This window comes from Dreissena polymorpha, chromosome 1 (genome assembly GCF_020536995.1).
Source record: "Dreissena polymorpha isolate Duluth1 chromosome 1, UMN_Dpol_1.0, whole genome shotgun sequence".
NCBI lineage: Eukaryota > Metazoa > Mollusca > Bivalvia > Myida > Dreissenidae > Dreissena > Dreissena polymorpha.
The window spans coordinates 31,155,287-31,272,395 of record NC_068355.1 but is presented as its reverse complement, the minus strand read 5'-3'; the positions used below and the strand labels follow the sequence as shown (position 1 = coordinate 31,272,395).

Sequence of the window (117,109 nt, the reverse complement as noted above, 5' to 3'; positions counted from 1 at the left end):
CAGCGAAACCCATGTATCAGTTATTGAATGTATGTAATTAGAGCTCATTGTGTCATTGTCGACCTGAAAAGGCCCGCAAGTCAACCGGGGGTGACTAAAAGCCGATTCATGTCACCCTGCGGTGACTTCAAGCCGACGGTAGTCACCCTTTGTGACTACAATCGGCTTTATCAAGTTTATGTCACCCCAGGGTGACATGAATCGGATTCTAGTCATCCCCGGATGATAAGAATCGGCTTCTAGTCAACCGTGTATTTTTTATCAAACGGCACCGCATCCACAAATAATTTCCCCAATTAATTAATTAAGTTTTTTTTTAGACATTTAGCTCTTCTTTCGTTTTTGTAGTATTGTGCGTTCCGTGGTACTATAAATTCACAACGCAATTCCGATACAAAATGTTCAACGGGTTTATTCACAATAAACGGTTATAACTGAGTACTGATAAACAAAATGCATACTTCCGATACATTCAATAAAACTTAATATTCATCGGATTTAACAGTCTTGACAAAGTAGCGTAGTCAAATAATAGAAAACAATGGATGTCAAAAATTCAATGATGCTCCTCTAAACGTAATACGGTAGTTAAAGTTAGATTTAATAGTTCAATTACTCCATATTTAAAAGAACTTAGTATAAGCTATTACTTATGTCTCAAAATTCAATGGTTCAATACCAAAGTTACTATTGCTAATGTTAATCTTACTTTTTTAGACCAAAATTTGGTCACTTTATATAGCCGCGGCGTTCCACTTGTGACCAGAAATTGGTCACTGTGACCAAATATTGGAGAGAGTGCACAGAATGGGGCCTAAGCGTGAAGGTGAAAGTAGACCCAGGAGTATTGTGGCAAAGTTTACTCTGTTTAAGGAGAGAGAGCTTGTACGACACCAGGGGAGCGAGCTCAAGGGTACCCCGTTCTACGTGAACGAGCAGTTCCCAAAGGAAGTGTCCGACAAACGCAGAAAGTTGGTGCCACGAATGAAGGAAGCCCGCAGCCAAGTTAAAAAGGCATGGATTGCGTACGACACACTGTTTGTCGACGGGAAACCAGTTCGGGACTAGGAGTGCGTCGGGGATGAGCTGCGCGTACTATCATGGAACGTACATGGACTTACTGCTTTGAAACGAGACAGCGTTGATTTTATTAATATTGTTGCTAAACATGACATAATTTTTCTATACGAAACGTGGACTTCCGACTCAAGTGTCGTTGATATACCCGGCTATAAATCTTTTAATTTCTACAGAAAATTCTAGCATCGAAACGCGAAGCGCGCGAGTGGTGGAACTGTTATCTATATAAAAGATTCTATTTCTAATGGTGTTGAAATTATTCGTAACTATTTGGACACTGTTATATGGATTAAATTGGAAAAAAATGTTTTTCATATGGACAAAGATGCTTATGTTTGTGGTGTTTACGTATGGGGTGAAGATTCCCCAGCGTACAATATTTTTAATGTTGATATATTTGACGTTTTAGAATCAGATATTAATTTATACGACTCATTGTGATATGTTAATATAGTTGGAGATTTTAATAGTCGTGTAGGCTCTAAATGTGATTATATTATGCATGATAGAATGACTGATTGCATTGATGATTACGATTATATTCCAGATGAACCACTGTACCGGGGCTCACCCGATATAATATTGTAAACAGTCATGGTGTTAAACTTATTGATCTTTGTCAATTTACGCATTCTTAACGGTAGATTGCCCTACACTGACAAGTTTACATTTATAACGCAACAAGGCGCGTCGCTAATTGATTATCTGCTCACAAAAGAAAGCAATTTTTCACGAATCAATAGTTTTACGGTTGAAGATCTTAACGTTTATAGCGACCATACACCAATTAGTTTTTCGCTACATGCCAATTTTGATTATCCGGAAGGGATAAGTGAAAATTATGTGAAAATACAATGGGATGTATCTAAACGGGATAAATTCAGAAGTGCTATTATTAGTCGACTAACCGAACTTAATAACTTGACATGTAGTCATAGTAGTAATCTACAAATCAGGGAGTATATAAATACCCTGCATAACTCTTTTTTTTCAATAATTATACGTGAAGTAGCCAATCCGTTGTTTTTAAAAGTGTCGGCTAATCGGGAAGTGCCATTGTAATAGAGATGATCGGATAAGAAGTGTTCATGAAAATGTGGCATCCGACTCTGTAAAATTGGAAAATTCCTCAAATACGTCAGTATACTACAAATGTAAGATGCTGTGACATTAATAGACAAATTGATCTTGTAATCGAATAGTGAACACTTTCCTGTTTCATTTCTAAGTATTTTTATTAAGTTGAAATATGTACTTTTTTCCTTCTGCGCAATACGAAAAAGCCAAGCAATGTTCCGTGTCTGAAAACCCAATGAACAGAAAATAAATGCGAAAAAGCTGAAAAACTCACCTCTCGCGCGTGGCTTTTGTTGTTCTCTGTTATCGAAGTGCTATCCGTTATCAAAGTATCCGCATTACCGGTGTGACTGTTGTAAGAAATCAAATTTTTCGCAATGAACGTGCAGTTAACGTCGTTGCAATACGCACTATTCATTTTCATGAAAACCCAGTTGCGTATTTTAATTGGCTCGTTTATAAATGCATCTCAAAAACGAGGTGATGCCCTTGATTAAAGGGACCTTTTCACGTTTTGGTAATTGACAAAAAAATATATAAATGTTTCAGATTCGATAACTTTCGTTGTAATTATGATATTTATGAGGAAATTGTTATATACTGAACATTTACCATGCTCTAAAATATCCATTATATGCATCTTTTGACGATTTAACAACCTGAACCTTTATAAAGCGTTGCAATGCGAAACGATCGAATTATTTGGAGAGTTCTGTTGTTGTCGTTACATTGTTTGACACTACGAGGATTGCTTATATAAAGTATAAAATACATCATATTGTATGCGCATGGATAACCGAGTGGTCTAAGCGTTAGACTTTTACCCCAGGGTTCAGTGGTTCGAGCCCAATTGAGGGTTACTTTTTTCTTTCTTTCTTTTTTTACTGGAGCTTTTTACATCCAATGTTTACATTTATCAATATAAAGCATTTAATGACAAACTTCAATACATGCCAAAATCTGTAAAAATGTCCCTTTAATAGCCGTGTAAACCCAGTAGGCATCAAACGTTGTGCGAACGTTGCTGCAACGTAATATTTAGGTCACAACGTCGGCAACCATTACCGAACGTTTCCACAACGTTGCATACAAAACCTTACCCGGACGTCCGGGTAATGTTTTGTATGCAACGTTGTGGCAACGTAATATTTAGGTCGCAACGTCGGCAACCATTACCGAACGTTGCAACAACGTTGCATACAAAACATTACCCGGACGTTTCATCAAACGTTGCAGTTTGGTTGTCACAATGGTGTATATAAAAGTTTTCCGACGTTATTTTCCAACGTTGCTGCAACATTGTATTTAGGTTGCATTCAAACGTTGCAGTTTGGTTGTCACAATGGTGTATATGAAGGTTTTCCCGACGTTTTTTTCCAACGTTGCTACAACGTTGTATTTAGGTTGCATTCAAACGTTGAAGATTGGTTGTCACAATGGTGTATATACAAGTTTTCCCCACGTTTTTTCCAACGTTGCTGCAACGTTGTATTTAGGTTGCATTCAAACGTTGCACTTTGGTTGTCACAATGGTGTATATGAAAGTTTTCCCGACGTTTTTTTCCAACGTTGCTGCAACGTTGTATTGAGGTTGCATTCAAACGTTGCAGTTTGGTTGTCACAATGGTGTATATGAAAGTTTTCCCGACTTTTTTCTCCAAACGTTGCTGCAACGTTGTTTTTAGGTTGCATTCAAACGAAGTATTTTTTAATTCTTTTTTTAAATAATATACAAAAAATAAACAAACTATTAACTGCCAACCGCTCTTTCAAGTATTATCGGCAGATATGCACACTGTCGAGTCCGTTTCCTAGAAAGAACCAGTACTTGGTGTCTAAAGAGGAAATAATAAAACGCTCCCCGAGTAGGAATCGTACTTTATAATAATACAGTTCATGCATAGCATCAATGAAAATATTATTTCTTGTAAATTTTAGAAATTCATTTTTTTTTATTTTACAGATCAGTTGCTTAAACTTAAAGATGCTAAAGATCGACTTTAACTCAAAATCGCCGGATAAAATATTTTGTTTAAGTTCAGTTATGCATTAAAATGGTAGAATCTAGTTTCAAAGTTTCAACAAAAAATAGTCAACATTTTTGTCTGACAATATCAATTGTCGCCGTGGTGTAGTGGATAAGGTGTCCGTCTAGAGATCGGGAATTGGTGGGTTCGATTCCCACTCGGGGAGCGTTTCATGAACTCCTATAGACGTCAAATAATGGTTCTTTCTAAGAAACGAACTCGAAAATATCCATAACTGCCGATACGTATCGAAAGAGTGGTTGGCAGTAAAAAAATGATTTTATATTATTTAAAAAAATAGAATTCAAAAATACTGCTTTTGAATGCGACCTAAATACAACGTTGCAGCAACGTTGGGAAAAAACGTCGGGAAAAATTTCATATAGACCATTGGTACAACCAAACTGCAACGTTCGAATGCAACCTAAATACATTGACGATTTAAAAGCCTGAAAATTATAAAGCATAGCAACTATAAACGATTTCAATAATAATTTTGAGAGTTCTATTGTTGTCGCTTTATTTTGTGGCACTACGAGAATTGCTTAATGTGTAATACAACATTTTATGCGTTTTCATTGGCTTAGTTTTTGTTTATTGACCAATCGCATTTTGTTATTTTGCTGAAATGACGTTGCAACGTCAAATGACGTCACGAAATGTAAACAATATTCGGGATTTATCAATATGTTTGCGAGAATATTTATTTAATTTGCTCATTTAAAAGCATGTGATAACAAAGATCTGACACTCGTTGTCATATCATACCATATTTTATTAAACTCGTCCAGAAAATTCGTTAGTAAGCTCGCCAAAGGATCGCTTACTAACAAAATTCCTGAACTCGTTTAATAAAATATGGTAGATCTATGATATGACAACTCGTGCCAGATCCTATATGTATGACGGACGGCCGGTACAGGTCCAGCTAAAATGACCTCGTGAAGAGGCCTGGGAGATGTAAATAAACTCTGAACAACTGAACAGGTCTAAGCGTTAGACTTTTATTCCAGGGGTCAGTGGTTCGAGTCCTTTCGAGGGCTACTTTTTTCTTTTTTTCATTTTATTCTTGATTTTAATGGAGCCGATGTACATTTATCAATATAAAGCATTTAATGACAAACTAAAATACATGCCAAAATCTTTGAAAAGATCCCTTTAAGCTTTATTTATCAATATCCGTTGTAGACCTAATAATTAGAAATTAACCGATGAAGTGAACAAACACCTTTATGTTGACACACGAATCTAAATTGGGTAGCTTTAAGAATTTTTAAATAACTGAACACATTTTTTGGGCCATAGCACCCCATGGCCGATGTATGGATATTTTGCAGCATCGCATGAGTGTAATAAACATACATATGTTATATTTGAACTGATATTTAAAACAGGACAAAATAGTTAAAACCTGTATTTTTTGGCGCATTTCAGACGTTCACACTTGGCACTTTTCACATACATCAAACCTGTTTAATGTAGTATATCCTAGTGACGTTTCTTCTATTGGTTTTCTAGCGAATCGACCCGCCGTGGCTTTAACCGAGTGAAGAATGTAAAAGATATCCTTTAAACCACAGGCATTCGGCATTAGCTACTACCCCCCATGACAAAAAAAGTTCGTCAAATTTTTTTTTACTTATATAATTATATTACAAGGTATGTGACTTAGACACTTGAATTGCTGATTTCGGCATACCAGCAACAGCCAATTTCCGAAGCTCACTACTCCATAAATTTTCAACCGATTTGCACAATTTTGGAATAAAACAACGCAGAAGACTTCATACTAAATTAATAAATCGATGCATGTTCGCATTAGTCCACCGTAAAGCGGTCATCAAAAAAAAAAATTGCAACAACATATCCAAGAATCGATCTGATTACAACGAAAATACATTACATATGTACATAATTCGGTTGGACAGTCTTTCGCATTGTAACCTCACATCGCATACAGTCAAATACAATGAAAATAAAAACAAAATTAAAACGTACTAACGTATAAATCCATTTAACTCCAATCTGTTGCGAGAATCAGCTTTTCAACTATTCAACCAATGCCTTTCACAAATGCTACGCCAGTGTCGAGTTCAAAATAGTTTTCAACAAAGCTGTGCTTTCATTGGTCAATAACGGAGATGTGACTATTCTTGTGAAATAGCGTAGCGATAGTGAAAGGCATCGGTTGAATAGTTGGAAAGCTGATTTTCGCCACATATTGGATATAGAGAGATATATATGTTAGTAAGTAATACATTTGTTTAACTATGATTGTATTTGTTTGTTTGAAATGTATAAGTACAATGCGAATGACTGTTCAACCGAAGTGTGTACGTTTGAGTTTTTATAACGCTGTGTTCGTGAGAACGAGATCTTTAATATTACGTAATCGAGTGACTGCTGTACTGCACCATCTCCGGGACTTAGAGCAAAGTAGAATTCACGTTCAGATTAGCCTATCAATTGCCAGAATTTGCACCACGTGACTGAGTTTCACTTCAGAACTGTAACTTCATGACGTTCAATGAATAAATGTCAGCCGTAACCGATAAAATGGCCTATGTCCCGATAGAGAAGTTCAGCATTAACGATTAAAAAAATTACCAGAATGCTCTATCTCCATACATAAAATTGCAAATAACATTAACATATAATTTACTAAAGTTAATATTTAATGATATTCATATTCTCCGTTTGCTGATAAACACTCCGGTAGCTCTATAATTTTTGTCCACATACGTGCATAGATAAGTGAGAAAATAAAGGTTAAACCTTTACATGCGTTTTTCTCCAAAAAAATGAAAATGTTAGTTAGAGCACTATAGCAATAAAGCGACGATATATCTATGTATTTTAACATGTGCGAGCTGACCAAAAAACGTGCGAGGACTTAGATAGGCGTTGACCGGCACACAAAACACGTGCACACGAATGTAGATCCACAACGCGTCTGGATACGCGCCTGTTAATCTTTTAAACCAGCGGTTTCTAGTCAACTCGTACCTAAGTCAACACGTACCTTAGTCAACTCGTACCCGAATTGGTTAACTCGTACTTTAGTCATTTTCCGGTTGGTCAACTCGTACCTTTTTTAATTTGTGTTCTTTATGAACAAAATGTGCGATGGGTGTTTGCATACATTTGATGTTTTATGTTTGTTGCAGGTACAAGTTGACCAAAATAAAGTTATATTTTGGCATAGACTAACATAACAGGTTGTCTTAAGGATTAAGTAAGATAACATTCACTAAAATGGAAAAAAACGACAGAAACGATATGATTTTTTTTATGAAATTAAAGTAAAGCATAAACCACAACATACGTACAAAATATTAACAAATTTTGCATCGAATAATGATTCATCAGAAACTCGAGTAGTCAATGATTAAATCAATTAATCAACACCTAAAATACTTTTCAAACCTACGTAACACGGCTCGTTAATATCGTAATTTACCTAATCTGCACCTGTGTTAAATAATGAATAACACATTATTCGATACGGGTCGCTGAAATCTTAATTGATTTAATCTGCACCTTTGTACCTTTGCAAAAATAAAGAACGCATTTGAGTAAAAACAAACGGGTTTATCGTATATTTAGATGTTTTAATAAGATTTTATTGGACACATATATTATACATTTTTATATAATAATATAAATTTATTCACACAGTTCAACAAACAAATGGTTCCATTACTCGAGAATACTTAAGATTATTGAGTAAAAACAAACGGGTTTAATGAGTATTTAGATGTTTTAATAAGATTTTATTGGACACATATATTACAAATACACAAAACGACCCCACAATTATATACATATATAAAACTTAATTGTCATTAAGTGTAATTAGAAAACCGTTCATTATTTTACTATTTAACTTCAACGGGGATCATACCTTTAATTGGTTATGGCTTCATGCGGTGTTTTCAATCAAACATATCATCAAAGAAAATGCCGACAACTACCGCGCGTGTCATTTTAGATGCACGACAAACATTTTGTTTAACAAATCGCCGACGGTCCTGTTGTCATAAAGGTGTTATTAGTCAACATTTTATAAAACAAAACGCCGACAATAACATCAGGTATCAGTTGTAGGCAATACAAACACGTCGTTTATAACATACACGTGTGAAAAATAATGAACTTGTTTACTTTTGAAAAAAAATCAAGAACAAATTATAACCTATATTCATATCAAAACATATAAAAAAAACATATTTCAAGTCTTTGATATATATATATATATATATATATATATATATATATATATATATATATATATATATATATAAATAATTTTTAGGAGGGTACGTGTTGACCAAATCGGGTACGAGTTGACTAGTGGGGGTACGTGTTGACCAAAAATCGGGGACGAGTTAACAAAATCGGGTTCGAGTTGACCGAAGGTGTGTGTTGACTTAGGTACGAGTTGACTAGCTTCGAAAGCAGCCAGTTCATGTAACTCGTGAAATTAAACGGGATAATCATTTTTATTTTATCTAAGTCGTTCCTGGTTTCCTAAATGTTCTAATTTTAAGGACTGGCTCATTTCTTCACTTCAACGTTGATATCGATAAAGAACACGTAGTGATTGCGCGCGATGATCTGTCAACTTTCAGTTTGTATTGAGGTCATTTTCGTCACACTAAATGCAAGGGAAGTACTTACGCAATCAAAATAGTGCGCTGAATATTTCGCTAGAAATGCCAAGTTAGTGACAAAAGTAAAAAGATATTGACCTATGTTTAAAAATTAAATATAAATCATTAATTTTATTAGCCAATTAGGTATCGATTGCTGTATAATATTTGTCGACATTTAATATCACTACAACCTACATGCCATAATTGGTATGTTGTTCGGTTCTAGTGGTACACAAATAAATAAACAGGACTCAGCTGTCACTGATTATCCTAAGTAAAACGCAAATCGTTGGTTCTTCTTAACGTATCGATTAGCAGACTATGGCACAAAAACGACTCTCAAAGGTTAGTACATAATTGAATTTACCACACATCATTCAAACAAAGATTATAACTTGTTTTGTTGTTAGTGACTAACAATGTTCTCGAATATTTATCACAGAAATTGTTGAAGGCGATTTTTTAATAACAACCAACAGTAAACGTGACATCGATATATATCATATTATCCATTCTTCATGTGCACAATGTAATAAGTTTTCTGGGTTTTATTTTTATAGACCTTTCTCCAAGTTATAGTTATAAATAATAACCCTTTATCAGGCAGATTAAAAACGATAGTCCTGATATCCATTTAATAAATTAGTTTGTTTCAATTTTTGAAGATCAAACAGCATGCCTTTAAACGACACTTTAATTGAAAAATCCTGAGCTACAGCTGGAGTTTGAACCCATGACACTCTGACTCTCAAGAGATAGCCCAACAGCAAGGTTGGAAGTGACCTTATTTGACTACACTACTCCCCCGCTTAAAGGGATCTTTTCACGCTTTGGTAAATTGACAAAATTGAAAAAAGTTGTTTCAGATTCGTAAGTTTTTGTTTTAGTTATGATATTTGTGAGGAAACAGTAATACTGAACATTAACCATGCTCTAATATAGCCATTATATGCATCTTTTGACGATTTTAAAACCTAAAAATTATAAAGCGTTGCAACGCGAAACGATTGTATAATTTGGAGAGTTCTGTTTTTGTCGTTAAATTTTGTGAAACTACGAAGATTGCTTATATAACGTATAAAATACGTCAAGACTGTGTACTCGGCGGAATAGCTCAGTAGGCTAAAGCGTTTTTACTTCAGGACTCTGGCAGGACTCCAGGGGTGACTGGTTCGAAACCTGCTCCGGGCAATGTTCTTTTCCTTTTTTTAATTTTTTTCTTGGTTTTTTACTGACGCTTTTATGATCCAATGTTTACATTTATCAATATAAAGCATTTAATGAGTAAGTTAAAAAAAAAGCCAAAATCTGTGAAAAGGCCCCTTTAATGTTTGAAGGCCCCTGACACTTTGCTACACAAGCGTCGACCACTACACAAGCGGCTCCCTGAAATCATTACACAATCTCAGACCCATTTACTTGTCAAAGTTTGTGTTTGCCTCGTCACAACTATTGGGAAAATTCCTGAGCTACAGTGGGGGATTGAATCCACAACCTCGGATCCATAGTGTGAGTCAGATGCTCTAACTTCATCGTTAAAGAGCTAGCCCAACAGCAATATTGGTGGAAACGACCTTATTTCTTAACAACTTATGTGCTCATCTTAATTTTAATTGGATTAAGAAAGCTGACTGAAAAACTGGCTTTAAGTCAATAAATAATTGAACCCAGTTACTTGCATATAACTAGTGTTCAGTGATAGGGCAACACAAAACATCGAGCCACATAATAAAGATGCTTACAAGGAGTCATATTTGCTATTTGTCTGTGATTATTATTTTGCAGTTTATTGTTGTTGTTTTTTCAAAATATTTAAGACAAAACAAATGTAATTTTACAATGGTGTCATAACAAAACCATTATCATCCATTATAACTCTTTGTCTTGTAGTTCTTTTTTGAGGTTTGAGAATTGAACCCAGAAGGACTTGCCCTTTTTATTCCTAATTTCAATCAATACTTGTAGGGTATTCTGTTATCGAATGTTTTCTTGTACAGCCTCTCCATCTTTCTCTGACTCAAGCAGTATGAAACATTTAATTTTGCATGTCCACTAAATATGCTGATACATGTAAACTGCTTAGCTTAGTTCAGCTTGCCATGGGAACTTAAATAATAAAGAAACTTTAAACAAAAGTGAGAATTACAATTTTTATGTCCCCGCCACTATAGTAGGGGACATTTTGTTTTTGCCCTGTCTGTTAGTTTGTTTGTTGGTTTGTTTATTTGCCCCAACTTTAACATTTGCCATAACTTTTGCAATATTGAAGATAGCAACTTGATATTTGGCATGCATGTGTATCTCATGGAGCTGCACATTTAGCGGTGAAAGGTCAAGGTCATCCTTCAAGGTCAAAGGTCAAATATATGGGTCAAACTCGCTCATTTAATGTCACTTTTGCAATATTGAAGCGAGCAACTTGATATTTGACATGCATGTGAATCTCATGGAGCTGCACATTTTGAGTGGTGAAAGGTCAAGGTCATCCTTCAAGGTCAAATGTTATATATATGGGGACAAAGTGTTTTAAAAACACATCGCTTGTTTTAATGGAAAATAATAGTGTCGGTAATAAAAGGCAGGAGTGTCGCTGTAGGTCAACTGAAAGGTTAATGAAAAAGTGAAGTGTGTGCGAAAGAACCAGTCCCAGATTGCTTAGTTGGGAAATAACCTTTCTAGTGTTCCGGCACTTGTGGGCGAGAGCCCAGCACTGGGCACTCTAACAGGTTACTTTACACCTCTACTAATTTGTTAAGTACTTGAAAATGGCCATAAATGAGCTTGTCCAAGCAATAACTATGTCATTATTGTGAGATTTTAAAATCATTTTGCACATTTGTTCACCATCATTGGACGGAGTGTCGCGTGTAAGAATTACGTCAATATCTCCAAGGTCAAGGTCACACTGTGAGTTCAAAGGTCAAAAATGGCCGTAAATGATCTTGTCCGGGCCATTATTACTATGCCATTCATTGTGAGATTTTAAAATTATGTGGTACATTTGTTTACAATCATTGCACAATGTGTCATGTAGAAGAATTATGTCGATATCTTCAAGGTCAAGGTCACACCTGGAGTTCAAAAGAGAAAAATGACCATAAATGAGCTTGTCCGGGCCATAACTATGTCATTAATTGTGAGATTTTAAAATGACTGTACATTAATTTTGTTCAGAGTCATTGGGCGGCGTATCATGCGAAAGAATTCAAGATTTCAAAGGTCAAAATGGCCATAAATAATAATGGCATAATAATTCTTAAAAAACTCCATTAAGATTCTCTTGTTTTGTGAAGACAGCATGCAAAATGTTCTGTGTCAATGTGGCACGTGGGGGTATACGTCACGTCTGTGACAAAGCTCTAGTTGTATTTGGTTTATGTTTCAGGAGTTGAAAGACATTATCAATGATCCACCGCCAGGCTGTTCAGCTGGGCCAGAAAATGATGATTGTGAGTTGTCTTTTGGTATCGATTGAATAAATAATAGAGCTGCAACGATTCGATCCCATTCATCGAAAATCGATTTGAAATGCTTCGATTCGATTTCGATACCAAACCTACCAAATTCAATTCGATTCTTTAACATATATGCATATATATATATAGATACGTAAAGCACGCTGTATTTTGACTAATGATACGGGAAGGTGAAGGTTTTTCTTTACCTGTAATTACGACCCGCGCGATTAGTTGCTTATTTCTTTAGTCATCCAATCAATAAGCGCGTTACGGTCTACTTTCGGAAAAAGCGTCAAAATGGCTGAACAAGTTGTTGCCGACAAATTGAAATTATCAGATGCGCCTAAGATGCTAAAATCAAAAGTGTGGCAGTATTTTGGGTTTCGGGATGGTAGCCCTACCGATAAAGCAAAGTGTAAACTGTGCTTCACAGATGTGGCGTACGCAAAGTCCGGCTGAACCACTAATCTAATGCAACATGTCAAACGCAAACATTACGTTGATTTAGCAAGACTTATATGTCGCACAAGTGCAACTACTGAAGTCGCCAGCCAGAAAAGTAGTTCTATTTTTGTTGGAATTTTGTTAAGTTTATTAGAGAATGTGATTTGTCCTACAGGTAACAGCTGTTGCTGTCATGTCACAATGGTAGACATGCTTATAGCGGCAGGGCCCTCAGTCTATTAAATCTGCCGTCGAAATTCGGCGGCAGTCCCCCACCTGAAAAGTATACTTTTTTCCCCTTTTGGGGGGAAAAATTCCCCCTAAAAAAAAAATTTTTTTTTTTTTAATAGAAAGATGTGTCTCATGATTATTATATCTCAATTCTATTTCAATTTCATCTTTGCAAACATACTAAATTATGAAAAATGCAATGAATATAGTGCAAACATGTACAAATGTAATAATGAGAGAGTAAGTAAAAAAATCCCCCAAAAAGGGAAACGCCGCGAAAATTCCCCCTCCTAAGGGCTGCAGACCCCTTCCCCCAAAGTAGTGTGAGGGCGCTGAGCGGTTTTGGGTAAAAGTATAATATATAAAAGTGATAGTACTACCATTCAACTGATTCCAGATACGTTCTTATGATTATTTATTTATTTTTATCTTATTGTGTAATCAACACAATCTTCTAGTCAGAAGTTTTTATATTAAAATTCCTAATTTGCTTTTCTTTTTTATGTGTTTTATTGAAATCACATTTGAACAGAAATGTTAATTTTGAGGCATAAGAGTGAATATATAAGAAAACTAGGTTTGAAGATGAATCGAATCAAAAAAATCGGTATCTGAGTGTCTGAAATCAAAACCGAATCGAATCGAGCTGTCGGTGAATCGTTGCAGCTCTTATAAATAAGTGAAGGATATTTGAACCTCGCTAAGGGGGTTTAATGTAAGTGCCTAAAGTTTGGTACCTGAATTAAACTGTGCAGTCTGCACAGGCTAATCAGGGACGACACTTTCTGGTTAACATCAGTGCTCCAGCTAGGCCTAAATTGAAGGGCGCCCGCCCTGCCCTTCCGAACCTCCGCCCTACCCTTCCTAGGGCCCCCCCTGCCCTTTTTTTTACATATTTTTTTTAATGCTGATTAATAAATCTCTTATTACATTGTATGTAATTTATTCCTCATTGTAGACATAGTATTTGAATAATTTAATAATGGTTTAATAATAATGGAAATAATATATTCTAACAATTATTAATTACATATAAATTAACATGCAACAGGAAGCATTCCAGAAACGCCCGCGCGCTCCAAAGTGCCCTTTTGACAAAATACTGTGTGAAGAAAGTGCCATTTTGACAAAAAAGCCCCCCTGCCCTTTTCAAATCCAAGCTGGAGCACTGTACATGTATTTTTCCTTTGAAGGAAGACTGACGAAAATCCAGTTTAGGTGGAAAGTGTAGTCCGTAATTTGCCTATGCGCACATGCATTAAACCCCATTTTCTCTGATGGAGGCTCATTTGCATTAGAGAGTACATATTAACTTGTTGGCAATGATCACAGACTGATTTCTCTTGATGAGTGTATCAGTTGCTTGACATTCGTTTGTTGGTTGTTAGTGTTGGCTAAAATGTGTTGTTTCAACAAATGTAATACTATGTATTTGATGGATGCTTGTTAGTCTTGTTGTGACATATGTCACCATAGTGATGATCGTAGGTTAAAAATCTTTGTGGCAAGTGACAGTCAGTTTCATGCGACAAGTAGTTCAACTGAAACACAAGGTCATGTACAGTAGACAGCATTGTATTTAAGGATAAATGTTATTATTGAGGGTTAAAACAAAGTTGAAATGCCTGGTAATAAGATATCCTCGAGTGCCCAATTTCGACGCATACAAGCAATTTGTTGAAATTTTGTTGCTCAATATAGGGATTTATGTAATTAATTTTGTTATTTCATTACACATTTACCTTTTATTTACACATTTTAAATTCAATTGATTGTGTTATCAACAAAAATTCGTTGAAAAACGAAATGACCCAAGTGTATGTAATGGCAACCATATTTGTTGAGAGTGCCCTAAATCGACGCATCTGATTGGTTACCTGATTTCAATGTAAATATCAATCCTGTGGAGACTGAATGCATGAAATATTAACTCATGGTTGTTGTGCTTAAATTTGTATCACTATAAAAGCAATATGGAAATGAAATTAATTAAATCAATTCAGGTTTTTAATTTTGGGATGCCATACTTTCTGGCAGTGGTTTTAATAGGGGCCCCTGTCAGCAAGCCCTTGCCATAAGTTGTGTTTATGGAAGTAGGTGAATATAACCTGTACTTCTTATGTGGAACCTACAATTATAATAAAGTAAATAAAAATAAGTAATAAACATTATATGCAATTACCAACATAAACACTTGCTACATGTATGATGTAGTTAAAATTATATTTCAGCATAACCAAAAGCATATCCGGACTTCAAATCAAAGTAAACGCGTACGCCTTTTTCATAGTGAAAATTAATCTATTTATACGATGTTTTGTCAAATGGCAGTCACGTGACTTATGAATAAAATAGTGAACTTTTGCAGATGAAACTGATGCATTATCCCACGGTTTTATTTACAAAGACGATTGAGTGTAAAGTGTTCAAAAGTTTTTCATTAAGTAAAATATATAAAAATCCATCAATTGCAAACCAATCAACCATATCTTACCTTTTAACCCTGCTATTTTTCACATAACAAACAACAACTATAGTATATTGTGCGTAGCGTACCATGTGCTATTGTATGACGTCAACGATGTTGCTTATGTATCAAACAGAGGCAAAACAAAAATGGCGTCGAATTAGGGCAGCGTCGATTCGGGTCACTCAACGATAGTGGTATTGGGGTGGGGGTGGGGGGGTCTGTCGTCAAAAAGATGGTTTCTTGGTCAATAACTTTAGTTTTCATATACCAATTTTGATATAATGGTGGATATATCAAGCATACATGGAGGCCTAAATGGGAATGTATTTTGCAAATTGGGCCTGTCAGGTCAAGGTCACAGTAACTAAAAATACAAAATTGGCTTCCAGGGCTTTTTTTCCTTCTTTGGGACCCGCCGACAATCGGCCCTTTCCCCTCAGATTTTTTTCCCCTCAGCAGGTAAATTTTCCCCCAGACTTAATTTTTTTCCCATAAAAAAATAAAAAATAAAATTAAACTTTAAATACATAAGTTAACCTGATCCAGTGTAGAAAATATAACATATTGCATAATTAAATTATCTGTTGCCTTGATTTTGTTTTAAAAACAGCAAAATATGTTGAATTGATTATTTAAGACTTTCCTTATTTTCCCCAAAATCCAGCGTTTCGCGTGATTTTTTCCTCCAAAATCCGGCATTTTGCCCTTTCCCCAAAATCAGATAAAAAACCCTGGCTTCTGCTCAATTAACATCTGTTTGAATTGGAGGAATTGTGCTGAAATTTTGTGGATTGGTAGCTAACATGCAAACCTAGCTTGGGATTGCATTTTTGACTGTATTATCGATGTCAAGGTGGGACTGTATTATCAATGTCAAGATGGGACAGTATTATCAACGTCAAGGTGGGACAGTATTATCAATGTCAAGGTGAGACAGCATTATCATGGTCAAGGTGGGACAGTATTATCAATCTCTAGGTATGACAGTATTATCAATGTCAAGATGGGACAGTATTATCAATGTCAAGGTAGGACAGTATTGTCAATGTCAAGTTGGGACAGTATAATCAATGTCAAGGTATGACAGTATAATCAATGTCAATATGGGACAGTATTATCAATGTCAAGGTATGACAATATTATCAATGTCAAGATGGGACAGTATTATCAATGTCAAGCTATGACAGTATTATCAATGTCAAGGTGGTACAGTATTTTCAATGTCAAGGTATGACAGTATTATCAATGTCAAGATGGGACAGTATTATTAATGTCAAGGTGACTGCTACTTACAATAGAAAAGCTTCTTCCGCTTCTAATAACTTTAATTTTGATGGAGATATTGTTCATACATTTTGGGTGTAGGTAGGTGCAATAATAATCAGCATGGGATTACTCAATTACCGAAATTAAATTAATAGAAACAGGCTTCGTTTGAATCACCCACCTATTATAGTTCACTATTTTCATGAAAATGTTATAATTCCTTTTATATTGAATACGTGTATTTATAAACAATTGTTATTGTAGAATTTGTTACTTATTTACTGAAATAACTTGAATATGGGTTAGTATATAATGCTTTTGCGACAGCTTGATCTTATTTATTTTTATTTTTCAGTGTTTCATTGGTCAGCTTCACTCACTGGACCGGTATGTATGTGCTTTGTTGAAAAGAACAGTCTAGATTAAGAATGATCTAAACAATACCTGAATATCATTAGACTCCCCCCATGACTACAAGTCTACTGTCTTAAAAATAGTTTCAACTGTAGACATTGAACCAGAATGCCTGTTGATCTCCATTGGCTTAAGGTTTCATTTTTAGACTTTCATTGATCTTAACCATCTGTATAGTCATGGGAACAGACTCTTCATTACCTCTGTCTGAATGTAGTCATGGGAACAGACTCTTCATTGCCTCTGTCTGAATGCAAACATGAGACATGACTCTTCATTACCTCTGTCTGAATGTTGTCATGGGAACAGACTCTCCATTACCTCTGTCTGAATGTAGTCATGGGAACAGACTCTTCATTATCTCTGTCTGAATGTAGTCCTGGGAACAGACTCTTCATTACCTCTGTCTGAATGTAGTCATGGGAACAGACTCTCTATTTACCTCTGTCTGAATGTAGTCGTTGAAACAGTCTCTATATTACCTCTGTCTGAATGTAGTCATAGAAACAGACTCTTCACTACCTCTGTCTGAATGTAGTCATGGGAACAGACTCTTCATTATATCTGTCTGGATGTAGTCATGGGGACAGACTCTTCATAACCTCTGACTGAATGTAATCATGGGAACAGACTATTCATTATCTCTGCCTGAATGTAGTCATGGGAACAGACTCTTCATTACCTCTGTCTGAATGTAGTCATGGGAACAGACTCTTCACTACCTCTGTCTGAATGTAGTCATGGGAACAGACTCTTCATTGCCTCTGTCTGAATGTAGTCATGGGAACAGACTATTCATTATCTCTGTCTGAATGTAGTCATGGGAACAGACTATTCATTATCTCTGCCTGAATGTAGTCATGGGAACAGACTCTTCATTACCTCTGTCTGAATGTAGTCATGGGAACAGACTCTTCATTACCTCTGTCTGAATGTAGTCATGGGAACAGACTCTTCATTGCCTCTGTCTGAATGTAGTCATGGGAACAAACTCTCCATTACCTCTGTCTGAATGTAATCATGGGAACAGACTATTCATTATCTCTGCCTGAATGTAGTCATGGGAACAGACTCTTCATTACCTCTGTCTGAATGTTGTCATGGGAACAGACTCTTCATTACCTCTGTCTGAATGTAGTCATGGGAACAGACTCTCTATTTTCCTCTGTCTGAATGTTGTCTTTGAAACAGACTCTTCATTACCTCTGTCTGAATGTAGTCATGTGAACAGACTCTTCATTACATTTGTCTGAATGCTCATATAAATAAATGACATGTCATAACTATATCATAGTTCACTCAGTCAATCATCAAATTAGCCATAGGCTCAAAGTGAAATGCTTTGTTTCATTAAGATGATTCTGTTAATTTGTCTAAATACTTATTTTAGCCAAAGGGAAGGCATTTTTATGACAGCAGTCATTACTTGTATTGTAAGAGGTTTTTAATAGTGTATTATTTCTTGAATTGTATTTGCAGGATGGGAGCCCATATCAGGGAGGCGTTTTCTTTCTCAAGATGATTTTTCCTACAGACTATCCATTCAAACCTCCCAAGGTAAGTGTTGAATGCTCAGATCAATGGACTAATGTGTACGCAATGTCTAAATTTATAATTATGTACTTGAGACTTATTGGTTTGTGGTAACTAATTTATTACTGTTCTCAATCACCGCTTTTATATATGGAATCCAGAACCTTCGACAAAAACGATTGTTTGGCATATGGCTTTTTCAATAGTATATACCTTAATTACTCTATGTTTTCGGACACTCTAAGTTTTCGGACACCCCCTTTTTTGGCAAAAATAATTATTTTTCGTGACTCTTAATTTTCTGACACACGAGTTTCGTCCATAATTTATGTCTCTAAGTTTTCGGACTGTTTATTTTACAGCGCTATTTTACAAAATGTCGGTCCTGTTTTCGATATTTGACACTCCGATCATAGGGTTTTAGAACAAGTTTTACATCATAAAACATGGCAGGTGCATGCCTGAGGGCAACAGACCATTACAATTGCGTTATTAGGTAAATAACCTTGTAAACCGGTATTAAACAATGGTTTCACCTGAAAGCATAAGAATTATGACAATTATCAGGGGTAGTGCCAATTAACAGTTCAAATACATGTATCTACCGCAGCGGAACTACCCATTATCAATAAAATAACTGTGACAAATACTAAACGCTTCAAAGTGTGATGCACCCTATTGCAAGTTTTACGAACAATGGAAGGTGTTAAACAACAGCTATTGGAAATGAAATGATCAGGACATCAAATGCTCATCTTTGAACTCGTTGGTTAAAGTACAACCTTGTAGTAACTTTCTGTCAAATGAATTAAGCATTTAAAATTATTTAAAATAAGCGCGTGCTGTTACCGGTAGTTGTTGATACAATCGACGCTATTTTCGGACACTTCAATTTTCGACTCTAAGTTTTCGGACACCTGTATTTTGTGATTATTTTTCGTATCTAAGTTTTCGGACACAAACAAAAATAATTATTTTTAAGTGTCCGAAAACATAGAGCAATTACGGTACTAGAGTCTAGGTTACCAGTATTTCTTTAATACTACATGTAGTCCAAAATCATCTACCGAGTTGCATGGCTAGATGTTTTGTATGTTTGAAAATGAGAACTACTACATCCTTGAATAATGGATTACTGACATGTTAATATTATAACTGATAAACATGTGAAGTCTGAAAGTACCAGTAATTGAAAAGAACATTCAATTTGAATTATGAAAGTAACCATTGCCAATATTTCTGAATTACATTTAATTGTTTATTAACTGTTAATTTGATTTTCTAACATGGCAATTAGCAGAACTTTGCTTGTTGAACTACCAATAGTTAAATCAACAAGTAGTCATTCATCTGACTGGAGCAATTAACAGACTTTGCTTGTTGAAATACCAATAGTTTAATCAACAAGTAGTCATTCATCTGACTGGAGCATTATCAGAACTTTGCTTGTTGAACTACCAATAGTTAAATCAACAAGTAGTCATTCATCTGACTGGAGCATTAACAGAACTTTGCTTGTTGAACTACAAATAGTTAAATCAACAAGTAGTCATTCATCTGACTGGAGCATTATGAGAACTTTGCTTGTTGAACTACCAATAGTTAAATCAACAAGTAGTCATTCATCTGACTGGAGCATTATCAGAACTTTGCTTGTTGAACTACCAATTGTTAAATCAACAAGTAGTCATTCATCTGACTAGAGCATTATCAGAACTTTGCTTGTTGAACTACCAATAGTTAAATCAACAAGTAGTCATTCATCTGACTAGAGCATTATCAGAACTTTGCTTGTTGAACTACCAATAGTTAAATCAACAAGTAGTCATTCATCTGACTGGAGCATTAACAGAACTTTGCTTGTTGAACTACCAATAGTTAAATCAACAAGTAGTCATTCATCTGACTGGAGCATTATGATAACTTAGCTTGTTGAACTACCAATAGTTAAATCAACAAGTAGTCATTCATCTGACTGGAGCATTATCAGAACTTTGCTTGTTGAACTACCAATAGTTAAATCAACAAGTAGTCATTCATCTGACTAGAGCATTATCAGAACTTTGCTTGTTGAACTATCAATAGTTAAATCAACAAGTAGTCATTCATCTGACTAGAGCATTAACAGAACTTTGCTTGTTGAACTACCAATAGTTTAATCAACAAGTAGTCATTCATCTGACTGGAGCATTAACAGAACTTTGCTTGTTGAACTACCAATAGTTAAATTAATAAGTAGTCATTCATCTGACTGGAGCATTATCAGAACTTTGCTTGTTGAACTACCAATAGTTAAATCAACAAGTAGCCATTCATCTGACTGGAGCATTATCAGAACTTTGCTTGTTGAACTACCAATAGTTAAATCAACAAGTAGTCATTCATCTAACTGGAGCATTATCAGAACTTTGCTTGTTTAACTACCAATAGTTAAATCATCAAGTAGTCATTCATCTGACTGGAGCATTATCAGAACTTTGCTTGTTGAACTACCAATAGTTAAATCAACAAGTAGTCATTCATCTGACTGGAGCATTATCAGAACTTTGCTTGTTGAACTACCAATAGTTAAATCATCAAGTAGTCATTCATCTGACTGGAGCATTATCAGAACTTTGCTTGTTGAACTACCAATAGTTAAATCAACAAGTAGTCATTCATCTGACTGGAGCATTATACAAATGAGCCTCGCTCTGAAAAACATCATCATCATGGCATTATGCATTTGAGAACATGTGCACATGCATTATGCCCCATTTTCCCAGAGCAAAGCTCAAATATTTATCTGCTTATGATAAAGTCTACATTTGCATGATATTTATTTATATTCCTATAAAATTCTATTCGTTCTATATATTTCAGATAAATTGTGAATGATATCAAAAGTAACAAGAAGAACTGAGTATATAATTATTACATGGGAATTTGAATATGTACATGTTTTTCTATTGTTGTTCAGGTGATGTTTACAACTAAGATCTACCACCCAAACATCAACACTTCAGGCAGTATATGCTTGGATATTCTTAGATCTCAATGGTCTCCTGCCCTCACTGTTGGCAAAGGTAGCCTCATACCCATAAACAGTTCTAATTTTTTGTCATGTGAAATATCACTTATTTTTAGCTTGACTATTATATATGAAATATATATAGTGGAGCTATCCTACTCACCCCGGCGTTTCCTTTCCGTTAGCATAAGCGTGCAAATGTTAAAGTTTTCGTACTACCCCAATTATTTTCATTTTCCCTTTACATATTGCTTTCATATTTTGCATACTTGTTTACCAACATGACCCCAACCTTTAAACAAGAGCTGACAACTCTTATCAAGCATTGTGTCATAATTATGGCCCCTTTTCCACTTAGAATATGCAGCAAATGTTAAAGTTTTCGTACTACCCCATTTATTTTCATTGTCCCTTGACATATTGCTTTCATATTTTGCATACTTGTTTATCAACATCACCCCAACCTATAAACAAGAGCAGACAACTCTTTCAAGCATTTTGTCATAATTATTGCCCCTTTTATACTTAGAATATGCATATTATTGATAAATCTATGTTAAAGTTTGCGTACTACCCCAAATATTTCCTATATCCTTTGACATATTGCTTTTATATGTTGCATACTTGTTTACCAACATCACCCCAACCTATAAACAATAGCAGACCACTGTATCAAGCATTTTGACATAATTATGGCCATTTTTACACTTAGATAATTGAACATTTTACTTAAATTGCCATAACTTCTTTATTTATGATCACTTTTTATTATTACTTTGACAAAACAACACTTACCTGAATACCATAATGGATTCCACCCAAACAATACCCCACGCCCCTACCCAGAATCCCTCCCCCCCCCCCAATTTTTTTTTTCCTTTTTATTTTTGAAAGATCGTCTAATAAACGACCACACCCCACATTATACCCCCTCTCAACCCCCCCCCAATTTTTTTTATTTTTTTCCTTTTTCTATTTTTGAAAGATCGTCTAATAAATTATTGAATATGAACAATTTCCCCATAATGGCTTACGTTATACTGTCAAGCACTCGAATAGTCGAGTGCGCTGTCCTCTGACAGCTCTTGTTGTCGAACCTACTTGCAGTGGTTTGATATAGCTGTCCTAGCTTGTCCGGACTGTAACTTTATCTTTCATCTCACAATTTTTAACTTACCACACATTTTTACCAAGTGGAGACCATGTGATAGGCCATACCTGTGTCCCTAACTCAAAGGTCGCTTTTAAAGGCATATGCTCTTAATGATTGGCTCTACATGCTTCAAACAGGCATCTAATTGACAAGGCAGTTATGGCGATGGCAATTCTTAAACATGAGCATCACCATTATGGGTGGTTTTAAACAATTTTCAATAAAAAAGGTGTTTTGTTTTAATCTCACCTGAACAGAAAAGGTTTATATGTGGGGGCATGTTTTACACAGGTGTCATCTTTTTTTGTTACCGCTTTTGAGGCCTCAATTTTCATCCAGTCTTGATGAAACTTGGTCAGAATGTATATCTTGAAAATATCTCGGTCCAGTAAGAATCAGGGTTGTTGTGTCCACTAGGCCCAGTAAGAATCAGGGTCATTGTGTCCAAATAAAAGGTAACTAAGTTTAATCTTAGAAAAAACATGCTATCTCTCTAGGAGCCACATTTATGACTAAATCTCTAATAAACCTAGTCAGAATGTTTATCTTTGCAAGTCTGAAGTCTTGAATCTGGGTCATGTGCATCCATAGAGAATGTCACCGGGTCAAATCTTAGAAAACCCATATTACCAATCTAGAAGCCACATTTATGACTCAGTCTTCATGAAATATGGTCAGTCTTTATAAAATATGGTGATTATTTTTATTTTTACAAAATTGACACCATATTTAAATCTGGGTCATTGGAGTCAAAAACTATTTCACCAGGTTAAGTCTTCAGAATGTTTATACCAAGAAAGGGATTCACAGCCAGCATAGCTCTCTTATAATAATGAAGAGTCACATGAATAATGATATTTTTGTCGTCCTTAATTTAAGTATATTATCCTTTTAATAATTGTTTCTGCCAGTCAACTTATTCTAAATAGACTTTGATGTACGTGTAGTGTATGTGTTGCAATTACCTTTCTTTTGTTTATGTAATTTGTTAGGTAAAATCAAGTGATATTTCTGCTCTGTTAATTTCAGTCCTGTTGTCGATATTAGCTCTCATGTCAGAGCCCAATCCAGACGACCCATTGGTGCCTGACATAGCAAACTTGTTCAAGAAAGACAAGAAGAAGTACGAACACACTGCTCGGGAAATGACTAAAAAACATGCGACTTAAGAAACATTGTTGTAAATGTGATCATTTGAATAATGTCGTGCAAAAATGGGTCTTATGCCATATGCAACAAATGTAGTTTTAGGTTTTATGGTCTCATAAGAGAATTGGGTAGTTCCTGACCAGACTGCACAGAGCTACTCTGTCAGAAAACGGCAGAAGACCAATTTTTGCATGATTCAGATCATTTTTAAGTGTGAATCGAGTTAATTCGCACTGCATCATGTGTATGTGGACAAAGTCCAAACTGTTTATGAAAATTTCCTTTAAATGGAATAAGATATTATGATTTATATGTATTTGATTGAAACAGTGTATAGAAATGTTTCGAATCATTTATATATTTAAATTAAGAATTATAAATTTTTGTTGGATAAGTTCCATAAAATGTCATTATGAGCAAGCCTCAGTATTTCGTTATTTATTTTGTGGAACAGTCCTGCCTTAGTTTGAGATTGAACACAGAAGACTGGTAGTATTAGGACAAAATGTGGAAAATATTAAATCAACAATTGATAACTACCAGTGAACATGTACATAACGCTATTCAAACTGTCAGTGCTTATTGAATACAATAAACATTTTCATTTAACAATGTTTGTTTCATAATTTGTTGACATTTGATTTCATTGTTATTGATATTTTGATTCCTATTTCTTAGAAGGGTTGCTAGTACATGTAGATGCAGTAAAGCGTCATTAAGTCTGTCAAGCATGAGTTTTTCAATGATGCAATCTTATGTGTTTATTTTAAATTTCAAAATAATTTCTTTAACTTGTTGTCCTAATATTTTCTAAATGTTACAAAACAGTCTAACTGCAATGTATTAGTTTTGCACGAATCTTTAAGTAATTGAGCCTCGTTAAGGTAAAACTGGGCTTAATGCATGTGCACATCCTCCCTGAATAGTACACATGTGCACATCCTCCCTGAATAGTACAGGCTAATCTGTGACAATACTTTGAGTCGTGTTTGAGTCCTGTTCTGAAAAAAAACTGGGCATAATGCATGTGCGTAAAGTGTCGTCCCAGATTAGCCTGTGCAGTTCGCACAGGCTAATCTGGGACGACACTTTCCGCTTTTATGATATTTTTCGTTTAAATGAAGTCTCCTCTTTGCAAAAATCCAATTTAGGCGGAAAGTGTCGTCCCTGATTAACCTGGATGACACTTTACGCACATGCATTATGCCCAGTTTTCCAAGACCAGGGCTCAAATGATGTTCATTTGCCCGCCTTTGATTAAGTGATACACTCTACTTTTTCCACGTTTGTACCTGTGTATTTCACAACTTGCAGTGTAAATGATGTCCCTAAGTAAATTGCATGTAACAGAGAACAAGATAGAAGTAAGAACAATTGGAAAATATATATATACTTTAATACTGAAAACGGAAAGAAAACCTGCTTTAGTTTGTTGCCAAACTGTTATATACAACAATATCAATAAATATCACTGATTTGAAGACAGATTAAATTTTTTTTTACTGGCTTTTACATACATTTACTAACTGTTTTACTCAGTTTTTTTGTGATAGTTGTCCATTAAATGTATTTGAAATTTTGTTGTGCGATAGTTTTGTGTGGGTGCTAATTTGTTAAAATTTCAAGTTTTATTCCAATTATCTATATGACCATGCTGGTTTATGAATTGAGTGCTTTACAGGAACATTAAAAATGATTATACCTAGTTCTGAACATGGTGCAATATAGCTTTCCTTTATTAGCCCCTTACAGGTGTAACCAGTAGGTTTACCCTAGTTATTTGCAAAGTTATTTCCTAAAATGGAAATAAAAGAGGATGAATACTTTTTTTTCTTTTGGGAAAAACTATGTATTCTGTGTTCATCAATCAGCACTGTTTTGAAAGTGATTCAGGATTGGAATTGTGATGTATGAAGTCCCCAAACAATTTTATATGGGATGTTGTGTCAGTTTTAGTGGTTTTTATGCCCCCGAAGGAGGGCATATAGTGATCGGACCTGTGTCTGTCTTCCCGTCACACTTTCCATTTAGGTTTTGCATTTAGGTTTCGAAAAATGCTCATAACTTCTATGTCGCTACAGATAGCAACTTGATGTTCGGCATGCATGTGTATCGCATGGAGCTGCACATTTTGAGTGATGAAAGGTCAGGGTCATCCTTCAGGGTCAAAGGTCAAATATATGGCTTCAAAGCAGCGCAGAAGGGGGCATTGTGTTTCTGACAAACAAATTTCTTGTTAACCCTTATTATTGATGTTTTCATACCAGGCTTTAACGATGGAGGCATAAAGCAATTGCCCAATCAGTCAAGTTTCTGGACCTCGGTCTGAAAATTCTTGTCTCGGCCATAAGTTTGCCATATATTGATGGGTTATATAAAACAAGAGGGCCAAGATGGCCCTAGTTCGCTCACCTGAGAGGATTCAGTTCATTTAATCTTTACCTAATGTCAAACTTGACCTAGATATTGTCCAGACAAACATCCTGGTCAAGTTTCATCATTATTTCATCTGCGAGTCATGATCACTGTACCTATGAAGTTTCATGATCCTTGGTGTAAGCATTCTTGAGTTATCATCCGGAAACGATTTTTCTAAGTTGAGTCACCGTGACCTTGACAGCCATTGTGTGAATACGTTTTTTGGCACTGTGACCTTGACCTTTGACCTAGTGACCTGATAATCGATAGGGGTCATCTGCGAGTCATGATCAATATACCTATGAAGTTTCATGAACCTAGGCATAAGCGTTCTTGAGTTATCATCCAGAAACCATTTTACTATTTCAGGTGACCTTGACCTTTGACCTAGTGACCTGAAAATCAATAGGGGTCATCTGCGAGTCATGATCATTGTACCTATGAAGTTTCATGATCCTAGCTAGGCATAAGCGTTCTTGAGTCATCATCCAGAAACCATTTTACTATTTCAGGTGACCTTGACCTTTGACCTAGTGACCTGAAAATCAATGGGGGTCATCTTAGAGTCATGATAAATGTACCTATGAAGTTTCATGATCCTAGGCATAAGCGTTCTTGAGTTATCACCTGGAAACCATTTTACTATTTTGGGTCACTGTGACCTTGATCTAGTGAGATGACCATCAATAGGGGTCATCTGCGAGTCATGATCAATGTACCTATGAAGTTTCATGATCCTAGGCCTAAGCGTTCTTGAGTTATCATCCGGAAACCATTTTATCATTTCGGGTCATCGTGACCTTTGACCTAGTGACCTCAAAATCAATAGGGGTTATCTGCAAGCCATGATCAATGTATCTATGGACGGACGGACCGACATCAGCAAAACAATACACCCCCTCTTCTTCGAAATGAGAAAACTGCCCCCCTCCCAGCAGCCATGTTATTCAACTGACCGGAACCATTTTTGAACTCAATACTCGTATCAAGGAAACAAATGTTCTGAGCAAATTTCATGAAAATTGGGCCAAAAATGTGACTTCTACTGTGTTCACATGTTTTCACTATATACATATAGAGAAAAATGCCCCGCCCACTGGCGGCCATGTTTTTTCACCGATCCCGACCATTTTCAAATGTGTCCGAGATATCAATAAAACCAATGTTTTGACAAACTTTCATGATGATTGGGCAAAAATTGGGACTTCTAGAGTGTTAACAAGGTTTCTCTATAGCCAAATAAGGAAAACTGCCATTATATACATATAGAGAAAAATGCCCCGCCCACTGACGGCCATGTTTTTTCACCGATCTCTACCATTTTGGAACTCGTCCGAGACATCAATTGAACCAATGTTTTTACCAACTTTCATGATGATTGGGCAAAAATTGTGACTTCTAGAGTGTTTACAAGGTTTCTCTATAGCCAAATAAGGAAAACTGCCCCGCCCACTGGCGGCCATGTTTTTCAACGGATCGGAACCACTGTTGAACTCAACCAAGATATCATTAAGACAAACATTTTGACAAAGTTACATGATGGCATGAAATGTGACTTCTACAGTGTTTACAAGGTTTTTCTTTTTTTTTACCTCGTGAGTGGCCTAGTTTTTGACCTGGAACAACCCAGTTTCGAACTCGGCCGAGATTTCATTGGGACAAAGCTTCTGACCAAATTTCATGAAGATGGGACAAGAAATGTGGCCTATAGAGTGTTTACAAACAAATGTTAACGGACGGACAAAGACCGGTCACAAAAGCTCACCTAAAAAGTTAACCAGCATAAGACAACATGTAATACCTGTCTCCCTACCCTGTAGGTCAAGGTCACATTTAGAGGTAAAATAAAAGGGCCCTGAAATAAACTAAAAATTTCTGTCTCGGCCATATGTGAACATTAGGAACATGTGCTGTTACAAAACCAAATATAAATAAGCCGTGCTCTGGGAACACGGTGCTTAATGTATGTATGCTAAGTATCGTCCCAGATTTATAGCCTGTCAAGTCAGCACAGTAAGGGATGCCACTTTGAATTTTGTTGAGAAGAGACTTTCTATAAATGAAACAAGAGCTGTCTCCATCTGAAGACATATGCCTCCCTTAAATGCTTTTTCGAAACCTAAACGCAGATTTCGAAACCTAAATGCGGACCCTAAGTTCAAGGTAAAAGGGGTCAAAATTTGTATGCGTATGGAAAGGCCTTGCATACCAAATATGAAGGTTACATCTGAAGCGACATTTGAGTTATGAGCGTTTTTGGAAGCTAAATTCAAAAGTGTGTACAGAAAGACAGACGGACAGTGCAATCACTATATGCCCTCCTTTGGGGGCATAAAAATCCATACAATGAAAAGTGCAGACTGCACAGGCTAGTCTGGAACAGCACTATGCACATGCATTAAGCCCTGTTTTCCCAGAGGAAGACTCAAATATAAGAAAACTTATTAAACTCAAGATCGCTCTAAGATGACCAGGTACTTAGTTGAATGATACTTATACTTTGATAATTAAACAAGTAAATGTTCACAATACAACTGCTAATTTGTCATCATAATTCTTTGCTATGAAGTGTAAACCAATATTATTTAAGACAATGAATTAAACAAAATCTTGTAATTTATGTATCTGTCTGTCTGTCATAAACTTTAACCTTGGTTAACCTTTTGCAATATTTAAGATAGCAACTTGATATTTGGCATGCATGTGTATCTCATGGAGCTGCACATTTTGAGTTGTGAAAGGTCAAGTTCATCCTTCAAGGTCAAAGGTCAAAAAACAAAATCCAATTGAAGTAACAAGCTTTAAAGCGGGTATATACGATTTTGTCAAATATTTATGAATTTATATAAACTGTGTAAAAAAACTTATTATATATATATTTCAATATAAATTAAAATAAAAGTTAAGAAGAACATGTTTCGAAAAATGCGAAATAAGCCAGATATTTAATTCTGAAACTGAAAACGGCTGTACAGCCGAATTTGCCAGCATGTATACCATACATGTACGATGTGCATCTAAACTTAGTTTAACGGTTTATTTGAATTCCTGCAACGATATCTATTCATACGACACACGAACACTATCTCCGATCCTAATACAAAGACGAATGCTTCGGTTATTGTAGGAAAATATGTACGTCACTATCGGCTCGGGGCGCTAATTTGTCTTTGCTGCATTTTATGAAATTCGGCTTTAATGTATAATTTTTCTTGCCTATTTTGTGTTATTGTAACATATTTTATCAATATATTACAATTAAACACATATAAAAAATTGTATATACCCGCTTTAAAGGATGATAATTTCTATTTTATATCATTTGGCAGGTACAGATAATTTTCACAAGGTAATATTTTTTAAAGGGATATAAGCAAAAAAAAATTTTTAACTCAAAGCAGCACAGTAGGGGGCATTGTGTTTCTGACAAACACATCGCTTGTTCAATTTGACATTTGTTAGTTACAGAGATAGAATTTCAATATTGCATACAATTGGGACAAACATGTGTGCTAGTCATTTATCCTAGAGTTACAAGTGGCCCTTCCTTGGTAATGGACTATGATATAAGTTCAGGCTACCAAAGGTTTTTTTTTTTTTTGGGGGCATATTGTTTTTGGCATGTCTGTCTGTTATTCATTCATTCATTGTGTGTGTCCCAAAACTTTAAACTTGGTTAAAGTTTTGCTATAACTTTTGCTATAACTTTTGCATTATTGAAGATAGCAACTTGATATTTGGCATGCATGTGTATCTCATGGAGCCGCACATTTTGAGTGGTGAAAGGTCAAGGTCATCCTTCAAGGTCAAACATATGGCTTCAAAGCGGCGCAATAGGGGGCATTGTGTTTCTGACAAACACATCTCGTTTTAGTTAACAATAGTCGAGTAAAAGAAAAAGTCGTTGACTTTTCTATCTTTACATAAAAACCTGTTTTCTGATTTATTATAAAGCCACTGTTTTTCTTGCTATTTTAAGCTGTTATATTTTCTATTTACGTAAATCATTCTAACATAACAAAACAATGATCTATAAAAACTTCAAATTTAACACCAGCAAACACCAATAGCTGAATCTTGAATTGTGAATATTAATAATTCCACACTCAATTGTTGATATTTACAGAGATTTCTATACATATTACTCTAGGTGTTAATGTTATAATTGGTAAAATCGTGCATTGAATTTAGCGATAATTAAAGAGAATAAAGAACACAAACCTTCAATTCCAGCAGTCCTAGGCAGATGCTCTCCATAAGAAGAAAATTTGTTGACAGCTTTATTCAAATAATATTACAGGTAAATTGCATTCAGATTAATCAAATTAAATTACTGCAATTAAAATAAAAAACAAGACCTGGGGGGGACGGGGGTATAATGTGGGGTCATATATAAGACGATCTTTCAAAAATTAAAAAATATATCTTCTTTTTTTTTGGGGGGGGGGGGGGGGTGGGGGTATAATGTGGGGTGTGGTCATTTATTAGATGATCTTTGAAAAAAAAAAAAGGGAAAAAAATCATTTGGGGGGGGGGGCAGGAATTCTGGGTTTGGGCGTGGGGTATTGTTTGGGTGGAATCCATTGTGGTATTCAGGTAAGTGTTGTTTTGTCAAAGTATTAATAAAATCTGATCATAAATAAAGAAGTTATGGCAATGTAAGCAAAATGTTCAATTTACTAAGTACAAAAGGGGCAATAATTCTGTAAAAATGCTTGATACAGTTGTCTGCTCTTGTTTATAGGTTGGGGTCATGATGGTAAACAAGTATGCAAAATATGAAAGCAATATGTCAAGGGACACAGGAAATATTTGGGGTAGTACGCAAATTTTATCATAGATTTATCAATAATATGCATATTCTAAGTATAAAAGGGGCAATAATTCTGTCAAAATGCTTGATACAGTTGTCTGCTCTTGTTTATAGGTTGGGGTCATGATGGTAAACAAGTATGCAAAATATGAAAGCAACATGTCATGGGACACAGGAAATATTTGGGGTAGTATGCAAACTTTAACATAGATTTATCAATAATATGCATATTCTAAGTATAAAAGGGGCAATAATTCTGTCAAAATGCTTGATACAGTTGTCTGCTCTTGTTTATAGGTTGGGGTCATGATGGTAAGCAAGTATGCAAAATATGAAAGCAATACCGGTATGTCAAGGGACATTGAAAATATTTGGGGTAGTACGCAAAATTAAACATTTGCACGCAAACGGACACGGGAACGCCGATGCCGGGGTGAGTATGATAGCTCCACTATATATATTTCACATATAATAGTCGAGCTAAAAATCTTATTAAAACAACATATTATAAGTCGTAAGATTCTGATCGCTCTTTTATTTCAATACTTTATAGTATTTTAAAGGCCATCTTTAAATACCGGTAATCAATGTTTGTTTATACTGAAGCCGGATCAAATCCCTAAATAAAACTATTTGGCATGTGATTTAATTTAATTGATACATAACAATTGTGTGATAATACTGCATACATTATCATTTTAATAATACGTAATAGATTGTTTCGAATCACAAAAACTGGACCGCAAAAGCATGTTTTAGAAAGTGTTAACTGCTGTGGCAACCAACAAACAAATATCTCGCCAACACCACGCGACACGCGAGAGTTTGCCAATATTTCGCGAGCTGCCCATCTCTGTTATCTACGTCTCTGATATTTGCAAGCACACAACTGTCATACTCGGTATACAACTACATGGATCATACTTATTATCTAAATGTCATGACTATGATTTAAAGCCCAAAATACTTTGTCAACTATTTGACGCTTTTGTTGGTTCCATTTTAAACTATGCCTCAGAAGTTTGGGGCTATACTAAATCTAAGGAATTAAAGAATCCATTTGAAATTTATTATTAAAGGTTAAACTTTACACGTGTAATGCATGTGTTTATGGTGAGCTGGGTAGATACCCCATTTATATAAATAGATATGACGTGTCATTAAATATTGGTTTAATATACGTAGATCTAAAAATATCATCATTAAAACTGTATATAACTTGACCGTTTCAGATTACCACAAAGGCTGTCATAATTGGATATTTAATGTTAAAAAGATGCTTGATGACTATGGTTTCAGTTATGTATTTGATGATGTAACTAATATTAATATTGATACTAATACATTTGTAGAGGAACTTAAACGCAGAGTATATGATCACTTTACACAGGACTGGTATGGGACGTTAAACAACAGTTCAATGCTAGATGTTTATCGAAGTTTTAAAATCAACTTTGAATATGAGTCCTACCTAGACATTATCCCAAGAAGTTTGAGATACCTTTTTACTAGACTTAGATTGTCAGCCCACCCATTACATATTCAAACCGGTCGTTATGCGAGACAAATCATTTCTAGAAACCAACGATATTGCATTTGTTGCGATTCAACCGATATTGAAGATGAATTTCACTTTATTTGCATTTGCCCAACGTTTAGAAACATTAGAAAAAAATACATTAAAGCATGTTATTATATAAGACCATCTATGTATAAATATTTAAGTTTACTGCAAACGAATAATAAAACAGAACTAATTAATATATGCCTTTATGTAAAAGAATCACTTAAAGTACGAACATCTATTCTAAATGCAAGAATACTTTAATTGTTCATCCTCTTTTTTCATTTTTCTTTCTTTTCTGTTGTTGTTATATTTAATTTGTAATCACGCTACTGTATTTGCTTAGTAAATGATTTGTAAATTTGTATAAAACTTTGTTCCTATCACAATTGACAAACTGTACTGTTATCATTATGTGTTGTTGACGATGTACATTGTACAAGTCGAAATAAACTGTCTGTCTGTCTGTCTGTCTGTCTGTCTGTCTGTCTGTCTGTCTGTCTGTCTGTCTGATCATACTTGATGTTTTACTTTTGGTTCAGTAATGATATCAAATCAGTTTGATTGTTCATAAAGTAACAACCAAGCAACACATAAATTCAAAGTCTTTATTCTTATTTAGTAATGTTTCAAGACAAGATTTTTTATCAAAGATTTATCTCATATCGCACTGGTTATTTGAATGCCATGACCAAATGTGCATGCTTTCGGAACATTACCTTAAATTGCATAGCAATTAACCAAAAGCCGCCATGTTTTATAGTTTTGCGTAGTGTTTTGAACTATTTCATTATTTCATTTTAACTTATTTACATTCTCAGACATATCTAAAAGAAAAACAAAGCCTAGTTGACTTAATTTTAAGTCTACAATTTAGCAGTATGTCATCAAAGTAAACATTTAATTTTAAAAATACATAAATGCTCGTACCAGATTAAGTTTTTTTCACCATTTGATGAAGTAAATAACTTCTTATACATGTACTAGTAAAAAAAATCCCATGTATTTCTAATGGATTTCAGTTCGTTTCTTTACACGTGATCTTATAAAACTGACAGTTAATGCTTTCAGTAAATCTTAAAACATCTCATTAATTTTACATGTGATTTCACACAAAAATTCAATTGTAGAATTTTAAATATGTATAAATAAACTTCAAAAACAAAAATATGAACACTGACAATGACAACATAGGTCCCTCTAAAAGCTGACAACATTCATGGCATCTTAATTGTGTAAAATATAAAATGACAAAATTTAACATAACCTTTATGTGTATCCTGTTAATGCACATTTTCTCAGTAAACAGATCTTTCAAATTGTAGGCCTGTAACCATTTGTTAGTTGCAACCCACTGGTTCAGTACCGACCATGTCATTAGTTAAAAGGCATTAAGTATATCATTCCAATATTGACTCTTTGAGGCTAGAAGCTTGTGTATGAAATGAGCCCAGAAGCTTGTGTATGAAACAACTATAATATGAATCTGTATTGCCAGAACTGAACACATATCACCTGTAAACATTGTGGAGAATATGCTATTGCTTTTGTCATTAAAAGAGTGCTACCTCAAGAAAGGGTCTGTTGCAAACAAGGACATAAGGGCCATGATGCCCTTAAGGCTCACCTGATTTCAACGAAACAATATGTTGAAGACTTGACCAGGTGATCTAGTTTTGACTCAGATTCAAACATGTTTTTTATATTTCAGAGATAAACATTCTGAACAAGTTTCATCAAGACTGAAGCATAAAATGTAGCCCCCTGATAGGTCTGACCAGATGACATAGTTTTTTGAAGGTACATGACGCAAACTTATCCTATATATTGTCACAATAAACATTCTTATCAAGTTTCATCAAGCTTGAATAATCATTAAAGTTGATTCTAGACTGGTTGAATGTATTTTAATTTGACCAGGTGACCTAGTTTTTAAACCAAGATGACTCAGATTTGAACTTCCGTACATATTGTCAAGATAACATTCTGACTTCATCAACACTGAGTCATCAATGTGACCTCTAAAGTGATGAAAAGAATTTTTTAACATGTGACATGCTGACCTAGTTTTTTCGATGCTCATGACCAAGATAACAAACAAACAAATTAAGACGCACACCGAATGACCATGGATGCCGGACCTAGCGTGATCACAATAGCTCACCATGGAAACTTTGTGCTCAGGTGAGCTAAAAAATAATTGTATAATCATCATCATCTCATGAACAACATATCATAAACATCAACGATCATATATCAATTAACAGCATACACTGTATGCTTTTAAACATTATCACAATAAAAACAGGAAAAATGCAACAATAAACAATAGCATATTTTAAATTAAATCTTAATACACATTACTTATTGAATTAAAAAGTGTGTGTGCATGTCTTTACAAAGTAATTCAGAGTGGCAAGGGACGACATGAATGTTAATCATACGACATGAATGTTAATCATTGTGAAAATATCAACATTTATATAAATACAGTTAAAAATATCAATATATTGTCAAATGTCAGTGACAAAAACATTCCCATAAAAACTTAAGGTAGACACTGTAACAAAACAAAGAAATGAGAGAGAAAATTGAAAACAAGAGTACAGATCAACAACACAAATCTGAATATATGCTATTAAGTACCTGGCTTTTTAAGGGACTAGCAAATGATATCAAGTTTTATTATGGAACAATACAGCATTGACATACAATTAATCAAGAATTCATATGTCTGCAAAATATAGATAAACATTTCAATCAAGCAATCACTAATTGACAAAATTATGTTTCCAGTGAGACCAATTTTTAAAATAAAATTTAAACCATGGATAAAAGCATTTAAGTACAAGAGAAATGTTAACATATACTTAACAAGAGATGTGATTTTCAGAAACACAATGCCCCCTTCTGCGCCGCTTTGAAGCCATATATTTGACCTTGAAGGATGACCTTTCACCGCTCAAAATGTGTAGCTCCATGAGATACACATTCATGCCAAATATCAAGTTGCTATGTGAAGGGACATTGAAGTTATGAGCATTTTTCGAAACCTAAACGCAAAGTGTGACAGAAGGACAGACAGGCAGACAGACGGACGGTCCGATCACTATATGCCCTCCTTCGGGACCATAAAAACACTAAAAGCAAGCCAATCAAAACACAATTAGAGAACAACACATTTTGCTTTAAGATGTACAAACATCTGAACTTTCTGTCAAATCTTCACTTATATTCATGCATAAGAACGCATCTTAAAATTAATCAATTAATAAGAGAAAGATGTCCAGAAAAAATTAACAATGACAAAACAATTGAACAATTATAATTTCTGCTTAACTTAAACACTAAAATAAATAAATGATTAAAATATGTTCCGAATACAGTAACTTTGGTTAGTTATTGGAATAAAAATAACAATATACTGGCAAAAATGAAAACAAAATAATGCTATGGTAAACAATAGTAAATGGCATAAACTACAAAGTGACAGTTAGTTTTTACATAAACAGGCTACTTATATAAAAACATTTGCAGGTACCAATACAGAACACAAGCCAAATATTAAGACAATCTTGCAATTTCTACACCATCAAACTAAACACTGTATTTAGTCATACAACTAAATATTTTTGAAAGATGAGATCCATTTTGACTGGTTGTAAATAATATATGACATGAAATGACTTGCAAAAACATCTGTGTATATGTGTACATTAAGAAATATTCAAAATGAGATACTATCAAACAAATCCCATTTCACAAGTTTCAAAGTGGATATGGAATTGTTATTGTACATTTAAGAAAAAGCAATTACAGATAAGTAAAATATAAAAACATAGGCAAGGAGAATAAAAATAAACTTTTCATCTGAATCATACATGTGAAAAAAATATTATGTATTCATCAGTACGAATATGACACAGATATGAAGATGGAGTAATTGTAACGCATACGCTTAAATTAACATACGATATTGCAAATAATTTCATCATATTTAATTTGCGTTCATCTCTCATAGTTTGTATGAACATAACAATGATCACAAAAACGAGCTTTGTATGTGCAAGAACTACTAGCCATAGTATCAACAGCAACAAAAGTACCACATAGACTGTTCCATCATATATCTATGTACTACGCATATTATTTGACTTTGAGACAATCAATTTAAACCTATTATGCAAGCATCAAAATCATGAATAAAAATTTGACAATCATAAGAACAATAATAACTCCTAACAATTTTCATACTACATTTGCAATTATTCTGTGAACTATAGAAATTAATACAAAACATTTAAAAAGAAGTCAAGTTCTAATTACATTTATGATGTATATTCTACTGAAAACTTGTTTGTTTGTAAGATAAAGGATCATTTACAGCATATAATTGATCAGTGCAAAAATATTAGAAATTACCGTCACTTGGTATAGATAATTTTGCATGTATAAATTAAGCCCCATCATACAATCATGAGTCCTATGCTATTTTCAGCCAGCGCAGACCCAGACCAGCATGACATGCCTTTATTCATTAATAGCTCACAAAAAAGCTTGACTTTTTTCACTGAAAGTGATTTGATAATACTTAATTTAACTTCTAATCATATAGCTTCTCTTTTAATAATTTAGCCTTAAATAAGATGAAAATCAACAATATATGTATAAACAACAAATCCTGTGCAATTAACCACTCTGTACTTAATAATAAAGCCTTAGTAAGTAAACAACAGAAATATGACATAAGTTTTATGTCATATAAATATTAATCACAAATCTGCATGTAATTGAAACATTTATTTAATGTACATCAAACAATATACACATTGTTTACACTGCAGTATCGTTGAATGTAGTATGTTTATCAACAAGCAGTGCTGAGTGTACTGAACCGTTGCCATTAGCGACCTGTTCCAACTCTTTAGTGTCTGATTCGTCCTCCTCGGCACGGATGCTCAACTGGGCGTTATAGAGTGTGCACACGCGTGTCGCCTCATCGAACCGCAGCTGGGACCGGCACTTCCTCATGATGGGTACAATCAACAGCAGGTTGCCCGCTAGCACTATAAACCCGCCTCCCACAAAGAACGTCAGGTCATATGAGTGAAAGGAGTCGTGGAAAAGTGCTGGAAAGAAATGGTAGTGTTACTTCGGATTAACATGTTAAACTGGTCGGAAAAGGCCTGACATATTTAATTATTTCACTACTTGCAAGTGGTTGCTTTTCAAGATACTTGATCCGACATGTAAAAACTTCAAAAGATACAAAATAAAATTTAGATATACTAAGTACAAAATAGTTATGGTTCTTCTCAATGTTTCTAATTTGGCTCTCCACTTCTTTGGAAAACCCAGCTAATCTTTTGATGCCAACAATGCTGACCCATTTTATCCACCACGCTTAATTGTATTTAAATAATAACCACTGATACACGATATGATTTTGCAAGGACTATAAATAAATATACTTTACTTGTTCCCTTTGATAAGTGGGTCTTTCTACAATATTGCCCATTAAAGAGTAAGTCTAATTAACAACTTAACACAATTTTCTACAAAATGGTCAGATTACAAAGTGCACACAGTGTCAAAAGTAAACACTAGATTTTAAACATTTAACGTACCTGCCAAAGGAGGGCCAATCAGGTTTGCAATACCCTGCACCAGCATGGTGAGTCCATAGGCATTGGACAGCTTGTCAATGCCCAGGTATTCCACCAGGATCACTGTGCTGAGGGAGTAATTGGCACTTATGAAAAACCCAAACAAAGCAGAGGCCACAGCCAGTGGTGCAAACTCTGTGAAGAAAGGAACAATCAGGATCGCCACCCCACATGACATCAGTGAACAGCCATACAAAACACTCAGGTTAATGTTCTTGTCTCCCATAAAACCATACGTTATCTGGCCAAAAGTGTTGACGATGCCAAGTACAGAGATGAGAAGGGATGCCCTTTTTTCTTCCATGCCAAGTTCAACAGCTCGGTCGACAATGAAAATATAAGGAACGTCATACCAGAAATACAAAATGAAGTTTGATATTGCAAATATCACATACAGAGGGTGCAACAGAATTGATGGATCGAACATAGTTTTCAGCACACGTTTCATCTGTTTGCTGAAATGTAGGTACCTCCAAATACATTCCCATTCATCATCAGAATCACTTTCACTCTCATCAAATCTGCGTGACAGCTCCGGGCAACTATTTGATTTCACCCGGCCAGCATTTCTGGTGAACTTGGCCAGGTTACCCCTCAAGAACAAACCTCTTCTATACAGAGGTAGGTATGTGCTCATATGGACTTGCCTCCTGGGTTTGGGTGAGTGTTTACGTTCTTTCGAGCTTGACCTGTGATGGGACTTTTTCAAGCAACTTGCAATTGGCTCTTGATCGAGTCGCACCTCATGGTTAGATTCTAGTTTTACAATGGCATCCTCATCTATTACTGTAACTGCTGTATCAAATTTAATGTTTTCATTGCTCTCAAATTGAGTGTTTTCATTGCTCTCAAATTTAATGTTTTCATTGCTCTGAAAGTCTTTCATGATATCATTGGTGTGACTATCTGGACTTCCAACAGTCTGTAAAGCTGTCTTCAGGTAATCTTGCAGAACCGCCCTATTGTTTTGTGCCTCCTTTAAAATTTCAATCGGAATGTCAATTTTGTTATCCTTGATAAAAGTTGGAATCTCGATTTGTGAATGACAACATGCGTCTAAATTGCCTTCTTCAAACTTCAATTCCTCATTTTCCAAACCCTCTGTATGGCTACCATGTCGACTCAAGTTTCTGGCAGCATTTGAAAAACTTGCAAAAGACGTTGTTCTGGAAATACGTTCAAATTTCATCAAAGCTCTTTGTTTCTTTTCCTCAACAGAAAACTCCAATGGTCGCAAAAGCGATCCACAAACCACTAAATGCAACATTATACCACTCCAAATAATCATTGTCCCTCTCCAACCATAAAGTCCAATCAAGAATTCAGTCAAAGGTGCAAATACAAATGTTCCTATACCAGAACCACACACAGCTAACCCAGTAGCCATTGCTCTTCTATCCTCAAAATAAAATGCAACCATAACTAGTGAGGTAACATACCCCATTGACATACCAAGACCAGTGATGACACCGAATGTTAAACACAACATACCAATGCTCGAGGCAAACGCACTGACAAAGGTTCCCGTTGCAGCCACAATACCACCGCCCATCAACACTCGTCGGCAACCAAACTTGGTGGCAAGAGCACTAGCCAATGGCCCACCAATAAGGCAAGACCCATAAAACAACGAGCCTACCCATGATGTGAAGCTCTTACTCTCGCCAAAGTAATCCAAGAGCTCACTGTACATAATTCCAAAGGAAAATCCTATACCATCGCAAATCAAGTTGATAGTGAATGCAGTAACAACAATTATCCAACCGTAACCACCATCCGGTGGTGGTGGCATAAGATATGACAGTGCATCTTCTGAGACAATGTCACTGCTGCTACTGATGCTGCTGCTACTGCTGACACTACCAACACTGGCAACCGAGCCATTTCGTCGTTTGCTTTCATTTTTCTTGTACAATTCGTCGACCGGCATTCTTTGATAATGAGCAGGATCTGGTTAACAGTTTGCAGACAAACAATCAGGACAACCAACAACTTACTATGACACGTTAAAAACACTAAAACCTTTAATAAAGACAATCTGCTTACATTAACTACACTTTCAGCCTCATAACATTTCTGATTTAAAAGACTATTTTCCAACCTCAGATTTCTGAGGTCAATCTTCAACAGTAACTTTAAACAATTACTATGTTCCGTTAGCATTAGATTATTGCTGCTGTAGAATTCTGCCAGGTTGATAGAGAAATGGTCAGACGTGCAGAGCTGAGACATCGGTCCCCGCAGGTGAAGAATCGTAAAATCTGAGATAGGAGAATTGCAGACAGTCCTAGAGAAGCTGCAACAAGGCCGATCAGAAGCAGTTTCAACCATTGGGATTCAACTGAAAATAGACAAAAGATCAATAAAGAAAACCTTATATAGTAGCCACATACAAGAATATCCAATAATCCAATATGTAAAATATTTTATAAACATTATGTATGCTCACAACTACTGTTCAAACACAGTCAAGTTTTCAATTTATAGGAATTTAAATGGCCCTCAAGCATATAATCTTAATTATTAAGTCATAGATTAAAATTCAATTTTACATAGTACAAAACATGTGGAAGAGTTTTCCAGTCAGTTTCAGTTTTTGAAAAATTTAACTTAGTGCCATATAGGCAATTATACTTTTGGTGACAATACATAAACTAAGTTTTCTAGCCTTATACTTTTAAAATGGAAACCAATCTGCAAAAAACAGTCATGAATGTGAAAAGAAACGAAAATACATCTTGATTTACATTTCAATATAACGTAGAAACGCCTACTAAAAGAATGTGAATAAACCTGAAAACTAATAAACCTAAAGAGGATATACAAAAGGTTTAAAAGCTTATGCAAAAGTGCATCAGTGCACTTTATGCTCAGCATGCTTTATCACGTTTACAAATTCAATCTTGACATCAACATATAATGGAATATTTAAAAACTTAAACAAGAAGCTGTCACTGACAGTGTTTCTCTTGATGCTGTTGCATTGTTAAACAAGGGCACAATAACAATTTTATAAGAAAGCAAAGAAAAACGCATCCAAAACGCTCTAGCATTTTGAATTTTTTTAACAAAACACAATAACTTAAAAGATAACACAATTGCAAAACCTTGACAATATGCACTGTAGCACTTGAAGTTAACTATTCTGTAAAAGTTTTTCAAAAAAGGCACACAAACTATAGGAATTTTTCCCAGAAGCTTTTTATTTGTTATTTTAAACAAGGGCATAACTCCATAAAAATAACCCAATAGCAAAACATTTATCATAAACTATGTAGCACTGGGAGATTTTTAAACAAAGGGCAATAACTCCTTTAAGTTACTGCACAGCAGAACCTTGACAATAAGGGCTGCAGCACTTGCTGATAATTCTTGTTTACAAGTTTATGCAAAATCAAATACAAAATGAAGGAGAAGTTGAACATAGAATCTTGTTTACTTTATTCTTAAGAAAAGACAATTGCTGACATAAAAAAATACGCCTATCCCAAAACCTTGTCAATATCCCTGAAACAATTGGAGATAATTACTCTGTTACAGTTTTACTAATACACATGCATCACATGCAAAACGTAAGTGGGGTTGCACAAAGAAGCTATTAAATGTTGTTGTTTTTTCAATCAATGGGCAATAAGTTCTTTAAACAAGAGGACCAGAGGCCCGTCATCGCTAACCTGTAACTTCAGGGAACTGAACTGCTCTCAGCAACTTTTCAGATGCTTCTGACACCATTTTTAAACTTTGCCAAAATATCATCTCGAGTTAACAAGGTTTTACTAAAGCTATATAAGGAAAAATGCCAAGCCTCCTGTTGGCCATGTTTTTCAACAGACAGGAACCCTTTTTGACCTCAACCCAGATATTATTAGACAAAATCTTCTGACCAAGTTTCATAAGGATAGGACAATAAATGAGACTTGTAGGGTGCTAACAAGGTTTTACTATAGCCATAAAAGGAAAAATGCCTCGCTCCCTGGTGGCCACAGGGATTTGTTTTTTCCAGATTGGAAAAACTACTGGTACCAGTCCAATTAGAAAATCAAAGCGCTGAAGGCACTGAAGATGTTCGCTATTGCATAATTTAACACGCAATTCATTTTTGAAAATCAATCGCAAGTTTAAAATGAACACATGCCATTCAACTTTTTAAAGTGTGTGTCATAGCGCACGGGTCGAATTTTGTGTGCACTTTTTATCATCCTTATTATTTCATAGAAATAACTAAGACAAAATAAAAACAAGAGTGCCAAACTGTCACAAGATACGCCCGTTTTAAGGCTTTGGACAACTTGATAACTCCGCCCGCCCACCCAACCACCCACCAGCCTGTCAACCAGACTGCCCGCCGCCAAGGTGAAACTAAAGTAAGTCCTGTTTTTTTAAAACGGGCGTATAAAAAGAAAGTGATTGCTTTTTGTTCAAAGGAAAACAGACCAATGCAGTTTTTGTGTCAAACATTGAATTCATCATAATTATTATTGCAAGGAAGAAACCTTAATCAGATATATAAAGTTCTTACAATGCTTAGATCTCTGACATAACAAGGGACAAAATTGTCACAAAACCAGGTTTTCATTGTGAAAAAAAAATCTGATAAAGGGAGAAAACTCAAACTGAACTTTTGAAATGACCAAAAATAATTAACCCCCTTTGTAAGTTTTTTTTTTTTTTTAAATCTATTTTTAGTCGTGGCGACCTTGACATTGGAGATATTGACGTGATTCTTTCGTGGGACACACCGTCCCATGATGGTGAACAAATGTGCCAAATGATTTTAAAATCTCACAATGAATGACATAGTTATGGCCAGGACAAGCTTATTTATGGCCATTTTTGACCTTTGAACTCAAAGTGTGACCTTGACCTTGGAGATATCGACGTAATTATTTCGCGCGACACACCGTCCAATGATGGTGAACAAATGTGCCAAATGATTTTAAAATCTGACGATGAACGACATAGTTATGGCTCGGACAAGCTCATTTATGGCCATTTTTGACCTTTGAACTCAAAGTGTGACCTTGACCTTGGAGATATCGACGTAATTATTTCGCGCGACACACCGTCCAATGATGGTGAACAAATGTGCCAAATGATTTTAAAATCTGACAATGAACGACATAGTTATGGCCCGGACAAGCTTATTCCGCCAGCCCGCCAGCCCGCCAGCCAGCCAGCCAGCCCGCCAGCCAGCCAGCCCGCCAGCCAGCCAGCCCGCCCGCATTCGCCAATCTAATAACCAGTTTTTTCCTTCGGAAAACCTGGTTAAAAAACTAGAGCTTTGTCACTGAATGTGACTTATACCCCCATACCACTTTGACGCAGGATAAAAAGTTGTTTAAAAGTTTCGGATGAATACAATTTGAATAAGAGTCCGGACAAAGTGGTGCCGTTGAAAATGCACTAATTGACCCTATGACCTAGTTCTTGACCCGACATGACCCATATTCGAACTTGACCTAGATATCAACTAGATGCAACTACTGACCAAGTTTGGTAAAGATCGGATGAATACAATTTGAATAAGAGTCCGGACAAAGTGGCGCTGTTGAAAATGGACTAATTGACCCTATGACCTAGTTTTTTACCTGGCATGACCCATATTCGAACTTGGCCTAGATATCAACTAGATGCAACTACTGACCAAGTTTGGTGAAGATAAGATTTATACAATTTGAATTAGAGTCCGGACAAAGTAAAATGCACTAATTGACCCTTTGACCTAGTTTTTGACCCAGCATGACCCATATTCGGACTTGACCTAGATATCAACTAGATGCAACTACTGACCAAGTTTGGTGAAGATCGGATGAATACAATTTGAATTAAGAGTCCGGACAAAGTGGCGCCGTTGAAAATGCACTAATTGACCCTATGACCTAGTTTTTGACCCGGCATGACCCATATTCGAACTTGGCCTATATATCAACTAGATGCAACTGCTGACCAAGTTTGGTGAAGATCGGATGAATACAATTTGAAATAGAGTCCGGACAAAGTGGCCCCTTTGAAAATGCACTTATTGACCCTATGACCTAGTTTTTGACCCGGCATGACCCATATTCGAACTTGGCCTAGATATCAACTAGATGCAACTGCTGACCAAGTTTGGTGAAGATCGGATGAATACAATTTGAATTAGAGTCCGGACAAAGTGATGCCTTCCGCCCGCCGCCCGCCCGCCGCCCGCCCGCCGCCCGCCCGCCCACCAAGGGGTTTCACATAATACGTCCCGTATTTTATACGGGCGTATAAAAAGATATACGGCGTTGATTGTGGTCGATGTTTATGAACGATCAAAAGTTATCTCTATGAGATAATAAGAGCGCCGCATGACGGAGCAATATACGCCCGATTCGTGTGCCATTGGAGATGATACACTGATGATTGATGTATTTGTTTTGGAAATAAGCAAAAAAAACAACAACAACTTATATAACTGATATATTCATATATATGCATTGATATCAATAAGTGTACACTTAGTCTCATTTGTTCTCTAAAACACAATATTTAAATCATAATTGTTTAGACCTACATAGGTATAGAATGGCAGTATTTCCTGTACTGATATTACTTATCTTGAAACTACTGACCAAGTTTGGTAAAGATCGGATGAATACAATTTGAATAAGAGTCCGGACAAAGTGGCGCTGTTGAAAATGGACTAATTGACCCTATGACCTAGTTTTTTACCTGGCATGACCCATATTCGAACTTGGCCTAGATATCAACTAGATGCAACTACTGACCAAGTTTGGTGAAGATAAGATTTATACAATTTGAATTAGAGTCCGGACAAAGTAAAATGCACTAATTGACCCTTTGACCTAGTTTTTGACCCAGCATGACCCATATTCGGACTTGACCTAGATATCAACTAGATGCAACTACTGACCAAGTTTGGTGAAGATCGGATGAATACAATTTGAATTAGAGTCCGGACAAAGTGGCGCCGTTGAAAATGCACTAATTGACCCTATGACCTAGTTTTTTACCCGGCATGACCCATATTCGAACTTGGCCTATATATCAACTAGATGCAACTGCTGACCAAGTTTGGTGAAGATCGGATGAATACAATTTGAAATAGAGTCCGGACAAAGTGGCCCCTTTGAAAATGCACTTATTGACCCTATGACCTAGTTTTTGACCCGGCATGACCCATATTCGAACTTGGCCTAGATATCAACTAGATGCAACTGCTGACCAAGTTTGGTGAAGATCGGATGAATACAATTTGAATTAGAGTCCGGACAAAGTGATGCCTTCCGCCCGCCGCACGCCCGCCCGCCAAGGGGTTTCACATAATACGTCCCGTATTTTATACGGGCGTATAACAACATGCTTTTTTGGAAGTTCTGAAAGCATAGAAAGTATGATGAAAATGGTTAAGAGAACTTAATATAAAGAAAATTTGCAGTCACCATCATATTAAAGGAATATTTTTCTAATATGAAAAGACTATCTCACCAAGAATATAAATTCATAATGAAAGTTCCTTGTACAAAACTTTTGATTTTTGACACCATATACAAATTCAAAATATACAATAATCTTCGTATCTTGTATATGGAGGAATAAAAGTATATAAACATTGCTGTTTATGCTTTACTTGTTACCCGAGCAGTTCACACAGTGTTAACAACGCTAACATAAACATAGGTATAGAGCACTAATGCGCTTTTAGGCGTAGCTGTTTCAGTTTTCATCTTAGTGACTTTTACATAACGCCAACAGACACGCATGTTTTTTTTCGAATATTTAATAAGCTGATTCGAGATACAACCTCTGAATTTTTGCTACATCACTGCGTATGTGCTCAATTAAAAGGATGTAGCACTGTTCAGTGTAAGGAATTCCGGACTTCTCTCTGTATGCTCAAACGACACAAATTGTGGCCCTGTTACAATAACATGTTACAATCCATCTCGCAGAATTTCACTTTCGCCTCCAAGATGAGAAAACCATCATTAGCGGAATAGTATAGTGTAACGATAATAGAAAATCGTTTAGTTATCATACCACAATGTTTGCCGTACTTGGTCAGCACGTCTGGAAATCATTCCTTAATGTGTGGATAGGCTGCTATTATTAACAAATTTGCTATTTTGAATTCAATTTTGTATCAAAAAGCATTGTTCTTAAATGTGGCATTTTCAATTCGCAATGAGATTAATAATGACCCTCCTCATGCGAAAATGGGTCTTATTCCATATGCGCCCATCATATAAATTGCCCACTCAGCTATCCCTCCTTCTGGTAAAGAGAAACATAACATATTGAGTGATTTTAAAACGAACAGCATCGCCTATGGCCTGACTGCGCAAAAGCACATGTTGGGTTTAACGTACGCTTGCCGAAACGCATAAGACCCATTTTCGCATGACGGCGCTATTAACGTGTGATTTAAATGTGTCGAAAGAAAACTGCGTTTAAATCAAATATAAACATACGATATATTTCGATAGTGAAGAAAGATACTCAAAACAAGGCATATGAGGACACATATGAAGTGCTCTCCCGTAGTATATTTTTTATTTACTCACACTAATGTGTGGTTAGACAATGCTAACACACATTTCATGTGGTGAATATGCAGCTTAAAAGTGAAAAACACAACACAATAGTTAAACTTTTGTTTAATTGTATTTAATTATTTAGAAAAGTAAATTGCTAACTTTATTTCAAAGTCAGTGTATACGCCGACTACATTTTAAAAAGACATTTATTGTAATAAATATATTTAATATAATATATTTAGTTGTTTTCGGTTTTAGCGATTATAAAGCATTTTTGAGGTTGCCTATAGTATGCCTGTAGTAATTGATGAACTCATATCCAACTGTCTATGTATTGAGAACTGTGAATATAAACAAGCTAAACCTTCTACTAACCTTCTACTTTTGCGTTACTATCACCCGTAAATACAAAAGATCGCCGCTATCTGTTCAGAACCAAAGAACGTTTTTAGAAATACCCGCTGTAGTAGCATGAACGAGGTTATGAAACAGGTCATTCGTATTATTATTATAAATTGTTTGTTATATTCGGGTCTAGCGATTATGAAACATTTTTTTGTTTTTGTCTATCGTATCGCGGAAGTTATTGTTGAACTTATGTTCAACGTTTTATAAATTGAGAATATAAATAAGTGTCAACTTTTTCCCGAATCTCTCAATTTATGACCTGTACTACGTCATTGAGTTGTATGTGAGAGCGTAACCTATTGCGTTGTTATAACCCGTAAACTTTCCTTTGTTTATCGACAGGCGCATCTATTTAATAGCCTCATATCATGAATGCCAAAACACCCGCGAAAAAAGAACCACGTGACCAAATAGGACGCTAAACGCAAATACCATGCGACTACGACTTTTATTATCGCTCCGCAATTTCTTTGAAGCCGGAGCCTTGTGGTTGCTATTACGTAAATAATTGACCTCTAACTGAAGTAAGCAAAGGAAACGCAGCACCCATTTGATCCATTCCTTCTATGTGCGAAGGCAGATTGAATTTTACTAATGTATGGTTTGCCTATTATAACACACATTATAGTGCGGTAAATATGCGACTAACAAGTAAAAAACACTATTATTAAACTTTTGTTTTGAATTATTTATTTGAAGTTATTTAAAAACCAAAATTCCAAACCTTATTTCAAAACAGCAAGACTACATTTTTTAGAGAATATTCTTGTTATATTTAAATGTTTTTTAACAGTTTCAGCGATAATGAAACATTTTTTATGTTGTCTATCGTATCCCTGTAATAATTGTTGAACTCGTGGTCAACGTATTATTAATTGAGACCTGTGAATATAAACAAGCGTAACCTTATACTAGTGCGTTATTCTCACCCGGACTCCCCTTTGTTTATCGCCAGCCGCAGAGTTATGAATGAGCTGAGCGAAAATACTTCGTCACGCAGACGCAGCAGAAAGTGGACTTTTTTAATAATTCATAAACAATCTCCTCCGCGACACGTACAATACACAATCTCCTCCGCGACATGTACAATACGATCATTGTTTATTGATTCTTTTCTATAAAACACCGTTCGAAAATATTGAATGTAACACAATATTAATATAATGTTTCCATTTGTGAATATACATAATTGGAGAACTCAAACCTCTTGCATAAATTATACAACTCTTTCTTGCGCGGATACGCAAGCGGGTATTGGGTTAATCATACCTAGGCCGTATCGACCTGAATTTCACATCAAGCACTTTAGACGGTCGCTAAAGCGACCATCTTAAAATGTGCATGAAAAACCCTGAAATTTGGAAAATTTGCGTTGTAAAGTCTTCACATAGGAAAATTGGTGTTTTTGATTTTTTGCTCTAAAAAAACTTAATTTATAATAAAGTGTTGCCAAGTTGTCAATATAATATTAACTTCGGTTCAAGCTATAAAGCTGCATGTTGCATTTTACATCATTTTTTTTTTTAAACCTTCAATTGGGTATTTTCGGACATCAATTGGGAAATGTGTAGTCCTTTCCCACATGGGAAAATGGCGTTTTCCGGTACTTAATAAAGAAGGAAAAAAATTGCTGGGCCATGTTTTTCAAAGATGGAAACCATTTTTGCACTCAGCTCAGATATCAATAGAGCAAATGTTCTTACCAAGTTTCATGAAGATTTCTAGTTTTTTTACTATTTCTAGGTTTTACTATAGCTGTATAAGGAAAAATGCCCCGCCCCCTGGTGGCAATATTTTTCGACTAACCAAAACCATTTTTAAACTCAGCCGACCTAACATAGGAACAAATGTTCTGGCCGAGTTTCATAGAGGTAAGACCACATACACTACGCAACCCGTGATTTTTGCAGCGATTCTCGCATCATCGCGATCAATGCAACAAGACAAATTCGCCGTGATTCTGAGCGATAAGAAAATGTGGGTGATGTCTTGGCGATTCCATGGTGACCATCGTGCGATGTATCTCGCTGTAAGGCAATCAGCGCGAATCACCGCGAACTGCCGTGATTCACCCTTTTTCGCGGTGAAAAGAAGTCGGCAACATGGAATTTGGAAATATGCATTCCGCAAACTAGGATACATTGTAAATAACAGAAATAATATATATTCGGCCCATTGGAAATCGGCAAAAATTGACTACGCAAACTGGAAATCTGAAATTCGAAATTCGGCAATCCGGTACAAAGATGGCGACGATCACAGCTTCATTGCTTTATCCGTCCGTTTAACCAATTTTAATCGCTTAGAGGTTAAACAACCTCCGACAGCTAATTGGTGTTCATCTGTTGTGTAATGTCAATAAAGGTGTGAAAAACTTCTGAGTCAGTGTTTATTACATGTATTCCCTATCAGAGCAGTATGTGTAAGAAAAATAAATGAAATAATCCAGACGATTTATTTACATGCTAACGCAGTGTAACTGTTAACAAATATTCACTTTCATTTTTACCAGTTAGCAGAAAGTCCCCAGGAACAAGTTTTTACATGCTGCGTATGATGCAATAAAACATGTTTGTGTACATGATCGTATTGCATTCAATCTGAATTTAAATTCGCTTGTCCAATGAAAGCTGTATCCCATAATGCATGGTACGCTTTACACGTCTGAAAAATGGCGTAGGCATATGTTGTGTTTATGAAATTCCTAAACATATTTGTCGTCATAAATGTTTTAGATTATTTTTTTATAAGTGATGTTGTAATTATGTTGGATTATCGGATAATTGTTCACATTAGAAATGCGGTATGTATACAGTTATCGAAAGGATTCGGTTTATATGCAAGAATTGGCAAAACACCGATGTCACGGATATCCACTGCGATCATGGCGAATCGCGGTGAATCTCAGCGAATCACCACAAAATTGCAGAGAATCACCGCGAAGATTATCTTGCTCTCGGGTGACGGCGGAGATACGAATCACGTGAAATCTCTGTTATTTTCCGCTCAAAAATCAAATTGTCCACAGTGACTTCACAAATTAAGCAAAAATCACGGGTGGCGTAGTGCATTACACTTATAGATAGTTAAGGTTTTACTATAGCCTTACTGGAGAATGCCCGCCCCCTGGCCACCATGTTTGTCGACATACCGGAACCATATTTAAACTCATCCATGCTATCCTTAGATCCTAAGATTATGTTCTGACCAAGTTTTATGAAGATTGGACTATAGATGTGACTTTTAGAGTGTTTACAAGGTTTTACTATAGCTGTATAAGGAAAAATCACCCCCACTGGTGGCCATGTTTTTCAAAAGACAGGAACTATTTTCTAACTCATCCAAAATATTATTAGAAACATATCTTCTGACAAAGTTTCATGAAACTTTGACCACAAATGTGACTGATGTGACTGAGTGTTAACAAGGTTTTACTATAGCCATATATAAGGAACAAGGGCTGTTTGTAAAACATGCATGCCCCCCATATGGCAGGGCTTCCCCTGGCTCAAAAATTTCTTTAGCCAACATTTTAGCCAATTGGATTTTTTTGTAGCCAAATTTTAGAAACTGTAGCCAAAGTTTTAGCCAAGCATTTGGGACCGCCTCGTGAAAGTCTAGGGGTGTAAGAACACAAATAACTACAATATGAAGCTTAAATATATTTATTACTATAATCATCCTTTTAAAATATTGTACATAACAGAATATCAGTTTATAACAAGAGCGCCGCATGACGGAGCAATATACGCCCGATTCGTGTGCCATTGGAGATGATACACTGATGATTGATGTATTTGTTTTGGAAATAAGCAAAAAAAACAACAACAACTTATATAACTGATATATTCATATATATGCATTGATATCAATAAGTGTACACTTAGTCTCATTTGTTCTCTAAAACACAATATTTAAATCATAATTGTTTAGACCTACATAGGTATAGAATGGCAGTATTTCCTGTACTGATATTACTTATCTTGAAATTAGTTCCCTAAAAACTGAAATAAATATTTGGTTTGAATGTTTAAATACTGTTTGCTTTTACATTTTATATCAGCATGAATACCAAGGCTGTCTGTAATTCACCTTTATAAGATGCTTATAGCGGTTTTTATTGCTATCAAGTTCGATAAGTGTTCAGCGGATGATAAATGTAAATGAGGTGTATTAAATTGATAATCATAAACCTGTATAAGGCATTTTGGCTGGGTCAATTGCGATGATAATGGACATGATGTGTTAATCGGTTGCATGTCTCCAATCAGACCTGACTGATATATAATCTATATACTACCTCTGACCAAGTTTGGTGAAATCAACTTGAACTAGAGCTTTGTCACTGAATGTGACTTATACCCCCATACCACTTTGACGCAGGATAAAAAGTTGTTTAAAAGTTTTGGATGAATACAATTTGAATTAGAGTCCGGACAAAGTGGCGTCGTTGAAAATGCACTAATTGACCCTATGACCTAGTTCTTGACCCGACATGACCCATATTCGAACTTGACCTAGATATCAACTAGATGCAACTACTGACCAAGTTTGGTAAAGATCGGATGAATACAATTTGAATAAGAGTCCGGACAAAGTGGCGCTGTTGAAAATGGACTAATTGACCCTATGACCTAGTTTTTTACCTGGCATGACCCATATTCGAACTTGGCCTAGATATCAACTAGATGCAACTACTGACCAAGTTTGGTGAAGATAAGATTTATACAATTTGAATTAGAGTCCGGACAAAGTAAAATGCACTAATTGACCCTTTGACCTAGTTTTTGACCCAGCATGACCCATATTCGGACTTGACCTAGATATCAACTAGATGCAACTACTGACCAAGTTTGGTGAAGATCGGATGAATACAATTTGAATTAGAGTCCGGACAAAGTTGCGCCGTTGAAAATGCACTAATTGACCCTATGACCTAGTTTTTGACCCGGCATGACCCATATTCGAACTTGGCCTATATATCAACTAGATGCAACTGCTGACCAAGTTTGGTGAAGATCGGATGAATACAATTTGAAATAGAGTCCGGACAAAGTGGCCCCTTTGAAAATGCACTTATTGACCTATGACCTAGTTTTTGACCCGGCATGACCCATATTCGAACTTGGCCTAGATATCAACTAGATGCAACTGCTGACCAAGTTTGGTGAAGATCGGATGAATACAATTTGAATTAGAGTCCGGACAAAGTGATGCCTTCCGCCCGCCGCCCGCCGCCCGCCCGCCGCCCGCCCGCCAAGGGGTTTCACATAATACGTCCCGTATTTTATACGGGCGTATAACAAAAAACATTTATAGATATGCATACATCTAGATATACATACATCAATGTAATAATCATACTTTTATTCTACATAACAGAATATCAGTTTATACATACATCATAAGCACATGTTCAGTTCACATTGTTTACAAAATAAGCACATTTTCATTATATTAAAGATATTCATTCTTGAGCACATATTTCAATCTTTGCAAAACATAACAGTTGATCAAGACTAAAGATGCTTTATTTTCAAAGCCTCTCACTTCATATAGTTAAACAGTTATATTTGGTCATTTGGATATGATATACATCAGCTTTGACAGCTTCTGTTGTTAAAACATTTTCTGTAAGTGGTGGATGATTTCTAGGCTCAAATAAATATATGTTTTTCAAGCATATTTCTAGACAGAAAGGCCCAGATAATTGCCACCATCCATTCTAGTTGCCTGAAATATGATAAAACATAGTTTTACAAACTATCAACAACAAACCAACACATAAATGTCCGTATCTTTAAATGTCCGAATTTTTAACATATCCGAAGTATATTACAACGAGTGAATGGTATACTTTTTATTTCCGAAATTGTTGGTTTCTTAATCAAACTTTACCTTTCCCAAAATATTATAATAATGAAACTATTAAACAGAAATGCTCTGAAATTACTGTTGAAACAAGATTTCATGTGTTTTTGTGAAGAAATAGTTTTTTGCTAAATGCTTTTGCCAGGCCCGTGGTATTGACATAATGTTCGATAACACCTTTTGTTTTCACACCAGCAAGCGTTCTATACATAGATGGTGACGTCACTGCCAGTACACAATGCACCAGCAAGTTTCCTTTGTTTCGATGACCGGTTCTGACCGGTGTTGATGCAGACTGCGTATCAAATTTTTTGGTTAATAACACGATGATGTATTGACGCACAGTCGACGGGTTAAAGAGTTTTCTATCTGGTATGGTACTTGACAGGCAAAAAAGTTTCGCCAAGCATTTTCGCCAACCAAGAATTTTATTCGCCGAATTTTAAAAACGTTTCGCCGAGCATTTTCGCCAACTGAGAATTTTATTCGCCGAATTTGCGAAATTTTCGCCAACGGCGAATGTGGCGAACGACAGGGGAAGCCCTGTATGGGCTCTCCGTTGTAGTGAGAGCCATTGTGTGAATATGTTTTTTGTCACTGTGACCTTGACCTTTGACCTAGTGACCTGAAAATCAATAGGTGTCATCTGCCAGTCATGATCAATGTACCTATGAAGTTTCATGATCCTAGCCATAAGCATTCTTGAGTTATCATCCGGACACCATTTTACTATTTCGGGTCACCGTGACCTTGACCTTTGACCTAGTGACCTGAAAATCAATAGGGGTCATCTGCGAGTCATGATCAATCTACCTATCAAGTTTCATGATCCTAGGAATAAGCTTTCTTCAGTTATCATCCGGAAACCATTTTACTATTTCGGTTCATAGTGACCTTTGACCTAGTGACCTGAAAATCAATAGGGGTCATCTGCGAGTCATGATCAATCTACCTATCAAGTTTCATGATCCTAGGCCTAAGCGTTCTTGAGTTATCATCTGGAAACCATTTTACTATTTCAGGTCACTGTGACCTTGACCTTTGACCTAGTGACCTCAAAAACAATAGGGGTCATCTGCGAGTCATGATCAATCTACCTATCAAGTTTCATGATCCTAGGCCTAAGCGTTCTTGAGTTATCATCCGGAAACCATTTTACTATTTCGGGTCACTGTGACCTTGACCTTTGACCTAGTGACCTGAAAATCAATAGGGGTCATCTGCGAGTCATGATCAATCTACCTATCAAGTTTCATGATCCTTGGCCTAAGCGTTCGAGTTATCATCCGGAAACCATTTTACTATTTCGGGTCACCGTGACCTTGACCTTTGACCTAGTGACCTCAAAATCAATAGGGGTCATCTGCGAGTTATGATCAATGTACCTATGAAGTTTCATGATCCTAGGCCCAAGCGTTCTTGAGTTATCGTCTGACAACCACCTGGTGGACGGACTGACAGACCGACATGAGCAAAGCAGTATACCCCCTCTTCTTCGAAGGGGGGCATAATAATGTCCCACCCTGGCTTCAATAATTTTTCAACAAAATAGAACCATTGTTTAACTTGTCCAAGATATCTGTCATCATAGGGACAAATCTTCTGATCAAGACAATAAATGTGATCACTAGAGTAATAACACTAGGGAAATGTGATGGCACACCACAGACAACACACAAAAGTTAATCACAAAGCTCACCATGAACAGGAGAGCTAAAAATAAAACCTTCAAATATGTGCTGAAGCTCTTGGAGATTATCATTCTGCAAAAGTTTGACAAAAAATGCATGCAAAATGTAGGACGATTGCACACTAACGATGGTATGCCTATCTTTTCTTTATCCCTAGGCCTAGACGTTAAAAAAGACAATAAAAAACCTTGACTGTATTGCATTATTTACCACAGGCAGCACATGTCAGGTTTCAAGATAAGACTCTCACATGTGACAGATATACTGGATTGCAAATAATGGGATATCAATAAAATCATAAACCAGCCAACCATTAACATCAAAACAATAATGCCTACTTTATAAACCTGAATAAATGTTTATTTCAGATCATAAAATACAGCTTAAAATATCACTTTAAATATTAGGCAACAAAACTATAAGCATGTTCTGCATGTAAACATTAAATTTTATATTGTAAACCTTGTTAGCAAAGATAACATTTATGAAATGTCAAGGACTAAAAAAATTGATCTTTGCCAATATCTAGTAAACAGCAAACATCCAAAAGCAATATCGGCATTTTATGCAAATACAATTTAAAGCTACATGGTACAATAAGGACAGAACAATTTCAAACAAATGTCTTCAAGCTTAGAGCAAGAAACAGTTTGCATATATTTTTAATTATATTGACCAATTATACAGGGATATCAATAGTTTTTGAAAACCAGGAGTCAAATGACCCTGTGTTTGAAATTTTCAGGGTAAATGAACTTTTCAGGGGTCAAAATACTGAAATCTAGATATTTTGTTTAGGATATCAGTTGATTGCTCTACTAATATTGCTTTTAATAACCTTAAGTATTTCTTGCTTTACTAAAAACCAACTTTGTGTATAATAAAACATACATTATATGTTATTTTCATGGTAACATTTGCATCAAAATAATGAAAGGAAGATAATTTGGAGGAGTCAAAAGTAAAACAATTGTGAAATGCTTGCATCAAAAGGCAGGATTCTGCTTCAATTAACCCTTTGCATGCTGGGAAATTTGTCGTCTGCTAAAATGCTGTCTGCTGAATTTTTAAAATTAGCATTTTCTTTGAAAAATTTTTCAAAGAATACTATCAGAATAGCAAACAGTTTGGATCCTGATGAGACGCCACGTTCTGTGGCGTCTCATCTGGATCCACACTGTTTGCAAAGCCCTTTAAAATTCGGTTCCCCGCACTGAAAGGGTTAAAATCCCTGTGGCAATAGCTGCATTTATTCAATTTAATTGACAGGTGTTCAGAAGCTATGTTATCTGAAGCGTGACATTATTTAAGAGGTCAACTTAATATGCACAACACCTTCACCAGTACTTTTCCAATACCTCCCTAACGCATTCCTGAGCATAGGAAATTTACAACATTTCTGTGCATACCCCGGTAGGAAATTTTATATCGACAAACATGACCTACATAGAATTGCTGGATGTTCACAAAGATAATAAATTAATAAAAATCAATACTTAGAAAATTACTGTTGAAGTAAACTTATTTTTGTAAATAGCCAGTCAATAAAAATCCACATTTATATTTTAATATCAAACATATTTTATCTCATATTATTTGTCATGGAATCAGATTTCATCACTTCAAATATTACACTAATTAATATTAAAATGCAGGATCCAGTTAGTTGCTGAATTCTTTACTTTACTTTAACCTGTTGTTAAGTCCATCTTGAATAACAATATTTGAATATGTGAACGAAATTAATTAAATCAGTCTGGCTAAATTGTGATCTTGCATAAAACATAGGCAGAAATTTTCAATTAATTTGCACACCAAACCATTTCCAATACATGTGCTTTATTAATTACGGATACTTACTTTTATTTCCGTCACTTCCTGAAGAAAATTGTCACCAAACAATCATATTCCTCAACTGAAATCAAAATAAACACAATGATAAAAGAGGCCAAACCTTCTGAAAACCATCAACAACGTGCTGAATGGCTGTATCAGGTTTTAAAGTGATATCTAGTCTAAAACCTAACACCATCATCATTGGAAGACCAATTTAATACTGATGTTAAAACATTATTGCTGTATCTAATGTCCTACCGAGAATGGACAAAGTTCAATCCTGTTACATCAACAATAGAAGTACTTAACTAAAGCACGCAGCTGACTCCATATAATAACAATGATCTTCCTACTAACCATGGAATATTCTAGAATATCGTCCTTATTCTTACTTTATCTCTTACAAAATCTTGATTTTGTTATTTAATCTTTTTAAACTTCACTGTTCAGATGCAGACAATAATTATAGGCACATGTTATAAATTCTACAATCATGTAGATCCAATTATGGCTGTTGATGATTTAAACTTCCCCACAGTATTTTCACAACAAAACTAAATATTGTGCAATACACGACACTTAAACTTCGAATAGTAAAACATCAGTACCAAACAAAGTTCAATGACTGTTTAATAATATCTGCTAGTTGGAAGGCCTGGGAAGGGCACAAAATGCATTGCATTTGTTTACTTCAAATTTAAATTATATTTTACTTTTAAATTTAAACAAAACACAAGTTTTAAAAGCACAACAAAACATCAAATTATTCCTATCCTAAACGAAATAAATGAAATTTACGAGTTTGAACAGATACACATGTATAACAAAAAAATTAAACATCCATGATAGGAAATTTGGGACACAAAGGAATAAATATTTGACCTAATTTAAAGACAAGCATGTTTCATGACCTATTTCAAAGACAAGCTTGCTTTATAAGGGTTACTTGAACAGAAAAAGATAAAATGTGAGTTAAATGTGGGTTAAGAAGCACAGCATTTTATCACTGTTTTGTCTTAAGTACCCATCAAATGGGGAATTTGTGTAATGAAACATTTCAATTAGGAAGAATTAAGGATTAATTTATGAAAGAAATTTAATAAATGAAGACTTGAACTTTGTTCATTATGGTTGTATTTGGTATTTAATGATGTTTTTATCAGAGCTCCAGATAATGTTTTTCACTAAGGGGTACTGAAGCACCTTACAATTTACATTATTTATCCCCTACAGATTATTTTGAGCTTTCTTAATTTGAACCTCCAAATCCTGTGCGGGCTCACACCCTGCCTTGGTTACAGTTCAACTACCATAATCAGCAGTGATCAACATAGAGATGCAAAGGAGACAGTGCCCTTAACCCTTTGCATGCTGGGAAATTTGTCGTCTGCTAAAATGTTGTCTGCTGAATGTCTAAAATTAGCATTTTCTTCGATTTTTTTCAAAGAATAGTATGAGAAAAGCAAACAGTTTGGATCCTGATGAGACGCCACGTTCTGTGGCGTCTCATCTGGATCCAAACTGTTTGCAAAGGCCTTCAAAATTCGGTTCCAGCACTGAAGAGTTAACCATTGACAAATCAGCTGGGAGAAAAGATTATAGATTAAACATTTAATGGTGGTTCTATCCACTTTAGTAGGATCACCCAAAAAGGGGTGAAATAGTGTTTGTATCCATTCCCTTGACAAATACTAATCTTTACCCTTAACTTTTGTTGGGTGTTCCAGGGTGAGTTTTCATCACTTTTTTCAACATTTGAGAACAATTATAATAGCAAAACTAGAGTTTGTCACAATAGTGATTGAGAAAACCATTTTATGACGCATTTCCTAATATTCAGGAAGTTGAAAAAAATTAAGAGCTGTCAAAGACAACACGCCTGACTACTCTTCCGCTTTGATATAACAATGTACATTCCCTGATCAGTCACCATATATAATGACCACAAAGACATTATTTGATGTTGAATCTTTGAAGTAGTTTAGCAATATATGCAAACTTCAAGCTGAAAAAAGATATGTGACAATGCCAGGAAACTAGACTTTCAATTTTTTACCACTTATTTTAGTTAAATTTAATTAACTTTGAAAAAAGGTCTGCATCTAAGCTATCTACGAACGAAATTACATTCCAATACCTCCATCCAAATTCAAGGTGTTGAGTCTATACTATTTTGGTATTTTTAGTAACTGTGCCCTTGACCCAACCTCAGCATGACAGCAACAAGACAAACAAAATTAAAGCACAATACATCCATCCAAACTTGAGTTTTCAAGTTTATGTACATTTTTTTCTATATTTATCTATATTGACTCTGACCATGACCCAATTGTCAATTCAGCGCTTCCGTTAGCTTTTAAAAGTTGGAAGTCCTGACTTCCAAGCCAAAAATTTTGGACGTCCCAGACATAAATTTTGAAGTCCCGATTTAGACTATTAAATTCAATCTCAAATGATCGCGCACGCGAACGAATTTTCGTGAATTGATTATTTGTTGGTTTATTTCCAAACTGTATTTTCAGATTTTTTTTTCGGCGCAAATCAGGCGATCAATAGACAATTTTTCTATCACCAGAGCCAATATTTCATCCCATTAGCAATCAGGCGATGGGTTAATTTTGCAGACTGCGTATAATCAAACGTGTTATCCGGATTCATTTCCAGATTTTATTATTCACGGAAAGTTACGAAAATTCTAGCAACAAATAAACAAGTATTTCGTGTACAGGTGAAAATCATGCGAAAATAAAACTTCATGTGCAAACGTCATTCTTCCTCAGGGAAAGCGTGGGCTAAAATATTTGATTGCTGAATAAAAACTTTGTAACACAGAGGTAGCTAATATTATTGTATACAGCTTCACTTGGGGTCTGCGTGTATTTGACTGCCTGAGCGCCGATTGGCTGATGGGCTTACCAAGAAGACTTTGATTGACAGCTGGAAAAAATCAATATTGGCCACATGCTGAGAAATTCATTGAAAACAGTAGCTCTTAGGCGGAGTTAACAGTCTGAATAAACCGATTTACTGTTGACATTTGTACGTGTTGTGTATAAAAAAATAGCGTACATGCGGATTATCAGACGTCCAAGGGACTTCCATCATTTGCATAATGGACGTACGACTGCCGTTTTCGGGCATTATTTACGCCCGTACGTCCACTAATGGAAGCACTGGTCAATCCTATGCTAGATCTGCAGGTCAGTAAGAGGTACATGTAGGAGTTGTTGGATACAAACGTTTAACTGATTACAAAAAGTACACACATCAGGGTTAGCTACCTACATACCTCATTAGGTGGAATTTTCGCGCCTCTTCCCTTTTATCGGGGATTTATTTACATAATCATTATTACATTTGTACATGTTTGCATATATGAATTGATTGTGTTCATAATTTAGTATATTTGACAATCAAATTAGACTATATTGTAATTTGTAATGATGATTTATAAAGTGAATGTCAATTATGGGGGGGGTCCAAAAAATATGGGGAAAAGTATACTTTTTTGATGGGTGAAGCCACCCACATTCGGCGTTAAAACATGCAGATCGAGGGCCCTGACATTGCATGATGATCATGAAGAAGTGTGTGAAGTTTTAATGTGAAATTAAAGGTCGGTTAGTTAACATCCATAAATATCCTGAACACAAAGACTAGCTTCCTGACCAAGTTCATCATTAAGATTGAGTCATAAATATGTAATCAAGAGTGGTAAAAGGGTATTTCTTAGACTTGACTTGAACATCTTGTTTTTAATTTGAACATACAAACTTGACAGATTAAAATTTGGCCTTGATATTGTTAAGATAAACATGCTGCCAAAATTTCATCAAGAATCTGCAAAAAATGTGGCCTCTTGATAGCAAACAAGAGTGCCAAACTGTCACAAGATACGCCCATTTTAAGGCTTTTGACAACTTGATAACTTTACCATGACCCATATTTGAACTTGACCTACATATCATCTACACACACCCTTGTGGAAAAAGTGTGCAAAACATACGTTTAATGTACGTTTAGCGTGTGTTTAACGTCGTAGTATTGGCACTGCGTTTTATGTGCGCTTTTTCTTACCAAGTGAGTTTTTACCAAATCAAAAAACAAATAGGAACTGCGTCAAATGTGCGCTTTATGTGGGTTAAAGTGCGCTTTTAACTAGATAAGAACTAGATGCAACTGCTGACCAAGTTTGGTGAAGATCGGATGAATACAATTTGAAATAGAGTCCGGACAAAGTGGCCCCTATTGAAAATGCACTTATTGACCCTATGACCTAGTTTTTGACCCGGCATGACCCATATTCGAACTTGGCCTAGATATCAACTAGATGCAACTGCTGACCAAGTTTGGTGAAGATCGGATGAATACAACTTGAATTAGAGTCCGGACAAAGTGATGCCTTCCGCCCGCCGCCCGCCGCCCGCCCGCCGCCCGCCCGCCCGCCAAGGGGTTTCACATAATACGTCCCGTATTTTATACGGGCGTATAAAAAGTTGATAAGCATTAATAGTCAATACATTCAAGGTTATATATTAATGTTGATTGACATGTTTTATCAAATAAATATACATGTAAACAAAGTATTGGGTTCAGAAATAATTTTCAATCTGTAATTGTTTATCTTGAACACATTTTGAAAAATCATTTATCATATAGATATTAAAAGAAATAAATATTACTTTTCTTCTTATACATGACCTGACAGTATATTCAGAACTACATGTATATTATGTGCATTGTAACTAATTTTTGCACTTGTGTATTGGTACTGAAATATATAACAATGGATATTTTTGCTTTTCAATCATAGTTCTTAACTCTGTGTGTCTGTGATGTTTTAATATTCAATAATACCTGAAAAACAATGGCATGAAATAAAGCAGCTGGAAAACCTAAACATCATTTTACCAAAAAAAAAACGTAATCCTTAAAAAATTTGATTCTAGGCTACATTGATGACATGCCTAAAATGTGATAGCAGTAACCGGTTAAAAGTATAGAATTACTGTTAAAGCATCTATTTATGTGTATTTTACTACCATCAATAATTCAATAGCTTGGTAACAAGCTAAATGATGTATTCAACAGTTGGCAACAATAAGCATAAGATAAGATAAGATAAGATAAGATAATCTTTTATTATAGTGACATGTGTTTACGTACAGGAGATTAACAGACATATATACAATGCATACAAGAACACCCGGCCTAATAGGCCTATAAGTCACCTTAACAACAGTGTAAAATATAACGTGATCATTATTATACAAATAGACAATGAAATATTTGAGCAACATACTTAGTTCAATGAATAAGTTAGCATCTTCTATATAATATATGTATAAGAACATAGCAAGAGTTCAATGATAATATGATATGTACAATTTTATCATAAGTAAGAAGACATATGCCTGAAAAATGTGTAATTCGTAGTTGATACTTAGAAGCCCATTTACATAATTATATTATTTTAAAGTTTTAACTGACACAACATCATACAACAGATATTGTTACTTATATAAAATACTGCTTCTGATATAAAAAGCATTTACAACAAATTTCGCACACTTTCTTGGATGACATTTAACCAAGAGAACTAATTTATCTTTATTTGATTGACAGGTAGCATATTCTTCAGAGTTCAAAATGTTCCCAAATATAACTGATCTTGTGTTTTCATAAAGAGCACATTCAACAAGAAAATGAGTTTCATCTTCGACCAGTCCACTGTGACACAGCTTACACCGTCTTTGCTCGGGGGCTTCACCCACATACCTTCCGGTTTCGACCCTAAGTGGTAGAATTCCGGTTCTGAATTGCGCAAATAAGGCGCGTTCATTTCTTTTTAAGTTCAGTGTCAGATATTCTTCACAAACAAATTCAGTTTTGAAGGTTCTATATGTTCTTAACTTTGAAACACGTTCATAGTCTCTAGACCAAATTATTGAATAAAACTGAGTCATGCTTTCTTTAGCTAAATCCATTGGAATGGGGCGTTTACGGTTATAATAATCCGTAAGGTTAAGACTAGACATTACCGTTTTAAATTCACTACACCAGTTATTGTTATTTGATGAACTGTAATCCCTTTCAAATGCTCGTTTGGTTAATCTATATTCGTCAAGTTTTACAAGTCTATTCCAAAACCTAATCATTGCAAGCCATCTACGGTAAATGCTCGGTAACCACCCAATTTCACCTAGTAACGCTAATATAGGCGTAAATCTATGTACACCTAAAAAGTACCGTATTGCCCGGTGGTGAACATTTTCTGCTGATTGTAAGTGTTTAAATCCCCAAATGGATGCACAGTAATCCGATATAGGTATCACACACGAATTGTATAGTTTTTCATAGGTTTTAAAGCCAGCTTGTTTCATATTATGGATTTTATTTATAATAGACCCGAGAGCTCTCCCGGCACTTTTTGCGAGCATTTCACAATGAAAACTATAATCACGCTTTTCGTGCATAACTACACCCAGATACTTATATTTGTCTACAATTTCCAGCACATTTAATCCAATTTTGAATTCAGTATCTGTTCGTTGTGAGCGCCCCTTTCTAAAATGCACGACTTTAGATTTTTCTGTATTGATGAGTACCCTCCATCGTTTACACCAGTCATGCATTTGGTTAAGCATAATCTGAAGATGGGCCTCCGAGTTGGCGATAAGGACTATATCATCGGCGTATAGTAACAATCAACTGGATTCACATAAATAATCTATAGATACGGCTCTCCATGGGATGCCATTATATTATGCTTTTGCTAAACGGAGTTGACGGAAAACTCTATAACTCTATAAAAAGTATATATAGCCAAACAGTATCGTGCGTGCGGGTTAATGGTCGTTTAACAGAGTGGTTCCAGTGTGACAAGGGCGTGAAACAGGGAGACAACTTATCGCCGACGCTCTTCTCTGTCTTCGTGAATGACCTAGTAGCGGAAATAAACAACCTTGACCTTGGGGTCAAGATCGATGAAAGCTCTGTATACACTATGTATACCCGGCGGAATAGCCGAGAGGGCTAATGCGTTTTTACTTCAGACTAACTCCAGGACTCCGGAGGTCACTGGTTCGAGCCCTGGTACCGGCTACTTTTCTTTCCTTTTTTAAATTCTTGATTTTTTACTGGAGCTCCAATGTTTACATTTATTAATGTAAAGCATTTAATGACAAACTTTAAAATATGCCAGAATCTGTGAAAAGGCCCCTTTAAGAGTTGAACTGATTACATTTATATCATAACATAATTATTTACAATATTTAAAATAAACTTAAAGTTTTTTTGCCCAATCTGCAGGTCAAAATATTCACCCAATTCCAATCCCATTTTTTTAACACCCACCCCTCAGCCACAGAGCTTGCATTTTTCAGATAGTTTTATTGAGTGATGCCTTCAACAATCTTGCTACTGCTTAAACCAAATAAAATCTGCCTCAAAAAAGGACTTCCCAACAACAGACTTTTCAAGTACAATTGATGTCACACTCTTGCTATGGATTACTACCTTACTTTACATGTATATCAGTCTGCAAAACTTTTCTATAGTGGAAACAAGGTTTTGCTAAGATTTGACATGATGATCTTGTTTTTGAATGCAACTACGGTAGCTCAGATTTGAACTTGGCCTTGATATTGTCGAGATAAGCATTCTGAAACATTTCATTAAGATCGAGTCATAAATGTGGCCTCTAGAGTGCTAGGGTATAAATTATTGACAAAACATTCAATATCAGATAGCACAAGTTATTGAATTTCCACAAACCTTTACCATGTACATATATAATCTTTTCAAAACTTAAAACCATACAATCATGTCAGTAATAAAATGGCCTGCTCTGCAGCTCATTTGTATTCGAACATTCACAAAATATTCAATCATTATTGTAATAACGAAAAGGTCTTGACATCCCTGTTCATAAGGGTTAGTGAATCTCCATGTATATCCTTAATTCTCATCGTTAATATATGTAAATGTATCTAACAGTTCCCTAAAAGGCTTTTAACTATTAACACCCAAAACCAACAGCGTTTTTCCTCTATTATGATCATTCCTGATGCCACTTTTTTCCCAATTGAAAGATTAAAAAAAAACATTCACATACAAATCCAAATTCACAGAACAAAACATTTGGTGTTGCCAATACTTTTGTTTTGCCTAAACAATCTCAAATCATTCACACAACAATCACCCAGCTTGCCCAACATCAAATATCTATTGATAGTGACACTGGATTATTCATGCAGAACTGATTCACATTTGTTCTTCAGTGCCGTGGAGCCATACTCTAATACTACTCGTTAAATAGTATGTAACATATCTCAGTGTAAAATAAAAACAGTCAAACAAATTATCGGTGCTTATTTTCACTCGCGCATTCTGACTTTAAAATTGGGGATTATGTATAAAATAGTCCAGTGCATAGTTGTCTGATGTTGATTATAGCAATGTTTCATCAACGGTCGAGTCTTAGCGACTACAAATTTCCCGATTGCTGTAAAAAAAAATTCCAAATGAAGGTTTCCAAAAAAGTCAGAGGAAGGTTATTCTGCAGAACTCGAGACTCAGAGTCCCTATTAAAACAGTTGATACTTTTAAGCTCATCCTCAGTTAAAAGAATGTTAAATTTAATAAACTTTTTTGGTGTTCATAGAAACAAGATTTTGAAAGAAATCACTCACCACTCTTTTAATATGCAACGTCTTATAAAGTTTTCAGCATAATAATCAATTTCCCAAATTGGATGAAAATGCCGCTAATTTTCCCAATTTTACCGGTACTGGAACCATTCCACAAATTCAATTGGTTAGGAAAAATGATGAATTGACATGGATTCATGTAATAAAAATCCAGTAATATTTTAATGAAGTTCACAACATATCTATATTCTTTAAATAGAAATAGTTAACGTAAATTGTATTTGTATAAACTTTTTGATATTTTTTTTGTAGATAGGTTTGTCAAGATTGTTTTATACATGTATTACCTTTAAGATACTTATATGAAAACAACATTCAAAAATATGATCAAAACAAGTGAATGAAATGGATGGCACAATGGTCAAAGGATAACACTGTGGAGAGAGGGGACTAAACACTGTATAAACTAATGCCCTCATGACAATTTAGTGTTAGCATATCATAAATCTCTATTCCTAATGCAGCTGAATTAATATTTGCCTCAACATTTTATAGAAAAGTATTAGGGTCTTAAAATGTAAATATTATTATGGTATTAATTTTAAAATAACAGTTATAAACAAGAGCACCGCATAACGGGTGCCACGCTCGGCTGCGGGTGCATTTTTTAACAAGAGCACCTAAAGGTGAAGGGACTCTCATTTTCAATCAAAAAGGAGGGAGGGGTGGAGTGAAGAGAGGTGTATAGTGTGGGGGCGTGGACATTTATTACATTATATTCCAAAAATGTTGATGTGGAAAAAGAATGCAAAAAAAAAATTGGGGGGGGGGGATTCGGGGGGAGGGCACAGGGGATGGTTTGGGTGGAGTCTATTGTGGTATGTCAGGTAAGAGTAGTTTTGTCAAAGTATCAATCAAATCTAATAATAGATAAAGAAGTTATGGCATTTTTAGCACAATTTAATAATTTGACCTTGAGAGTCAAGGTCATTCAAAGGTCAAGGTAAAATTCAACTTGCCAGGTACAGTAACCTCATGATAGCATGAAAGTATTTGAAGTTTGAAAGCAATAGCCTTGATACTTTAGAAGTAAAGTGGATCGAAACACAAAATTTAACCATATATTCAAAGTTACAAAGTCAAAAAAGGGCCATAATTCCGTAAAAATGACAACCAGAGTTATGCAACTTGTCCTTTTACTGTACCCTTATGATAGTTAGCGAGTGTTCCAAGTATGAAAGCAATATCTATGATAGTTTAGGGGTAAAGTGGACCAAAACACAAAACTTACGAAATTTTCAATTTTCTAAGTATAAAGGGCCCAATATTCCGTCCAAATGCCAGTCAGAGTTACATAACTTTGCCTGCACAGTCCCCTTATGATAGTTAATAAGTGTTGCAAGTATGAAAGCAATAGCTTTGATACTGTAGGAATAAAGTGGACCTTAACACAAAACTTAACAAAATTTTCAATTTTCTAAGTATAAAAAGGGCACATAATTCTGTCAAAATGACAGTCAGAATTACATTACTTTGCCTGCACAGTCCCCTTATGATAGTTAGTAAGTGTTGCAAGTATGAAAGCAATAGCTTTGATACTTAAGGAATAAAATGGACCTAAACACAAAACTTAACCAAAACTTTCAATTTTCTAAGTATAAAAAGGACACATAATTCTGTCAAAATGCACGCCAGAGTTATCAAACTTTGCCTGTCCAGTCCCCTCATGATAGTAAGTAAGTGTACCAAGTTTGAATGCAATAGCATTAATACTTTCTGAGAAAAGTGGTCCTAAACGCAAAACTTAACCGGACGCCGACGCAGACGCCGACGCCAAGGTGATGACAATAGCTCTTTTTTTTTTTCAAAAAATAGATGAGCTAATAAATGAAAGCTTGACAGTTTGTTTTTTTTAGAGGTCACAGTGACCTTGACCTTTGACCCAACAAGAGATGTGTTTGTCAGAAACATAATGCCCCCTACTGCGCTGCTTGCAAAATATTATTATTATTTTTAACCTTTGACCTTGAAGTATGACCTTGACCTTAAACTTCCACCACTCAAAATGTGCAGCTTCATGAGATACACATGCATGCCAAATATCAAATTGCTATCTTCAATATTGCAAAAGTTATGGCCAACATTAAATTTTTTTTTGGACGGACGGACAGACTGACATACTGACTGACGGACAGTTCAACTGCTATATGCCACCCTACCGGGGGCATAAAAATGGGTGTGGCATGTAGAACTCATCAAGGTGCAGCTACATATGAAGTTTCAAAGTTGTAGGTTGAAACACTTTGATTTTAGAGCCAATGTTCAAAACCTTGACTAAATGTTTGGGTTTTAGCACGACCGGACGACACGACGACGGAACGACACGACGAGCTGTTTATGACAATGAATACCTCGTGTTTTCTCCGAAAACAGCCGAGCTAAAAAAAAACACACTCATTTTACAATTTTATCAATATAAACAACTTCACTTACGATTGGATATTATATAACTACAATATTTTTATAACATTGAGCCAACACTAAAAAATTTGCATAGTGTAGTTGGCTACAGTGAGTTGTATTTTTAAGTAATGCATTATGCGTGAATAGTTTTATTCAAGTTCATAGAATGACACATATAGAATATTTCTAAAAAAAATCAAACCAGAAAGCCATGAGGACCCTTAAGCACTAACCTGATTTCACTGACAGGATTGTTGAAGACTTAACCTGGTGATGTAATTTTTAACAATACCTGTTAAAGGTGTTAAAACAACACTGGATCACACGACTAGTAGATATGGTTTGTTAATAGTAGGCAATAGAGGGATTAGCAATGGTATTTTTAGCCAGACAGAGCTTGAATAGCGAATTTTATTTTGACCTTATAGAACCAGCGCCCTCACACTACTTTGGGGGAAGGGGTCCGCAGCCCTTAGGAGGGGGAATTTTCGTGGCTTTTCCCTTTTTGTGGGATTTTTTTACTTACTCTCTCATTATTACATTTGTACATGTTTGCACTATATTCTACATCTACATCTACATCGTACGTTGCTGCCGTCAAACTTGACAATTATGCGACGGGTGGTGAGGAGATAAAGTAAGAATGGGAAAATAGTAAAGTGAGAAGAGTTTGATAGTTAAAAGTCAGAAGGACAGTACAGATGCGTCCCCAGCTACGTTTCATCCCTCTACCTCATGCCTCTCCGGCTATGGTGGCCGCGGAGAGGATTGAACCTCAACCGGCACAGCCATGAGGGGTCATTGGGGTTTACTTTGTAGCTGGCGCTGACGACTTGATTAGAAACTTAAGTTTGCTAGTCCCTGCTTGAAGGATACTAAGTCAGGGGATTCTGCAACAGCGGCTGGTAGGCTGTTCCAGGTCAGTATAATACCAGGGAAAAAGCTATGCCTGTAGTAGGATGTCGATGTGGAGATAGGCAGGAACTTGATGTCATGGCTTGATCGGGTTCTGCTTGAGCCTGGGGAGAGGTATTTTGCTGCTGGGATGTCTATGAGATTGTTTGATATCTTGTATACAGATCATCGACAGCTGGGCCTTTGTCCTCCGTGACTCAAGGGTTTCCCATTGCAGGTGATCAAGCATGGATGTGACGCTGCTGGTGTTATGGTAGCGGTTCGTCACATACCTGGCTGCCCTTCTCTGGACCATCTCCAGATCATGAATCTGGTCCTTCTGGTATGGGTTCCAGACCGTGCTGCAGTATTCCAGGTGTGGACGAACGAGTTAAAAGTAGGCAGCACTTTTTACATTCTCGTTGCCAATCCTTTGATTTCTGCGGAGGAATCCCAGCGTGCTGTTTCCTTTCCGTGTTACGTTCTGGATGTGAGGCTTCCAGGACATGTCTTTCGTCAGTTCCACTCCGAGGTACTTTGACGTCTTTTCACTGGCAAGTATATGGCCTTTGAGGGTGTAGTTGTGCAGTATTGGGGATCGTTTTCTGTGGACCCGCAGGATGCTGCACTTCTCTGGGTGGAATGACATTCCCCAGAGTTTCTCCCATTGCCACAACCGATGGAGGTCTTCCTGCAGATGGTCGCAGTGGCTATCTGAGTCTATTTGTCTGTAGACCACGCAGTCGTCCGTAAAGAGTCTTGTCTTGGATGAAACTCTAAGGGGGACGTCGTTTATAAATACCAGGAAGAGGATCGGTCCAAGCATACTCCCCTGAGGAACTCCGCTGACTACTGGGGCAGGATCTGAGGAAGCACCATCTACAACAACTCGCTGCGTTCTGTCGGTCAGGAAGGCTTTAATCCATTCCAGCGTCTGGCCGCGTATACCGTAGTGGTGCAGTTTTGTCAGCAGACGCTTGTGGGGGACCTTGTCGAACGCCTTACTGAAGTCCAGGATGGCTAGGTCGTGTTGTTTACCTTTGTCTAAGGACTTCAGTAGTTCATCTGACAAGGTTAGGAGTTGTGTTTCGCAGCTCCGCCGCCTTCTGAAACCATGTTGGCAGTCGGTAAGGATGTTGTTACTGTCCAGGTGTCCCATGACATTGCTGACAATGATGTGCTCTAACATCTTGCAGCATATACGAGTGACACAGGGCGGTAGTTGCTCGCTTTATACCTGTCCCCCTTCTTGAATATGGCTGAAACTGTTGCTGTCTTCCATATATCTGGAATTGAGCCTGTTGTTAGGCATTTCTGGTATATGTAGCCCAGGTACGGAGCACATTTAATTGCCAGTTCCTTGAGGATTCTTGCTGGAAGCATGTCTGGGCCGGTTGCCTTTTGGGGGTTTAGCTTCTGTAGTAGTTTCAGCACTCCATGGGATGTGATTATGATATTGGGCATGGTTGGTGCTGGTTCCCCGTCTGGCGTAGGGTTTGTGTCGCTCCCCGTGTCATGGGTGAATACTGACTGGTATTGTTGGTTCAGGATGTTCGCCTTGTCTTGTGGGTCACTATGGAGTCTGCCATTTTCTTTCAAGGGGGCCACCCCGGAGTTGTCCTTCCTAACAGACTTGATAATGTTCCAGAACCTTTTCTGTTTTGGTTGCTGGGCTTGGTCTGGGTCCCCGACTTCAATCAGGTCTTTGACGTAGTGCCAGTAGGCCTGCCTCTCAAGTCGTTGGGTGGTGGCTTTGGCCTGTTGGTAGCGATGTCTGTCTTTCGGTCGCCCTGTTTCCTTTTGGCGGTTGAAGAGTTTATTCCTCCTTCTCTGGTGGGCCTTGATTTCTTTGGTTATCCAAGGTTTATTCACCTTATTCCCTGACAGCATTTTGGATGGAATGTGCTTGTTCATCAGCTGTTTGAAGAGCTGTTCAAATGTGGACCATGTTTCATTAACTGACATGTCCTTGTTCTTCTCCAGGAATTCAGTGTGTTGTGCTGTCAGCTTAGCGCCCATAGACTGGTAGTCTGCTTTCCTATATTGGTAGACCTTGCATGGCGGTTTCTTCACTTTCCTAGGTTGTAGGCTGGAATCCACGAAGATGGCTTCATGGTCACCTATTCCAGGAATGGTCTCACATTTGTTGATGAGAGTACTGTTGTTAGTAAAGAAAAGGTCAAGCAGGCTACTAGTGTCCTTGGTGATACATGTAGGTGACTGCACTACTTGGTCAAGGGATGCGTCCTTTATAATTGATAGGAGCTGTCTGCACTGTGTGGCATGAGTGGCTTGAGGTGTCGGGCATTCATTCTCCCAGTCTATGTTGGGTAGGTTAAAATCCCCTCCCAGCCATAGGTGGACGTTTCTCGGGATTTTAGTGAGGCATGCGTTGAGCTGTTCCAGATAGTCCGGGTCAGTGGAGGAAGGCGGTTTGTAGCAAGAGCCAATGTAGAGGTCCTGTGCGCCTTGTATTTGGACCTTGGTCCAAACTGCCTTTGCGTTTTCTGACTTCAGCTCTTCTGGTTCGTCACTCTTTTATCTTTCTGAAACCAGAATGAATACTCCTCCTCCCCGGGTGTCGCTGCTCCGATCTTTCCGGTAGGCATTGAAGTTGGCTGGGAACACCTCTGCTGATCTCACGGAGTCATCTAGCCATGATTCGGTGCCGATGACTATGTCAGCCTGTGTAGCCTCTATCATATTCTGTAGGATTGCCTTCTTGCCTGGGCTTTTGATGGACTGGCAATTCACGACCAGAGTCCTTAGTCCAGTGTCAACCCTGGTGGTAGTGGGGCATTCCCTTGCACTTTGCTGACGTCGATGGGGTGACGATGTAGCATTTGGTTGGCTGAAGCTGATTTCACTATCTGTACCAGTGATATTGCTAAGGACAGAGTAGCTATTGGTGGAGTCAAACAACGTTGTGTCGAATATACCTGTTGAGAAGTTTGGCACGCCACACTGTACGCATTCCCATGTTATGTTGGGCAGTGCCTTGAAGACCGCGTCCGGCATCCCCATGCACTCTTGATGGTACCACACTTCGCATGAGTCACAGCAGACGCAGGGTGTTGTCCATTTGCATGCTTTATTGCATACAGTGCAGGAGAACTTGATCTGTCTAGGGCCAGGGTTTGGTTCTATAGACTCTGCTAATAAGAGGACGCATAAGTAAAGAAGGACCTGCTTATCTCGGCAAATTGGGCCTTGCTCCTTGTATTTCTCATTGTAACTATAAATTGGGACGAGAGCGACAAGGAACCTAATCTTGGACGGCAGTAAACTGTAACTGAGTGTGGGATACCCCATTTGGACATCGTATCGTTATGTGGCAACACAGGGAATAGCCTGGTGATGATAAACACTGATGTCAGGACTGAGAAAGAAATTTGATGGTCAAACATCGTTAAATCCATTAAAATTTATAGCCAGGAGAAAACCGGAAGTAAACAAATCAAGTTTCAAAACAAGGTTGTATAAAGAGGGTCGTTCAAGAAGTCTTTGCTTCATTTATCTGTATGAGTTTCTAAATTAACTGGCAAGACTTTGATGGAGATCGCTTACCAAACCTTCCATTATTTACAATGTAGGAAAGAAAAGTAGTTTTAATTTAAGAAAGGAGAGAAAATAAATAATTTTCTCAGAGCTGAGAAGAAAAGAGAAGATGCGCGCGCACCACCATACGTCACCTATTCATTGCATTTTTCATAATTTAGTATGTTTGAAAAGATTAAATTGAAATAGAATTGAGATATAATAATCATGAGACACATCTTTCAATAAAAAAATATAACAAAAATAATAAAAAAAAACAATGTTTGTTTTTTTAGGGGGACTTTTGCCCCCCTAAAGGGAAAAAAGTATACTTTTCTGGTGGGGGACTGCCGCCGATATTCGGCGGCAGATTTGATAGATTGAGGGCCCTGAGAACGCATGTCTTTTACGAATATAGGGACAAATTAATCACTCGCCAGCTGTCAATAAATCTCAGGTAATAATCAATCAGATTTTGTTTATTGCAGCCACATGATCTGACAATCAAAGACTGTCGGAGTAATGGTATAAGCGTTTTATGAAAACACAACTTAGTGGGCGGAGTAATCACGTATTTGGCGACAGGTCAATTGTGTCACAATGGGACACAGGGACAAACACCCCAAAATCAGGGTCGGGACATCTGGCATGTATGCCAGGATATGTTTATATGGACTAGTATTGTTTGCCATTTAATTACATGTAACTAGAAAACAAAGGCAAAATTAGCTTACTGCCAGTAATCAGTGCTCACTCTGGCCTTCAGAAAATAATAGCCATATTTTTTTTTCTTAAAAAAATAATAGCCAAAACATATGCGGACTTTTCCGCAAAACGGTATTGAAGGCAAAAAGAAAGAAAAAACCATGAATCTCATTTTATCTATGTTTTATTAAATGTATATCTATTGATTTAAGTTATTTAATATATATATATATATATATATATATATATATATATATATATATATATATATATATATATATATATATACTCAAAAACAAGCATAATATCAGTGTGTCATTTTCTTATAAAATATTATCATGGCTTTACAATAAAGAATACAATCAATGTTGTGGGTGTGACTTAACAAACCAGATCTCAGCTACAGTTACATACACATAAAAATTAAGGGCAGAGGCCCCAACCCACCCAGAGCACTAATTATACTATTTTTTATAGTTTTTCCAATTGCAATTTTTGGTGAATACTCGAAATATTATAAACCACACCTTCCGTATCACCGCATGTGTATTCGTCATTCTATTTTTGCTGTTATGAACTTCGAAAATAAATCATAATGGACGAAAAAAATACAGTATCCGAAAACGGTAATCCGAAAAATTGTACGCGTTTTGCACATGAAATATGCATAATATAAAATATTAATATGCATAATCTAAAATGTGCATATCGTTCGACTACTTTATCTCTTAATACGGCGTTTGCCATCGGCCGCAATATTGTAGGCAGAGGCCAATATCAATTGTAAATGATTTATTCCAAAAATAACACTTTCGCAATGCCGATCATGTTTACATCAATTAACGTCACAGCGCGTGAGTTAAAATACACCACCTTAGTGTAATTCCAAACACGCGTTTCGTTAAAATTAGCTGACCATGGCATATGCCGGGTCCCTTTGAATTGGGAAAACCAGGTTACCTGGTTAAAAATTGGAATCATTATGTTAAAGCAGACGACAAACAGCGGTAATTACGGGGATAATTAGTTGATGGCGATTAAATAATTATTTCATCAAGCAATGTTCAACGTAATCTAATTGCAGAAAAAACGGCGTGCAAAACAAAACCAGCCAACAATATTAGCGGCGATTTTCAATAATGACGATTAAATAATAATTGGCGAAAAATTAGCAAAGATCTAACAGTTACCGATAATTGGTAAAGCACAGGGAGATTAAAGACGTTTTTTCCGAAATATATCACTGCTGTCGGACACTGATTGAGAAAAATGCTCTAGGCCACAATGTCGCAGAAGTTATTGACGCGTGTATGACAATACACACGGTCGAGTGTGTACACAGGTAATCTCGTTATCGATTTTTCCTGCTTGATGGCCCGATTTGCAGGCGTTTCGCAATCGCCGGACAACATTTAGTGGCAATTTGTTTTTTTATGTAGGCCTAATTACTGTAATACTGACAGAGATAATTGATCATAAATTTTTGTAAATGTTTGAAATATTTTTTCTTTACTATCACAACATAAAATCGTTTAATTTATCACTGTGTTATCTATTGTAATTCGCCATTCTCTGAAATCAGCTGGCATCAGTAACAACGGTCAAGGTCACATGGAAAATACCCAAATTATGCATGCGTCGATAGTGCGATAAAATAAAAATCATTAAAGAACTTAAATTAATGTCTTTAAATTAACGTATTTTCTGACTTACCTATTTTAATAAATGCAGTATGTATTAAGAAGAGCTGTTCCTTCTTTCTCGTACAACTCAAAGACTGTACATTTCGTCTGAAATCTAACTTCCACGAATAATAACTGACAGATCTGCTAGACTACTTCCTGTCTTCGATAGATACAACCCTACAGTAATTTCATGTTGAAAGAGAAAATTAGTTAAACCTGCAGGTTGTGATTTTTACCGTATAAAGCACATTAATTTAAAGGAATTCATCGTACGAAAATTCAGTAGGTCTATGTTACAATTTAAAGTAATCTTTAAGTTTAAACCGACGTTTACAATTTTACTTCGATGGAGGTATTATTCGGTGTAGGATTTTCGTGGAATATCCAATGTAAACAATATGGCGACCATTAATAAAATTGACATAACCACACAACTGTTCACAACAGGTATTATTGACCAATGTGTACCGCGATGCCTAGTTCTTTATTTAGGCAGAAGCATTCAGACTCGTTTTTATGCTGCAAATTTAGATCTTTGTTTTCTGTCGTTCACCACATTCTTATAGTAGCATGAACCAATGATTTTTTAAACATAAATAATTGATGTCAAATGCCTGCAGGAATAATATTTAAGGTATTAGAAAGCATTTTCTTTTTGTTTTAATGGATTACTTTGAAAATTCTTTTTTTTTTGATTTTTTTTAGCAACAAGGGGTAATGAACTTTAAAATAATGTTATTGAATTTCTAACCAAAAACTGGTTCCATGGCAATACTTGATGAAATGCACACTTTTCTTCAAAACAATCCAATTTCTAATGCTTTTTCTTGATAAAATATCTCCTATACTAACTAGAAATACCACTTTTGATCAGAAAATTAATACAAAAAGATGTTTTAGTTGTTTTTAATTTCAATAAGCATACTGTTTACGTTCTGTTCATATCTTCCTAACAATCTGTTATGTCATCATTTTTATAGGACAATATTTAATGTATTGTGTTTTATAATTTTGAAATGAAAACATTAATATTGTTTAAGACTAATAAACAAAACATACTATTTAAAAGTGATTTTTGTTGTAATTATTGGCATTTTATTTTACATGTGTAGCAAGTTTAGGTTAATCTTTACCTATGTATTTTTTTCAAACTATATGTATACAATTAAAAATTTTGTACCAAAAATATGTTATAAGATAAAATTTTCTCAATAAAAATAACTAAAAATATATAATAACTCAAGTTTAAACATATGTGTGTCATAATTTCAAAAATAAGTGGGTGGCTGAAGCTAAAGTAACTGATAAAACAATCATAAGAAAGATAAACTGAAGTATGATTTTTCAATGGTTTATGCGCTAAATTTGAGATGTCTTTTCTAGAAGTTATATATAGTGTTCCTGACCAAAATCAATGGTATATTACTTTCAAATCATTTATGTATTGGTATACAACAAGAAAGTGGTAGAATATTTGCGGAAAACATAAGAATTTTTGACGAAAACTTGTCTGCTGAAATTTACCGAGATGTTCCGGAAATGACCGATCGTCGGTTTCCGAAAATAATACATGTCGTGGTTTCTGAAAAACAAAATGGATGTACCCAAAGATTTTGATGTAATTGACTATTACTGGTTGATAAATGTATGATTTTGCTTCTTATTTGAAAAAGTGATGCTTTCAAGGCTCATAAACTTGAAATATGAAAGCTATTCGGTCGTTTGGCCTTTGTTTGTCAATACATCTGTACGATCGGTAATTTCCGTAACCACTCGTAAAATTGTAGCAGACACACGTTTTAATCACAATACTTATGTTTTCCACTTATATTCGACCACTTTCTTGTTCAATACCAATACATAAATGATTTCAAAGCAATATTTTATTGATTTCAGCATGTAACACCGTCTATAACCGCGAAAAAAAATATTCCAAACGTTTTGGTTTACGATTTTTATTTTTTAAATAGCTTGCATAGAGCATGGCATTGAATGTTATCCAAGATAAATGTCTCTACTTTCTTGATTGGATGATTTCAGACTGTTTAATCCAATCAGAAAAGAGCTTTAAAACGTAATTTAGACCCATGTTAAGCGAGATAATAAAGAACCACTTTTTGGTTACTGCCGATTTGTGACATCACGAGTTGCCTCCCTTGTTGGTTCATGCTACTTATAGGCTTCAAAGCAGTCTAATGACCCATCATGCTTAGCTAAATAAAATGACAACACATATGGGGCTGGTTGTGCGAAAATCTGATAGATTGTGCGAAAATCTGATAGATAGTGTGTGATACACAGACTTTAGTGCAAATGAAATGAACTATAAATACAGAGACAGTCTGCTCAATACTTATCCTGTTGTGGGGTATTTTCAACGGTGTAAGGCTTCTATTGATTAATTCTCATAACAATGCAAATAGAAACATAAAAATGTTGGTTGTTCTAAATAATTATATTACCAACAAAAATTTACCAAAAAATAACAGATGTCACTCACTGTGCATGTTCTTTACATCATGTAGGGTATTTTGGGCAGTCACAATCAACTTAATTTAGGGGTCTCACTAGCCGGCCAAGTGGGCGATTTGCTCGCCAAGGGAATATTTATGTCGCTAATTAATTTCATGAAGGCCACATAACTTCTCCACCTTTTAATTATTTGTTTGTGCCACACATTAACCATTAAAATCAATTTGATGTGAAGAATTGGACACAGGAGAATTCTCAGCAAGAAGTTGCCCCATTTACAGGTCATGCAAAGTTGAACATTCAAATGCACAATTGGGAGCTATTAGAGTTCTTAAAATTGTTCATAGGTGAAGCCTTGATTAATTTTTTAGGTCCAAAGCGGGACATTCCATAAAAAATTGTCAGGACATTTGACCAAAAAGCAGGACACCTAAAACGATCTATCATTCCACCTTTACTGTAGTCAGTATAGTACTAACAAAAACTCTTGATACTTTTATTCAAGACATAAAACATCTGATATGAAGCATGAAATGTAAAACATAACAATAACAGTTTTATTTAATAAGACAAAAACAAACAACGAAGATAATATTCATCTTTTTAGAGTACAAAATCTCGAACATTACAACAACAATACTCATTATATAACTTTCAATGGCAAACATTAACGCAGGGGAGGTTATCCAGTACACTGAAAGTACGGGTTACAGTAAACTATCTACCGAACAGTTACATCAGCTTGACACGGAATGCGCGGCCGTACACATTTCCGAGGTAGGTGTTTGGTGGAAGCAAACCGTCTTTGTGTTCATTTTAACTGCCAACAACTTAATTGGAGTAGGGTCAAACTGTCATGCATAGCACCTCGTTGTTTTTATTACAATTACACCCAATTACACTAGACAGGATGGGTATCACTTATTGGACTGTTTGTCGCGATTTTGGTATATTGCACATTCAGATTATCCGGCTATTTTGGAACTAAACATTGAATGTAAATGACTCATTAATGACGTAGAGTTAATTTTACAAAACAATTGTTTTGTAAACCATTTCAAACAAAGACAAAAACAAACACATTTTCAACATTTATTTCATTATAATACAACTATCGATAGCAATAAGCACCACTATCTTGAAGACCACCATGGTGTGAATGCCTGATAAAATCAATAATTAGCCGATAAATTGCTGATAAGGTGTCATAAACAACACTGGTACACACGAGAAGTAGAATCGGATTGTTAATTGGGGGCAATAAAGGGATTACATAAAGTGTTAGCGAAACAGAGCTTGAATAGCGAATTTTATTGGGAACCTATAGACCTTACATCGTTTTTTAACGAATGTCGGGACAAATCGTCTCATATTGGGACGCCGGGACAAAGGGCCCAAACGCGGGACTGTCCCGCCAAGATCGGGACGTCTGGCATGTATGTGCCTTGTGCTGGCTACCAATAACTATACTTCAGCAAAGTTAAATGGCCCATTAAAACAATACAAAGGAATGATCAAATGGGAAGAGTTAACCTTAGGTACTGGCAATAAATAAAGGGCTCATTTACAGGTAAGATTTTGAATCTGTGCTGTAAAATGAGATTTTAAATTAATTTTTATTTTTTTAAATTGTAGCACAATATAAATTCGATTTAATCTTGATTTTCTTAAAATTGACAAGGAAGTAAGAAGATTATGAATATTACTGGTTTTGTTAAAATTGAAGTTTTATTTGATACACCTGTACAGGAAAAAAATAGTAAAAAGTACCAGAATAATTTACAGTCAATTACAAATAAGAAAAATGTAGGTTTTATACACTTGACATCTCTTATTATAAATGAAATGCAGCCTTTTGAATTCCATCACCCATTTCAGCCTCTATTATTGAAATAGCTTATCAGTTATCACATAAATAGCATGTTAAGTGTTGAATATTTTACTTAAACTCAGTTAAATACATCAATAACAAAAATGAACACTTAAAGGGACTGTCAACCACGACAACGAAGAAAATAAAAGTTGTAAAATACCATATATTTTTACAATTATTAGTTAATATTGATTAAAATATCATGACTGGTATATTACATTACTTGAAAAAAAGTTGTTAAGTTTTCATATTTTCAGTATACATGTATTTGGTAATAAATTTTACTGGGTATGTCTACCAGGTAACTACCAGTTTACAATAAATAACGCCAGTAGATTGATCATCATCGTCACGTGGTAAACCCAGGAATGCGAATTGTGCATGTGTAGTGAATTGAATATATTTTATATATAATATGATCAATCTTCTTGCGTTATTTATAGTGTGTATATCATTATGTAACCTATTTTCGCGATGTACTTTCGATTTCACATTTTATCACCGAATATACTTAAGATATGAACTTTTTTCAAGTAATGTAATATACTAGTCGTAATATTTTAATCAATATAAACTAATAATTGTAAAAAGATACGGTATTTTAGAACTTTTCTTTTTTCGTCATTCGTGGTTGACAGTCCCTTTAAGTGAGTGTTTGTTTGAATTTGTAAATGTTGTCCCCCAAAGTGTGAAATAAGAGTTGTTTCTGATTAATGATAATTGGCGCAGTTTAATGAGGGGTATAAGACAAGTAAAGAGTTGATTGAAAGCTGAACGGATATACTTCTTTAATTTGCTGTAAAATGAAGACCTTTGACGCAACTGTACAGAAGTGACATCTCCTGAAATTGTCAGCTAAGCTTGACCCCTGGATGCAAAAGTACCATTTCTCCCCGAAAAGTTAAATTGTGTTGTGTAAAATTCATAATATCGATTTTCAGAGTGGTCCCCAATGATCATTTAATATTCTTTTGTGTTATATTGATAGACAAATTGATATATCATTCAAACCTTCAGTAATGGTTGCTAAAAACACAGGTTTGAGTTCAGCGCAGGTGATTAGCCTGTGGCTATAGTGAAAATATTTTTTTCAGAAAAGTTGATTTTTAATTATTATATGATTATTTATCATTCAAAATGAGGTTTTCACTAATTTAAACAAGGTATTCAACTCAAATCACCCGAAAACAGGTTGCATTGCTTTGAACAGCTATTACTTCATCAATTTTGCAGGGATGTTCACAAACCCGGTCTTATTCAACACAGAAATGAATTTCCTTTCTGGAAATGTATATATCTTGTTATATTTCTACACATGCTGGGTCAAATTTTAAGAAATAAAACGATACACAATTCGCTTGACCTACTTGAAGGCAATCAGACAGTATTCATGAATGAAATCTCCTGTTGTAAAGACACACCTTCGCATTGGACCAATGAAATCACTTGTGTGCTTAAAATGTCAGTTAGTTGAAATGTATGTAAACAAAGGTTTCAAACGGCGCTGGACAGTTAGTTTTGATGCATAATGCAACGGCAAGCACGGTAAAAATGTTTTTTCATACGTTTTAAGCTCACCTGAGCATAACGTGCTCATGGTGAGCTTTTGTGATCGCCTTTTGTCAGTCGTGCGTCGTGCATCATCAACATTTGCCTTGTGAACACTCCAGAGGCCACTTTTTTTGTCTGATCTTCATGAAACTTGGTCAGAACATTTGTCCCATTGATACCTCGACTGAGTTCGAAACTGGGTCAAAAACTAGGTCACTAGGTCAAAAAATAGAAAAACCTTGTGAACACTGTAGAAGTCACATTTGATACCCAATGTTCATGTTACTTTGTCAAAATGTTTGTCTAAATGGTATGTTGGTTCAGTTCAAAAAATGGTTCCGGTCCGTTAAAAAACATGGCCGCATGGGGTGGGGCAGTATTCCCAATATGGCTATAGAGAAACCTTATGAACACTCTAGAAGTCACAATTTTTGCCCAATCATCATGAAACTTGGTCAAAACATTGGTTTCATTGATATCGCAGACGAGTTTGAAAATGGTCCAGATTGGGGAAAAAACATGGCCGCCAGGGGGTGGGGCAGTTTTCTCTATAAAATTATGTATGTAGTGAAAACATGTGAACACTCTAGAAGTCACATTTTTGGTCCAATCTTCATGAAATTTGGTCAGAACATGTGTTTTCTGGATATGACAGTTGAGTTCAAAAATGGTTTGGATCGGTAAAAAAGCATGGCCGCCGGGGGGGGGGGGGGGTCATTTATCTTATATTTATATAGTAAAAAATGCTTGTGAACACTCTTGAAGTCACATTTTTTGCTCATGGTGAACTTTTGAGATCACCTTTTGTCAATTGTCTGTCTTCGGTTGTGCATGATGAATATTTGACTTGTTAACACTGTAGAGGCCACATTTATTGTTGCATCTTCATGAAACTTTGTCAGAAGATTTGTCCCAATAATATCTTGGACGAGTTCAAAATGGTTCCAGTCTGTTGAAAAAAAATTCCGCCATGGGGCCATTTGTTGTTCATTCTTCATGAAACTTGATTAGAACATTTGTTCCATTGATATCTTGGGCTGCAAAGAACAGGTCATTTCTTTTTATCTCAGGTGAGCGACTTTGGGCCTTTCAGGCCATCTTGTATTGAATTATGGTATCGAGGTTCGTGAACTTTGCAGGGAAAATGCCCTTTACTCCGTGAAGATTTCAGTCTGAAATCCTGTCTGATCGATATCAAGTTGGTCACGCGAGTTGTGTATCGTGTTATTTCTTAAAAGTTGACTCAGATTTGTAAAAATATTGCAAGACACGTACATTTCTAGAAAGGAAATTCATTTATGTGTTGAATAAGACCGAAATCACAAAAATCGCTGCAAAATTGATGAAGTAATGCTTGTTTTTGGGTGAATTCAAGTTGAATACCTTGTTATATATTTGATTGTGAAATTTGTTTTAGAAAAGTTGATTTTTGTTATAATATGATTATTTATCATTCAAAATGATGTTTTCACTAATTAATATCATAGCCACACGCTAATCACCTGTGGTTAAAAATGCCAAGTGCACTTATTAACTAAATCTTTTTCAATAATTTATGTCATATCATGTGTAAGTTAAATAGAAATTTATTATAGAATATTGCTGGGTAGAACAGTTTGCATGTGTTTAATATCCCATCCGAATTTGATTTCAAGTTATTCAAATTTTCCTTTGATTTCAAGTTATTCAAATTTTCCTTTGATTTCAAGTACATCAAATTTTCCTTTTGCCATGAACCTTTTTCTGTTGAACACAATAATACTATTTATTTACACAAAAAAGCAAACCTGACTTTTCTGGAATGTTCTGTGTTTAAAAGAGACAAAATGACAATATTCGAGTTAAATAAAAAAGATTTCAATGTAAAATGATGAGAAGGAATATTTGATGGTTAGTTTGAATGTATAAAAAGTATAGTGAAAGAATACGTGACGGTAAATATTGTAAGGTTGAGGGCAAATTCCGTGTTATATTAGGTTGTGATATGCGACCATGCTGCTTCAGATTCCTGCCATTTTGAATTAGCTAACTTGGTTTTTAATCCATTTATATTACATGAATCTAGTCTTATGAATTGTTTTTATAAAGTCCTAGATTTTAACTTTGTGTCTTGCAGCCCGCACACCCACGTCTTTTAAGTTATTCCATATTTTTAGCTTGTTAAATTTCATGGTCATGTGACCATTGTTGTGTCTTACCCTTGCGAAAGCTTTTATAATGTTAGACATTCGCGTGTGCCAGACATTTATCTACCTAGTTGACCTGTAGTCTTGGGTACTCTGCAAAGTCATTGGAGGAACCTAGAAACACAACAACAAAACAACATGGCTGTGCCAGTTGAGGCTCAAACCTTTAATCTATCATACTCTTACTTACTATTTTTATGCCCACGAAGGTGGGTATATAGTTATTGCATTTCTGTCCGTCTGTCTGTCCGTCACACTTTGCATTTAGGTTTCAAAAAAATGCTCTTCTATGTCGCTTCAGATGTAACCTTCATATTTGGTATGCATGTGTATACGGAAAACGCCTTTCCATACGCACACAAATTTTGACCCCTTTGACCTTGAACTTAGGGTTCGCGTTTAGGTTTGGAAATCTGCATTAAGGTTTCGAAAAAGCGCTTCCATTGTAGAAAAAAACACATATTGAATAATTATACCCCCATTAATATCAATGGTAATGTGGGCTATATAGGAGTCACTTTGTCGGTCGGTCTGTCCCGAAAATTACATCTGATCTTCACCAAACTTGGTCAGAAGTTGTATCTAGATGATGTTTAGGTCAAGTTTGAATATGGGTCATGCCTGGTCAAAAACTAGGTCACGGGGTCACTTAGTGAGTTTCAAACCAAAAGTTTGTCCTGACCATAACTATGTCATTTATCGTTAGATTTTAGAATGACTTGGTACATTTGTTCACTATCTTAGGATGGTGTGCCATGCGAAAGAAGTATATCAATATCTCCAAGGTCAAGGTCACACTTGAAGTTGCCCATATATGAGCTTGTCTGGGCCATAATTTTTAACCAGGTTTTCCGAAGGAAAAAACTGGTTATTAGATTGGCGAATGCGGGCGGGCTGGCTGGCTGGCTGGCTGGCGGGCTGGCGGAATAAGCTTGTCCGGGCCATAACTATGTCGTTCATTGTCAGATTTTAAAATCATTTGGCACATTTGTTCACCATCATTGGACGGTGTGTCGCGCGAAATAATTACGTCGATATCTCCAAGGTCAAGGTCACACTTTGAGTTCAAAGGTCAAAAATGGCCATAAATGAGCTTGTCCGAGCCATAACTATGTCGTTCATTGTCAGATTTTAAAATCATTTGGCACATTTGTTCACCATCATTGGACGGTGTGTCGCGCGAAATAATTACGTCGATATCTCCAAGGTCAAGGTCACACTTTGAGTTCAAAGGTCAAAAATGGCCATAAATGAGCTTGTCCTGGCCATAACTATGTCATTCATTGTGAGATTTTAAAATCATTTGGCACATTTGTTCACCATCATGGGACGGTGTGTCCCACGAAAGAATCACGTCAATATCTCCAATGTCAAGGTCGTCACGACTAAAAATAGATTTAAAAAAAAAAAAAAAAACTTACAAAGGGGGTTAATTTTTTTTGGTCATTTCAAAAGTTCAGTTTGAGTTTTCTCCCTTTATCAGATTTTTTTTTCACAATGAAAACCTGGTTTTGTGACAATTTTGTCCCTTGTTTCATTTATTGTGAGACTTTAAAATCATTTGGCACATTTGTCATTGGACGGTGTGTCATGCAAAAGAATTACGTCGATATCTCCATGGTCAAGGTCACACTTTGAATTCAAACATATAAAATGGCCATTAATGAGCTTGTCCGGGCCATAATTATGTAGTTCATTGTGAGATTTTAAAATCATTTGGCTCATTTGTTCACCATCATTGGAAGGTGTGTTATGCGAAAGAATTACGTTGATATCTGCAACATCAAGGTCGCACTTTGAGTTCAAAGGTCAAAAATGGCCATTACTGAGCTTCTTCGGGCCATAACTATGTCGTTAATTGTGAGATTTTAAAATCATTTGACACATTTGTTCACCATTATTGAACGGTGTGTCATGCGAAAGAATTACATCGATATCTCCAAGTTTAAGGTCGCACTTTGAGTTCAAAGGTAAAAAATGGCCATAAATGAGCTTGTCTTGACCATAAGTATGTCATTTATTGTGAGATTTTAAAATCATGTGGCTTATTTGTTCACCATCATTGCACGGTGTGTCAAGCGAAATAATAACGTGGATATCTGCAACGTCAAGGTCACACTTTCAGTTCAGAGGTCAAAAATGGCCATAAATGGGCTTGTTCGGGCCATAAATGTGTCATTCATTGTGAGATTTTAAAATAAATTGGTACATTTGTTCACCATCATTGGACGGAGTGTCAGGCAAAAGAATAACGTCAATATCTCCAAGGTCAAGGTCACACTTTGAGTTCAAATGTAAAAAATGGCCATAAATGATCTTGTCCGGGCCATAACTATGTCATTCATAGTGAGATTTAACAATTTCTTTGTACATTTGTTCACTATTATTGGACGGTGTCATGCAAAAGAATTTCGTTGCTATCTCCAAGGTCAAGGTCACATTTGGAGTTCAAAAGTAAAAAATGGCCATAAATTAGCTTGTCCGAGCCATAAGTATGTCATTCATTGTGAGATTTTAAAATGACTCTGTACATTAATTTTGTTCACAGTCATTGGACGGCGTGTCATGCAAAAGAATTCAAGAGTTCAAGGATCAAAATGGCCATAAATGATAATGGCATAGTAATTCTTAACAATTGCCATAAATTAGCTTCTCTTGTTTTGTAAAGACAGCATGCAAAATATTCTGTGTCAATGAAGCATGTGGGGGTATACGTCTCGTCTGTGACAAAGTTCTAGTTTAATTATCTGTTGCCTTGAATTTGTTTTAAAAACAGTAAAATATGTTAAATTGATTATTTAAGACTTTCCTTATTTTTCCTCAAATCCAGGGTTTCACGCGGGGTTTTTTCCCCTCAAAAATGGCCAGGCCCTTTCCCCAAAATCAGTATATGCAATTGTCAAAGTTTTTAAGTGAATTTACATAAATATATTTCCAAATTGTTTATTTTTTACTAACACTTACGCATCATTACTTGAAACTGGAAATAGTTTAGAGTGTGCTGCATTAATGAAGAAAAGAAAGAAGCATATACATATAAATCTAACTAAAAACAGATCCAGGTCGCCGTGGTGTAATGGATATGGTGTCCGCTTAGCGACCGGGAGGTCACGGGTTCGATCCCCACCGTGGGAGCATTCTTTAGATTTCCCCCAAAGACACCAAGTACTGGTTCTAGGCCCAGGAAACGGACTCGAGAGCGTTTATATAAGCCTAAGGCTTTCGATGCAATCGAGCTAAAATAAATAGGTTTTAAACTAAACAGATCCAAACTAATTTATAAGACAGAACACTAAGAGGAAACAAATACATATGCATCGATCATCATTACAACTTTTTGCCAGACGCCAAGAGTTAATCAATAACCTTTTTAATTTCATGTTTATATGAAAAGATAAAATAATTCTCAGGGTAAAAAAAAAGAGAGTGTAATCATGTGACAAACAAGATGGCGACTTTCATGCCGAGACAGGTATTTTTCAAAATTTTATACCCTTTATGTTACTTTTATTAATTGTTTTAATGTCTCTCAGTTTCCAGCCATATCAGCAAGAAAGTGATCAACATTTATTTTGTATCCATATTTGCTCAATATCTTGACTTTAATGGCTGCGAAATATTTTAGCGGATCCTGCTAAGAAAATATGCAGCAAGTAATGTTGAGATACTGAGCAAATATTAATTAAAAACAAATCCGCATCAAAGGCTTATTGCCGATAAATTAGTATAATTTAAATTATTTCTATGAACAATACAAATTAATATCTTATCAATTCAATGAATGCCTACTGTTTAACTCTTGAGTTTATCAACTTTACTCTTTGTGCGTACTCATGCATCTTGTTCATTTAGTAAATCCACGTTCATCAGAAGATGTTTTTAAATAATGGTCATCATATTTAATTTATGTCACGCCCGAAAAAGTATTAATAGCACATTGCTGTTATAAATGCATATTGTTGAATTGTTACTTGCACATGTTTCATGCTATCAGGTATTAACTATTCAATAGGTCATTATAATTTATTAGAAAATTGTCCAATAAAATATCGTTATCATCCTCATGCCATCATAATACATACAAATGAAAATGTACTGATAATTAAACAAACATTTTACCAACCAGTCTAGGATGCACAAACAGCGACCGTGATGCGTTGTTTCCAGCGCTTGCCTCCAGCGCAGATATCAACCTTTTCAACACCCAGTTATATGATTTCTGACAGAAGGACGCATTTATCACATCAAAGCAGTTACCACAATCACATTCTTTAGCTGCAAAATAGACACACAATAGACGCTATGACGACATTGTTAAGAAGCTTAATTAGCAAAGTTTGATATGTTTACTTTTTGCACCACGAAAAGACTGATTCGTGACCGCTATTCTCAGGTTTAATATGGCTTTGGGAGTGAAATCTAGACACCGTTGGCCGTCGTAGTCAGTTGACCATTATTCTCAGGTGAAGACTGGGGTCGTGGTTCTCTGGTGACAGTTAAGTCAGGTAGGACTGTATGTCATGGAGAATCATTGACTAGCATACACATAATAAAAGATAATAAATTTACATAACAACAACATAAAAAAGCGATTACTATATGGTGGATTACAAAGAAACAAAGAAGTAACTTTGTAGATGCATTGCATATCCAACATCAAAATGAAAGTTTAAAAATTTCCACAGAGACAAACAACAGAGAGATTGATTACTGACAAATTGAGGGCAACATATTCAATAAGAGTTATTATCTCAAAATCTGAATACATATAAAAAATATATTTAGGGAGTTTCAAACAGATTTTTTGCAATATTTCTATTCAACATTTTGTTCTTGCTACTTAATTATTTTAGAACATTACAAATATTTTTTTTTTAAATAAATATACAAATGTATATAAATAAATGACTCATGAACAAGTACATTAATATCGACCAATACATTTTACATTTTGAAAAATGTATTTTGAATAAAAAGTTTTAGGTGTGTAATCATTCCAGATCTGTGTAGTAACTATGTAAACATAGTGTTTGTTCCACTAAGAGTTGAATATGAACTATCCATCAATTATAATATGTATTTATACATATTTTTACACCTGGAAGTTATTGTGAATATCATTTGCTTAGGTCAGCAATATGAAATTAGCAATATGTAATATCTTGGGTCTGATTGCTTTTTTTTACAAATAATTTTCAACATGTTTTTAGTCCCCTACCAGTTTCACCGGCGGGACTTATGGTTTGCGCTCTGTGTGTCTGTCACTCTGTTTGTCTGTCTGTCAGTCTGTCACACTTTTCTGGATCCTGGGATAACTTTAAAAGTTCTTCATTTTTTTCATGAAATTTGAAACATGGACGGATGGCAATATGGAGTTTTTTTTTATGCATGTCATTTTATTTTGTTCCTAGGTCAAGAATTATGGTTGGTATGGCAACAAATAGACTAGAAATATTGCTGAAAATGGTGGATCCTGCGATAACTTAAAAAGTTCTTCATATTTTTCACTAAACTTGAATCATGCATAGATGGCAATATGGAGATTATGGACATCATTTCATTTTGTTCCTACATCAAGAATTTTGGTTGCTATGGCAACAAATAGACTAGAAATATTGCTGAAAATGGTTTATCCTGCAATAATCGGTAGGGGACTTTTATTGCTCAGCAATAGTCTTGTTCATTCTTGGTAGCAGTTTATGATAGTTGTTTTTGAAATCAGTTATGTTTCATAAGTTTATTCAACATCTAAAATTCTCAACATCAGCATGGTTATGGCATACTTGTTAGTGGCAAAAGGTGGATGCCCTTGTAACTGAAGCTTGATTTAAAACAAATCTTTAAAAAAATCAGTATTATATACATCATAGAATTTAAAGAAGTGAAACTCCAGCTGCTGGAGCAGTATTGCATTCTCATTATGTTCTCATTACATAGAAAACTTCTTTGTTCAAAGTTTGTATCTTCCTTCTGCTGTTACAACAGATTAGAATTTTTCAGGGTTTTCCAAGGGGAGATAATAACACTTTTGTGTTTATATTTTTTATTCCACTTGTTACATGTTTTTTCTTCCATTAATCCATATATCATTAATTCATGTATTAATGTATATTTTTATCAATATTACAGTGCCATGCAAACCACCTGTTCCACCTGCTTCATTTGGAAAATTCCACAACAGGGGAAGTGGGAAGCTGTTTAGATCAACATTCCAAAACAGTATATTTTCAGATAAAAATTTAGCAAACCAATCATCTAGCATTAACACAGCTTCAACAAAAGAGGGTTTGTTCAATTCATCTAGTCCACATAGTGACAAGTCATCACCATGTTTGGAGTTAGTAGTTCACCCTGGCTTTAAAACTGAAGATGATATTACTAACACAAATGATGTTCCAAGTTATTGTAGAAGAACTCAAAGTGCCAAAGCTCGAGAAAGATCGAAATCGAAGACCGATTCAAAATGTAAAAAACAAAGGCCACAGAGCGCTGGATACAAGTTTAAAGACACTGGTGTTTCTGAAAAGACAATATCTATTATTGACTTGGCAAGTAAGGTCATCCCAGATCTTTTTGAAATTGAAAAAGAAAAACTGCTAGCTTTACCAGCACCAAAAGAAGTTCACAGAGATGCATTTCAAGATTGCCCACCTATGCACTTTTCCAATCCTTTGCCAGAATTTTATGCCGTTAAAACAGACAATAAACAAGATCTATCTTCAAAGTTGTTGCAAAACGATTTAAAGCCATGTGTGTATGGCTTACAGAGGCAAAGATACATGTTTGGGAGCGCACCAGATCTGAGAACTGTAAATGAGGATTGTGACACATTCCCATATAAATGCTCTAACGATGAAACAAACACAAAGATGAATGATCACCTTCGTTTTCAAAACAAGTAAGTTGCTGCCATGAAATTTCCTTCCTGAGCAACATCTTATAAAGATTTCAGCCTGGCTCTGGGAAAATGGGGCTTAATGCATGTGTGTAAAAGTTTCCTCCCAGATAACCTTGTGAAGACTACCCAGGCTAATCAGGGACCACACTATCCACCTCATCTCTGGACCACACTCTCCACCTCATCTGGATGTTTGCTAAAGAGAGACTTTCTTCAAATGATAATTACCATAGAAGTGGATAATGTTGTCCCTGATTAGCCTGTGCAGACTGCAAAGGCTTATCTGGGGTAACACTATAGGCAAAGTGCATTAAGGCCTATATGCTAAGAGTGAGGCTCAGTTGTATTTATTTATGGATCAACATATTTCTGAAAGTATACATGACATAAAATTAAATTACTCAAAAGTCATGCATGAACAAACAACAACAACGAATGTTTCAAATGAACACATATAACACTGATTAATATTCCATGCTTTTATTATTGTATATAATCTAATGGTTTTTTTTCAAATTTTAATGTTTCAAGCAGGTTTGTGTCATGGTAACATGATCTTTTAATTTAATATTTAACCTTCTATAAAAAATAGTTTTTTAATGAAAGCATACATGTATGTCAATGCATAACATGCTCTTTCTTAAAGATGCACCCCTACCACACTTGACCCTTTGTTGCCATGGTTACAAAAGGACGTTCCAGCCGAAGTCCTGGGCGTTGATCCTGCCACATGTATAGTCCTGCTATCCCCTGTGGACTGGGGGACTCTCCCAGAGGTGCCGGAGATGCTTGGTAATGAGGATGACTTAGCCTTCGTGAAGGATGTCACAACACCAAAGCCATGGGTATGTGTGTGAACAAGAATCAGGTTTAAAATGCATGATGGTAAAGTTATTAAACGTTGTTATTGCATAACATAATCACATGAATGTTTCCAGTAATGAAGTAACATGATCTTTGGCTGCATGTACATTATTATTTTTTTAGTTTAGGAAACTTAATCTACACCTTTACAATAATTGTTTTGCTGAAAGCATATAAAAAAACACACACACAATTATTGTCATTGTGTCTCTGCATATCCTTCATTACTAAATTAATCTATTACTGTATTCTTTCCATTTGTCCCACATTCTCTATTTAACTCGCAGTCCCAAATTTTCTGAGATGCATGGTTACCATTCAAGAAATAAATCAAATCAATATTGTTTTCATTTTTACTGTTTTCTGTCATATTTCAAACAAAATTTAAACAAGCTGCCCGATAGATCCCTGTTGTTTCCATGATATCCTCAAGGAAAACATGAATGCTTCCCTCTTGTACAGAGTTTTCTTTGTGTAACAATTTCAAAAAAGTGTGAAACATTAAAGAAAGATTCTGTTACAGAGTTAAACAACACACAATTTATTTTACTTTGTAAGACAATGTACATAAATAGTCTTGTGATTATGATAGTGGCAACAAATATTTGTGACTGCATTAGAATTTTCAAATCATTATGGAATAAATATGTATGTCTTTTTGTTATTTATGGCTGCACATACTAAGCAAATGAATGCCTCATTGTGTGTCTATCGGAACAAATACGGTATTTGGGAAATAATGGTTTAGCTATTCTACATAAGGGAATTTGAATGAGTATGGTATATGTTTTTACATTTTAAAGCAACAAGAGCTTTCTTTTTCAGAATCCAAAGAAATATCCCCATTACTATGTAAGTACCTGTGGTTTTTAATGTCACTTACCTGTGCATGCTGGAGAAAATTAAGTCTGAAATGTCTACCGTAATTACTCTATGTTTTCGGACACTCTAAGTTTTCGGACACCCCCTCTTTTAGCAAAAATAATTATTTTTCGTGACTCTTTATTTTCGGACACACGAGTTATCGTCCGTTATTTATGTCTCTAAGTTTTCGGACAGTATATTTTACAGCGCTATTTTACCAAATTTCGAACCTGTTTTCGATATCTAATGACACTTCGATCATGGGGTTTTACAACCAGATTAACATCATAAAACATTGCGGGTGCATGCCTGAGGGCAATGGACCATTACATTTGCATTATTGGGTAAATAACCTTGTAAACCGGTATTAAACAATGGTTTCGCCAGATAGCATAAGCGTTATGACAATTACCAGGGGTAGTGCCAATAAACAGTTCAATTATCTACCGCAATGATACTACCCCTTCTCAGTAAAATAACTGTCACAAATACTAAATGTTTCAAATTGTGATGCAACCTATAACAAGTTTTACGAACAATGGAAGGTGTTACACAACAACTATCGGAAATGAACAAACAAAGAATTCATAGTGTTTTTTTTTTATTGCGTTAATTACAGGTTCATACAAGTGTGTATCGGTACATCACATGCTCATTTTTGAACTCGTTGGTCAAAGTACAACCTTGAAGTAACTTTCTGTCGAATAAATTAAGCATTTACAATTATTTAAAATGCAGTGCAAACATGTATAACTGTAATGTATACTATACGGCATGGTATTTTACAAGCGCGTGCTATTACCGGTAGTCGTTGATACAATTGACGCTATTTTCGGACACTTCCATTTTCGACTCTAAGTTTTCGGACACCTGTATTTTGTTAATATTTTTCGTATCTAAGTTTTCGGACACGAAAAAAATTAATTATTTTTAAGTGTCCGAAAACATAGAGTTATTACGGTAGTGTGCCTCCAACATGCTCAAAAACAATGTGATTAATTCAGTGGTATTTCCAATTAACTTTGCAAAAGCACTTTTCAAAACATAAATAGATGTTATTTAAATGAGGTTCTAATAAGTGTTATTAGCGAGGCTGTTTTCGGAGAAAACCCGAGCTATTCTCATAGCCAGCTTGTCGTGTCGTCCGCTGGCGTCGTGCTAAAACCTTAACATTGGCTCTAAAATCAAAGTGCTTCCACCTACAACTTTGAAACTTCATATTTAGATGCACCTTGTTGAGTTCTACATGCCACACCCATTTATGGGTCACTAGGTCAAAGGTCAAGGTCACTGTGACCTAAAAAAAAAAAGGCTGACAAGCTTTCGCAGCCGAGCGTGGCACCGGTTATGCAGTGCTCTTGTTTTTTGTAAAGTGTGTGTACTGGTACTAGTATTCCCCTGTTAACCGTTTACCACTTACATACATATTTTGATGCATTTGTAGTCCCTAAGAAAGTTAAATTTAATTTAAGATATTTCTGACTAGATTCACATTTTTAAGGCATCATTTCCAATATTTAGATACTGATGAGCAGCAAACAGCATAAAACCTGAACAGACTGCGAGTTACTTGCAGGCTGTTCTAGTTTTATGCTGTTTGCACATAGTCATATTCACTTTGCTTCTAAATGTGAAAGAGTTAAAAAGTATATATGTATAGATGTAGTCTTTGATGTTGTTTTGTAGAACAAGCAGCCTGTTGAAGACTGGGTTTGTAGTCATGGCCACACGCCTCTGCCCCACGGAGACCTGCACTCACAAACTGTTTATAGGTAGGGCATAGATTCTTAGTTGTAATTTCATTCAATGGTATGCTTTTTGATGCCAAATCATATAAACAAGGACCACGACAATGATGATTGAATTAGTAATGTTATGTTAATTGATCTGTTATTTAATATAAAGCTTGATTCATTTATGCCGAGACAGATATTTTTCACCTTTTTATGATCTTTATTACTTTTATTTAAGAAATTACATGCCGCTTATTTTCCAGCCATATCAGCAAGAAAGTGATTAGTGTTTATTTCATATTATTATTTGCTCCATATCTCATCTTTCCTCGCTACCAGATTTCTTAGCAGGTAACAAAATTACAGCTTTGTTAAGGATTTTCTTTTTGAGTCAAGTGAAGATATAAAGTGAATATAAATACGAAATAAATGCTATCACTTTCTTACTGATATGGCTGGAAGCGGCATTAAAAAAATGGTATAAAAGGTATAAAATGGCAAAAAATACCTATTACGGCCATATTGATCTTCATGTGATTACCCCCTCTGAGTTAGACAAATCTTAATATGTGCTCATTTCAGTCTGTAATTGTTGAATACACCCACAATTTGGCATACATGTTACATAATTCTGTATTCAGTATTTCAATATCCTTAAATTTGCCAAATAATGTACAAGTATTTTCCAACTGAATAACTCCCAAACCTTAAGGCCATAAATATATGCAATTGAAATGAGTATGGAAGGCTGAGGCTTTAATTTTTGTTTAATTATTATGTTGTCTTTATAATGATGCTTGCTGTTTGTGTCATTATGTGATAATCATGATGTGAACTTTACAATTGAATCTAAAATATATTTGAATCGTGCTCTGTGAAAAGGGGGTTTAATGCATGTGTGTAAAGTGTTGTCCTAGATAAGCCTGTGCAGTCCGCACATGCTAATCAGGGATGACACTTTTCATCCCAACTTGATTTTTGCTAAGAAGAGACTTTCTTTAAATGAAAAATATCATAAAAAGTGGAAAGTGTTGTCTCTGATTAGCCTCTGCAGACTGCACAGACTAATCTGGGATGAAACTTTATGCACATGCATTAATTGTATTCATTAAGCTTGAAAATAAAATCTTTTCTTATATGTCTTAACCTTTTATACACTACCATTCAACCAGAGGATCAGTACACATATGTTTGAACAACCTTTATATTATATGTGTATCAGTAGACATCTTTATTGACAATCCTGATATTATATGTGGATAAGTAGACATCTGTATGGACAATCCTGATATTATATGTGGATCAGTAGACATCTTTATGGACAATCCTTATATTATATGTGGATCAGTAGACATCTTTATGGACAATCCTGATATTGTATGTGAATCGGTAGACATATTTATGGACAATTCTGATATTATATTTGAATCAGTAGACATCTTTATGGACAATCCTGATATTATATGTGGATCAGTAGACATCTTTATGGACAATCCTGATATTATATGTGATTCAGTAGACATCTTTATGGACAATCCTGATATTATATGTTAATCAGTTGACATCTTTATGGACAATCCTGATATTATATGTGATTCAGTAGACATCTTTATGGACAATACTGATATTATATGTGAATCAGAAGACATCTTTATGGACAATCCTGATATTATATGTGGATAAGTAGACATCTTTATGGACAATCCTCACATTGTATGTGAATCAATAGACATCTTTTAAGACACCTTGTTTATTATCCCCACCGAAAAATTTTCGTAGGGGATATAGTAATTGGTCCTGTTCGTCTGTCTGTCCATCCGTCTGTCCGTCCGTGCGTCCGGCTGAAACTTTGTCCGGAGCATAACTCCAAATCTATTCAATTGATTTACTTTAAACTTAGAATATAAACAGATGGCAACTAGGAGAAGTGCAGTGACCAAGAACCATAACTCTATCTACCTTAGTTTTTGAATTATCTCCCCTTTTATATGATTTTAAAGTACATTTTTGTCCGGAGCATAACTCTAAATGTACTGAAGGGATTTACTTGAAATTTGAAATATAAACATATGGCAACTAGGAGAAGTGCAGTGACCAAGAACCATAACTCTATCTACCTTAGTTTTTGAATTATCTCCCCTTTTATATGATTTTAAAGTAAATTTTTGTCCGGAGCATAACTCTAAATCTACTGAAGGGATTTACTTGAAACTTCAAACTTAAACAGATGGCAACTAGAAGAAGTGCAGTGACTAAGAACCATAACTCTACCTACCTTAGTGTTTGAATTATATCCCTTTATTTAATTTCAAAGTAAATTTTTGTCCGGAGCATAATGAATTATCTCCCTTTATTTGTTTATACAAATATTATTCTACTCTCTAAAACAATGTTGTCATACAAGCAAACACATTTCGGCGGGATTTGGCACTACTGTGACAAGCTCTTGTTATGTATTCTACAAACTGAATGCAGAAAATTATCCTTTTTTTTTAAATGCTTCTTACCACTAAAGGAAATACAAGAAACTGTAAGTATTCAAAAAAGACGGAACACTTGTTAGTTGTTGTAATTGTATTATGTATACCATATTTGTTTTTAAAATAATATTTTGTCATAAAGCTCAATATAGCAATCACTATAGTGGAGTGTATTTGCGTAAGTGCGTGCATGTGTGAGGGCTTGTCCAGACTGTTATTGTGTCATTCAATATGCAATTTTAGAACAACTCACCACTAATGACCACCACCATAAGATGATGTGTTTCATGTAACACCCATCTTACTGCCTCTAAAGTCAAGGTCATATTTAGAGGTCAAAGGTCAAATTTTGCATTTAAACAGCCTGCCTGGGCTGTAAAAGTGTCATTCATCATGCAATTTTAAATGAACTTATTACAAATAACTATCTTTAGTCTTACAGCCTGTCGCATGTAGCATCTGTCTCCCTACCCTGTCTCAAAGGTCAAGGTAAAACTTAGAGGTCAAATGTCATGTGTTTTTTTTTCCAACACACTTGATTACAATATTGAAATAATATACAATATGAAACATTAGAGTACAATGTATAACATAATGCAATCTGAGATGAAAAAGGTAATTCCATTTATATTCATGGTGCATATACAATCTATCAAAAAAAATGTAATAAACGTCAATGACATATTAAGCATTGAGCATATTTACGTGGAAGTGTCTGTAGCTTTATTATACAGGTGTAAGAAAGCTTTTAAAGATACTCAGAGCTGTGCATAGTATTTTGTGTTGATAATATGTTTTTGGCATTATAAATGAGTTACAAGCAATATTATATTTTTGTTGGAGATTAAAGAACACAAAGGTACAAGGGAAAATGTCTTATTTGATCATGTTTGTAATGATTATAAAACAGCTGGACTGGAACTGTTTAATTGTCCCCTACCGGTGAAACCTTATGGTTTTCGCTCTGTGTGTCCGTCAGTATGTCAGTCAGTCAGTCAGTCAGTCAGTCAGTCTGTCACACTTTTCTGGATCCTGCGATAACTTTAAAAGTTCTTAATATTTGTTCATGAAACTTGAAACATGGATAGATGGCAATATGGAGATTATGCACGTCATTTCATTTTGTTCCTACGTCAAAAATTCTGGTTGCTATGGCAACAAATATATATATATAAAATCTGACAATGGTGGAGTTTCACTGGTAGGGGACCATATTGCTTGACAATAGTCTTGTTCATCATGTAACTAAACTAACTGACCACAAATATCCATCATGAAAAGATGATGGGTTGAATGTAGCAACTGTCCCCTACCATAAAGGTCAAGGTCAAACTTGAAGATTATAGGTCCAAAACCACTTATTGAAACTGTAATTTCATCATTTATCATGAATTTTTAAAAGGATATAATAATAATGCTTATCTTGTGGACAAATATCAAGGGCACACTTAAGATCAAAATTGAAACATGCCAGTGTTACAGCTGGTTGAATAATTACAAACATTATTGGCTATGGACTCGACATGTTTCTGACAGGCATCTAGTAATGACAAGTTGAGACAATGTCTAAAGAGAAAACAGTTCCATGTAAAATTATTTACACTTTATTATATATTGCTGAGATATAATCTTTCATTCAATCATCTATACCTTGCCACGTCAGCCTGTTTTATCAAACATCTTTTCAGACCTTATTTCAAGATGCCAAGAATGAGAACTGCAGATGTTGTGAGGAAGGAAATAACAGACCTGGAGAATCTTATAAAAGGTGCACACAGGAACACAACCAAAACTATATTGCATCACACTCATTAAAGTACTGTAACTTTTTATTTACTCATAACCGTTGAAACAGGAAAGTGTTCTGTAATTTTCCAATATTTTGGTGTGAACATATGCAAGTATACAACTCTATTATAATAACTGACATTCTGAGAAAAATTGGTTTAACTTAGAAATAAAAAAGAAAATACACCAATTTGTATTGATGCATTATAAATAAAGAACAAAGACATCAAATTATTTTTTTTCTTGTATAACTTTTGTTTTGTGTACATGTGTTAGTGATAAAGAAAAAAGAGAGCATGTCAGTCTCCCATACAGTTCTCAAGTATTGGTGGCTGGTTTTATATTATGCTAAATACCAGTAGTGAGTGTTCATGTGCTAGCAGAATGTCCCAACAATAACAAGTTGATAGAATTTCATGTATTATCCATTTACTTATTCTTCCATTACATATTTTATTCCTTATTATTATCTTAATAAGACCTGTGATTTTATTTTTACAATTTTACACTTCTTCAACTTCTGTTTCAAGTTGCTCTTATTTTTGGTATTCTATATACACTTAGTTCAATTAAAACCTATTTATTTAAGCTTAATTGCATCAAATCTAAGAGTTATTGAAAAGCTCAGGGGTCCATTTCCTTGGCAGAATCAGAACTTGGTTTGTGGTAAATCAAACGAATGCTTCCTCAGTGGAAATCAAACCCTCGACATCCTGGTCAATAGGCGTGTACCATGTCCACTGCACCATGGAGACCTTTTACTGTTTTATTAGGAAATAAACGAGTCTATGATCTTGTTGAAACTGGAAAAAAAAATGTTACCAGTATTTAGCATTAATCTATTTGGGAATGTTGTAGGTGTGGGTAATAAAGACAGCAGTTGTGGACTGGTGCAGTACCAGTCAGAGATAGCCCAGTTCCAGTACACACTGAATGAGACCCTACAGTGTATCCCAGACAGGTAACCAGCTAAAACTCAGGGAGAAAATTTGTTTAAAAAAATCAAACAATTTGGTTTTATCCACTGCTTTTTAAAGAAAAAGCAAGCTTTTCTACTTGCATAAAATAGCATCTGGGCTAGGATACAGCTGTTCAAGAAGCTAGTTTCACAGGAAACTTAAAACATGTATGTTTTATATTGAGATGTTCCGATTTGCCAAGTTTTGTTACTTTAGTTTGAAATTTGTATAAATATGGGACCATTTTATATGTTAAATTTGTCAGGTAGCTAATTTCTCAGGATTGGCTTACGAGATTTTATTCAAGCATGCCTTCTTCATAATATATAAATTTACCCATAGGCCAAGTTTGGTAACACCGGTTTGAAATATGTTAGAATTAAGGGCATTTGAGTGTTGGAAATTTTACACATAAGCAGCCTACAGCTGTTCAAACTTATGATATTCTCATCAAAGTTCATATGTTTATAAATTGGACCAAGACCCCACCCCTTACCCCTTGGTCTTGCATATGGGATGCATGGGGTGAAGGTCACTGGTACTTTAAACAACAAGATGGAGTCTGCTTAAATGCTTCTGGTCAAATTGAGTACTTTATTGTAATTAAACATCATACGTAAATGACTTCATATCCTGCATTTCGGGATTGTATATACAGGGGATGGAGTAAAGCCCAATGGTATTTTAAGTATTATTGTGTCAGCTCAATAACTTATGAATTAATTGATATGTTGTAATAGTACATCATATATAAAATATCAATATCCAGACCTTGCTAGGGTTGCATGTGGCACAAGGACATCAAGGTCACTGTTACTAAAAATAGGAACACGGATTCTGCTTCATGAGTCAAACAAAAATTAGATATGGTCATGTATAAACTACAAGCAAAGATAATTTCTATCAAAACTTAATTTTGCATTCAAGATGGGAATAAAGTAATTGTTACTTAATATAATTATAGCGTTTAAGCCCAATAAGTCAATATCAAATTAATCAATTGTATTGAAACTTTTTGGGCAAATACCATATATCAATATATAGCTTGGGATTGCATATTGGGTAAGAAAAGTCAAGGTTACTGGTAGTAATTAATTAATTATTGAAGATTTCTTGAAAACTAATTGATCAAATGTAATGGAACTTGATACATAGATACCTTATAATCCATAGACTGCTCAAGGAATTAGTGTGATCAACGGAAAAAAGAAAGGTTAAAAAAAAAAGGTTTTCTGACTTTTTTTCTTTATATCTAGAAAAAAATCACGCTTTGAGACAAGCATAGATACATTATATCAGAACTTCATTTTTGTTAGCTCACTTAAGCACAAAATGGTAAGTGGCCGCCTGGCGTCTGTGTCATCAGTTGTTAGTCCTCAACAATTTGCTTCAAACTACATCATCTCCTAAACCCTTTGGTTGATTTCATGAAACTTCACAGAAATGATCCTTTGATGACCCTCTTTCAAGGTATTCAATTCATTCGAGTCTGCTGCATATAGAGTTCACCAGACGTTTAAAATTGATTTTTAAAAAACTCTGAAACCACAAGGCTCAGATGTTCAATATTCCATGTGTAACATTTCTAGTGCTCCTCTTGAAGTATAGTTAAAATTATGCCCCTGTTGTAAAAAAGGCTGTCCATGTGTCACATGATGTATAGTAAATAACTTTAAGAAGCTGATTATATAATGGTCCTCTACAAAAATGGTTCAAATCAAGCGCCTGGGGTCAAAGGCCACGGTCACATTTATGTAGACTTATATAGTGAAATTTTAAAAATTGATGAAATAAAAAAGCCTTTAGATGAAATATTTGGCGTAAAACCTCTTATAGTTTTCCTCTTCACAAATGGTAAAAAAACGGTTATGGTTTGTTGAAAAATATGGCTGCTATATAGCTATGGAAAAACCTTGTTAACACTCTAGAAGTCACATTTTTAGTCCAATCTTCATGAAAGTCAAAACATTGGATCTAATGATATCTTGGATGAGTAAAAAAGTTCAAGTCTTTTGAAAAACATGGCCGCATGGGCATTTTTTCTTATATGACTATTGTAAAACCTTGTTAACTCTGTGGTTTATATTTTGGCCAAGTTTGAATATGGTTTCAGAAACATCTCAAAAGTTGAGAGCAGTTCATTTCACTGAAGTCTCAGATCAGCGACTGTGGGCCTCTGGCCCCCTTGTTTCAAATTTTGCTCTTGGGATCAAACTAGGACATGCCTGAGGTTGTGGAAGTGCATTGTTTGAATATGTTTGATACTCGACATGAGGTTGTGGTCTTCTACAAAGATTGTTCAAATCATACCCTTGGGTTCATATATGACCATGCTCCCTTTCACAGGTGAGTAATCTAGGACCATCCTGTCCCTCTTGGTTGCATATCGCCCTCTTGGTGCAAAAAGGTACCAAGTGAAATTGAAATTAGAAGGCACATGGTACCTTTTTGCACCAATGGGGCGATATGGGGTGCATGGTCAGAGTAATCATTCAATGGCATTATTACTAAATATAGCGAAATGGATTCTCCTACAAATCAATGTTTAGTAGTCTTGATGGATATTTTGCAAATTAAATACTAAATTACTTGATAGCAGTTATAACTGACATTCTGTGCAAACAATTTGGTTTATTAAAAATCTGACAAAAAAAAAGAAAAGCTCTTGTTCTTTTACCAGCAACCATGTCTTTTTTTATTACAAACAAAACATCTGAAAAATAAATTGCTTTAAGAAACACATTTCACATATTTAAAAATATATATCAATATGCCAAAATGAGTATTTCATACATTACTGTGCATTATTAGGGCTGTTGCTTTTAAATAAAACCAACTTTTATAGAATTTCTATGTTCCAGATTGAAGAACATTCCCAAGCCAATTGACACAGTAAGTCTGTATTAACTCTTTAAGTGCTGGAACCGAATTTTAAAGGCCTTTGCAAACAGTTTGGATCCAGATGAGACGCCACAGAACGTGGCGTCTCATCAGAATCCAAACTGTTTGCTATTCTGATAGTATTCTTTGAAAAAAATCGAAGAAAATGCTAATTTTATAAATTCAGCAGACAACATTTTAGCAGAAGACCAATTTCCTAGCATGCAAAGGGTTAAATGTTTGAAAGGTGTTGTCCTAGATAAGCCTCTGCAGCTTGCGCAAACTAATCAGAGATGACACTTTACACTTTTACAGTATCTTTCATTTAAAGGAAGTCTCTTCTTAGCAAAAATCAAGTATAAGCAGAAAGTATTGTCCTTGATTAGCCTGTGTGGACTGCACAGGCTAATCTGGGTCAAAACTTAACACATTGGCATTAAACCCTCTTTTCCAAGGATGAGGATCATATTTTTGTAGCCTTATACTTAACGTATTTCATGACAAATAATTTAGAGAACTCTGTTTTATATGATTAATTGCTTAAGTTCCCACGATTAATTCCAACAATATTAGTGTATAATTTGACTCCTACTGAAATAACACTAAGTTCACAAAGACAAGTACTTGTTAATAACCAAAATAATGACATAATTTAGTACTTTCCTAAACACTCTTACTCCAAACTAGTAATTATTTTCAGTTTGGTCTCAACAAGCTGTGTGCGGACCATGACATCTTCATCAGTGAGATACAGGCAAGAGTGCAGGAGTGTCGGGAGGAGCTGGCTGACCTTGAACTGGAGGCGGGAATCGCTACCAGCAGACGGCACTTCACCAGACCAAAATCAGCCATGTGAAGTTGATAAATTGAGCAGCTCTTTGGGAACATTGGGCTTAATGCATGTTCATAAAGTGTTTTCCAAGATAAGCCTGTGAAGTTTGCACAGGCTATTCAGGATGTGTCTTTCCTGATTAGTCTGAGCCCAGCTTTAAAGAATTGTTGTAGACAATCATGTCATATATGTTCATGTCAGCCTACATCAGATATTTAAACTAATCTATAAGGAATCATATGAGCTGTGTCGTGCAAAAAGGGATACTATGCCATATGTTGCCATCCTAGCTTCAGACCAACCTGAGTATTTGCGTAGTCCTGTCAGGAGATATCATGACTGCTAATCAGACCACTAAACAAATGGTGACTTTGTAGCGGACAGGGTAGATTCTGATCAGACTGCGCAATTATCTGACTGCTAGGCTTAAAGGAACTGTCAACCACGAATGACGAAAAAAGAAAAGTTCTAAAATACCGTATTTTTTTACAAATATTAGTTTATATTCATTAAAATTTTCACGACTGGTATATTACATTACTTGAAAAAAGTTCATATTTTCAGTATATTCGGTAATAAAATTTTGTGATGTGAAATCGAAAGAACATTGCGAAAACAGGTGACATAACGAGATACACTCTATAAATAACGCAAGTAGATTGATCATTTTATATATAAAATATATACAATTCACTACGCATGCACAAAATGCATTCCTGGGTTTATCACGTGACAATGATGATCAATCTACTTGCGTTATTTATAGTTAACTGGTAGTTACTTGGTAGAGATACCCAGTAAAATTTATTATCCAATATACTGAAAATATGAAAACTTAACAACTTTTTTCAAGTAATGTAATATACCAGTCGTGATATTTTATAAAGTAATAATTGTAAAAATATACGGTATTTTTAGCTCATCTATTTTTTTTTTTTAAATTATGAGCTATTGTCATCACCTTGGCGTCGGCGTCGGCGTCCGGTTAAGTTTTGCGTTTAGGTCCACTTTTCTCAGAAAGTATCAATGCTATTGCATTCAAACTTGGTACACTTACTTACTATCATGAGGGGACTGGGCAGGCAAAGTTAGATAACTCTGGCGTGCATTTTGACTGAATTATGTGCCCTTTTTATACTTAGAAAATTGAAAATTTTGGTTAAGTTTTGCGTTTAGGTCCACTTTTTTCAGAAAGTATCAATGCTATTGCATTCAAACTTGGTACACTTACTTACTATCATGAGGGGACTGGGCAGGCAAAGTTAGATAACTCTGGCGTGCATTTTGACAGAATTATGTGCCCTTTTTATACTTAGAAAATTGAAAATTTTGGTTAAGTTTTGTGTTTAGGTCCATTTTATTCCTTAAGTATCAAAGCTATTGCTTTCATACTTGCAACACTTACTAACTATCGTAAGGGGACTGTGCAGGCAAAGTTATGTAACTCTGACTGGCATTTGGACGGAATTATGGGCCCTTTATACTTAGAAAATTGAAAGTTTGGTTAAGTTTTGTGTTTTGGTCCACTTTACCCCTAAAGTATCATAGATATTGCTTTCATACTTGGAACACTCGCAGACTATCATAAGGGTACAGTAAAAGGACAAGTTGCATATCTCTGGATGTCATTTTTACGGAATTATGGCCCTTTTTTGACTAAGTAACTTTGAATATATGGTTAAATTTTGTGTTACGATCCACTTTACTTCTTAAGAATCAAGGCTATTGCTTTCAAACTTCAAATACTTTCATGCTATCATGAGGTTACTGTACCTGGCAAGTTGAATTTTACCTTGACCTTTGAATGACCTTGACTCTCAAGGTCAAATTATTAAATTTCGCTAAAATTGCCATAACTTCTTTATTTATGATTAGATTTGATTGATACTTTGACAAAACTACTCTTACCTGACATACCACAATAGACTCCACCCAAACCATCGCCCGTGCCCCCCCCCCCCCCCCCCCCCCCCCCCGAACCACCCTCACACTATACCCCCCCCCCCACCCCACCCCCTCCCCAATTTTTTTTTTAAACAGTTAAAAAACAAAACTATTTATTTTGATTATTTTATGTTTGAAATACCGTCCAACCATCGCACCCAAGAATCCCCCCCCCAACCCCCCTCCCCCCCACCCGAATCCCCCCCCCCTACATTTTTTTGTTTTTTTTTTTGTTTTAAGATCATCTCACAAATTACCACCAACACCCTCACACTATACCCCCCCACCTCACCCCCCCCCCCCCCAATTTTTTTTTGAAACGGTTAAAAAACACAAATATTTATTTTTATTATTTTATGTTTGAAATACCGTCCAACCATAGCACCCAAGAATCCCCCCCCCCCACCCCACACACCCCCCCCCCCCCGATTTTTTTTCCCTTTTTTTTCGCATTTTTGGAGGATAATGTAATAAATGTCCACACCCCCACACAATGCACCGCTCTTCACTCCACCCCTCCCCTCCCTCCTTTGTGATTGAAAATGAGAGTCCCTTCACCTTTAAAAAGAAAATAGATGAGCGGTCTGCACCCGCAAGGCGGTGCTCTTGTACAACTTGTCTTTTCTTTGTCATCATGGTTGACAGTCCCTTTAAGACTAATTGTTACATGATTAGGCTTAAGTCTATTCTTGTTTTGAACATTCTTACATTGCTGTAGTACAATTATTTATTCTTTGTAACATGATGTTATCACAGCAAGGACTTTCCATAAAAAATAAGTGAGGACTTAACACACAAAAATGCAAAATATTATTAGGTACCATTGCAACTAATATGCTTTTTAATATTATTAAGCATTTGTTATCGATACATGTAGTTATTTTTTGCACTTGTATGTTTTGTTGTAGAAGAAAGTTGATACGTTGTGATTTTGCTAGTTGCACATTGGTAATTGAGATCTTCAACATGTATGCAAGCTGCGCTCTTTTACAAGCTTAATGCATGAGCATAAAGTGATTAGTCTGTGCCGGCACAGGCTAATCAGGGACGAAACTTTCCAACTGTATGTCTTTTTCTTTGATATAATCCAGTTAAGGTGGAAAGTTTTTATTAGGGACGCCACTTAACACATATGCATCAAACACCATTTTCCCAGAGTAAAGCTCATATGCTTTGTTGTAACGTTCATAGTAAATAATGACAAGTTTCATTCCAAATTAGTCTTCTCTTGTGCACAGTATAATCGTATAATTATGACGACAGTTTTAAATTTTAACAATTTTATAGTCAAATGTAAGGATCATTAATCGAAGTACCATAGTATATGGAATACTCAATCTAATTGTATGAAATAAAATGAAACAACTTCTTGTAATGTTTTGTCAATAAGAACAAATAGTGCAATATTGTTTGTTTGGTGTAATTTTTTCTTGTTTGTTACTTGTCAGAGTAATATTAGATTATACATGTTTTTGATCTATTGTAAGATAAACATCAATAATAACAATATAGAACGACATACAAGCATGAAGCATCATATAACAAAACTAGTCGAAAAACATGTGCGCATAAATATATTTGCCTCAATTCATGTGAACTGGAAAGAAACAATGTTCTTCTTCCTGTAGGTCAATTTTATTTCTTAGCAGCTTGACTATTCACTGAATTGTCTGAGCTGTACTACATACCTGTTCTTGGTTGGTCACTGATCAAGGCTTACAACCATTACCTGCTCTTAAGCTTTACGCCTCTTTTTGTATGTAGAAAATTCAAGTTAAAATGTAAGTTCAACAACTCAATATTTTAACATTAGCTTCAGATATTCATAATTAATCTATGTTAGTGGTCATAATATATGGTCAGTGACCCAGCCTGAACCATAGTTAGCAGGATATTGCCTTTGATTCTTATAGATTAAGTTTATGGTTTGTGCTTTCTTATCAATTACTTTAGTTTTCATTTACCAACTTGAATTTAATCTTTGATAAAGTCTTCATGACGACCCTGCATTCGGGGCCAGTTGGGTCTGGGTCACTGTTGCTACAAAAAGATAATAGTTTCTTTTAAATGACTTCAGTAAGGATGGGTATACATGTATATGGATTAAATTTTGGGCAGTTAGCTTAAATGCTGAACCAGCACAAAGTTACATATAGGGCCAGTTGGGTCATGTTCACTGTTACACAAAATTGATAAGCTAATTTCTTTAAATAACTAGTTTGAATGGAGGTATTTTGCTGTAATTTTGTGTGAAGGTAGCATACATCAGACATAGATGATCTAGTGATGGATTGCATTTGGGGCCAGTAGGATCAAGGTCACTGTTACTGAAAATAGAAAAAATACTAAGCTTTGAGGTATTTAGCGGGTTATGTTATTGAGCTAGCATAAATCAAATGACTGCCAGAAAATGTACATTGAAACAGTAGAATAGTTGTGACTGCTATCTTGGTACACCTCTTAATTTTATTGTGTTGTTAGCTATTGTTTCATAGTTGATAAAATTGCACCAAAAGATTGAAGGTACATTTGCAAATATTCACATAAAGCAATCCAAAAAGGATGTAATAGACAAGGCAGTTTACATCTGAAGCATCAAACATGTTTCCCATGCATTTTTGTTACTCTCTTTGGAACATCATTCTAGTCCTGTGGCAGCTGCTAAAATTGTTAAGCATTTATTACATTTCTTACAGTTTGCATTTGTATTGTTTTAGTCTGAAGATAATGTACATGGTTAGTCAGGAACTGTGATATTTTATTCTATGTTTTAAATAGCTTTTACAATATTCTGAATCATCTCTTATATAGGAATTGTTAAAAATTGTTACTTTTTAGGTTTTCTGAGCACAAGTTGCTCATGGTGAGTTTTTTTCTGCCTTTTGTCCGTCGTTCATCATGCATTGCCAATATTTACCTTAATAAACACCAAAGGCCATATGTATTTCAAATCTTCATGAAACTTGGTCAAAACATTTTTCCCATGATATCTTGGTCCAGTTAAATATTCATGATAAAAATAAAAAGCAGCCTTTCGGAACGTCACACACACTGTTTTTCACTTGGATTATGAGTACACTTAATTTGATAATTATATATGTGTATTATTTGTATCATGTTCATGGTGATCATATTATCAAAGATTAGGTTTTTAGCTCACCTGCTTATAGCTTGCTCATCATGAGATTTGTGATAGCCTTTTGTAAGTTGTCATAACCTTAGAAAATTTCCCTTTTCTACTCTAGAGGCCAAACTTATTGTCTAAAAAATTGGGTTGTGTGATGTCAAAATCAAAGTATCTTTTTCAAGTTAAAGAGAAAGCTTGTGAACACTCGAAGCCACATTTATTGCACTATCTTTGTGAAATTTTGACATAATTTTTGTCCAAATTTTGTCTCAAGTGAATTCAATGTGGATCACATTGAGTCAATAACAAGGTCACTAGGTCAAATGGAAGAAAAAGCTTAAGAGCACTATTAAACTTGGTCAGATCATTTGTTGAAATCATATTTTTGCCAAGTTTGAAAGTAGGTGTGTGAGGTCTTACACTTGTTAACTAGGTTAAATAAAAGACAAAGATTGTGAACACTCCTGGTGTCACATACTTTGCCCAAGTTTCATACAACCTCCGCAGACATTTTTTTCTTATGCTATCTTGATTGAGTTTGAACATGATTCCAGTCCTATGAAGAACATGGCCGCCAGGAATCAATTTCACTTGATTTGTTTCAAGTAAGTTTGGGCTGTTTAGATTTAACTTAATCGACGCCATTAAAATGTTTCATTTGCGATTGATTTTTCAATATAACCTTTTTATTAATAAACTAGGTTTATTAATTTTAATAAAGGGAAAGTTAGTATTTGCATGCATTGTAAAATGTGTTATCATTTCAATAGCTTTGGAATTAAGTTATGCTCATCAAATTTTCAAATTAATTTGAAAAAAGCCAGTATTTGCATGCATGGTTAATGTTTGTAAAGGCTTCAAGTTTTGTTTGTGTAATATTATTTTACCCCATTACAATTAGGCAGTATTGGCTTGTATACTGGTAGTTTATATATGTAACGGCTTTGAGCTTTGTTTATTCCCAAAAATATTTTATATGATTTTAAAATAGATATTCATCAATTGAAGTATTTAAAGTGCCCTCAATAATCCACTTTAAAGTGGATTTTAACCCCAATGCAATGAATCAACCTCTCCAAGAAATTAACCCCAGATTAATTAGGTTTATGTTACACGTTCTTTTCCATGCTAATTTTATTGCCTTGTGTAGGCCTGATAATGTTTTGGAGTTGTGATATTACTTTTAAGCCTTTATAAGGTTTTCATTCAATAATTAACTTAATTTACGCTAACTAATGTAAAGCTTTTGATTACTATAGAAGTAATATTTGTTCCAATCACCACGACACATGCTCATGATGAGTGTGTTTCCTTATGTTATATCTGCTGAGTTTGAATAATAGTACAGTCCATTGAAAACTGTGCTTCCAATGGGTAGGGTAGTTTCCGTGTATATTTTTTATTAAATATTGTGATCAGGTGAGCGCCTTAAGGTCCCATGTCTTCTTGTTTTATTTAGGTGCATTTCTTGTGTGATTTGGTCAGGAATTTGCGTTTTAGTCAATAGAAATATGTAATATTTGCGTAAATTTACCAGTATTATTATTTCTTTTGAATGTATTAATTGATGTCAGTATTATACTTCTGTAGATTTTATACACAATTAAAATGAAGATTTAGTGTTTTGAAAATGCAGTTTTTAGTTGTTTACAAAAAATAGTGGTGTTTTGAAAATCGGTGTGCTTGGTAATACGATTCACCAAATCACACTCAACCCGCATCTGGGCCAAGAAAGAGTTTGAGTTCTATAATGAAAATAGTCCAATGCATGTTATTATAACATCGCATAACACAGTTTTTCTTTAAACTACACACATACATGCGAGCAGCACAGCAGCTGGGGCTATTAATTAGCAACCTTTATAACAGCCAATTCATTATTATATCAACGGGAGAAAAACGGAAAACCCCATAAAAATTGTACTAAGTAAAGTGATAAATAGAACCATTTTTTATTATGTAAAGCAAAAACAAATATTTAAAAAAAATGTTTTATTTCAATATGCATACACATTCTGTTTCATTATTGTTTCATACTGATAAGTACCGGTAATACCCTGTTCTTGAGGAACATCGTTACCATCCAAATTAAGGTATCCATATTTGCTTAAACTCAACAGAAAACAACAAAAAGGTTTGTTGTGATCTTTTTAGTTCACCTGATTGCTCAGTTGAGCTTTTGTGACCGGTCTTTGTCCGTCGTCTGTCCGTACGTCCGTCCACATTTGTTCGTAAACATTCTAGAGGTCACATTTATTGTCCGATCTTCATGAAACTTGGTCAGAAGCTTCGTCCCAATAAAATCTCGGTCGAGTTCGAAACTGGGTCGTGCTGGGTCAAAAACTAGGTCACTAGGTCAAAACAAAACAAAACTTGTAAACACTGTAGAAGTCACATTTCATGCCCAATCTTCATGTTACTTTGTCAAAATGTTTGTCTTAATGATATGTTGGTTGAGTTCAAAAGTGGTTCTGGTCCGTTGAAAAACATGGCCGCCAGTGGGCTGGGCAGTTTTCCTTATTTGGCTATAGAGAAACCTTGTAAACACTCTAGAAGTCACAATTTTTGCCCAATCATCATGCAAGTTGGTCAAAACATTGGTTTTATTGATTTATCGGACGAGTTCGAAAATCGTCCAGATCGGTGGAAAAACATGGCCGCCAGTGGGCGGGGCATTTTTCTCTATATGTATATAGTGCAAACATGTGAACACTCTAGAAGTCACATTTTTGGCCCAATTTTCATGAAATTTGGTCACAACATTTGTTTCCTTGATATGAGAGATGAGTTCGAAAATGGTTCCGGTCAGTTGAATAACATGGTTGCCAGGGGGACGGGGCAGTTTTCATTATATTTATATTGTAAAAAAGCTTGTAAACAATCATGAATTAAGTTCCTGTAACATGCGAGACAACTCTTCTAAATATTGCATTTAAGTTTACAGAAGTTACTCCCCTTAAACTATTAATGTTTTCATAATAATACAGTGTAGTTGTGTGTATCATTTATGTGTTAATTGTTATTTGAGGTTCAAGTTTTTTTTTAGCTCACCTGATTGCTCAGGTGAGCTTTTGTGACCGGTCTTTGTCTGTCGTCCGTCCATCCGTCCGTTAACATTTGTTCGTAAACACTCTAGAGGGCACATTTCTTTTCCGATCTTCATGAAACTTGGTCAGAAGCTTTGTCCCAATGAAATCTCGGTCGAGTTCGAAACTGGGTCATGCCGGGTCAAAAACTAGGTCAAAAAAAGAAAAACCTTGTAAATACTGTAGAATTCACATTTCATGCCCAATCTTCATGAAACTTCGTCAAAATGTTTGTCTTAATGATATGTTGGTTGAGTTCAAAAGTGGTTCTGGTCTATTGAAAAAAATGGCAGCCAGTGGGCGGGGCATTTTTCCTTATTTGGTTATAGAGATAGCTTGTAAACACTCTAGAGGCCACATTTTTTGTCTGATCTTCATGAAACTTGGTCAGAAGATTTGTCCCAATGATATCTCGATGGAGTTGGAAACTGGGTCCTGCTGGGTCAAAAACTAGGTCACTAGGTCAAAAAAAGAAAAACCTTGTAAACACTGTAGAAGTAACATTCCATGCCCAATCTTCATGTAACTTTGTTAAAATATTTGTCTTAATTATATGTTGGTTGAGTTCAAAAGTGGTTCTGGTCCGTTGAAAAACATGGCCGCCAGTGGGCGGGGCAGTTTTCCTTATTTGGCTATAGAGAAACCTTGTAAACACACTAGAAGTCACAATTTTTGCCCGATCATCATGAAAGTTGGACCAAAACATTGGTTTTATTTACATCTCGGACGAGTTCGAAAATGGTCCAGATCGGTGAAAAACATGGCCGCTAGTGGGCGGGGCATTTTTCTCTATATGTATATAGTGAAAACATGTGAACAGTCTAGAAGTCACATTTTTGGCCCAATTTTCATGAAATTTGGTCAGAACATTTGTTTCCTTGATACGAGAGTTGAGTTAAAAAATGGTTCCGGTCAGTTGAATAACATGTCTGCCGGGGGGCAGTTTTCATATATTTATATAGTAAAAAAAGCTTCTGAACTCTCTAAAGTCACATTTTTGCCCAATCATCATGAAACTTGGTGAAATGATTGGTTTTATATATATCTCAGACGAGTTCGCAAATGGTCCCGATCGGTCAAAAAAACACGGCCGCCAGGGGGGGGGGGGGCAGATTTCCTTATGTGACTAGAGAGAAACCTTGTGATCGAACACTATAGAAGTCTCATTTGGTTTTATTGATTTCTCGGACAAGTTGGAAAATGGCTCAGATCGGTGAAACACACTTTTTAGCTCACCTGATTGCTCAGGTGAGGTTTTAGAATTGGTCTTTGTCCGCCGTCCGTTCGTCCACATTTGGTTTGTAAACACTCTAGCATTCACACTTCTCAAGCATTCTTTATGAAAGTTGCTGAAAGATCTCAGTCAAGTTTGATCATGAGCAAAATCACATAATTAATGCCATAATTATTGCCCTTAGATTGTCAAAATTTTCATTATATTATACAAAATCCTTGTAAACACTCTAGAGGTTACAATTTTGTTTCAGATTTTATGAATCTTGTCAAAATATTTATTTTTGTAAGCAAAGTTTGATGTTTGGTTAGGGGGGGTCAACTCAAAACATAGGTCACCAGGTAAAATCTTACAAAAACAAAAACTCTCCATATGCCAGAGTTTTGGTTCAATAATGATGAAACTTGACCAGGATGTTTGTCTGGACAATATCTAGGTCAAGTTTGACGTTTGGTAAAGATTAAATAAACCGACTCTTCTCAGGTGAGCGAATAGGGCCATCTTGGCCCTCGTATATTATTGTGTTTGAAATATGTTTAAATAATACATTTACTTGTATTACTATTAAAACCAGCTTACCGGTATCGCATCGATGGAAATCTTTGCATTTTTACTCGGTACACGCTCTCTAAATCGTCCGGGGAAGACCTAATGAGCTATCATAGTATCGATAAACGTTGATAACACATTATTGATTTCAAGATTAGGAAACAAAAACTACCGAAATAGTATGGCGTCATGATGAGACAGAAAACATTTCATTATCGAGCCACAAATATTTGCTGTACTCAGTCAGTCTTTATGGAAATCGTTCTTGAAAGACTGAAGTGCTATCAAAATTTGCCAGTTTGCTATAAATAACACAGTTTGACTTCTTTTTTTTACCCAGAAGTAGTTTGCTAAGATGTTCCATTTATAAGAAACAAAGAAAATTTTATAGACACGCGTCATGCGAAAATGGACTTTATGCCATATGCTGCTAGTGTAGCTATGGTCCAGCCTGCGCATCTAGCAGTAGGTCAGGAGATACCTAAAGAGACCATGAAACCTTGCGTGATTTATAGCGGACAGCGCAGCTCCTGACCAGACTGCGCACACAGGGCTTTACGCTAGCCAACACGCCATAAGTCCGGCTAGAAAAGTATGATTTGAATGTGTCGAAAGAAAACTGTATGTCGGAAGAAAACTGCATGCTGATCAAATTTGTGAATACCAAATATTTCGATGGTGAAAAAATGAACTCATATTAAGCAAATTGAGAACACAGATGTGATCTCTAGTAGAATATTTTTTATTTACAAACATTTACGTATAAAGAACACAAATTTCAGCGATGAATATTCGACAAACAAGTGACAAAAAGCAACAAAAACAATTTATTTATTTTTAAATTGAATTATTTAAAGCGTATATTTCAAAGTCAGAATATTATATTTTAGCGTTTTCGATCGACAAAATCGCCAGTGGCAATTGAATATGTCAGCTCGCGAATAAAGTTGAAAATGTAAAAGAAAATGGCGATTGTCAACAAAATCAAGGTAACTCTATAAATGATTTAGACGTCGCGTGAGATGTTGGCGTACAAAGCTATTTTTGGCATTTTCCCGGCTAAATCGGGCTGCTAAAATCGTTCAAGGAAACGCAATCTCATCATTCTTATATCAAAATAAAGTATATAATGTCTTTTTTCACAAATAATGTGTTGATGAATTCATATCGTACCAGACTGACAATAAAATTACATCTTTAATAATGAAGAACGTTGCGAAAACGTTGCGTAAGCTGTAACAAAATGCAGTCCGCACAGGCTAATCAGGGACGACACTTTCCTCCTAAACTTGATTTTCGGTAAGGAGGGACTTCCGTGAAACTTAAAATACCATTAAAGCGGAAAGTTACGTCCCTAATTAGCCTGTGCGGACTGCACAGGCTAATCTGGGACGACACTTTACGCACATGAATTAAGCCCAGTTTTCTCAGAACACGACTCATTTATATTTGTTTTTCCGCAAATGTTTAGCACACATCGACGTGACGTTCAATGACCATAACGTCATAGAAAAGTTGTTTATGTCGGGTTGTTTTGGATGAAACAGAAAATTAAATGAACTATCCTTTTTCAAGGTAAAATTTCATTTATATATTTTTTAGACTTTTTACCAGCCCATATTAAATTGTGTTATACTTGTCTTTTGATAAAACAAGATGGCCCTAGTTCGCTCATTTGAGAGGAGCCGGTTCATTCAATCTTTACTAAATGTCAAACTTTACCTAGATATTGTCCAGATAAACATCCTGGTCAAGTTTCATCATTATTGAAATGAGCGAACTAGGGCCATCATTATCTGGCATATGGAGAGTTAGATATTGTCCAGATAAACATCCTGGTCAAGTTTTATCATTATTGAACCAAAACTCTGGCGCATGGAGTGTTTTTGTAAGATTTGACCTGGTTACCTATATTTTGAGTTGATCCCCCTGACCAAACATCAAAATTTGCTTACAAAAATTTGTTATGACCAAGATTCATAAAATCTGAAACAAAATTGTGACCTCTAGAATGTTTATAAGGATTTTTTTTATAGTATAATGAAAATTTGGACAATCTACGGGCAATAATTATGACATTAATTATGTGATTTTGCTCATTATCAAACTTGACTGAGATCTTTCAGCAACTTTGAAAAATAATGCTTGAGAAATGTGAATGCTATCTCGAGAGTGTTTACAAACCAAATGTGGACGAACGGACGGCGGACAAAGACCAATTCTAAAACCTCACCTGAGCAATTAGGGGAAGCTTAAAAGTGTGTTTCACCGATCTGAGCCATTTTCCAAATTGTCCGGAAAATCTATTAAACCAATGCATTGACTAAGTTTCACGATGATTAGGCAAAAAATGTGACTTCTATAGTGTTCGATCATAAGGTTTCTCTCTAGTCACATAATGAAAACTGCCCATCCCCCTGGCGGCCATGTTTTTTTACCGATCGGGAACATTTGCGAACTCATCTCAGATATATATAAAAACCAATCTTTTCACCAAGTTTCATGATGATTGGGCAAATAATGTGACTTCTAGTGTTCACAAGCTTTTTTTACTATATAAATATAAGAAAACTGCCCCACCCCCGGCAGCCATGTTATTCAACTGACCGGAACCATTTTCAAACTCAACTCTCGTATCAAGAAAACAAATTGTCTGACCCAATTTTATGAAAAATTGGGCCAAAAATGTGACTTCTAGAGTGTTCACATGTTTTCACTATATGCATATAGAGAAAAATGCTCCGCCCACTAGCGGCAATGTTTTTCACCGATCTGAACCATTTTGAATCTCGTCCGAGATATCAATAAAACCAATGTTTTACCGACTTTCATGATGATTGGGCAAACATTGTGACTCCTAGGGTGTTTACAAGGTTTCTCTATAGCCAAAAAAGGAAAACAGCCCCGCCCACTGGCGGCCATGTTTTTCAACGGACCGGAACCTCTTTTGAACTCAACCAACTTATCATTATGGCAAACATTTTGACCAAATTTCATGAAAATTGGGCCAAAAATGTGACTTCTTGAGTGTTCACATGTTTTCACTATATAAATATAGAGAAAAATGCCCCACCTACTGGCAGCGATGTTTTTTCACCGATCTGGACCATTTTCGAACTCGTTCGAGATATCAATAAAACCAATGTTTTGACCAACTGTCATGATAATTGGGCAAAAATTGTGACTTCTGAGTGCTTACAAGGTTTCTCTATAGCCAAATAAGGAAAACTGTCACGCCCACTGGCGGCCATGTTTTTGAATGGACCGGAACCTCTTTTTGAACTCAACCAACATATCATTAAGGCAAACATTTTGACAAAGTTAAAAGGTTTTTCTTTTTTTTGACCTAGTGACCTAGTTTTCGACCCAGCATGACCCAGTTTCGAACTCGATAGAGATATCATTGGGACAAATCTTCTGACCAAGTTTCATGAAGATCGGACAATAAATGTGGCCTCTATAGTGTTTACGAACAAATGTGGACGGACGGACGGACGGACGACGGACAAAGACCGGTCACAAAAGCTCACCTGAGCAATAGGGTCGCCTAAAAATTGTTTCCGTAAAAACGCTTTTTATTTCAATTTTTGCTTTTGATTTTTCTTTGTATTTTTCGAACGATACGTTAATTTTATACGCATTTGATGTAATATAGAATCTAGTGATGATGTCACACTGCGTAAAAAAGTATGTTTGATGTGTGTTATTAGAACAACGTATGCACAAAATATATGTAGCAAACAAATAAAAATAAACTCTCTGAAAAAACGCTTTTTTGTTTTCTTTAAGTTGATATATAATAACCTATGTGATGATTTCTAGTTACCGAACGGTTATCATATTCGTTGATCTAACGGAAATGTCACACCGTGATAATCAACACGTAGGACGACGTTACGTCTGAAGCAGACAATGTTGTCAATTAAATTTGGATAGCATTACTATGGAAACGTATATGGTACACCCTGATACTGTGATGATGTCAACATTCTATGACGGCATGATATAAAAAAGGTGCCATGTCGTCAAAAATAACTCATCGTGTCGACTAAAACTACGATGGCAAGGCATTTTTAACAGAGCATGACGCCTAAAATTATGTTGATTTGTCGATATAAGATAAGTTGTCAAGACTTAAACAACCCGCATGTTGGCATCAGAGCCTAAATCTTTGAAGATATTTGAACCAAGCCGTCATGTAAATTTGACTATTTCTGTGTTGTTTACTGTATGACGGCATATATCTTGATGACTTGCAAGTAACATAATGTTGACATGGCGATATAACTTAAGGGGTCGATATAATTTATGTGGACAAAGGGCGCTGTTTAAAAATTATGGAAGCGTATATGGTACCCAAATAATATGGTCATGCCGGATTAGTTTAATCGACTTACTGTGAAATAACATTTTAGTTAAGTTTTTCTTACTTCGGTACTTTCAGATGCAACCTTCATATTTGGAATGCATGTGTTTATGTACAAGGCCTTTCTATACGCACACACATTTTGACCCCTTTGACCTTGACCTTGAATTTAGGGTCCGCGTTTGGGTTTCAAAATCTGCGTTAGGGTTTCAAAAAATGCTCATAACTTCTATGTCGCTTCAGATGTAACCTTCATATTTGGTAAGCATGTGTATATGGACAAGACCTTACCATGCGCACACAATGTTTGACCACTTTTACTTGACCTTGACCTTGAACTAAGGGTCCGCGTTAAGGTTCAAGATCAGCGTTTAGGTCTCGACAAAATCTAATAACTTCGGTAAAAGCATTTTTCGGGGGCATATGTCATCCCATGGAGACAGCTCTTCTTTATTCAACTTTAACCATTTCTATAATTCTCAAACCATTTGAAGGAAAGTACAAAACACTGTTATTCATGTCAATGTATCATTCTGATTCGATGTATTATTGACAATAATATTTGTATGTTTATGATATATTTTGCTCCAAATGATTGACGTTCAAATGTTTTTTTATAGCTTTAACCATTTCTATAATTCTGAAAACATTTGAATAAAACTACAAAACAATGTTATTCATGTCAATGTTAATCATTCTGATTCGATGAGTTATTGCCCTTTGATGCCATAG

General features: G+C 35.5%; 4 protein-coding genes across 8 annotated transcripts; 2 read left to right on the top strand and 2 right to left on the bottom strand.

Moving 5' to 3' along the window:
* The first annotated feature begins 8,917 nt into the window (after nucleotides 1-8,917).
* On the top strand, nucleotides 8,918-25,672 carry LOC127875231 (ubiquitin-conjugating enzyme E2 D4-like). The gene is made up of 6 exons (XM_052420102.1): nucleotides 8,918-9,184; nucleotides 12,225-12,288; nucleotides 17,064-17,095; nucleotides 18,602-18,679; nucleotides 21,615-21,720; nucleotides 23,848-25,672. The coding sequence occupies exons 1-6, from the start codon at nucleotides 9,161-9,163 to the stop codon at nucleotides 23,985-23,987; spliced, it is 444 nt and encodes a 147-aa protein (XP_052276062.1). The 5' UTR covers nucleotides 8,918-9,160; the 3' UTR covers nucleotides 23,988-25,672.
* A 7,684-nt stretch (nucleotides 25,673-33,356) lies between these two features.
* On the bottom strand, nucleotides 33,357-74,885 carry LOC127875202 (monocarboxylate transporter 12-like). 5 transcript variants are annotated; one of them, XM_052420061.1, is made up of 4 exons: nucleotides 74,720-74,885; nucleotides 56,781-56,835; nucleotides 38,390-40,769; nucleotides 33,357-37,891 (listed from the first exon to the last, which is right to left on the bottom strand). In XM_052420061.1, the coding sequence occupies exons 3-4, from the start codon at nucleotides 40,356-40,358 to the stop codon at nucleotides 37,596-37,598; spliced, it is 2,265 nt and encodes a 754-aa protein (XP_052276021.1). In that variant the 5' UTR covers nucleotides 40,359-40,769; nucleotides 56,781-56,835; nucleotides 74,720-74,885; the 3' UTR covers nucleotides 33,357-37,595. The 5 variants fall into 5 exon arrangements, with proteins under 5 accessions (XP_052276021.1, XP_052276042.1, XP_052276030.1 ...); XM_052420082.1 differs by lacking the exon at nucleotides 74,720-74,885 and adding an exon at nucleotides 57,365-57,547; XM_052420070.1 differs by lacking the exon at nucleotides 74,720-74,885 and adding an exon at nucleotides 57,114-57,338.
* Nucleotides 69,947-71,782, bottom strand: LOC127865224 (uncharacterized). The gene is made up of 2 exons (XM_052405275.1): nucleotides 71,330-71,782; nucleotides 69,947-71,299 (listed from the first exon to the last, which is right to left on the bottom strand). The coding sequence occupies exons 1-2, from the start codon at nucleotides 71,780-71,782 to the stop codon at nucleotides 69,947-69,949; spliced, it is 1,806 nt and encodes a 601-aa protein (XP_052261235.1).
* Nucleotides 74,886-75,085: 200 nt separating the features above from the next.
* Nucleotides 75,086-104,016, top strand: LOC127875193 (uncharacterized). The gene is made up of 9 exons (XM_052420050.1): nucleotides 75,086-75,138; nucleotides 88,903-89,671; nucleotides 90,318-90,516; nucleotides 91,361-91,387; nucleotides 93,086-93,171; nucleotides 97,301-97,380; nucleotides 98,259-98,361; nucleotides 101,221-101,251; nucleotides 101,940-104,016. Exons 1-9 carry the CDS (start codon nucleotides 75,090-75,092, stop codon nucleotides 102,093-102,095), a joined length of 1,500 nt encoding a protein of 499 aa, XP_052276010.1. The 5' UTR covers nucleotides 75,086-75,089; the 3' UTR covers nucleotides 102,096-104,016.
* Nucleotides 104,017-117,109: the final 13,093 nt, after the last annotated feature.

What these genes read in the sequence shown, in the direction of transcription:
- LOC127865224 (XM_052405275.1), bottom strand. Translation starts at nt 71,782, where the DNA reads ATGCCGGACGCGGTCTTCAAGGCACTGCCCAACATAACATGGGAATGC. An exon ending in GCGACACCCGGGGAGGAGGA is followed by an intron (nt 71,300 to 71,329) that starts GTATTCATTCTG and finishes GAAAGATAAAAG; the next exon opens with AGTGACGAACCAGAAGAGCT.
- LOC127875202 (XM_052420061.1), bottom strand. Translation starts at nt 40,358, where the DNA reads ATGCCGGTCGACGAATTGTACAAGAAAAATGAAAGCAAACGACGAAAT. An exon ending in GATTGGCCCTCCTTTGGCAG is followed by an intron (nt 37,892 to 38,389) that starts GTACGTTAAATG and finishes ATTTCTTTCCAG; the next exon opens with CACTTTTCCACGACTCCTTT.
- LOC127875193 (XM_052420050.1), top strand. Translation starts at nt 75,090, where the DNA reads ATGGCGACCATTAATAAAATTGACATAACCACACAACTGTTCACAACA. An exon ending in CACCTTCGTTTTCAAAACAA is followed by an intron (nt 89,672 to 90,317) that starts GTAAGTTGCTGC and finishes TCTTTCTTAAAG; the next exon opens with ATGCACCCCTACCACACTTG. An exon ending in CCTGGAGAATCTTATAAAAG is followed by an intron (nt 97,381 to 98,258) that starts GTGCACACAGGA and finishes GGAATGTTGTAG; the next exon opens with GTGTGGGTAATAAAGACAGC.
- LOC127875231 (XM_052420102.1), top strand. Translation starts at nt 9,161, where the DNA reads ATGGCACAAAAACGACTCTCAAAG. An exon ending in CACAAAAACGACTCTCAAAG is followed by an intron (nt 9,185 to 12,224) that starts GTTAGTACATAA and finishes TTTATGTTTCAG; the next exon opens with GAGTTGAAAGACATTATCAA. An exon ending in TGGGCCAGAAAATGATGATT is followed by an intron (nt 12,289 to 17,063) that starts GTGAGTTGTCTT and finishes TTTATTTTTCAG; the next exon opens with TGTTTCATTGGTCAGCTTCA.